The 144,179-nt window shown below is 38.3% G+C and overlaps 2 protein-coding genes across 3 annotated transcripts; one reads left to right on the forward strand and one right to left on the reverse strand.

Annotated features, from left to right (window-relative positions):
- Positions 1 to 13,860: 13,860 nt before the first annotated feature.
- On the reverse strand, positions 13,861 to 101,025 carry EIF3H (eukaryotic translation initiation factor 3 subunit H). Of its 2 annotated transcripts, none has more exons than XM_082858589.1 (8): positions 100,891 to 101,025; positions 80,912 to 81,068; positions 28,558 to 28,725; positions 26,938 to 27,037; positions 25,567 to 25,716; positions 17,938 to 18,055; positions 15,793 to 15,925; positions 13,861 to 14,055 (listed from the first exon to the last, which is right to left on the reverse strand). In XM_082858589.1, the coding sequence occupies exons 1-8, from the start codon at positions 101,020 to 101,022 to the stop codon at positions 13,958 to 13,960; spliced, it is 1,056 nt and encodes a 351-aa protein (XP_082714715.1). In that variant the 5' UTR covers positions 101,023 to 101,025; the 3' UTR covers positions 13,861 to 13,957. The 2 variants fall into 2 exon arrangements, with proteins under 2 accessions (XP_082714715.1, XP_082714714.1); XM_082858588.1 differs by having other exon boundaries at positions 17,938 to 18,058.
- Positions 101,026 to 114,916: 13,891 nt separating this feature from the next.
- On the forward strand, positions 114,917 to 121,228 carry UTP23 (UTP23 small subunit processome component). Its single transcript, XM_082858418.1, has 3 exons — positions 114,917 to 115,181; positions 118,652 to 118,826; positions 120,034 to 121,228. The coding sequence occupies exons 1-3, from the start codon at positions 114,994 to 114,996 to the stop codon at positions 120,415 to 120,417; spliced, it is 747 nt and encodes a 248-aa protein (XP_082714544.1). The 5' UTR covers positions 114,917 to 114,993; the 3' UTR covers positions 120,418 to 121,228.
- Positions 121,229 to 144,179: the final 22,951 nt, after the last annotated feature.

Raw genomic sequence — 144,179 nt, forward strand, 5'->3', positions numbered from 1 at the left:
TGAATACATGCTCGCAGACATGGTGAAGATCAGTTGAGAGAGTGTAGATGAATCAGAGCATATCTAATTCATCCTCTGGGAAAACAACAACAGGAATATGCCCTATAGAATTGATACCAGTACCCCATTCCTCAGAGCCTTTGTAGTGTGAGAGTGACCATACCCATGGCTGGAGAAAAAAGCTGTTATCAACATCAGCACCAACACTACATTTTACTGAGCACCTTGTATGTGTTAGGCACTGACCACACAATTTCTAAGCATTAATTTATTGCCTTCTCACAATAGCAGTACAGGGTTGCTCTTACTCCCATGTTACAGATGAGAACACTGAGGCTAATCAGGATAGAGTTTTGCTGTGGTGATAAAAACCCTCAAATCTTGATGGCTTCAAAGTATTGTATTCAATACAGAAATACAAGTTCTGTTCCTGATATCTTGTTCCTCCTTCTAGCCTTTCAAAGAAGGAGCTGATAAACCTTTTGAACCGTGCCAGGGGCTGTCTGACCTCTGCATCCTGAGTTGTTGAGGTCCTGCTTAGCTTGGACCTCGCATCACCAGGGAATATCTGTGACTTACTTGCTGGAGTCGGGCTTCTGGGGCCTGAGGTCATAGTGATAGACATGCTCTTGCACTGACACTCCCGGCTCTCACCAGTTCTGGTAAAACCAAATCAGTTGGCTTTCCATCCACAGTGCAAAGCCCACTTGCTAACCTTTCTTGTCCGTGATAAAAGCTGGCATCAGCCCTTCCAAAGACAAGGCATTTTATTATTTTTAGTCTCCACATTATCGCTGTGACTGTGACCAGAATCCCCTCACTCTGAGCTTGTTGTTTTAGCCAGGCAACTAGGAAAGAGCCTACTTTTATTTCAGCCTTCCTTTGATAAACATTAAAATCTCCCTATCTCCCAACAATTTTTAGACTGACTAGTTATCCCAAGTGACCAAGAAAATTTGATTGAGCTTCCCGTTTGGCAAGTGCCAAGATGGGCAAGTTACAAAACCAACAGATTCCCTTTTTAATTTTCCCCAATACAAAATTAAACCATAATACTAAAAAGTGTATTTAAACTAAACCTAACACTCCCACTCCTCCAGCCCTGCTGGGGACACTTCTGGAGGTTCTGCTGTGCCCTCCCAGTTGGTTACTACTGTTCAGTAAGACTGCAAGAGACAAATGATATCACAACCATCTAGATGGGAATCTATTTGGTTCCAGGATAATTCTCCGGAGAGACAACCTCAATACAGGCCACTCAAGGGACAGAAGAAAGCAGCTCATGAAAGAAAGAAAAGAGACCCTGTTTCCACATCGCGCCGCTTGTCTTTGACAGACTGCAGCCTTCCGACTCACAGCTCTCATGCTGCCAAACTTCTTTCGCCCTGAAGCAGCATCTGGTTTCCTGACTCAAGTCTCTCCTTTGTGAAAACGGGTTCTCTCCCAGCAGAGTCTCAGGTCCCTCTAATGCTTCTTAAGCCTAATTGGAGTAGGGGGTCTGAGAAGTCTCAGCCACTTTGGAGAGTCAGGTAGTCCCCGGGAGAGAGACCTTGCCCCATTCCTAGGACCCGCCAGTTGTGTTAGCCAGAGTCCTACGTCCGTGATATGAGCCAATCCCATAACCAGTTTCAGTACCTCAGTTTCCCCACTCATAAAACTTAGCTCTGGGACTTGGGAATCTTAATGAGCATTGGCCTTTCCTGGAGAAATTAACCAGGTGCCAGAAACATCTGTGGCTGGAAGAGGCGTCTGCTGTATAAACAGAATATAGTATTCTTATACACAGGACTGTAGCGAAAGCTCAAATACCAACTAAGCCTGACTTCATCCTAAGTCCTGTTTAGTATGTCTCTTGGGAAAAGGCAATCTCTCCTCCTCTGGACTAGGTTATATTTGAAGAACTCACCTCCTCATTTAGCTCACTCTCTTCAACTCAGGACAAAGGGTCTTCTGTAAAAAGTAGAGGAATCAAATTTTTTTTTTTTTTTTTTGCGGTACGTGGGCCTCTCACTGTTGTGGCCTCTCCCGTTGAGGAGCACAGGCTCCGGACGCGCAGGTTCAGCGGCCATGGCTCACGGGCCCAGCCTCTCCGTGGCATGTAGGATCCTCCCGGACCGGGGCACGATCCTGTGTCCCCTGCATCGGCAGGCGGACTCTCAACCACTGTGCCACCAGGGAAGCCCCAATAATTTTTATATCACCACTTTCCATTGAAATCATGTAACAACACTCCAGGAATAAATACCCCCAAGAGAATGTGTGTTCCATGTGGACATAGACAACATCTGTCTTACTTACCACGATATCTCCAAAGTGCTGATTCACAGAGGATACTAAAAAAGGATTTTTTGAACAAATGAATAAAGGCACAGATAATCCCCCTAGAAAACGAATACTATATGTTTGCATAGGTTTTAGACTGCCTTTATGGCACCTCCTTCCATGCTGTCCTCAGTTTATGAGCTTTACTAGGGCAGAAAATACTTGATAAAGGCTCAATGAAGGCTCAGAGAAGTCAACTTGACACAGCCAGTAGCAGATCAGGTCTCCAAATACCCAATTCTGTCTTCTTGCCTTTACAACCCACTGCTTTTGTCTAAAGTAAGGGTCAGAAAACTACAGCCCTGGAGCGAAATCCAGGCCATTGCCTGATTTTTGTAAATAAAGTTTTATTGGAACACAGCCACACCTATTCCTTTCCATATTGTCTGAGGCTGTTTTCCCACTACAACAGCCCCTGAGTTCAGTAGTTGCCGTAGAGACCACATGGCCCACAAAGCCTAAAGTATCTACTATCTAGCCCTTTACGGACAAAAGCTTGCTGACCTCTGCTCTCTAGCAAACTTCGCCTGGAATCCTGTCAGTCCTGGAGCTCTGTGGTCACACTGATTCAGTCACATAGCTCACACAACCAACTGGCCCTTCAGGAATGCTTGCTCCTCGGAGTGCAAAGAGCTTCACCCATGCTGACCTAAAACAAAGAGACCGCCAGTTATTTGTCCAGCAAAAATGGGTTTATTTGGGATCAACAGAGAATTGCAATTCTGCAACCATAGTAAGCTGTGTGCAAGTCCCCACGTAGCAGAGAGAGGAGAACTCTTTTTAAAAAGGGAAAAGGAAGTTGGGAGGGCAATAGTGAACAGAGTCCGCTGGGGCAACTGGGAGTTCAGAGTATAGCGGCTTTTCACTGGCTGAGCTGTGACAGTCTCTTATTGGCTGAGCTCTTGCCAGGCAAGAAGTCGTCTTTCTTCCTTCTGTTGGGCTCTGCTATCGTCGGGCTCGGCTAAGAGCATAGGATGTGAGAGCGCCCTCTTCTGGCCTCCTGACTCTATTTTAAGTGAGGTTTCTACTAACTAATTTTTATACCCACAATATCCTATTTAATTCTCCCAACAATCCTATGAGGTATGCATTATTGTACAAAGACATATTGTGCTAATAGCACTGGACTAAGAAATAAGAAATTGCTATTTTTTTCTAGGTCAAATACTGGCAATTTCAGGTCGGTCAAGCTAATACTATTATCTCCATTTTGAAAATGAGAACACAGGGGCAACTGGCCCATCCGCACTCCGTTAAGTGAAAGTGCTCAGATACTAACCAGCTCTCTGCCTAGAGCAGTCACTAGCTACACTGCCTCTTCTTAAAACTTTACACTTCACTTTGTGTATTAAGGGTTGTGCTAATACTGAAGTAAAAAACTAGTCTAAGGCTGTTTAAGCAAGCTTTTTTCAAATTTATTTGACCAGAAAAGTTCTGGGGTTCCCCCCTCCCCCAAGTAGCACCTACGAATATCCCACAAAACCAGTCTTCCTTGGCAAAACACGTTTTGGGAAACACCTCCACTCCCTCCATCCCCATCAAAGAGCTTGCAACACTTCCCAGGCACTGTCATCCTCAGTCCTCTGGCTGCGGCCACCGCCTGCCTCCCCAGAAGGCCCACACAACTGTTCTGGGCATGCGCAATTTGAGACACACTGCACCTTGCTCCACTGGCAAATGGAACTCCAATTTCACTAAAATAACCTGAGTAGTTCTTGCTGTTGCTGCTGGCTAATTCCATCTACAGGAATAATGAAGCTCCATCCTTGTGTAGCGTTGGATGTTCATTTAATACACTTTAACCATCCCGTACCTCCCATTTGTAATGCAAATAAACTGCATCTTCCATCAAAACTGCTTGCTCTCCCTCTAAATCCAAATTCTTCATAGAATTTATGTGCCGAATCAGTTTCAAGCTTTTTTCCAATGGCAGTACCCAAAATCTGAGATTGCCTTTTAGTCCAGGTCAATTAAACAACATGGTATATACACGCTTAGCGGGTTTACTTTTTTCCCTCCTTTTTAAAAGAAAATAATGGATGGTATATATAAAGTTTACAGTCAGGGCCTCATTTATTACAAATTTTCTTTAGGAATAATGTAAGTCCATAACTGTCATATGCATCCTCCTCTGCCCCCTCCTAAAATATTAATTTGGTGGGGAGGTTAGAAATCTATCATAACCAATGACAGACATCAGGGCACAAAAATAGCAAGCCTCGAGTTTAATATTTTATTGCCATATTTTGGAACAACTGGTTAGGCAGATGCTACCGTTATCTTCCAATTACTTCTCATTTTTCCAGAGTTTTAAATGCAAGCTGTGACAAATTAAATCTAAATTTCTATATGCTTTTCTTTGGAAAAAAAAAAAGGCAATTTCAGAAAACACTGCAAAAAAAGAATTGAAACAGAGGGGAAGAAAGGGATAATGACAGCAAGCAAGATGAGAACTCTATTCTCAATGCCTCCAATGATTTGTTTCGATGTCCTCAAGAGATGCAGACCTGCCTTCCCCACACAGGCCACGCAGTCTCCATCCCAAAAAGATTCTTTGCACCCGAGAAAATGCGGTTGCTAAAAATGCACTCTCCCTGCCAATTTTATAAAGGTGCTGAAGAAGAAATCCCATCACCGAATGCTGAACCTCTCTCATACTCTGGTGTAACACTCTACCAATGGTGCCCACATATACAAGAAACCTCTCAAAAGATGTAATGGGTCATATTTGGGAGCCATCAGCTCAAACAGAATTGCGCATGATTTGGACTGACCACGGAGACAGCATACAGTATGATTATTTTTTTTCTAACATCAACGTGCTTTTCACCATAAACTTACGGGGACGGTGTTCAGCAATTACATTTTTGCTAGAAAAATAATATATATTTGAATCGTCTCTGTTTTTTAAAAATCTGACTCCTTAACCCTAATTAGGGGGAGTTAGGGGTGAAGGTAGAAGGCAAAATGTCACAACTCCCTCTCCTTTCTGCTGTCGCGATTCAGATTTCAAAACAGAACTCATGTCACTCAGCCTTCGCTCAGTTCAAGGATGTTAAGTGGCACACGCTGGTTTCCTTTCTCTGCAGTGTTAACACCGCTGCCTCTAGGTGGCCGCTGCCATCAGCAGTCAGGTAAACAAAGCCCTGCTAGAGCTATTGTCTCGGGCTCCCTGTGCACCTGCTTTGAAAGGTTGGCGACTCTCAAGAGAAGGCTCCCTGGTGCCTGCGTACAGAGCTCTCTGGAGGCGTGGATCCCTCCACCCTTCGCCTTCTCCGTCCCTCTTCCTCTTCCTCCTCCCACTGCCTCCTTCCCCTTCTCTCCCACCTCTTCCTCTGTGCTGGTGTTGGCCAAGTATGCCTGCAGGCCTGGCTTTACACTCTGTCTGGAATCCTTCTCCAGGACTTGACATGACTATTACTCTTAACCTCTAATAGAGGTGACTACTCTAAAATAATTTATTGCATTCTGTCCTCCCAAAATCAGCTTAAAATAAGAAGATTCCCAGGCCTATTTCAGACCTGACTTTCAACTTCCCAGGCAATAATGACACACAGCCAGATTCAGGGGCCACTGTTCCAGAGCAATCTTTCACAAGCCTCTGAAACACCTGGGCACTTGTTAAAGCACCGGTTAGGCTCCACCCTCAAAGCTCCCGATTCCGTATATCTGGGCGGAGGCCCAGGAATTTGCATTTCTGACAAGCTCACAGGTGATGCTTCTCCAGGGACCACACTTAAGAGAACCACTGCCCATGGGGAAGTCCCTTAGGGTCAGGACTGCCTGCAATTCCAGTCCCAGGGTTCAGCACCACGTGTGACACATTTGTCTGCTGAATGACCGCCAGAAGGTGCTCCAACATTGATACGTATAGTACGGAGGAAAACACACAACAGTTACCATTTAGAAAGTGTAAGTTTGTGATTCTACTTTCATCCCACAGTGATGCTCCATTTGCAAAGCTAAAACCCACTTGCCAAGTTAGACATAAAGAGAGACTCAGAAGCACTGAACTGACAGAGTGAGCAACACTCAATTCTTTTTAAGGAAAAATGCTGCTCTTAATTGGTTGGTTGGTTGACTTTTCTTCCTAGAAGTAATGAGAGACAAGCGTCTACTACATAAGAGCATCAGGAGAAAAATCATCCTGTGGTCCAAGTGTGCTTAAAGTGGGAGCAATGATTTACTGCTCACACTAAATATATTCAGAATCCAGGGAGGATTTACATGGCCAGCCTCTAATCACTTTCAGCAGAGCACCCCCCAGTCGCCACCGTCCATCCATACCAGACGGGAGACTGTCATCTGAGATTTGCCACATCAGGGCTTTGTCAAAATGCAAAATCAACACCTCCCCTTTCTCCTTCTCCTACCCCAGATGATTTCTGAATTTCTGTACATTTGTGAATTCACAGAAGCATGAGCAGAATGACATGAACATCACAAATGCAAATGTCTTTGTTCCTAACAAACTGCTCCAGTTCCCCCCTCCCCTAAGTTTGGGAAGGGGAGGGAACCCACTCCACAGGTCATTTCATCCTAAGTTTCAAAGGCAGAGAGGCAAAGGTGAGTCACAGCATTCCAACATGTTCTGTCAGGAGGATCTTTTAAACAGACACATACACACACCCCATCAAGTATCCTTTTTTTTCCAATGCTGATTTGTACTTTGATAAAACTGACATCTGCATCTCTAAAGAAATATTTCACTGTCAAAAGAATCTAACTTAACTTTGTTTGCTTGAAATGTTTTCATCTCAGACCAAATTTAGAATACCCCGCCACCTGTTTACACCACCAATCTCCAGCAAAGCAGCAAAAGCTCACCTCTTCCATCCTCTTCCTAGCTGGAACAGTCAGGGTGACGAGGAGATAAATTACAAAAGGTTTTTAATTAGCCCCTAACATCTTGTTCTTTCTCACGAGTGTGACCTTTGTGCTCCAAATGCTTCTGAGAACACACCTCAACTCCAGGGGGGCATCAGAGAGCATCTCAAAAACAGAAAGGCTGGGCTTCCCAGGTGGCGCAGTGGTTGAGAGTCCACCTGCCGATGCACGGGACAAGGGTTCGTGCCCCAGTCCGGGAAGATCCCACGTGCCGCGGAGCGGCTGGGCCCGTGAGCCATGGCCGCTGAGCCTGCGCGTCTGGAGCCTGTGCTCCACAGCGGGAGAGGCCACAACAGTGAGAGGCCCATGTACCGCAAAAAAAAAAAAACAAAAAAAAACAGAAAGGTTCAGCATGAAGGGATAACACTCAAGCTCTTGAAGAAATGCTCAGACACAGAATAGTACAAAAGAAGAGTGAATGATCTAGGCTATTTTGGAAACAATATTTATAGCTCTTGAAGGCTGTTTCCTCATCAGTAAATAAGAGTGTGTGTGGTGCCACTGCTATATTTAAACGGATAACCAACAAGGACCTACTGTATAGCACAGGGAACTTTGCTCAATATCCTGTAACAACCTAATTGGGTAAAGAATTTGAAAAAGAATAGATACATGTATATGTATAGCTGAATCACTTTGTTGTACACCTGAAACTAACACAACATTGTTAATCAACTGTACTCCAATATAAAATAAAAAGTAAAAAAAAAAATTTTTAAAAAAGGTGTATGTGGTGGCCAACAGCTCAGGCTGGGTCCCCTCCTGCTCTAAAATGTCATTAATGTATTTGCAAAACAACTTTGATTCTTCTATTGCCTTGTAAGGCTGTACCTTCTCCAACCCATTCAGGCCTAATAGCAAATAAGCCTTAGTATATACATGAGTTGGATTAGGCATTTTTGAGGTAAAAAGCAACAGAAACCAACTCAAATTTGAAGGGGAAAAAAGGCAGTGTTATTAAGAAGATTCAAAAGTGTTTTTCTAAGACCCAAGGGCAGGAACACAAACAGGCCTCAGAAAGGGACTGGAAACAGAAAATCCAAGTGTTAAAGGAACTTGGAAGCATTCTTCCACCTTTGTACCTCTCTTGCTTCTTCCCCTAAGTTCTTCTCTGCTACTCAGCCCTATATTACAAAATGGTTAACAAGGTTAGATATTCTCTTGGCAAGAAATGAGCCCAAATGGACACTGGAATCCCTTAATCTCAATTCTTATTTATCAGAAAAGTGTCACTAATTGGGTGAGGTGTACACCCTGCCTAATTATAAACATGGAGGTTGGGATTCTATGAATTTAGGGGGCGGGCTGAATTAGGGGGCAAAACAGTTTGCCAAAATTGGTGGGAGGAGGGGAGAGAGTGGCTCACCACAGAAGGGAAGCTTTCATACAAATGGGAAGCCGTGCTGAACTGAGAACTATTTTCCTAGAGTTGTGTTAAGGAGGGAGACTGTGCCGAGTACTCATAAGAGAAATCAAGGCCTGAGCTCCAGTCCTGGTCCTGCCGCCTAGCAGTGTGGGAGCTCTAGTTAATCGCACCTTTTTGAAGTTTGGTTTCATCATCCCTGAGCAGGAATTACCAAGTACCAAACACATTGGCTTCATAACGCATCCATACTCCTTTCCAATCTCTAATGAGAAAATACACGAGCAAGTACTTGGTGAACTGTAAAACAATGTATTAATGTAGGAAATTGTTCTTCAAGAGCTGTTTCAAATGCAATGTAATTAGTCTATTCCTTTTCCTTTCCAAGTATCTGGGTCTTTTGCCTCCATAACAGGGGTCCCCTTCCACAGGTATGGAATATCAGAGGGACTACAAGCCAAAATAATACTACCCATCAAGACCAGACTAGACATTGAATGTAGGCAGCATATGCATTTTGTATGTCTTTGGCCCGCTGCCTCCTGAGAGTGCATTTCTGTTATAGTACGGTGGGCTAGAAGTCATCGACTGTAATTCATCTCTGTATCTCATCAGAGGTCTAGTTTCCCACCTTTCATTAGTAGTAATGGTGGCTGCATGCATCAAGGAGAAAAACAGACCCTCACCATTTTGATCAGGAGATGAGGTTACTGGGACACTTGCCTGCTTGACTGGACAATTATGACACTCAGAGATGCGTGATTCCATCAGGGAAAAAATTAAAATCTTTGTAACTGTTTAAGAAGAATGAAATGCAATTTAAAAGCCTCAAAATGGAGAAGGGCAAGAATCAAAACTAAAGAATCACAGGCAGACTGAATCTAAGAATGAGTTAAGCAAGTGAAAGCCAAATGACAAGATAAACAAAGGCAGGGAAAGATTACCCAGGGGATCTGACAAAACAAGAACTGTTTCCAATACATACAAAGTAAAACACTGGCAAGAAGAGACTCCAGTCCAAGAAGAAAAGGCAAGGACCATTTACTGTCAGAAGCAGTAAACACTGCTGAAAAGTTCAACAAATCCTTTGCCTCCAGGTCCACAAAGGAAGATGGAAGATGCCAGAAATGTCTGTGCCCTGGAGAAGGGTCAATGACAAAAAACATTACTGAAGGAAATAGAAATGACACCTGGGTTTATGTCTTGAGGTTGACACAAATGCTAGAAGCAATATTTTCCTACTGCAATCAACTTGACTGTAAATAAGGACACTTGGAAATTGGCCACCCTGCATTAAAGGTCTTATGAAGTGCTAGAGTCCTTCACTTTTGTCCAAATGTAAAAACAGTGATTTTTGGAATAAAAGAAGAGAAAAATCATTTTTACCTTTCTTTACAGTACAGCATCTGTCAATTACAATTCTCCTATACTTCTTTTTGGAGTAGGGGAGAATGCACATGGAAACTAAATGTGTATCTGCAACCTACTGAAAAGGACTTCCAACAAGTCCTAGGAGTGAGCATGGATTCAGCACCCCACCTACTAACCACTCAACTCCTGAAAGTTCCACGGAATACTTTAAGTTAGTGAGACTCTGAGACTGCATTCAATCTTTAGTAGTCTGCTAGCCATTGATTCAATGAAAGGATTGAAAATGGGCTGCCTAACTCACAGTTTTAAGAAAATGCAATTGACCTCAAAATCAATCCCACCAAATCAAATTGTGATTCTAATAAACTGATCATGTGACAATTCATATGAGAACTTAGTCTCTGAGAACAAGGAGGATATAGGTATTTAAAGAAATATCTAGGACGGACCAAGCCCCTACAGAATGACCCAAACTCCCCAAGCTGGGGGTGGCGGCTCTTGGAAACCATTCCACATCCGGGAACTGTATTCCTAAAAATCACTACTAAGGCTTCAGGATAGCCATTCTGGGTTATGCTGCAGAGCCAAGCAGGCTTAAGGTACATTATAGGGAGTGTGCATCTATGTAAAAAGGAAGATGAAGGCAACGGGTATTAGGCCACAGCTGTTTGCTCCAGCAAACGGTAATTTCCCAATAGCTCTGGCTCCCCATTCCTCCTTTCCTATCTCAAGTAACTTGGAGTCAGATCAACCCCTGTTCCAATCTATCCAAAGAGGTTCAGACTCCAATTTGGGAGTCACTGCCCAACAAGCAGGTTTGAACTCCTCCACTGCACATTCTTAGGCTGTGGGATGCAGAAACCATCTACTGCTTTTCTCTCATCTTTGTCAATATTAACAGACTCAGATCTTCATCCTTCCCTTCATTACTTATCTACTAACCACTGTCCCCCCCACTTCCATACATGCCAAATAAAGAAAGAATCCTCTGTTGGCAATGACAACTTGATTGTGCTTTCTATAGATGGGCACATGAGTCATTTTCTAAAATAAGCCTTTATAGGTATTTGGTTTGACCCAATTTGAGTATTATCAGCCCCATCTCTATGACAGAACTATCAAAGAAAAAGATGCCTAATGAAAAGAGAAAACTGATAAATGGTATATTACATATTTAATTTGAATGAGAAATATTTACTATAAGATGGAATTTACAACTTAAATAAAAAATTCTTTCATAACATTCTAATATCCATATCAGAGTTCAATGCCAGCATGGTTTCAAAGTAAAGCTGACATAGGTTTTCCAAAGAATGTTGTAAAAACATACTGTGAACAGTGTAGTAACATTTTAGAAGACACTAAAACTTAAATATTTAGATGCTGCAAATGAGAAGTTACACCGAACTCCATTAATGACATTAACATTAGATAACGACATCTCCATTTCCAAGCTTCAAAAAATGGAGAAAAAAGTTCCTTTAGTTTACCTCCATATTAAAAAAGTAAGGTATTTTGGGGAGGCTAAAGATTCATTCTCAGGTATTTTCAATTAAATATAATGTTACATTATCTAGAAACCTACAAAGTATTATCCATGATTATGAGGTTAAATATCAAATAGGTTTTACTTTTCTTACTTTGTAACATTTAATTTTCCATTAGGTTAATATGCTAGTTTTTTCTGTTCCTCTTGTTCTTGGGTAAGTGAATGATTTATCAGACTTGGTACTCAGTTTACGAGCTTTTCTCATTTCAACTTGAAGAAACTGCAAATATTTATAGAAGATGAACCACATGTATTTGTTCCTGAAGGTTGTCAGAATATAGCACTCAAATCAAATGCCGAACAGAAGCTATTCCCTAACACTACATACTGTGGAGATTTAATTTCCATTGACATGTTTTCCTAAACAGTTTTTCCCACTACAGTAATTCCTAACTCAAAAACTACTGAAATCTTCTTTTAAGTGTGTACTCACACATTACTGAGTTATGAGGACCTAAACAGTCATACAGAATACAGAAATAGCCACATCTTTAAAAAATACAATTGAATCCTGTTAAATTAAACATATACCATGAGTAAAAGAGTATATAAGATTATGTTTGAACTGACTTTCCTTCCTTTTTTTTTTTAATTTATTTTATTTATTTTTGCTGTGTTGGGTCTTCGTTTCTGTGCGAGGGCTTTCTCCAGTTGTGGCAAGCGGGGGCCACTCCTCATCGCGGTGCACGGGCCTCTCTTGTTACGGAGCACAGGCTCCAGACGCACAGGCTCAGCAGTTGTGGCTCATGGGCCGAGCTGCTCCGCGGCATGTGGGATCCTCCCAGACCAGGGCTCGAACCCATGTCCTCTGCATTAGCAGGCAGATTCTCAACCACTGCACCACCAGGGAAGCCCCCTTCCTTCTTTTTAGTTTGCTCTTTGATACTTCAAGGGTGCTTTGTTTATCCACAACAAAATTCCAAATCTAGGCAACTAGAATGCAGGGAAATGAACCAAGAGTATACCATCCACAAAGGCAGGGACCATGACCAGCTGTGTTTATCAATATACCCCCTCTGCCTAACACAGTCACACTCAAATGTGTTCACTCTAATAAGGAATCACCATGGGCGGGAGTGCAAATCAGTATAACCTTTCTTGACGGAAATATAGCAACTAAAAGCCTTAGAATTATATATACCCTTTGACCAGTAAGTCCGCTTCTAGGAATTTATCCTAGGAAAATTAATTACATGTGAGCAAGGACTTGAATTCTACGATGTTCGAGGGCCAGATCTTTTTAAAAGCAAAAGCCTGCTAACAACCCCCAACATCCTGAACGAGGGCCCAGGGCGCGCCCTGCGTCACAGCTCACTCCGAGGCTGCTCCACACCGACCACGGCTCCCCGTGGACTCTGTCAGCGCCCACAGCACCCTACACTGGTCTCCTTCTCTCACCTCCTCTGCACGAGGACAGTGAGATACGACGTGTCTCAGGACCCACTAAAGGGAAAAGAGCCAGGGTGCGATCCAGCTGACTGATCCCAGAGCCCCAGTCTTGCCTCGAAACAATGTTACTGCAAAAAAAAAGGATTTCTCAACTCTTCTTACCCACCACCCATTCCTTTGATCATCTTCCCAGGAGCCGTGTCTTCAAAGGGAAAACCACCCATAAGAGTCTCACAGGCACACCTCCGCCGGCTGGTCAATCTCACTGACTTGGGGGTTATACAAATGGCAGGATTTTTTTTTTCTTTCAAATACAAACTTATTAAAATAGTCTTTTCCCTCCAGTGTAGCACTTGTCTCCCAATTCTTCTTTCCCCACTCATAAAACTTGTTATTAGCATAATTATATTTCACGGTATAAAAAAAATAAACATGAAGCCCTCAATTAAAAAGAAAACACACACACACAGAATCAATTTCATTTTCATACAAAAACATGGTCCTTTGGTGAAATGATTTTTTTTTTTTTTTTAATTCTTGTGCCCGATGAATGGCCTATGAGCATGGGGCCTGGGCAACCATCACCTGAAGAAATGAAAAGGCGGACCCACGGGAAGCACGCCAAGCGATTCTAGGCCTGGGGACCAGGGGTGCCAGGGCAAGCACACAAAGCCTGGGGCTTCAGGGGCGCTCACCTGGGAGCGAAGAAGTACTAGATTCACAGTAGGTACCAGGGCCTCTGGGTCGGGCATCGGGACAAGCAGCACTGGACTCGGTGGCTGAAATGTGGCACCACAGAGGTATAACAAAGGTGATGGAGCCTGTAGGTCGGAGCCTGGTGATGCTTCTGGTCAAGCCTGCTTTATCTTTGGAAATACACAGGTATAAGCTAAATAAAAATAAGAAGATAAATATAATATGTCTAAAACCAAATGAGCAAGCAGTCGAGATTATTTTATTATTATTTTATTATTTGCTAGAAAGACTTTTCAATATGCAAGCGTGTTTCTTCCGAGAATTGCCCCAATGTGATCTCAAGAGTCCACGTTAACTCCTTTTCTGGAAACTTCCTTTTCTTAGCTGTTGTATTCTTGAAGAGCCTGGGCCATGAAGAGTTTGCCTAAGTTTTGAGCAGTGAACTCCTTGATGTTCTGGCAGTAAGTGTTAATCTGGCCTGTGCATTTGGGAAAGTGAGAAAGAGAGTCATAATGTTCCACAAACTATAAAATGACCCAGAATACTAGTCAAACAAGAAAATCAGCATAACACAGAATCATCAGAATTTTATTTTGTTATGTTTTGAATCAAAAACAAAAACGAAGCAGACACAGATTTAGCGAACAAACTAGTGGTTACCAGTGGGGAGAGGGAAGGGGAGAGGGGCAATATGGGGGTAGGGAATAATAAGACGTACGAACTATTAGGTATAAAATAAGCTACAAGGCTATATTGTACAACACAGGGAATACAGCCAATATTTTGTAATAAATTTAAATGGAGTATAACCTTAAAAAACTGTGATTCACTAAATTGTAAACCTGGAACATATAATATTGTAGGGCAACTATACTTCAATAAAATTTTTTTTAAAAAGAGTTAAGAATTCTATTCGTTCATAAGGGATTAATAAAGAATATAATTTTTTTTTTTAAATAAGCTATCTTCCACTCTTGGTTACATGGATAATGAAGAAAAACGACAACTTTTAAAAAGATTATCAGCAGTTAAGCACATATTAGCTGTCAATCAAAATGTACTGACTGTGCAGACCAGACCAACACTGTAACTAAGACAAGTGAGAAAACAGCACTAGCTCTTCTTAGCCAGCTAGAAAGGAGATACCAAATCACAGAACTGTAAACTAACCAGACCCACCTGACCCAGATGTTAACTACAGTAGTCTTCAGTCCGTGCTCCGGAAATATTAACAGCCTGCTCCTGCACCCCCAGAGCCCAGACAGAGCATGAGCAAGGAGCCCATGTGAGGAAAGGGCTCCACCACTGCATTAGTCTTAAAACTAATGATCTAATCTGATGCAACAGTTACACATTTCTTGAAAGTATAACAAATACAATTCTGCTTGAAGTGGCCCTTAAGTAAGTAAGGGGTCTCAGTTTCCCGAATCTCATTTATACAGGTACCAGAAAGCTTTAAGGAATTTGGAATTTCCCCCACACTAAAAATATATCAACAGAATTGAGAAATTGCAGAAGACCCTCTTTTCTCTGAGTTGGATTTTCACTGTAACAAATCTCTCAGACAACTGGCTGACTGAATCAAACAGTATTCAACAACATTCATACAGAAATAAGGTGATTATAGCTAAATAAGGGCATGAATGTTATACATTCAAAATCAAGTCCTGGCACAGGACACAATGGCTCTACTACCTTAAGGCAGTGTTAAATGTTTACCCCCAGAGAAAGTCCATGGACAGTTACATTCATGTTGCTACAATACAAGTCAAAGTAAGGGAAATACTTCTTTGAGTCAAAAACTTCAGTTCAATTCAAACACCCACTTACAGACTGGGCTCAAGGCTAGGCTAGAACATCAAAAGTAAGGGGTTTGAACTCAATGGTCTTTTGCATTATGAGATGATAAACACTTTTTCTTGGTTTCCATGAAAGATGACTCACACAAAACCTTCCCATTTTAGAAAGTTTATATAATCCCATCTCAAAAGTGTTTGTTTAGATAAACACAGAGTGAAGCACTGAAAGGACCTTAGAAATAACAAAGACTGACAAATTCTTAAATTTCAGAAATTACAGGTGCTAGATTCAAGTCCATCATTTAACCATTTTAAATACACTAACTTTTAGATGTCTTACCCTGTGAATCTCTCACTGTCTCCTGCTTCCTAAAGAATAAAGAAAACCAGCCATGCTCTGCACTGGCTAACAATACCTGCAATGAGCAGAGAATCCATCCTGGCAGGGGGCTGATGTGGTTTGAAGAGTTTGGACAGATCCTCCTCAGGGAGCGGGGGTTCTCCTCGACTCTGGCGCTGCATATTCTCCTGCTGGCGACGCTGCTGATACTAAAATTCAGAGAGGAAATGATTGGGTTATTTTTCTCTACCTGGGGAGAAAAAAGACCTCCCTCACTTATGTGATCAGCAAAACTCCACTGCTTTGAACTCCAATCTCGGTTTTATAAATGTAACCCTTCATAACTCTTGCTTCTAAGAGGCTAAATATGGTTAACAGTCAAAGAAAACTTCCTTGTTGTAAACTCTAGTGTCACTCTGAGCTCTAAGATTATATAACTAATGATTTAGAAAAACAAAACTGGTTATGTGAGAAACATGGGGCTTACAGGCAAAGAAGCTCAAGATTCATGAGCGAAAGGGAGTAACTTGACCAATTATGACAACGGGGTAAACAGCACTGCAAGTATGATTCCTCTTAACTTGAAGAACTAAGTAATGAAATACCATATTGGGGAATTTTTTCAGCTTTATCCTTATTGACCAAAGTAACAATAATACTGATGATGTTACTATTATAACGTCACCATTCCTGTTATTATTATAACAGTAAATACTATCAATTCCTAACAACAGATAATCATCTGTGCTTTAGCTCTACACCGAAGAAAGAATATTAGCACAGATAATGCTTCAAAAACTTTCAAACTCTGGATTCTTAAGACTCAATGCAGAGAAAGTGGGGTTATATATAAAAGTATATATCAACTATAAACTTATAGTTCAAACTACAATCAAGACGCTAATAGCTGTGGACTGCTTACAACATCAGAGGAAATAATATCCCACACACAGCCTTAAAAGGTCAGATAATGATTGGAAACCAGGGTAGGCTAGTAAAAATTTTAAGTCCTTAGATAAGGGAAGTAACTTGCTTTGCAAAAATTTCTACTCATTATGGGGTATGAGAGTAGAAGTGAGACAAATCTAAAAAGGGTTATGAATGGTGCTAAGTAGGAATAAATGTCAAATGCAAAAATTTATATCATACTAGAATTCTAAAAAATATCTCCTAAGATTGGTTTCCAGAATCCACTGTTTCATTGGTGACAGATTTTCAATTTGATCCTCCAGTTGGGTCTTTTACCTACAGGAAGAACCAGCAAGGGAATGGGATCAAGCTGGTTTTATTCTCCCCAGTTTATAAGAGACTTTCACCATCACCATCTTCACCACCATCTTTTCAGTTAAAAAAATGATACTTTATAGATTTATATGTGTTTTAAAAATTCTATGTGTGTAGAAACACAGTATTTTAAATTTCACTAAATATATGAACATTGGTATTAAATTAATTTTTTAAATATGATATTCTCAGAACCACTTAGTTGTGCTTAAAATCCTACAGTTACCAACATCTAATTTAAAGTACATTTTAATGAACAGAGTAATCACTCACTCACATGTATGTACATTCTGGAATCAACTTATCTATGAATCAAATGCTAAGAACATTTCAGAGCAATATAGTCCAAAACAGTATTCCAGGAACTGTGAAAATCATGTGGTCTTCAGGCAACACTAATAAAGATTAAGATTAAATGGCCAGAGCCGTGTGGATGTGCATATGAGAATATCCAGGTAATTCCAGATAAATCTGTATTATACTATCTATTTCACAGCAGTTGATCTATTATTTCCTATCAAAATTGCTTGCTCTTAATCACAATTGCTCAGTTTTTTAAATGAACTGAAGACTGCTAACTGTACTGCAATGAGCCACTAGCAAACCAATTATAGTTAGTAAAGAAATGAGCTGTGACCCTCTAGAATCTCTCTGCCTCTGATTTTCTCAATAAACGTATCTCTTTTTTGCATAACCTTGGCATTACAATCTGAGCTTAATCTACCAGCTCTCTTCAAGATAGGTATTTTTAAGTACAACTTGTAAATAATATATTAAGAATATACTATATAAAGAATAATCTTTTAAAACATGATAGAGTTACTAGCTGAGAGTCAATGCTTTATCAAAGATAACTGAGATCGTTTTGAAGATGACTCTTGAAGCACCATACTTCAAAAGAAATTCTATGTTTGCTGAATTTTCCCATAATACCAACCTGATGTTTCTGCTGCTGCTGTTTACTCGTGTTCCTCATGTATGTGTTATATTTAACTATATCTTGGCTCATTTCATCCACTCTGTCCATCAGCAACTGGAGGGTCTTCCCCAAATGACTGCTGAAATATAAAGTAAGTATACTGACGTGTCATACTTTAAAGTTATAGCTCTGCCACTGCTCTAAGTAGTTTTGAGATATTAAACTGATCTGCCATTTGCTAAAACAAATGAAAGCACACACATACAGGAAAGCAAAGGCAGAGGAGAGAATGAGAGTCAGCTTGTTATTAAACTTTCCATATCGAACCCACAACTATTAACTACAAGGGTATCTGAAATAGCTCAATTTCTTAGTGTCAGAGCATACACATGTCAGAGTAGAAAGAGTTAAACATATCTAGCAGGGTATCTAAAATGGGTACTTTCTGAACAACCAAGTTTAACCTAGGCTCAGTACTCCTGAACCTGTTTCCTGAGCCCCGCCTCCGCTCTCCCCAATTGTGCTCCAGAGCATTCAAATCAGTAGCCACAGAAAGGAAGAACCGGCAAACGGACTGAGACTTCTGGCACATGATTTCTCTACCTAGCAGGTTCTGAAAGAGTAACAATAGCATTTATTCTGCAAGGCCAAATGAAGCAAGAGGGCTCCTTCCCCTCTGCCCTTCCTAAAATCTGAAGTACAGTCATTCATCTTTCTTTTCCTCTCCATAAATGTCTACTGCAGCTTACTTACCAAAATCTTCTTACAAAGAGATGCTAATGGTTAGTACAACACCCACCATATTCACTGATTTCTGCCCACAACTATCTCCTACCATGTTAAGGCCCAGTACACATATATGTACTCTAAAAATCACTAGCTGACAAATAGTACTCATTCATTCATTCCACACAGGTATGTATCTACTAAACACCTATTATGTTCCAGCCTCAGTGATAGCAAATAAGGAGACACTAGTGAATGACACATTCCTGGTCTCGGTCTTCACTGAGCTTACAATTGATGGGGAGGGGGAGGAGGGAAGAGGGGAGATAAGACACTTAGATAGTGTGGTCAGAATATCTCTTTTAAAAGGTGACAGGCTGGGGCTTCCCTGGTGGCGCAGTGGTTGAGTCCGCCTGCCGATGCAGGGGACGCGGGTTCGTGTTCCGGTCCGGGAAGATCCCACATGTCGCGGGGCGGCTGGGCCCGTGAGCCATGGCCGCTGAGCCTGCGCGTCCGGAGCCTGTGCTCCGCAACGGGAGACGCCACAACAGTGAGAGGGCCGCGTACCGCAAAAAAAAAAAAAAAAGGTGACAGGCTGGAAGCACAAGATTAGAAGGAATCAGCCATGCAAAAAGTATTCTAGGTGAAAGAAAGCCCAAGTGCTGAAGGCCTGAGGTGGGTAAGAACTAGACAGGTAAAAAGAGGAGGCCTGGCATGGGAGGAGCACAGAGACAGGCTACGGAGGCCAGACAAGCACACACCAGGAGCCATTAGCTGCCTCGCACAACACCCCAACCACACGGTCACTTAGTGTGAATGAGAACCCGCGACTCTGACATGAATCCCTGGTGACATGTTTTGCCTGAAATTTTAAAATGATTTAGCCTGGCTGCTATGCAGAGAATACACCGGAGGGTAGCAACTAGGAGACAGTTAAGAGTCCACTGTGGAGTGCTGGCAAGAATGTGGAGAAATTAGAACACTCATACATTGTGGGGAGAATGTAATATGATGCGGCCACAGTGGAGAACAGTTTGGTGGTTCCTCAAAAAGTTAAACATAGGGTTACCATATAACCCAGCAATTCTACTCCTAGGTATATACTCAAGAGAACTGAAAACTTATGCTTACACAAAAACTTGTACATGTATGTTAATAGCTGCGTTATTCAAAACAGACAGAAATTGGGGAAAAAAAACGAAAAGGATGAATGGATAAACAAACTGTGATTTGTACATACAATGAAATACTACTGAGTTATAAAAAGAGCAAAGTACTGATATATGAATGAAACTTAAAGGCATTATACTAAGTGGAAGAAGCCAGACACAAAAGGCCACTTATAGCATGGTTCCATTGATAGGAAACGTCCAGAAGAGGCAAATCCACAGAGACAGAAAGTAACTACTGGCTGCAAGGGGATGAGGGGAGGCAAAGTGACTACTTAGAGGCATGGGGTTTCTGCTTGGGGTGATGAAAATGTTTCAAAATTAGTGGTAATGATTGCACAATATTGCAAATGTATTAAAAACCACTGAACTGTATTCTTTAAAAATGGTTAAAATGTTAGATTTTATTTTACATGAATTTTATTTTAAAACTGCACGTGCGCGCACACACATACACACACACACACACACACACACACACACACACACACACACAGAATCTACTGTGGCACTGCAGAGAGAAGTAGTGGCGGCCTGGAACAGCCCAGTGGTAGTGAACATGGAGAAAAGTGGGCAGAACTGAGAGAGGAATCAAGGGAGACTCCCAGCTTCCTGGCTTGAGCAGCTAAACGGTTGGTTACAGCACTTACAGAGAAAGAAAAGGCTGAGGAAGAAACAGACTGGGAATATTGGGAATGACTAAAAGTAAATCCAGCTAAAACATGGATTCCATCTGTAACCTAAAGAAAATAATTAGAAAGCTTTGGCTCTCTATCTTAAATAATAGAAAGAGCATAGGTCTGGGGTGTGTGCGTGTGTGTGTGTGCGTGTGTGTGTGTGCGTGCGTGCGTGCGTGTGTGTGTAGATAAATTTATCTTTTAATCCCAGTCTGGCACTATGTATATTACCTCGATCCAGCAGCTTGGTCTAATGACTTAACTGAAGAATCAAGTGCTTTTTTCAAATTAAATTTTATTTCATATTTATCTTATTCCATTGTAATTTTGTGAATCATTTTTCACTTTTAAATATTTCTTCTTTGGACATCAGACTAAGTATTCACTTTTCTGTTCTTTTCCAATTTCTTAATAGTCTGATTTTAATTCATCCATAATTTGAGCTGATGGTGCAAGATCAGGAATTAAAATATTTTTTTTTCCCCAATAGCTAATCAAATGTCCAGATCCACTGATTATTTAGTTACAATGCTTTCCAAGTAACTTCAGGGCTGAAATTTAACTATACTGTGCCCTCTCACATGCATTCTTTCACACACATTACTGAGTACATACTTTTCGAGTCACTCTGTTATAAGATACTGTATTCAGTCACTCTGTTATAAGATACTATATAAGACATTGTTGCACTCAAAGCACTCTAGTGAGAAGCAAGGAACACAAAAAGAAATGCAACACAGTGGTAGTAGATTCTATAATAGAACAGAAGCATAAAAGACAGTTTGGTGGGATCAGATGAGACTTGCCAGATTATGTGACAGCTGAATTTTGAGTTTTTGAAGGAGCTGAAGATGGGAGTTGGAGACAAGGAAGATGCAGAGGGACACTGCAGATACTGTGTGTAGTTAGCACAGTCAGAGACACTGGCATGAAAAGCATGATACACCTGAAGAACTGCAAGTAACAGTCCATCAGAAGAAGCACGGGAGAAGGGCAAGACTGGGAAAAAAGAGAGCAATGAAACTGAAGAGGCAAACGACCTCACGGTGCAAAGACTCTTGGAAGTTGGGCTATAAGTTTGGATGCTACTCCAAGGACAATGGGGACTCAGCCAAATATTTTAAGCAAAGGAGTAATATGATCACACAATTTGCATTTAGCAAGATCACTGCAATGAAAGAGGAAAAGGTTAGAAGCAGGAAGTTAGGAGACTGTGAAAGTAATCAGGAAAAGAAATAATGAGGCCCTGACCTAAGGTAGCAAAAGACAAGGAATAAGATGAAATCACCCCAGGAATCACACACAGGAAGACAGACCCCAAGGAACACCGATATTTAGGGATGAGCAGAAGAAGGTTGACTGTGGAGAATGAGAAGTAACCCAGAAGTAACCCAGTGGTAGTATCCTAAACTACAAAGAAAGTATTTCAGGAAGAAGGTTTATCAACATATTAAATTTTCAACACTCTGTAACATCCAACAATATCGTGATAAAGTTACCTTTTGCAACTTCAGCGAGAACTCTAACAACACAGAATAGATGGAATACTAAGTGTTCAGGATAAGTGGAAAATGAGTAAATACAGACAGCGACATACAGAAAATCCTATTAAGAGTTTGACTGTAAAAAAAAAAAGGGGGGGAGAAAATGAAGTAAAAGGTTAAAGGAGACGGATATTAATGGCACGAGGTCAAAAGGTGTTTTTTTGGTAACCTTGTTGTTTAAGATGATGGTGACTTTAAACAAGTTTAAGTGTCCTTACTTACTCTTAGGAGATGCATGTTCAAGTATTTAGGGGTTAAGTGCCACATCTGCAATTTACTTTCAAATGGTTCAGGAAAGAAAGTACCCATTTATGTCTAGAGAGAGAAAGAGAACAGGTGCAAATGTAGCAACACATACACCTGGTGAATACAGGTCAATGTTTATGGGTGTTCACTGTATTACTTATTATCCTTTCAATTTTTCTCAACTGTCGAGCATTAAAAAAAAAAAAAAATTAATGGGAAAATCCAGTCAATAAATGTAACAGAAAAGAACCAGTACAGAGAGGAACTGGAGATACCCAAGGAGAGAGGGTGCAGAAAAAGACAGAGCTGGATGAGGCCTCAGGGGAGACACTGATCCCTCATTTTCACCAGTTAAAGAACTGAGGCCCAAAGAACTATATTAAATACAAGAAATACTGTAATTAACTACATGATTACTTGTTAAATAAGTCACTTATGTTCTTAAGCGCAAAAGAAATTCACAGAAGGGAAAGATCACCACCAATCCTTGACTGGGTGATCGAGGAGAGAGCAATGACACTGGAGAAAGCCATTAAGAAGAGTTAACTGCCATTGCAGAGAAAGATCTATTATTTTTTCCAGACCTTACATCTTGGAGACTGACTACACTGATTTTAGCAATGAAAAAGGTGCTACTAGAAGAGAACTTCCCTCTCTACTAAAAAGCGTCTTTAACGCGAAGTACTAACATTACGTGTTGTAGGTATATGTAATTATAATGAAAGAGCACAAGCACAGGTATGTGGACTTTAAACATTTCGTAACACTTCTGTTACTATAGTGCTCTTCAGAAATCTAACCAATAAGAAATACGTGAAAATCTGCACAGTACAGGTCTTGAAGGGCAAAAGGAATTAACAATAATACAGAACTATTTCACAGGTAACACTCATAGGAAATCAGGTCCACTACCAAAAGCAATTTTATGGGGATCTTTTCAGTACCAGTTCAACTAGAATCGTGAAACGGAGTTATTGTTGGCAGTTTCAATAATATAGTCTTTTCTTTTATTTCCAAGGAAAGAAAGAACTGAAAACAGATAACTTAAACAGATGTGAATGGAGAGGTGCAGTGATAAGTCTGCTCTGGCTACAGTATCAATTTGTCCTTATTATCCTTCATGTATGATGCCCACCCTTAGTTTACTTTTTTAAAGAGGAAATAAGAACAGAATTGTTTTTTCATGTGTGAAAAGCCAAAGGCTTGATTTTTAAAAATGAATAAAGGCTGTTATGAAATAACCATTACCAGAACTTCCGTCTAATAATATTAAAATTAAGAATTAGAATTTTTTAAATGAAAGGGAATGCAATATGTTTTATTCATAGCATAAAGCAAAGTTATCAGGTAAATGAAAGAACTGGAACACGCATATGGGTTGTGATAAGCAAGACCAAGCAAAATGTTTAAGGAGCTACTTCAGAATGATTTCTGATGCGGTTTCTTAGAAAAAGTTTTATGGCAAATGATGATTAGCAATCATCATGCTACTAATGTTAGAAATTAAAATTTGAGAGGTACAAAGGTTACACTACAGTCTTTTAAATTAGTACTATCAATTTGGGCCAAAGTAACAGTCCATTCGTATAAGCACTGCTTCAAGGTTGCTTCTTTTTTTTTTTCTTCTCCCAATAGGAACACCAATTTACCCTTTTAAATAACTTCACATGGAAAGCAAACATATTCTCTTCCTATTTCATATAAAATACAGAAGATTAAAAACTATAATAAAATATTTGTCCAGATCTTAGTTGCTATGGCGAACTGGGAACATTTTCTTGGCTATTCTAAATGCCGCTTTGGACAAACAGACATTACAGACCAGCTCATTGGTAATGGGAAAGCAGAGAAGGGCTGTATTTGTTTTGTATCCTCAATAAAGGAAGCTCGGAGAAAGGTGAAGACGTAAATAATATGTAAGCAAAAGCTTTCACATAGTAAATTTAAAATTATTATATAACTATATACTTAATACATCAAATTGCATGCTGAAAAAGGTTCTTAGCTCAATGCTTTAAATACAGGTGTGCCGAGTGTGTTTGTGAAAGCAATGAAGAAAAATATGACCTTCTAAAAGAGACAAATTAAAGGACTATTATGAACATACATTTGCAGTCAAACAGTACACTCTTTAGTGCCAAATGACCCTTGCAACCTGGCTGTGTTACTGAGCCCTCCGTTTACCATCCAGCTTCCATCTCCTTCCCCTGTTAAGACTTTCTAGTGGCCTCTGTGATGAATTCATGCAATGAAGGTGGCACTTCAACCACAGTGCCACCCATCCCAGTGCATGGAGAAGAACACTGGGTATACTGGTCCTTCTGGGTTTACCCCTACTTGTCTTATACTGAAGAAGTACAAAGCCTGCATATTCTTTTGTACTAGCTTCTATCTGGGATAACTAGAAACCTGATAAATAACTGAGCTTCTGTTCCAAACTGGCTGCTTTATGAAAACACACCTTGTTTTTCTAAGCCATTCAGCAAATGCATACTGATAGATTACCTACTTGCTATTAGCCTTCTCCTGCCACAAAACAATCACTAACATCAGGCTTAAAGGGAATTTAACAGGAGCTATATACATGACTCTGTTCCTATTTCTGTTAAAAGCAATCAATGAGGGGAAATGAAACATTAATTTCATAAAGGAAATAATCTGTTTTAGAACACCTCAGTCAGCATTTTATCAATATAATAAATAATATCTTAGCAACTAGATAGCCAAAGCAGTCACAATGAAGCAAATGATGTCACCACTGTCTAAGAAGCAAAAGCCAGTGTGAGGTTCAGAAAATTCTAATTTTGGTTGAAAATTCAAATGGAAAGCTTACTGCTTATAGAGTCTACATCTGAACAAGGGCAAATGCCACAGGAAAACAAAGAAGCATTTTGGTTTTCTCCCAAGCATTATTAAATATCCAGACCTAATACCACGGCCTCTAAGGATACTGTACAATAAATAAAGCTGAGCCAAATCACAAAACCCCTCCCCTGTGGGCATGGACCATCTCAAAGCAAAAATGACACAGAGAAGGCAGCAGAGCGTTCCTATAATAACAGGAGCTATTAGTATTCAAACACCATCTCACTTTATCAATAATCATGGTGTTTTTCCTTGGATTTTAGTAGAGCTGGACAAGTACTACATGTTGCTACTATGTCTTAAGAACCTCAAAATGTGCTTAAGTAATTTTCTTCTTGTTTCACAGGTTAAAGTCTAAGTAAAAGACTCTTTTGCAGAAAGTGATAAAAAAGGGACTTTTCATTAGACAGGGCTGCTTACCTGCTAGCAAGACTGAGCAATTCATGTTTATCTGCTACAGCTGACTTCTTCTCAAGCTCCCACATTAGGACGTTGATCAGATGTGAATTTTTAATTACAATCGGCACTTCTTCAAACATGTGCTCAAAGGTGATATTTCCCTTTTTCAATCTGTGAAGCATGTTAAAAATACATTAGTCTGATGGTCAGAAGTAAGTGTTAAAGTGATTATTTCATACATTTTCCCTAATTACAGGCCCTCTTCAGGATTTCTGTCTCATTAGCACTTTTAAAAAGGGAGAGAAACTAGAGTTTTACAGAGTCAAGCCTAAGTCGAGTGATTTGAACAACTCTGAAAATGATCCGAGTTGGAGCTATGAGACTAGAAAATAAGACTCTTAGCAAAAGAAACTATTGTTTCTTCACAATCAGGTTATCTTCAAAATTTCAGATACTAAAATGTAAATGCCATAGGAAATCATGCTATATAATCTATATCTAAAATATTTAAAGTAGCTAGAAAAGAGAAATACTCTAGTTTTTGGAAAGTTCACTTTAAAAGCCAACTGAACCCAAGAGATTAACAAGTAGCAGGACACTCACACGTTACTCCACACGCGGTGGCTGAGAACACGGCGAGAACGCAACTCCTCAGAGTTTAATTATAACTACCATGCCCAGGAACTGTTCAAGAGTTAGCTTTTCTTTTTAAATGCTTCGCATCTTAATTTCTTTAGGAGCCAAATGGTAAACTAGTAATGAACTGTCTGTCCTACATGAAGTCAAAAGCACTAACTTTAATAAGAAATAAAAATTCCTATAATTAACAGAAAATGAAAGAATTCTGAATTTTTAAAATTTTAATGTAAATATTCCAATGCCATTATATAGGATCACAAAACAACTTTTTCAATTAATTCTTTGCATACCTGTCACCCATAAAATATCCAAAAAATCCACATTCCTTACTGAACCCCCCAAAATATTTGTATCTTTCCACACACACACCCCCAATGAAACAGGTCAGAAAATAAGACAAACAGCTCACGACTGTTCTGATACAGAACTTACAATCTGACAGCCACTGAACACTCACTCATCCCATCTCCCTTTATTTAATCATATATTTCTTCAAATCCAGTAGCTAATTAATCCCCACTCTAACTGAATTCACTCATGCTGAGAACAACAGATGAGACATTCCATAAAGAACAGTTTAAACATGGAAAGGGAGAAATCAAGTGGCACTCAGCCATGCAGAAACTTCTACCGTCCACATGGCAAAAGCATTACCACACCACCACCGAGGATTCAATACATGTGGCAAACTAATATCTTAAAAGAAAAACACCCGATCCTTAACATATGCCTTATAGGCCCCCAAACACTTACGCTTCGGGAGAAAAATCCTTCTCTTTACAAACTTCCATCAGTTTAGGAGTCAGTCTGTATGCCTTTAGTGAGAGAGACCCTTGGGCAGTTTTTATGGGATCTCAAATAAGGAAAAGAAAAAGAAATTACTAAGAATTCTGTCACTACCAGTGCCCAAATGACACTGGTTCTGGGCACATTCTGTTAATTATCATAGTCTTTGCAAAATGAAGATCAAAATAAATAATCAGAACACAATTTGAAGCAGATTCAAACCAGCATAGCAAACAGTAAGTGAAAATGCAGGAACCTATCATCCTACTTATAATAGGCAGAATAACTTCCTCCCGAAAGTATAAACAGAAGATACAAAATACAGTTATTTTCAAATCTATTCCTCAGCTAGAACCAGCAATCTTGACAAAAATTAAATATAGCATATGTTCTATACATCTTACATACATCTTGTATAATTAGAAGGAAAGTACTAATGAATATTAAACATGAAAATTCACTGGACACATTGTGTAGTTCTTAGTCCACTAATTTAAATAAACAGCCCTTCCAAAATTTATCCATCCTAACAATCACTGTTCAAATTTTTTAGTTAAAGCAGATTCTAAAAACAAAACCACTAAAGTCTAAGTGCAATCACAAGTGTCTCTTTAGTTTTAGAGAAACTAATTTTATCAAAGCTAACGCTTAAACACTCCGTGAGTGAGGGAGCTTAGCACTTGCTGCATAACGGCTCCGGCATGCCAATATTCGCCTAAAACCTGTGTTAACATTCATGTTGCCTGAAACTTAACACAGTGAAACTTTTAGCAATAGGTGATAAAATGAAAACCAAAATAGATTGAAACAAGTGGAAAATTCATCAAGGTCTGATGATGCAATGTTTCCAGCCAGTATAAGTACACTTTAACAACTTGTTCTTTACTGTAATCCAATTGTTAACATACTGAAACAATTTGGGGGCAGCTCATAAGATTGATCGTATTCATTAGTATTTTTTCTGACAGATACTCAGGACGTTACATTTACTTCTCAGCTGGAAACTATATGCAAGTCTGCCAGATATGGCAAACTGTGAGTGTTTGGGGAGGGGGAAGGCTATAAAGCTGTTAAATTGCCTACAGTTCTGATACAGCACAGAACATCTGGTCTGGAGAGCTTGAGGAAACACCATTAAATAGGCCGAAAAGAAAAAAATCTTTGTGCTAAGAAACAGTCCAGGTTTTGTATGCTGCTGTCAGAGGTATAAAAAAACTTGGCACACTGTGTTATGATTGGTCAGTCACGTACAGAGCCAGACACTCTAGCAATCGGGGTTTGTTAGACATCTGGTCTAGTTCCACCAGCCCCTTCAAATGAGGGAGGGGAGATGGAGGAATAAAAATGAAGCAGCTACTCCAGCATTCCAAAATGTACACATCAGGGCTCTGATAGCAAGAAAAATAAACAGAAAGAAGGAAACCCTGTCTAGACTTAGCTGCTGCTGAGGCTGCTGCAGAAACAGGGTTGGTATTTACTTGAGAAGGCCTGCCAGGCTGCTCTTAGAGGCGAAAAGACAGAAAGCAAAAATAGTAGTAGTAATAATATTAAGGGAAGAAAAGAATAATAAAGGAAACTCCTACTAACCGTAAATGAGAACGACAGATTCTTCAATGGCATGCTGGTAACTGAACTGAGAATCCAGAAGCGCCCGGGTGACGAACGAGCCGTAGTATGTGGACTGGTACCAGCCCACGTGGAGATGGTCGATGTTTACATGGCGAAGGCTCCGCATCATTTCCATCTGATATTGGACTAGATGATGGGGACGAGGGGGACAAAAGAAAAACTATTTAGTGACATTATCCATATTAAAAACAAGCCTTTTTGGAAACAAACTTCTACACAACTGTTTATTAGCTAAAGGGAACAGGTTTCCAGATTTTAAATTCATTTGCTTCACATATAAAGAAAACAAACTAAGCTTTCAAATCATTAGGGCATTCCTTTTCTCATTAACAAAAACACATTTTGTAGAAACAGTATTAAAAATCTAATAATAATGCCTTATTCCAAACAAGTAATTATTTATTAAATGTGTCTCCACTTTTAAGGAAAAAATTTGTGTAATTACTAAATTGGATGGTTGTAAGAAGTTATGTTTGAATTAATAAGTTGAGAGTAGTTATCAACGTCTTCAACACAGCTTTTAGAACTGAGAAGTTAAAACCATCAAGAAAACCAACAGGAAAACAATTAACTACCACATTATTTAAGTATGAACAGGACACAAGCTGTAGCTGATTAAAAATAGAAGAATTCATTTTTGCCTTCAACTGGTGCCCCCTGCTGCATGTGCTAAATTTAGAAAAGAATTCTTTTTTCTTGTCTGTGTGTTCCTTTGTGTTAAGCAATCAACAGTATTTTTTTTCATTAGAATAGTTATATTTTAATCACCATGTACAGAATGAAACAGTTGGATGACTTTTACATGTCAAATTAATGACTATAACGTATATTATTAACTCGAAGCTGTATTACTAGAAAAATGGGTGCAGACACTATAATAATGTATTCTGAAAAGCAATATAGCCCAATAATGAGTAGCAAATATGTAAAACAGGAGAAAATTTTATAGTTAATATAATATTCAAGCTATTTCTATTACAATAAAAATGCATGACTGTGTTGAGTAAACATATTTGCTTAACTCAAAATCTAACCATTTCATTTTCAAAACTCTTAATCAGGTTTTAGCAAAAGTAAAGTTAAATGTCTGTCATTTCCTTGGTTATAGCACTACAGTTTTACAAAGCAAACAAAATTCAGAATCATAAAGTATAGAAGAACCTTCCCCAGATGGACACGGTCTTTTCAACATTTGTTACTAGGTAAAGAAAGTATAAATCTGCTTATTCCAAGGAAGGTTATATTTCTTATGATAAAAGATGGCAGCCAACTCATCAACTACTCAAGAATTATGTGTTTTTTGAAGTTTTCTTTTCATATACAATATGAAGGCTTCAAGAAGAAGCAGTATAAAATTAACATGGTAATCTTGAATCAATTACCTTTTATCTTAATTTTTTCGCTTCTAGCATATAAGATATCCCCCTTCCTAGCCAGTTTAACAGATTCCTATCAACCACATAAAACTGGGATAGAACCATTGCTATTGTTTCTTTCTGCTTTAAAATTTCATAACTCTTTTAAAGTAAAATCACTGATTTGGCTAGTAAAATTTAATCAAATGTAACTTATGAATGAAAAATTCTAATATCACCAGTGAAACAGGAGCCAGAACTAAATTTAATTATTTATTTTAAAAGGATAGGAAAGAGGAGATGGGGAGCAATTACCGCAACTGACAGTACAAACACGATTTTATAGGATGAGTTTTTTAAAACTGGTACTTCTAAAACATCTGTCAATGTACAATTTAGCTATAATATAAGCAGAAGACAGATTCTACCAACTGGCAGTAGTAGAAAAGAAGAAAAGACCCGGAGTCTAGTGATCTAGGTTCTCATGTCGGCTCTGAGATTTCTGCCGTGGGGCATCTCGCTGTCCTTCTCTGATGCTCAGTTTTCCCATCTCCAAAAAGATCTGAGAGCTCATCCCAGTCAAAATGCTACGATTCCACACTGTTCACTGGATATGCTAATTACAAGTAATGATTCTTCTATAAACTAAAGCAGGTAGCATGCATTAATAATTAAAATAAAAGTGCTTTCCTATGAAAAATATTCTGTAATCTTACTGTCAAACAGCCTGAATACAACAGATTTTATAATAGCATTTTCAGGATGCATGAAGTAGAAAACTTTACAATCAGTAGCAAACCTCCAGATTCCTTCTTCATCCAGAGTCTTACCTATCTTACAGCCCCTTGGTAACGATAAGGAGGAAAATGAAGTGTTTCTCTCAGCTAGAGAAGAGACTAAAGACTATAAGCCTATGAATGAAGCCTGTCGCCCTCGGAGATACCATTGTAATAAATGCCAAATGTATTTATTTCTGGGGATTGAGGGATGAAGAAATAAACCTCTATATTACGGGTAAGGCTGGAGGTGGGGGGAGCACTTCTATTTTCCTCTTCTACAGCTTAGAAAATCATGACATACAAGATTTTACGAGGCTTTAATAAAAATTTATTTTTAAGGTCATAAGAGTTTTCATAGGATGAAAATACAAATCTAAGGGTTAAGACCAATGACAGGTGAGTTAATAAAATTGCTTTTGAAAAATCTACAATGAACTGGAATTTCACTATTACACACACAAAAAAATATGTGAAATTTCAGGTCATTCTTCATCTAGGTTTAGACCTACCACCCCAATTTTTTAAATTAAAAAAACACAACTTTTTTTTTTTTAAATGCATGTCCTCTTGGAGGTATCAGAGAAAGAAAGGATCTAACTAAAAAGACTACAAGTGATCCCTGAAAAGGTGAGGGTAAGGGTGCTAGAGCTCCAAAGTGAAGTTGGGGTGCACTGAGGCCCAGTCCTCGCTGGAACTATACATATGAGGCTCCATTAAATGCACGGTTTAAAGAGGTTACTTCAATTTAATTAAAAAAAATTTTTTAAGGAAGTCATATTTGTTCTATTATATGCAATCAAGAGACAACTCAGAAACAGCCATGTGAATTTTTACCTCTGCAGTGTTTTAGGTCTATGTCCTTGTTCTAATGTTAACACAGACATGTGACCCTTGTCTCCTTTCACAGTTTTTCCTCCTCCTCCAACCCAAGTTCTCAAAAAGTACAAAATAAAACCCTAAAAAGCTTCCCGGTAAACCTACGTGGGGATAAGAAATGCACAGCAGACTGTCCCACTAAACTGTCTCAAAACTGTGCTCCCAACACGCCCATCAATCAACTGAACTGAGCTGCCACACCGGCTGACACCCATTTACCCTCTGACACGGAAAAAAAAGTCGTGATACAGTGACATGCCAGTAAACTTTACACAGGAAATAAGGAACGATCATTCCAGATTCTAATCTCCCAGGCAAATGCCACTGCTTTAGTGGCTCTGCTAGTCTAGTCCCTCTCAGGAGTTATGCTGGAGGTGGAGGGGAGGGATACTGGGGGTGGGCAGGTGAGACACAAACAAGAGACCCAGTTTAGCTAGGACACCGGGTAAACAGAAAGGGGAAGGGCTCATGCTATCTGGAAAGGACTGTGAGGACGGACGTGTGTCCCAGCCCGCAGGCTCTGGGGAGTAGGGGCTGGTGCTATTTCCTTCTCATTCCCAGCCATCCTCACTTACCCTCTCCCTGCCACCACCCGCCGCTGGAGTTTTAAAAGAAGGGTAGAAAAGATGTGGCTAGACAGATAAGGTTCACTCCTATCTCTCAGAAGGAAGAGAATTACAGCAACAGAAACAAAAGAGAAAGGAGAAGGAAAAGAAAACCAAAGTTCCTTGATATTAAAGTGCCACACCTCCCTATAGTTGAGTTAATGCAGATCAATGAAATAAGAGACAAGCATTTACTGGCAACTCTGACGAGTTGGCTCAGGGTTAGAGACGCTTTCATTTTTGTTCTAAAGTTCTCGTATTTAACAGAAGCCCAAGTGGCAATTTCAACCAACGATATTAACTTCTGAGTTAATGGCTAAATATTTCTGGAGAACTTTCCAAAGATGAATAGCAAGGGAAAACTTTTGGGGAGAGGGGGATTACTTTAAAATATGATAATATTCAATAGAAAGGCTCAGAATTGTGTAGTGAGAAGTTTAGGAAAGAACATTTTAAACGTTGTTAGTTTAAAAAGCAAACCCCCTGCCGACTGACTGAGGAGAAACAGTGAACAGCAAATGAATTTCAAAGACAAATTGGTAGTTACTACCAAGCCAACTCAAATTACTAATACAAAAGCTACACTTAGATGCAATTGAGGTGGTGCTACAAAATTTGGAAGGATTATAAAAATGAGGTGAAGTTTTATAAATCTCTTCAACCTCTACAATTACCTTCATTGCTTAAGCCGCTCCCAAGCAAAGGAGAGCCTGGTTTACAACACTGAGGAACTGCCCGCAATCTGGCACCAGTGTATTCACATTCACTTTTTCCAGATACCCTCCTTTGCAAAACAGTCAATTTTAAACTGCCTAGAGCTAAACAGTCTTAACTGAGGCAGGCTGCCCAATAACTATTGCTTTCAAAAATCTACCACATTTGTTGGGCTTTCTCCCGTTTTATCTCCAAATATGAAAACACTGAAAATACTATGCTGCCTTATATTTAAATGCTGTATCTGGACTCACACGCTGGCAAACAATCGAACAAGAGTTTGAGATATGAGTTCTCCTTAAGATCACCGGGAAGGACACTGAATTCGAAGCTTTTCAGTTCAGCACAATAATTAATCAGCATTCTTTTCACCTCCAATTCCTCACCTTCATTTTAAAAACCATCTTTATTTTATTATTTTAAGTGAGTCCTCATGAAATGCAATTTATTGCCAAAAAACAGGAACAAAGAATTACCACAGTTGGCCAGGCTGGGATGAGCTGAAAGTAGAAAACTGAAGCTGAAGCATACTTTAAAACTATCTGTCTGGCAGATTGCACGCGCACACGCGCGCGGGGAGGGGGAGGTGTTAGAGATGTCTTATTGGGGAACAATTAAAGGACCAAGTAATAAACTAATTTAAATTTTAAAAATTAAAAACAATTCAATGGATCTATTGTCTTATTTGACTACTTTGATACTGTATCAAACAAATCCAAATCATTTAAAAATATATTATAATAAAATCTTATTAAAAATATACATAGATATAGTCTGGAGGAAAAGGACAAGACTAAGCACCAGGAAAGAAACCAGCACTTAGTGAGCACTTATATGTCACACTGCCTGCTATGTGGTCTGCATATGTTATCTGACTTTATTCCTTACAATAACTCTAATGAGCTAATCACCGAAATCCTTTTAGAAAAGCTGTTTACCACAGCTTGTAAAGTGGCAGGACTCAATTGGACTTTAGACTTTCTGACTCCGAAGCCCAGGCAACCATCCATTTACAGAATCTCATCTCTTCTTTATTAGTAAAGTGTAGAGTGAATTATTTCTGAATCAATAAAGCATAACAGAGATAGAGCAGAAATACACAATTTCTAGGTTTTCAGAAACCACAGCTTGTGCATGTTTGATCACTAAATTAACTAGTAATTTAGCACTACCAGTAAGATTTTAAGTGATAAAACCACCTTCAAAGATTTTTAAATGTCAAAGTTGAAATTATCACAAACATGTAATCAAACTCCTAAAACACTGCATTCTATGTTACTATTTGAAACTAAGCACTGGACCAGATCAAAGATGACCTGCACAAACAGATCAAGAAAAGGAACAAAGAGAGACCAGATGTACTTGTACATGCTCTTTGAAACAAAGAAACAAACTAAGCTCAACCAAGAGATGCAAAGGGCTTTAAAAGCAAACAAACAAACAAAACCCCACAATTCTGAAACAAATTAATGATAACAACAAATATGACAGGAAAGTGGAATACATCAAAATATATCTGTTCTAGCATTAGGGCTAACCTAAGGAGGGCTTTTAAGAAACTTATCACAACCCTCCTTCCCAGCAGCACCATGAGACACGGTGAGCGCGGACAGACTATGAACTGTGAAGGCTCTGCCACATTATTTAATAAGACAAACTATTCTGTGCTTTCCTCTTCATATCATATTTTCTGCCAAGCCACACATACGTTTCAGGCAATGCTCAAAGCTAGGAGCAGATGTAGATTTAAGCAAACAGAATGTGCATTTGAAAAAAGAATTAAATAAGAGTCTACTTCGGGTAGAGAGAACTATAGAGTACATATTTCTTAAAACTTTCATATTCTCTTCACCCAGTCTGCATTACGTATTCATCCTTTTTTTAATCCCCCAATTAATACACCTGTTATTAAGGCCACGCTGGGACTGTTTAAGAACTATGGTAAGAGTTCAATTTCTCACAATATAGAGAAATATACAGTCCAATATAAATTCTACTCTACCTAGATATTAACCTGTTCTATTTAAAAAGAAATAACAAAAATACTGCCTTTCTTAATCTTACCGGAAATATTTTTTAAAGTGTTCATTTGTCCTGGGTGGTTTAATTTCTTCTTTAAAGTGTTTATGAATTCTGACAAGTAATTTCTTCTGTATGCTAAGCTGGGAATAAGGGAAGAGGATGTGTGTGCTACTGTATCTTTTAAAACTAGTAAGAGCTTTGAAAATTATTGGAAATCAGGGTTTTTTAGAGGTTTTAATGTATCCCAAGAAGTCTCCTATGAAATAAACTGGATTCTTCACAGAAAATACTGTGTATATCCTGCAACAAATTCATATTGTATCTTCTTAATCAAATCATGAAACACAGCCAAGAAATCCTATTTCTTTGAGGTTACGAGAATTTTTAAAATATATATATACATTTATGTCCTTGGTCATGAAAACAGATGCACGTAAGTGAATGACAGAGAACAGCAACTAAGTTAATTGTATGTCATTTGAGATCCATTTACACAAACAAAGTAAATTCACTTTGATGGGAGCAAGGGGATATAGACCCCCTTTCCTTACCTATCACCATGAAGAATTCTCACTTAAAGAATAACCTACTGACTACTGCTACCACTTGCTACAATTAGGAGCACAGTATGTTAGAAGACCAAATGAGAATCTTTGGGTTTAGAAAAATATATATTTCATGCTCTTTCATGAGGACAGGTAATGCCCCTGTCATATTTACAGCTATATTTCAAGTACTTGTTTAATGCTGGCACAAAGTTAGGTACTATAAGAAATATTTCAGAAACCTAATTGTTGTTAATGTACTAGAGGATGGTCACAATTATTAGGAAATTATAGATCGATAAATCAATCCATCTCCATCTTACCATGTTCACAAAGGACATGAAGTAGCTTGCATTAAAAAGCATAACCAGTAAAATCACATCTAGGGAAAGTATAAATTAGATTAAAGAAGGTGGAAACTGAAGGTGAGGCAGAGACCTGAACAAAGTGAAGCAAGCCATAGATATTTTGGTTAAAACACACAAATTTAGTTCTGGGCTCTGGCAATCAAATCAAAAAGGGAAACATGGTAATTTATATTATCCAAAGGGAGAAAAACATAAGATCCCAAAGTAGGTAAGGCTTTTATCTAGTTCTTAAGCCTAAAATGAAATTTTCATGTGGGGTCTCAAAGGAAAACTATTGTACAGTTTTTTGAGAAGCAAAAGCATTTCTCTAATAGAACAATCACAACTTATTTACCTTTTTTATAAATCTAGGTTTTTAAAGGAAAACAAGGAGAGAATGGCTCATGAGTCTTAAAACAGAAAACAGTTTGTACAAGTTACAAGCAGCAGCAGAAGCAGCAGCAGCAGCAGCAGGGGAATAAAAGAAGAAAGGGCTACCAAAATGAATTAATAGTTTCATCCCATAAGAAACTACCTATCAGACTCAGGCTGTTCAAAACATAGAATGGGATGCATCAGTAGTGAGCACTAAATACTCAAAATAGAGAACAAATGATCACTTTTTGGAAGAACTGTTTGCAGCATACAAGCAATACTGTTCATTCTGAAACCGTTTACTGAGTATCACCTGTGCTGGGAGCCTGATAAAAGTTATAGTGACATGAGCTTTAAAGGTACCCCCTCTTCAATAGGAGTTGGTGGTCAATTAACACATTTATCTCTCTGAACCTTAACTTCCCCACCTAGAAAATAGTGATTTCAACTTCCAACCATATGATGATGGCAATTTTTAAAACTTACCTCCAGTCCAGATGGCTGTTTGCTTAACGAGCATTTTTCGGCATGAGTTCCATAGGTAATGCACTCGGTAAAAGTATACACTGACTTTATCAATCCCACCCTCCATGCCTACTAACTCTGTTTTCTCCCTCAGTGAGAGGCCCTGAGTCATCAATCTTGTCCACCTTCTCCCACACTCAGCTCATATAGTCCTCTACTTTCTTAGTAGCTCTCAAATCTGTTTTCTCCAAGGCAAAAATCATTTAGAATGTTTCTAAAAATTTGAACTGGGAAAATGCTCGTGAGATGCCAAGAGGAAGAAAAAAAACAGAATATGTGAGTAACCTAGGTTGCTCCCTCCTCCAAAAGAGAAAAACTAGAAAGAAATATGCTAAAATGGTAATGGCAACAGTTCTCCGGGGAGTGGGATCATAGATGATTTTTGTTTTCTTATTTATTCTTACCCTTATTTTCCATGGTTTTCGGCAAAAGAAGTGTGCAATACATACAATATTATAGGAGTACGTACACAAGTATCAACAGCATTTTCTTTTGCTGGCCAACTTATTACATTTAACATGGTCACCAAATAATCTGGATACCAGAGCTCCTAAACTGTGGGAGCAGAGAACAGAATATGGTACCAGACTATCCAGAAGAATCTGAAGTAGCCAACCTGGTCTGAATACCATCTGCTATGGACTGAACTGTGACCCACCCCAAATTCTTAGGTTAAAAGCTTGACCCCCAATGTGATGATATCTGGGGATAGGGTCTTTGGGAAGTAATTAGTTTTAGTTGAGGTCATGAGAGTAGGGCCCTCACAATGGAGTATGTGCCTTTATAAGTAGAGACACCTCAGAGCTTGCTTCCTCTCTCCATCCATAGGCAGTACTGAGTAATCAGGCTGTGTGAAGACACAGTGAGAAGGTAGCCACAACCCAAGGAGACAGCCTTCACTAGACATCAACCCTGCTGGCACCTTGATGTTGAACTTCCAGTCTCCAAAACTGAAAAATAAATTCCTGTTGTTTAAACCATCCAATTGTTTAAACCATCCAGTCTATGGTATTTTGTTACAGCAGCCCAAGCTCACTAAGACACCATCTTTAACACATATTAGTTGTGTGACCTATGACAAACTGTCTCAGCCTAGGCGTCTGCCACTGTAAGATGGGAATAAAAACAGTATCGACTTCATGAAGTAGTAAAGAGGATAAATGAAAGCCTTAGCAACAAGAGCTTGGTGCACTGAATAACCTCAAGAAGACCTCAGTGGGCTTTCACCATCACCTATCATTCAGAAATGCTATTTATAATCTAGAGGTTATGGTGTTTATCTGAGTCAAAGGAAAGTTTATGTACAAATATGAATATGATCAAAAAACAGTCTACCGTGAAAAAGGATTACAAAAGGAAAATATACTTCTTAGACACTAAAACTATAAGCTACTTATTTTCAGTACAATAAGGAACAGAGTCAATAAAGAAAGAGACAAGCTACAGAAATTAGATTTCGAGAAAAGGTAATCTTGGGTGTTCTATTATTACTGGGTATATAATATAGTTGCATTGTGCTATATAAGTTTCTATCTCCTGATTGCATTTGTAACTCTTCCAAATAAAGGAAATAAGCTCCCTGCCCCCTCCCCAACAGGTGACTTTAGAAACCATACTGAGAATACGGGTGGAAATGGGAAGGAAGAGTGAGCAGCAGTGCCACCTTACACAAGGCACTGACTGAGTAAAGGTTACTGGAAATACTGCCCACCCAAGTGACGGAGCTAAACTCAGTTCAATATAGCAAACAGCTTTCTAATGTTCCACCTATCACTTAGTAGGGTGATCCACTCCTGCAGCCTCAACTGTCCAAAGATAGTGCCCTTTACCTTCAAACATCAGGAAAATTTGGATTAGAAAATCAGTATTAAAGATGCTATAAGAAGAAAGCTTGAAGGACACGAGTCTTTTAAGAGTATCCTTAACTGCAACGCAAAGGGAAAGCTGGCAAGAATGGAAAGTGACAGGAGTTAAAGAAAAGAAAAGGCTAGGAAGAGCAAATAATTTCCTATGGATTATTTATATCATAGAAACAAAAGGACTTGTAACCACTCTCTCCATCCAACCCTTTCTTACCCCCATCTCTTCCCCTACACACTCAGCTTCATGCAAACTTATTTTTATGGGGTAAGGAATAAAGAGGTCTATGCTGAGAAAAAGAACAAGCAGAAACCCACACAGCCACCACAATAAATCTGAGGCTTGATCCTTGTGGCTTGTTTTTAATGAGGCCATGTTACTTTTCCTGTTACAATCTCCTTTTCCCAAAACCATACAAATATGCACTTTGTGGAGAGACGGTGTGAAGCTTTCACTCAATTCTCAAAAGGGCTAAGATCCAAAAAAGAGTAACAAGCACTGAGATGCAATAGAGAACAAGCCAAATGTGGTCTTGGCTCTCAGGGAACTTCCACTCCTCTGTGCACATGTAGGGGGAAGGTGGGAAGGAGGCAAGATGTGAAGCAGTAATCAATTCAGTTCAGGGGCAGCCGAACAGTAGCACAGACAGCACTGAGATCACCAAAGACACACCATTCAGGGAGAGTAAAAATGACAGGCCAAAGGTCCCAAGGAAACCCCAGCAGGACACCCAACAGATTGTCACTTTTACCCTTGTCCTACCAAGACCAGGAAGTCCATCATGTGGGAAGCTGGATGGAGGCTTCATCTAAACAACTCTGTGATTTCGATTAGTAATTCCCAAGAGAAAATATGCTCCTTGACCGACCAGGTGATATGACCGGAGCTAGTAAGCTAAGACTGTTCTAAAGGCAAGGAGTGGTGAGCCCAACAGAGAGGTAACCTTTCTCCATTTGAGAAGAATACACATTTTGGGGGAAAGCTGGTCTCTAACAAAAATGTTATGTTATAAAAATACACTTAGCACAAATTGTATCCTGCTATGTTACAAACGTACCTTGAAATACAGTTCTACAGTCACACACTAAAAACCATCTTCAAGCAACTCAGTAATCCTGTTATCTTTTGGAGTTTTTACACAGCGATCTCTAGAAGCCATTACTGAGACTTGTCTAATCAGTTGTCATTATGTAATCTGAGGTTCCTAAAGATGCTTTTCTATAGCGGACCTCTTGGATTAGAGAGGACGATGAAATAGAGCATACAGGCGAGAAATAAAAATCATTGAAAGGCAAGAAAAGTATTACAGAAAGATGCTGGAAGGCTACAAAACAGACCAAATAATTCTCTTCCGCAATTGGCAGGCAGGATCCTGCCAGACGTTTGAAATAGAATTAACCTCTACGGGCTGCACTGACAGAAATACACTGCACAACTATAAATAAATAAATAAATATCTAGGGAAGCATAAATAACTATCTACGAAAAGGCTATCTTTGTTTTACTTTCCCTGAACTTGTTTCAGATTGTTCACCCCCCACTCAAACCGCCAAAAAAAACTGTCCCTCACTGCAGTGTCCAGATACAGAGCCAGCTGGGTATGCCGAGACTTGAAAAAAGGTGCCATTTGCAATCTTTCAAAGCATTTTCAAACCAGGTAATATCACCTTAACAACAAAAAAAAACCCTCTTTTATCCCCAAAGATATATATCTCTTCCTTGCAGAATAGATTTTGATGGTCAGATAAAGGCAATACAAACAGCTTACAGAGGCTTCCTCCTTATATTCTGGGGAAGAAAAATCTTGAACAGCAAATTCATACATTCATCCCTTCATACATTCACACAGCAAGTATTTATTTCAAGCTATGATGTGCTGGACTCTTAGGTGCTGTCCAGCAAGAGGGCAAAGACAGAAAAGGTTCCTGCAGCTGACATTCTAGTAGAGAGGAGCAGGGTGACAGCCAGCATTCCTGGGTCTACTCAAATGCTTAATGTTCCCTAAAGAAAATATCTGGATAATCACATATAGTTCTCTGGGCCTTTAAAATGAACAAACTCTCTCTGTTAATAACAACCAGGAAATCAAGCTTGGGAATCAAAGGCCTGGCTTCTTACTTTGCAAAATAATACAGCACAGAAGACTAGTTGCAGGCTGAGAAAACAGCAGACCTGAATGGCATGTTTAGCTTTGCCATTAAATACAATAAAATAAAGCAGAGGAAAAGCTCCAAATAACCAAACTGCCCTTAAAAATACAGTTTTAAAATCATCTAATTTTTAATGTATCTCAAATGAAAAAATGATTTAGATTAATGCTTATCACATGGTAACGGTGATCACATAAACAAGTAGTAAAGTGGCAATGATTACCCCTGTGAGAAAACTGACATTTTTTAAAAGAGTTAAGGCAGAGACCAGATAAAAATCCCCCATGAATAAAACTTCATGTGTTTCTTTGCTAGGTTTTGAAATTGGAATCAACTGTCTCTATTGTGCCTTCAGGTGCTAATATTCCAGAGATAAATAGGGGACAAAGTCAGTTTCACTAAAAACTATGATCTAGAAACCCTAACAATAAGAATGGTCAAAAGAAGGAGAGAAGTATAACAAGGATCACAGTTTAAGAAGTGACTAGAGTTCTAGACTACAGAGCATAAGTGGGTTCCTCACACAGAAAACAGGCCTGAGGCTAATCCTTGAAGGAAGAGGCAGAGGTTCAAAAAACTTCATTAGATTTTCCTCCCAACACAATTTTAGTTCAGACAAACAAGCACTGGAACAACCTCTCTCACACGTGAATCATCTGCAGAACATTTAATGGACCTTTGCACTCATGAAAACCACTGATTTCAAGTTTTTTAAATGTTATCCTAATTTTAATTATATAAATAAAAGTTTTAATGAAATTAAAAACGAAGCAAAACTGCTGTATATCAGTGACAGAGATGATTTGCATTTACCTCCAGGGTTTAAATATAGAGCCTGGAGATGGATGACTTGAATTACAGGTTATACATCTAAGAAGGTTCTTTTCTCATTCTATTTCTACTAAATTAGCAGCTTCTTACTCAGACTTGTAGCTCTCATCAGGAAAAGCAGCCAGCATTTCGTTACTGTCAGATGATGCTACATATATGAATGAAATAGACTAGATTCTAATCCTTGACTTCATTAAGCTCTGGAGCTATTCATATCCTGTTGCACTATTTAAATGTAGTTTAATATGTCTAGCAATCTCATCAATTTCTTCCTCTAATAAATTAAAATTATCAAGGCTTAGTAAAGTGGGAACACTTTCCTCATCCCAGTATCATAATCTCAATGTTAAAAACGGTGGTATTTTTACTCAAAATTAATACTATAAAACTACTCAAGATACTACATGTTTAGCTAAAACATGCCACTTTAGCAAATTATTTGAAGGAATGAATGAAAATAGCTTTTACTGTCACTGTTATAAAGAAGGTATAAAAATGTAACCTCTACTCTCATGTCAAAGATTCATACAGGTATCTTTACGCCTCATAGGCAGGTTAGAAAAGCAGGGTCAGATTTAATCTCTTCCCACACATTTTTCATTGAACACATTCTAAAGATAAGTATTGAAAGATTGAAATTTCAATTTTATTATCTTCACTATTTTCTTCCATACTAAATTAAGATTGAAAAGCATAATAGCATTATTTCATCAAGTCTAAAACTCCACTAAAGCATAAGAAAGGAAAGAGAGCTAGCAACTTTAATTATAAAACACCATGGATTAAAAAGTACATCTCAATCATAGATGTTCAGGTGCAAAAACAAGGAGAGGAGCGGAGGAGAATTCTAGAGCCACTGAAGCTGTTCCCTGTAAATAAAGTAGTGTGTGGGCAGGCACTGTGGCAGCAATGCTTTTTTCTTGCCAGAAATACAATTGTACTCTATCAGTACTCTAACACACTTTTTCTAGTCTATGTAACTCACAAAATAGTTGTTAAATAAAAACTCTTCTCTTGAATCATGGATTTTCCATAATGAACAAAAAATCACCTGGCACTTCTCCTTCATACAAGAATCACATATATGCTAAGGATGAATGCTTTTGTGCACATCAACAGTGAAGCTGAGTACCTAGTAACATGCACATTTACTAGGAAGTGCTTTTGCATGTTCTATGTGATTGAAACTACGAAATATTAACAGTAGTTTTGTAAAGCAAAGGATATAGGTACTCTGCTTTCTCTCCAAACACAGCATTTTGTCATTAACTTTACAGCTGCTTTTACAAGGTTATCTGCAATAGTGCAACTTCTACTTGTGTTATTATTATTTTTTAATTTACTTATATTTTATTTATTTGTTTGTTTATTTATTTATTTATTTTTGCGGTACGCGGGCCTCTCACTGTTGTGGCCCCTCCCGTTGCGGAGCATAGGCTCCGGACGCGCAGGCTCAGCGGCCATGGCTCACAGGCCCAGCCGCTCTGCGGCATGTGGGATCCTCCCGGACCGGGGCATGAACGTACCCCCGTCCCCTGCATCGGCAGGCGGACTCTCAACCACTGCGCCACCAGGGAAGCCCCTCTACTTGTGTTATTTAAAAAAAAAAAAAAAGTGCTACTTTGAATGATGCTCTGGTAGTTGGGACTCTTGTCCATCTTTAGCCACAAGATTCATTATTTTTGGAAATAGTTCTTTGGAAAGTATTACATTTGTCCTGGAAAAACTTTATTGATTTATAAAAATTGTCATTGGAGTTTTAAATCACACGTTTTGGTGGCACTGTGCCACCACTTGACAAAGTTTCTTAAATAACCAAAAACTTTGGGGACTAGGGGCAAATTATTCAAGAAGTCCATAAAACCTACTTTTGAGGTATGTGCCACAGTGATTCTTATTCACTTTCCTTTTATTGCTTGTATAAATCACCACATTCTTAGATTCTCATTCCTAGCATATACAGATCCACATTCCACTGAGGCCAGAGTTTCTGCGGACATTCTGGGCCAGATAGTTCTTTGTCATGGTGGCTATTCTGTGCATTGTAGCATACTGCACAGCACCTCTGCTTCCCGCACACTGGATGCCAGCAGCGCTCCCCGAAGTGATAACAGAAAGAATGTCTCCAAACACTGCCAATGTTCTCTGAGGAGCAAACCCCAACTCTCCTCAGAACACTGATGCAGGCACTGGAACCCTGTTCGATTATCACATATTATTCTGAGACACAGTGATTTTGTTACTATTTTTACAACTGAATGAACCATTCCGCCCCCCATTTTTGAGAAGGAATTTCAATACAATAATAAGAATGAAAAATTCAAATTCGACAAACAAAAATATGTAAATGATGTAAAAGTGGTAACCAAAACAAACTACCATATTAACTATCATCTGAGACACACTGACCAACTCACTATCCTTTAGAGCACACAAGCTTTAAGAATAATTATTAGGAATGTAGAGAAGTCTTCTAGGAAAGTCATAATCAACCTTACACTTCAATATGTAAAATGTATATGACCACAATTGTTTCAATGCCTTTTCCTCTGAAAACACCAAAATTTGAAGGCAGAAAGTGAAGGATAAATTTTTTTAATGTTCATATTTTAAGTGTTTTAATATAAAATTCACTACTATCAAACTGTGATATAGGCCAGGGACATGAAGGACTTTCAACTGGTTTAGAAAAACTATTAACAAATACATGTGCAGTTGAGATCTGCAAGTTGGGGGCCAATTATGGCGATCATGCTTTCTTATAACCTGTCTCTTGATACAATACTATTTACTAACACTAATTATAGAAAGACCGGAGGGTGGGTAGACCACAAGCCTGAATTAATACAACAGTACTAATATACATGGCAGACAAGGGAAAGGCTAGACATATATTACTCACCTTTCAGGTCTTAGCTCAGAAACCCCTTCTTTCTGGAAACTTTCCAGGTTCCCTAGTCCAGGCTAAGTGCCCTTACTTTGTGTACCGTGCTCCTGCTTTTATAACATTATTCCACTACGCTATAATCACCTTGTTGTGTTTACATTTTCACAATAAAACCACTGTGTCCTCAGCACCAAGTACACTGCCTGGTACAAGTGGTGCTTTAGTAAGTCCTTCTTAAAAAAAAAAACTCAGATGAATCCTATGATAGCTTTCCTTATGATATACAAAAGGAATAATAATAAATGCAAGTTTATCCAGAGTAATTAATATCAAGGAAAGAGAAAAAAAAATCCTGAAAGCAATCTGGAACACTGCAAACACTGGATTAGAAACCTCAATGAGCACTGCAGAAGACTGTCTATATTTAGAAAGAATGAATCGACGTTACGTAGCTAATTTACTTATGTCTTTTTCAGAAGAACAAATTGTGGGAAAATGAAGGTAATATTTAAGATTATGTTGTTTTTTGTTTGTTTGTTTTTGCAGTACGCGGGCCTCTCACTGCTGTGGCCTCTCCCGTTGCGGACGTGCAGGCTCAGTGGCCATGGCTCACAGGCCCAGCCGCTCCACGGCATGTGGGATCTTCCCGGACTGGGGCACGAGCCCGTGTCCCCTGCATCAGCAGGCAGACTCTCAACCACTGCGCCACTAGGGAAGCCCTAAGATTATGTTTAAATGGAGAATTTTACTCCATTGGGCAGACTATAATTCAACATTATTTGTAATCAAATAAATTTGAACCAAAATATGTCACTTTTCACCTGAAAAATATGTAACTTTAAAAAAATATGCACAATGATGGTGAAGATGTGGTTTAATTGCAGGGTGACATATGTTCCAAGTGTGGCTGGGCTCCAGTTTATATTTGTCCAAAGCCCACATTACTTGGCATAGGTTTGGAACTAAAGTTTCCCAATTTGTGTGTTAAAGTATATGGTCACACTTAAATGATACTCTCACATACTACTGAGAGCCACAACCTTTAAGGAAAAATGCTGGGTCTAAGAAAAGCTTCTGCTAACCGAGCACCTGTATTTCAATCAATAAATCAGATACTCCCTATACTTTATATGTAAGGAAGATATTACTTTTTCCATTTGTTACATGAGTAAATTGCCCATATAATAGGTAAGTGACCACCATGGCTCAAAGCTAGATGTTCCCAGCTACCAAGCCCACATTCTTTTCAATATACCATAAAAATATTTACGTCCTTTAACTCTGATTCCTCTGCTGGAAATCAGCAAAAAAGGTTATAATTCATAACTGGAGGGAGGGGTATGTTTTTAAGTGATCATCAAAAACTGTTTATAACAAAAAATTAGAAATTAACTAATATGTCTGACAATAGGAAGAAGCTGTGATACATTTACGCCTTCAAAAGTTCACAATACAGGGGCTTCCCCAGTGGCGCAGTGGTTGAGAGTCCGCCTGCCGATGCAGGGGACACAGGTTCGTGCCCCGGTCCGGGAAGATCCCACATGCCACGGAGTGGCTAGGCCCGTGAGCCATGGCCGCTGAGCCTGCGCGTCCGGAGCCTGTGCTCCGCAACGGGAGGGGCCCCAACAGTGAGAGGCCCGCGTACCGCAAAAAAAAAAAAAAAAAAAAAAAAGTTCACAATACAGCTTTAACAATGGTGAAAAGCATTCAAAAACACAATAATATGCAACATAATATGAAACAGATACAAAAGGTAAAAGCACTCTAAAATTTAAAATGTTAAAGCATACTTAGAAGGAAATATACCAAATTATTAACCATCATGACGTTAAAGATAAAAGATGGATAATTTTTCCTCTTTTCCAAATTCTCTGAAATATTGTTCTATTAATTTTTTATAATTCAAAAAGCTTATTTAAAAAAGAAAAACTTAGCAGGGGCTAAAAGTTCTAACAGAGTACATTCTGTTCTCTAATTCATAACAAAATTCACATGCTCACAAAAATGATAGTTAAGTTTAAAGATATAGATAAGATAGGAAGAGAAAAAGCAAAAAAGAGATGCAAGAATTTGAGAAGTTCAGTAACAGAAGCATTTCAAGAGGTAAACCAGATGCTCCTATGGAACTGCAGCAGAAGGTCCAGGAGACAAATTCATAATGTCAAAGGTTATATCAGATCAAAGAGCATAAAAGTAGGGTGCATTTGCTACAGAACTGTCCGTTACACTGAAGAGATCAAGCCACACTAAGCTCTCAGCAAAACTCACAATCAAAATCAGTTGAAAGCTGTTGAGTAAGAAAGCAATGGAAAGATGAGAAGACTGCTTCCTCAAGCATTTCACTGGGAAAAGGACGCTTGGGAATCGGGTCAAAATAAAGCGGTCAAAAGCATAAGTTAAGTGAACAGTGTCTCATGTGAGGCCATAAAAAGTTAAGTTACCAACAGTAATTAGCAAATATCCATGATATCTGCTTTCAGTGCCACAATGCCTCTCTCTCTAAGCATCTCTCTTCTGTTTTACTTTTCTTTAGATTAGGCAATGTTACTGTCCTTTCTCCAGGACTTCTCAAAACCAAATGAAAAACTCTTTAAAAAGATATTGCTGTCTTCAGAGGCAGCATGGTTCAAATGCCCTCACAAAACATTTTACAGGTCACATTTCAAGACGGTAGAAGATGCATACTCTGGTGAAATTACTCACAATAGGTAAAAAGTAACTAAGTGTTTGGTCTGTACCTAATAAATTTACCTTTCCTACAAAATTAAAATGGGATTTTATTGAGGACATGCAGGATGGTATGAAGCCAATTGAGCAGGAAATACTTGATTTCTTGGGGGTAAAAGTCTTAGCTTCCAACTGCCTGTTACTTCTATTCAACAACCTAATCAAGAGAATATATAAAAATGAAATGTTGTGATATGTTGTTTGCTATGGTTGTGGTGCATGAACTTTTCCTGAGACCTCTGCTTAGATGATAATCATCTGATGCTGAATTATGACTACTATATTAAGTGCCTGTCCAGAGAAAATCAACTAAACTCACATGATTGTTTAAGGTCAAAACATCTCAGAATACCTACCATCCACAAACAATAACGTTTTACACATGGTGTCATAAAACAAAAATTTCAATAGACATCTGCTGTATCAGGAATAAGGACAGAGCCATACCCCAGACATTAAACAGAATGCCTTTTCATTGTCACAATGCCCTATATGATGAATGTATCCCTTTAGTATGAGAGAGATCAGCTTCCTTCCTACCTAACTACTCCAATTTTGAGCTTCCCTTGGGCTGCCATAACAAAATACCAGAGCAGTTTACTTCCTCATAGTTCTGAAGGCTGGGAAGTCCAAGATCAAAGTGCTGGCTCATTCGGTTCCTGGTGAGAGCTCTCTTCTTGGCTTGCCAGCCTTCTCCCTGATGCCTTCACATAGTGAAGAAAGAAGGCGAGCAAGCTCTTGGTATCTCTTCCTAGAAGGACTCTAATCCTACCAGACCAAAGCCCCATCCTCACGGTTTCATCTAACTCTAGTTACCTCCCAAAGGCCCCATCTCTAAGTACCATCACATTGGGGGTTAGGGTTTCAACATATGGACTTTGGAGGGACACAAACATTCAGTCTATAACAACTTCTATTTAAATTTCTCAATTTGGCAATGGGGTATGTGCACAGGGATGATGACATAAGTTAAAACTGTTTATTTAAATCATAACAATTTTTGAATACAAAAGGTTGATATTAATATTCATAAAAAGGACTACAAGAAAACAATATCAAAATTGGGCAGAAGCAAAAAATAAAAAATCTGGTTATCATGAAGATGCTGTTTTGTAAATGCTCTGGTCACAGCATGTTCAGTGATTTATATAACCCTGGCAGGCTATATACACTGAATTCTTTTTAATTTTAGCCAGCTTTATTTTTTTAAGCCACAAGATGAATAATAATAGCCTAATTGATTATTAGCCTACACACCTCACATGTATTTATGATAATCCTCCCAACGCTTCTATTGTGTAGGTACTATTATCCCCATTTTACAGACAAGGAAAGTGTAAGAACTGTCCATTATAGTAGTACAATTTTAGAATACAGAGTTTAAAAGAAGAAAATAAGACCTGTCTCTAATAATTCTCTATCTGGAAAAAGGACTATTCACAAATCTGCAGCCTTTCATTTGACTATTAATAAAAAGAGCCTGTCTTTGTTCTGTGTTTTAATCTCAAAGAGAAGCTATTATGCTATAACCACTGGAGAGAGCCAAGATGAAACTGGGCAGAAAGGATCAAGTTCTCACCAGATGGAAGTCTTGCAGACATGAGAGCTTTTACCAAAATATTTGATTGAAAGTAGGAAGAAGGGAGAGTGTATCTTCTGAAATGCACTATAAAACTGTTCTTGCTGGATCCACCCCCCTACAGTGAAGATGTAGAATGAACACGAAAAAAGCAAAGTTTCCAAAAGAAAAGATGCCAGGATTCCTCCCTTTCTCCAATTAATACACATTTTTCAATTACATTGCAGCTATTATATTCATATTATTCAAAAGAAACAAGATGATGCATTCCTCGATACTGCTACTTTTACAAAGTAATGCTTCTAATGTTACATAAAACTGCTAAACCATTACTGATGGGAAGGAAAAACACAGAAATTTGGAATATCGTGAAATCTTTTCCAGACTCAGAATTACGACTAGTGCTAAAATTCAAAGATTGAAGGAAACAGATAAGAAAATAATTCTTTTGAACTGTAAGCATACACTACAGGAAGTATGCATAGCATGAAAACATTTTATTGTTTTTATAAATCAACATCCTGCAGATGTTATGATTAGGAATATCCACAATTTGTTCAATTATAAAATGTTTTAAATTGTCAAATTAGCAAGAAACTCATATCTGCTTCAAACGCTTTTTTGGAAGGAGTATGTAAATCATAAATAGTTGTTGCACAATCAACAAAGAATACTACTTGACTGTTTATTTCATAAGAAATAAGTATACTGTTGAAATACATATTTCGCAAACCTTTTCAAACAGAATATACAGGCAATATCAATTACAAAATGTAAAATGTAGCTGCAGCACAATTTATTTGATATTATGCAAATCACTCAGTCTTTCAGGTTATAAAAGACCGTGCCTTTTCTCTTATTTATAAACAACCACAGTCTGCCTAAAATAAACTTCAAATTCTGATTTCTTATAGTGTTTGATACAAGAAACTAACCAGAAGTTTGCCCTAAAGAGAAATGGAACATCTGGTGAAATGAGTAACATGCTTCAGGATCACATCTGTTGCTAAGGTTAGTATTCCAATGTGATGGCTGTAATCTCCATGCTAAGTGGTAAAAGCCTAACGGAGAATAAAAAGGTACTAAAGAGGCATCTTCTCCAACCCCAGAGTGCTTTCTTTTTCTCAGCAATGTTCTAACAACTGGGCCTCACAGAGTACTTGGAGAACTATTTCTGTAATAAGTAAATCCTTCAGTTCAAAACACGGACCTATTCAGTAGACTGCTTCTACCATGGGAGGGCTGATTGCGTCCCTTCCCCCAAGTATATTAATCTAGGACATTAATCAAGACAAAATGTGCGCTATTTCTTGTCTGTGATTCATCAATCTACTCTGCTTTTATTTTTCAATTCACCAATAAGAGAATCTGGAGTAGAAGAAATAGGAGAGCAAAACTGAGAGAAAGCCCAGGTGACCAGGAGAGATGGCATTATTAATTCAAAAAAAGGCTGCTTTCACAAGCACACCATGCTCAGCAATCTTTCTCCTCCATTTACTTTTAACTTTCAATTCTATGCCATAAACAGCAACAATAAAATTCTATGCTTACTACAGTATAAACTGCCTTACATTTGCGACACTTTTAAAAGCCCCTACCGTGCCATCAAAGGTTCCCAAACAAGGAAAGATCTGTACAGCAGGAGAGGAACCCACTTACATTTTCTAACAGCTGTGAAGGATCAGTCCCCTCGAGTAACAGAAATCAAATGCAAACTGAAAAGTGTTTAGAAATCAAATGTTTCCATCACCTCACACTATCAGCTACTTCCATTAGTATCCATGAAAGAGACGTGGATTTTATACAGCATTTCAATACAATAAACTTTACTGACAGTAGAAAAGAGAACACAATTACAGACTAATCCTACTATTAAACACAGGAAGTCATCAATGAAGAAAATGAATACTCAACTTCCCATTTCTGCCGCTTCTCTACTGGACTAAACAACTAATCACAAATGCCTTAGGGAAGAGTTTACAAGTGTTATTTATGAAGCTTATCTGGGGTTCCATATTCTGAATTAAAACCATATTACTTAAAATATAAAACATTTAGCATCACATCAGGAACTGATTTTACACCAAGTTCAAAGTCAATGATAAGCCCTATGGAGGGAATTTTATATAATTTGTGATGGTTCTGTAAATATCTTGACTACCTACTAATCAGAAAGGATAATACAGTCTACATATCCTGGAAAATAAAAGATGAGTGACCAAATGGGCTCAAATCATCCATATTATGCTAAAAATAGGAGGATGTGAAAAGATTTTCAAATGTCATTACAGAGTGAGTCTCAACTCCAGTTCCAGATGACTTCTGCCAGCATTTCCTGAGCACCTATCTCTTTTTCTAGGCACTAAGGTAAAAGCGACAGCCAGCCTTGAATCAAGACATAATCTTTGCCTTCAAGCAGTTCAGAGTAGGTAAGAAAGCCACATTAGCAATACCATGTGATAAATTCAAGGTATATGGGTTGCAGAGTTGACACAAAGGGAACTATGGGGATAGGGGCATTAGGAAAGGCTTTGCAGAGGTTCAAAACCTGTGCTAAGTTTTGAAGGATGGGTAAGAGCTTGCCAGACAGAAAAAGTAAGAGCTGGAGTCAAGCCTGAGGAAACCACCATGCAAGGCACAGAAGTATAAGAGACTCCAAATTTTTAGGGAACTCTATAAAACAATCTCATACTATATAATGTGCACAGAAAAAAGAGTAAGAAAGAAGGTGGAAACCATGTGCCTGAGCCAAATCTCAAAGCGTCATAGGCCAGGGAGACACGGACTTTACTGTGCAGATACAGAGGTGCCAGAGAAGGGTTTTAAGTAGGAAAGTGACACTCTGAGACTTCTGGGTTTTTTTAAGGCATCACTTTAGAGGGGAGAATGGACTAAAAAGGAAAAGACTTGGGCAAGGAAACCTGTTAAAAGGCTACCAAAATAATTCAGGCAAGAGATGATGATGAAAGCCTGAAGTCAGGTAATGTAGACAGACTGAGCAGTTAACATGAAAAGTGGAATATGCTCAGCAACTTTACACGGTAACTTTAAAACTAGCTCGTGCAAAAAGTTTAAATGAGCCACCAAGAAAACATCAAAATTCCAAAAGGCATTTTAGGTTGTGTGCCACATTAAAGGAATACTGCAAAACAATTTCAATTAGTAGGAATCAACAGGGTTCACACATTCAAGAAAAGGACTAGAAATCCACATCGTGCCTGCTCCAACCTTGGTGCTCCAGCAAAAGAAACACAAATCACAAAGTGGTGTCACAAAATTCACAGATCAAAAGTGCAACCTGAAAGTTTCCAAATAAATAACTGCGATAATTTATGATTACATAATTTGTTACTATATTATCTAAAGAAAAATATATGTAGGACTTCAAGAGAAACTGATGCAGCCATTTGATAGGCTTATGAATATTTTCTACTTGGCTCTTAAGTTTTTCTTTTTTTCCCTTTTAAGAGAAGGGCCAAGAGACATTTGTTTAATCTGGGGGCATTTTTATGGGCTTTTAAAAAACAGCATCATTTCCAAACTGCTTTTCCCATGACTGCTTTCATTTCTGGAATAATTTTCGAATATACTGAAAACCACCTAAATTTACAAAAACCTCTAACAATGAGGGTTGCTAAGTTATTTATATACTTCATGATTCCTTTTAAAGATACTTGTAATAAAAACTTGGTCACAAAAGCAATCATTCATTCAAGTAAGAAACCTAAAATGCCCAAGACACTAAGCTAGAATGAATCAGGTCTGACTACTGCCTACATATACTTATAAAATACAAGCTAAGGTTAGTTAAAAATATAGTACTTCAGAAGATCAAGAGACACATTCCGACCACAGCTTAAATGCAACACGACAAAATGTTACTGTCAATGCAAAGCAATAAAAAATAAAGATAAATACCATATTTAGTCAGCCCAATTTAACTCATAATTTCCCTCACTTTTATCTATATGATATTCATATAACGCAGAAAAACTAAAGAAACATTTGAATACCAAGGGAAAAGTTCCAAAAACTTTGCAACAAGCCCCTACTGTCAAACTCACCACAAATATATTAGACAGTAGTGAAATGCCTTCTTCTGAATATACTCAAGTACAAGCGCTAAACACAGAATGCTGTCCAATCTCTCTGGTATTCATACCTTAAGGAGGAGTCATAAATGGTCAACTTTAGCATACAAAATGTTTTGACATATACAGTGCTTTTAAAAACCTAGAAATTTCACATAAAAATTGGAAACAATTCAAATGCCCACTGAGGACAGAATGAATGAATAAAATGTGATATATTCAAATAGAATACAGCAAGAAAATAATGAATGCGCTACAGAGGATGAACCTCAGAAATATAATGCTGAGTAAAACAAGCAAGACATAAAGAAAACATATACTGTCATTACACTTATAAAGTTCAAAAACAGATAAAATTAAATTCATAATGCATAAAAACATACCTGGTAAAACTATAAAAAGTAAAGCTTCAGAAAAGTCAGAATACTAGTTACTTCTAGGGGGAATGCAAGGGAGTTATGATCAGGGAGATTCTGTGGTGCTATCCATGTTCTATTTCTTGACTAAAGTAGCGGTTATGTGGATGCTTGCTTTATAATTATTCAACAAATTGTGTTTGTTTTATGTACTTCTCCTGTAAATAGACGTAGGAATTTAAGAGAAACTTACTCAGCCATTTGATAAGCTTTATGAAGTATTTTCTACTTGGCCCTTAATTTTTTTTTTTTTCAAGTTAGAAGGGCCAGGAGACATTTGTTTAATCTGGGGCATTTTTACAGGGTTTTAAAACTGTATATGTTCTTAAAAACTCAAATGTAGTCAGAGGCCCTATCACATTGAAAAGTCAGATCTTCTGCATTTTAATTAAACTATTACAGGTGAAATGAATCTCACCAATAGGAAAGTGTATATATTCCCTGGTGATGCAGTGGTTAAGAATCCGCCTGCCAATGCAGGGGACATGGGTTCGAGCCCTGGTCAGGGAAGATCCCACATGCCACGGAGCAACTAAGCCCGTGCACCACAACTACTGAGCCTGCGCTCTAGAGCCTGCGAGCCAGGACTACTGAAGCCTGCACGCCACAACTACTGAAGCCCGTGCGCCTAGAGCCTGTGCTCCACAACAAGAGAAGCCACCACAATGAGAAGCCCGCACACTGCAGCGAAGAGTGGCTCCTGCTCGCCGCAACTAGAGAAAGCCTGCGCACAGCAAAAAGGACCCAAAACAGCCAAAAATAAATAAATAAATAAAATTTATTTTAAAAAAAAAATGAACATATCCCAGAAAATCGAAGGGGTCTGATATCTTAATGCCATATCTACTCCTCCCACAAATGAGAATATATTTCTACCCAAAATAATCACTATCACTTTAATAACTGCTGAAAATCACTTCTACTTTCACAATTATTACTAAAAGTCAGTCATACTTGTTCTCAGAAGATACCAAGCCCAGGATCTTCATCTCACTGGCCCTGCTTCTTTATGTTTTTTTTCCCTACTATTTGGCCTTAAGCAAAAAGCAAAGAGCTGGCCTACGACTTGGAGCTGACAGTTCTCTGATGGACCACTAACACTAACTACCGAAGTCACTAGTCTATTTCTGAAAATACAGCAACCTGAAACAATCAGATGGAGGGCAATAAAATTAAAAAGAAAAATAGCTCCTCTCCTCCTTTATCTCTCAACCCCAGCACAATAGCACTTGTTGGAAATGCGGGGCGGGGGGCGTGGTGGGGGCGGGGGGCTAAGAAATTTGAAAATAAGTTCTAGCTGAGCTAAGGCAACTTACTGAAAGGGTACAGACACTGAAGCCCAGGAAAGGGTATACTGGATTTATTAATCCTTCAGACTGCTGTTAACATTACTTTTTGATCCCAACTACCATTTCTAGGTTGACTTACACTGGGATCTAATTATAACCTACTTTGCTTATCATTCTCAGCGTGTAAAAGAAAAATGTCTAATACAATTGATACAGCAAATATTCAAAGATTAGTTCTGCTCTGTGTATTCATTTTAAATAAAGAGAAAATTTAAAACACAGGTAGAAAATGCTTTAGGTATATGTGCTAAATTAAGCAAGTGACTAAGAAGAAGCCCATTATACTCAACGTATGAAAGGCTCTGACAATCAAAAAAAATGTGAGAGCAATATGAACAGGTATCATGGCTAATCCATAGAATTTTCACCAAAATTAGTGACAGTGTTGTATCTCTGAGAATGCACTCAACCCCAATGCTCACTGTTCAGGTAAACATTGTTTCCTAGTGTTCTTAGATCAAAGGTGCATTTAATAAACAGCCTTAGTGCAAACATAGTTTATTCCATTACTAAGCCTGATGGCAGCTCCTAATGACAGCAAACACTGCTTAAACTATTAAGAAATGCAAGAAAAACCTTCATTTTCCATTTATAAATAACAACCCATTTGTACACTGCATCCATGATACACATACATACTACACTTTGAAAAAAATGCTGCTAACAGTGCTAAGAGCAGACTCCAGTTCAAGACCAAATCCCACCTTTTGGGTTTGACCATCACTCCCCCACCCCCTACAAACCTAGCATGGGGGGGAGGGGTGCGCTTATAAAGCCCCAAGGACACTCCAAATAATGTACTCAAGTGTTCTTTGTTTTGGTTGTTTAACATGTACTAAATAATCTTGCAATTCTTGCCTGTCACTCTCTATGTACTCTACTCTTCAGTCATTTAAATTTTAATTTTGTTTCAAAACACCACCATAGGAACCTCTATTAAAAAGAAATAAATTTTTTAAAGCCTACAAAAGAAATGCCCTTCTATTTAAAAAAAAAATGAGGAGGGGGATGTACAAAGTCCCTATTTTCAATTTTAAGGTTTGGTAGATTAGACAAAATTACTTTTTATATTATTCCTCTTGGAACAGAGGTTCTTCTCATAGCTAGTGAAATCACAAATATGAAATTGCCTCTTCCCAATGCTCACTTTTTTACACTGGCAGATAAGGTCTTGTGTTCTACATTAACAATCTCCTAAGAAATACTCCCTAGCATCCCACTGTGGCACAACCCTCTTTACTTACGGGACCGAACTAAATCTAATAGACTACAGGGATAAGCATAGAAGGATATACACATAATTTTGCAAGCACTCTGAAAGGCTCTCAAAATCCAATAAAAGTTTACCAGGACGTGAATAATATGAAACAAACTGAAAGAAACTAGAGGAAAGAACCACTCCCTTTATAAAACTCACCCAAGAATCCTCTTAATGGCAAATTCTCAGTGCACTTGAAAAGACTGTTAGATTTACAAACATATAAACTATGCATTTTTTCAGGACCTCGATTATACAAAAAAAAAAAATCATCAATGCAGTAAAGGCCAATTAAATTTTGGTTTACAGAAAAGACCACCTTGCTTATTATCTTCTACTAAAAGTAAGTACTGCCTTAAAATCAAACCTAAGTGGAACTTAGGCAAAACATTTAGAGAATGTATTGGCGTAATAAATGACTAAGAATCAAGACAGGATTCCACACCACAATTAAGGAAGACTCAGGAAAAGTATTATCTGTCTTTCAAAAAAGAAATCCTTTTCCTGCTACCCTCACTGTATATTCATCTTATACAGTGGCACTGAGATGTTTATTTACAAACACTCTTCATAATAATATGCTTAATGAGTTGAAACGTAGGTCTCCCTCTCACTCCTATGCCCTCTGACATCACCACGCTTTCTGGTTTATAGATGTATCCTTAAAGAGGGAGTCTTAGCATATACAAGTCTGTTACACATAAAGATACATAAATTCACATATTTTCAACAAAATAGTAGCACGCTCAAAAAACAACCGAAAAACGTACTCCCTTAAAAATACATCTGAGGGGTTCTCCACACTTGTTCATAAAGCTTTTCATATTTCTGTACAAACGTGTGGCATCCCACTGAATGGATGCACCATATTTTAATCATTCCCTTACTGGCAGGCATTAAGTTATTTCAATCTTTTGATATTAAACATCCTGTAATAAATATCTTTGTACATACATCACTTCACATACGTGGTAAGGAGATGTGCAAATCAAATTCCTGTAAGTGAAACTGCAAGGTAAAGAACTGTGAGCAAACATTTCCATTTTTGATACCGCCAAACTTCTCTTCATACAGTTTGTGCCAGGTTAAACTCTCGTCGGTAATATAAGAGTGTATCTGCTTCCCTACACGGTGTCTATCAAATTCAGTGCAGTGTGCTATAAAATTTTTTAATCTTTCCGAATCTGAAGGGTGAAAACTAGTATTTTCTTAAACATTTTAAATTGTATTTCTTTCATTATGAAAGGTTGATTTGTTTCTTTTCCTATGAACTGCCTGGCACCTTTGGTCCACTTTTTCTAGTGGTCTGTTTGTTTTCTTTTCTCCCCCCATTCGATTTGTAAAAACAATTTTTATATAATTAAGAAATTAGCCTTTTGTCAGTGCTGAATTGCAAATACTTTCTTTCGCTTTGCCATATATGTTTGTATTTTTATTCTTTGAATTATCAACCATTCATTTTATGCCTTCTGGGTTCTGTAACATACACAGAAAGGTCTTACCTAATCTAAGAATGAATATTAAATAATTCACTTACATTTTCTTTTAGTTCTTTCATGATTTCATTTTTTTGTTTTGTTGAAATCTTTGACCTATATATAAATTATTCTTGAGAAGTAGTTCTACAACCTCTCCTTAAAAGTTCCCCTAAAACTAAATCATGTTCAGATCAGATAGAAATACTATGTGATGCTAATAGTTAGTTTAACCCTTCAAAGAAGGAAGCATGAGCTAAAACTGACTCATGAAGGGGTATTGCAACACAGTAACAGGGAATAAGAAAACAAAAGTTTCTCTTCATGCATCCTCTATTTATCCCATATCCATGCCCATACTGTCTTTAAAAACAAAACAGCAATAAGAAAATCCCATCTAATGCAAAGGTCTTAAAAACTAGGGTCAAAAAAAAAGAAAAAAAAAAACTAGGGGCAACCTCCTAAATTCTTGTGCCTTACTGTGCACAGGTAATTAATTTAAAAAGTTCACAGCCTGGGCTTTGGGGGGCGGGGGGGGGCGGGGGCGGGGCGGAGATGCAACAGTCCAGAGCAGAGTGTCAGAGCCCAAGCAGGTGAGCGGGTTGTCCAATACTAAACAGAGTCAGAAAGGCGGCCTCACAAGGCAGTAGGTGGCATGGGGAGTCAGAGACTCAGTAAAGTTGGGGGCGCAGGGAGCAAAGCAAAGAGGGTCAGCATCTAAGCAGGGTGAGGAATGCAGGGCAACCGAGGGACAGGTGGTCTGGCATAGGGTATCAGAGCCCAAGCGGGGTGAAGAAGGTCACATGGGAGAAGGGGATGGAAGGTGGAGTCAGAGCCTGAGCAAGGTAAGGAGGACATAGGCATGGGAAAAGGTGTGACAGCAGAGACAGCTGAGTTACATGAGGAAGAAATTAACCAAATAAGTAAACATATTAAGAATAGCAAAGGCCAGTGTTTTCACTGTCAGAGAAGGGAGTTATAAATATGGAAAGGGAGAAACCTAAAATAAACTCTGTTGCAGTACACTGGAGTTGGCCATTTCAGTGTGAACTCATGGTTTTCAATACAGATAAATAAAGAAGTACAGATGTGAATGTGTTTTCTGTGTGTTATTTGTGTACTTAAATACATACATTCCCTAGATCTGTCAGCCTCAAAAGGCCCATTGCTATACTCCAATAGCAATGAGTACACTCAATGCCCAGTTCTCTCTCCTAGATACCATTCTTCTCTACGAGGATATGGGGATCCTTTGAGAAATGACTGATTCCAGAGCTGTGACAGGGAAAGTACAAAATGAGCCTGGAACATCATATTATGCCACAAAGCAATAAAATGCTCAACTAATTGATGGAGACATTGCTGAAGGACACAGCCACCTTGAATGATAACCCACTGATCAAGCAGGATAAAATGAACATCAAAATAAAGTGACAGCAACATATAGTAACCCACTGAATGAAATAGGAAACCATGGAGTATATATACATATAAGGATATATGAATAAACTGAAAAATTTTTCAAATAGCATACTTCCAAAGTATCCCTAAATACTTGGAAAATCCCCCAAAATACTTGGAAATAAGATTTTTCCTCATACTACTCAAATTTTTCTAGCCCTATAATTAATAATCATGAATAATAATTAAGGCTTGATAAAAGATAAGCATATTTCATGACTACATCAAGAATCAGATCCCAAAGCACTACACAAATTGTTTCTGAAATAATTTGTTATTTCTGCCTAAAATACAGGGTTCAATGACTAGGGCTTCAGAATACTTACAATACGGGTGAGGGGGGAGGTGCTGTTAGCATGATATTGAATTTCCACTACATACTCATATATTTAATCCTTGTATCATGCTTAGTCTCCTTGAGAAAAAAAAATCAAAATAATTTGAGGGTAAAATTGATGAAGTGTAAATCTGACTACAAAATATGTAAGGCAGAACACCCTTGCTCCAAAAACAGAATGAAAAGCACAAAAACCAAAAAAAAAAAGTTTTTTAAGAAAACAAAATAAAATGAAAACAGTTAAGGCAGTACATGCAGTCAAATAAAAAAGGCTAGAACACCAAGCCTGCCTGTATTACAATACGATCATTACAATAAGGGCACAGACATAATAGTCTCACTGTGGCTTTTCCAAGGGGTTCCAGATCACCCCTAAGGAAATACTGGGCCCGGATGAAATTTTTTTAAAAGAAAAAATTTAAAAAGGATAGAGTTTTAGGATTTTAGCAAAGCCTTTTTTTTTTTTTTTAAATGCATGCCTATTTGCATACATATGGACACTGAAGACCTATTGTTGCCTTCACCAACCCAAAGGCTGGCAAATTTGCTCACTTTCCTCCTCTGTTCTGCTACAGACTGGGAACAAAGCGGAGTTCACTCCACCAGTGAGCTTGTGAATTAAAATGGAATTAGGATGACCACAGCCCTCTGAGTCTGTACTCCAGCCACTTTCCCTATTGCTTAAAGCCACTACCAAGAGGTGAGGCTCCCTCTGCATTATGTTACAACATTTTTTTACCCACTTTACCAGGAGCCTCTAGCTGAGCCTGTCCTTCTCACACTGAATTAGTACTAAAGGTTTATGTTTCTTCCCTCAGGGCCTAAACCTTTATTTGTTCCTATTACATGTCACACTGTTTAAAAATCTTCTAAATTTCAACTTGCCCTGATTAGTTTGAATTATACAATGCAAATTAGACTACTCAATAAGGCTTGATCTTGAAATGTGATAAACATAATCTCAACTGATTAAGTTAAATTATGCTCCAGTAGAAGGCAGACCCTACATATTTCATATGCCTCCAAGTTATAATGAACTCAAAATTTTACCCCAAATGTACCCAAAGTTATGCTTTTGTGAAAAATAACAATACCTAACACTCATTAAGTGTTTACCGTGAGTCACGTACTGTTTTAATGTTTTACATGCATTCTTACTTAATCCCCAGAACAACCCTACAGGTAGATGGTATCATCATGGTACAGATCAGATCACATTCAAACACAGCAAGAGCCTACCCCTGGACCATTACACTAGAGAGCTATTATCATGGCTTGGCTATTAGGTAGCTATTGTTTCACATGCAAAATAATTATAACTGCAGTAATTTTTACCTTTAGCTTTTAACAAGTTGATCAATGTGATATAAAATAAATTTGACATGGCTGATTATTCAAAAAAGTAAACCTATACATTTCTCATACATTTAATTCAAAACAGAATTTAAGCTGCAATTTTCTAGATCATCATATTAAGTCTAGTCTACAAGTCAAGTTAGCTGTCGCTCATTAATGCAAATCACTCCTTTACTCAGAAGTCATCAAATTTCTCGTATCTACCCCTTCTCTCATTCCCACCACCAGTGCTCAGAATGGTCTTAAAACAGATCTGAACTGTCATAATACAAAAAGCTTTCATAGTTGCCCACTGTCAATGGTACAAAGGTCAAACTCTTGAACAAAATGATCAAAACTAATATAAATCTATGTTGTAGGTATCGACTGTCTCCATTTTACAGATGAGGAAAGTGAAGCTAAAGGACTTTTACCATACTCCGCATCTGTCTATCAGTACCTTGGTCATGTAACAGCCTCTATTTTAAAACCTCTCCCCGCAATCAACCTCTTTCCCCATTCTTAGAAATCCTAATCTGTCATGTGAACGCCAATTCTTTAATGCTGCCAACCCCTAAATTTCATTGTTTATGATTTTTTTCTACTGAGATGCAAGACACTGTTAATATCAATGGCTCATCTTAACAAGGGACAGCAGTGGGGCTGTTAGGAATTTATACATATAAATTTTACACACAGACATATATACATTTATTTGCGTGTGTATGCCAAAACTCACTGAGTTATAGGTCCCATTTTATTAATTAAAATTGATTTGATAACATTTGCTTACATTTCCATCCATTTCATAATTCAATTTCCCAACAATTTTCGTCATCAATAAAACACTTGACATTTGACTCCTCTAAGCTCAACAAACTTTTTCCTTAACAGTTTATTTAAATGAACACATAGGTGCTCTGATTATTCTCTTCGAATGGCAAGGGCCCTCAAGATCAATGGCAAATGAGAGTGTAGTTTTTTTTTAATGGAAAGAATGAAATAGAAGACAGTATTTTAACAGTCTCAAGTAGCCAACGATAATCTGGCATTGGAGCAAGACTGCTTAACCATCTAGGGAACAAAGCAGGTAACAAAACTCATCCTTAGTGGGATGGTGGCAACTGCAGCTGAAACAAAAGATTATCCAATTGATCAACCAATTTCAATCTCCTGAAGTCTTCAACATCTTAAACAAAACTCCTCTTCACTTCTTAGTCACTACTTAGCAAAAACACCAATGGTCAAATGCAAGTATGGTTTATTGTTCCTGTTTTTAGTGGATCAACCGACACTCTTTGAAAAAAAAAAAAGATTTATACAGTTTGAAGGGAAGCCAGAAGCATCCATAAGTAAAACCGGCATCCAATATGGAAGTTAAATTTAGCACGCTTGGTTCAGAGAGTCCATTTATATTGCAAAAGCTAGGCTAAACATAACATTTGTAACTTTTAAACACCTTTTTTGAGAAATGGGATGGGATTTTTCTATCACTGCTAATTTACTTAGAAATTATATGCTTTCCCAAGTTAAATCCACCCTTCTAAATATAGAGCATGCTCAAAACATTCAACCAGCTATCATATAATAAGACTTCTGGCCTAAATTTATTTTGTTAAATTTCTTTATTCTAATCAGTTCTCCTTCAAAGCTAAGAAAAAAAAATACTTTTTCTATATATGTTAAAATTAGGGAAGAATGTATTCTTCAATCACAAACAAAATTAAAACAAAGGAAACTAAAACAGTAAAATTTTTTGTCACATTATTCAAACACTGTTAATACTATTCTGCTACCTAAAGGATCAAGTTTAACTAATTTAGCTTTGTGTGCAATTTACAATCTCCTTTTTTTGGTTCTAGCCATTCAACAAATATTTTATTGAGCATTTACCATATGCCACTGTTCTACATACAAGGGAAACAATACATCAGTTTTAGTTCCTGAGCTCAATAAACATCCAGTCTAATAAAAGTGAATAACTGAAAAAGATAATTAAGATTAATCCTGATAGTCCTCATAATATTTACTAATTACTGGGGTGTTTTTCACTTACCTCCAAAAATTCTTTGCTACTTGTCCCACCAGGAGATGGAACTTAACTCCCCTCCTCTTGAGTAGTAACTCACTTCTAGGGAAAAATAGTAAATATTCAGTGGAGAAACCTGGCAGTCACCCCCTAAACTGAGCGGCCAAGGTTAGTATCACCAGCACTAAAACATGTTGAGATGATGTACCCCCTGATATGATGTGATGAGAAACGCACTTCTTTTGTATTCTTCCCCAAATTCTACAACCTCAATCCAACCACGAGAAAGCATCAGACGAACCCAAACTGACAGACAGTGGACAAAAGACCGGATACTAGTACTTTTCAAAATGTCAAGGTCAGGAAAAACAAGGAAAAGGCACAGATTGCAGGAGACTAAAGAAACATGACAACTAAATACAACATGGTATCCTGGATTGAACCTTGGAACAGAAAAAGAACATAAGTAGGAAAACTGAAGAAATCTAGATAAAATCTGTACTTTAGTTAATGGTCCCAATTCTTAGTTTTGACAACACCACGGTTATGTAAGATGTTATGGTTATATAAGATGTTAACAGTAAGGGAAACCTGGTGAAGTGTATACAAGAACTCTCTGAAATTTCTGTAAATCTAAAATTATTTCAAATTAAGAGAACAGAATAATCCACTAACCAGGAACAAGACAGATCTTGGTTTGGGTAGAAAACAAGTGGTTTAGCACAGCTGGCATATTAGGGGGAAAATTGAGGGTAATGTCGAAGGACATGTCAGAGAGAGAAGCAGGAACCACACATCTTCAAGATCTAGTGCAAATTCCACTAGTTCCAACCTAGTGCTGAAGTGACTTCCTCTTCTGAAATCATTTCCTATACAAGCCATTTGTATATAACCAAGTATTGCCTGGGAATAGTACAGTACTTACTTCATAAAGTAGCCATAGGGATTATATTTAATGCATACCAAATGCTCAACACAATTTTTGGCACTTGATAAGGGATCAATAAATGTTAGCCATTACAACTGAGGTTGTAATGTTATCATTACCAATACAATAATAATGATGATGGTGATGATGATGACAACATTCAAAGATTACTGCCTCCCCATGGCTAACTTTCAAGATTTTTACTTTTTAGTGATCGTTTTCCCAGTTAAAAAGAGAAAAAAGACAATTTCTTCCTACTAATAGCTAGGGAAAATACCTATTTTACTAATAATAGTAAAATCTTGATGTACAATTGCTTTTTTCCCCATACAAAGAAGAGTAATAAGGTTAGTCAACAAATATGAAGAGATACTTGGAGTCAATAATCAAAAGTTTAAGAACTGCATAAAACGGAAATCAAAGGAATGTCCCTAAAATTTCAATACAGGCAGCTTCCATATCCCCCGTGTTCCACACCTGTGGATTCGATCAACTACAAATTGACAGTATTCAGGGAAGGGGGAAAAAATTCCAGAAGGTTCCAAAATAAGAATATATAAGATAAAAAACTTGAGCATGCATGGATTTTGGTATTCACTGTGGAGGCCCTAGCACCAATCCCCCGTGGATATCAAGGGATGACTGTACATCCTTTCTTATTTTCTTAACTGGAAAACTCAAAATTTGTAGTTTAAAAGCTGAAATGTTTCAAACATCCCAAAGAAAACACAAGCTATTTAAGGCTGGTTTTTAATTATTTCAAGCCTTTTTTCTTCACCTCTCAAACAATTTCATAGACTGTATAACACTGTGTAGCTCTCACAGTGGTAGTATATATGCTATGTCAGTGGACAAAGTTGTATTCACACCAAATGTAAAAGTCTGGCGAGTTCCTTTGTACAAAAGGCATTTTGCAGTGGATACAAACTATTGCCAATAACACTGCGTAGGATCACACATGGGAAATGATAATTTCTGCATCAAATATTCTTGATATTGAAGTGCTGATGAGCTACAATGAATGTTCTCCAACATCTAATTCATATTCTGTCAGAGATAGATCCCAACTGGCCTGAATGAATTTAGATACCCAATAGTATGTCTAAGATGATATAGCATAAAAGTAAAAAAAAAAGTTCATCTAAACTGTGAAAAGTTACACATTAAGGCACATAATACATAACTCTACCCATGTTGTTTAGCTATTAAACTATTAGGAATAGACAGTATAAGGAGAAAAGTTGTTTCTTCCAAGAGAGAAACTCTAATTTTTCAGCCAAAACATCAATGTCCTAAGGTTTCCGTAAATTATAAAGACTTCCAAGACAGAGTGATGATTCAAAAAGGATATCAGACACCACCTTACCCATGTGACCAAACTTAGCATCACTAGTGATGTCATGTGGATAACATTCTACCCTCCAACAGGATGTAATAAGAAGAGCACTCACCGTTGTGGGTTTACACTTCAAAACTCCAGTCTAATCATGAAAAAATATCTGACAAACTCAAACTGAGGGACATTCTACAAAACACTTAATCAGTACTCCTCAAAATTACCCATATCATGAAAAACAAGGAAAGACTGAGAAATGGCCACAGACCAGAGGGGACTAGGGGGACACAACAACTAAAAGCAATGTGATGTGGTATCCTGGACTGGATCCCAGAAAAGCAAAGGACATTAATGGAAAAACTGGTGAAATCTGGATAAAGTCTGGAGTTTAGTTAACAGTAATGTGCCAAAGTTGGTTTCTTAGTTACACTTATGTACCACAGGAATGTAAGATGATAACATTAGAGGAAACCGGGCTGAGGGCTATAGGAAAACTCTGAACTATCTTTGCAACTTTTCAGTACACCCCAAATTTTTCCAAAATAAAAAAGTTAATAAAAAATAAAAACTTCAGACAAATTTGTTTACAAAAGTTATCTAGTAGCCACAGATAAACTTTCTTGGAATAAACACTATCACCAATGCATTCAATCACCAAGCTGAGTTTTCATGAATATTTCAAATACACGACCAAGAAGAAAAATAAGTCTTAGATTAAGTCACAGAATTATAAAGAACATGATAGTCATTAACTCAACCATTTAACTTAAAACCCTTCAGTTCAGTGGCCTCTTGCTGCTTACTAAACAAAACCTAAATTCCTATAAGGCTCTGAATGACACAGCCCCTTATTTCTAACTCAGAAGGATTTATTCAGATGGCCTAGCTTTCTAAAAGTTGCTAAACAATGGCAAGCTCATTCCCACCTCAAGGAGGGCCTTCACACTTCAGTATCAGGGACTCTGAAGGGACCCATTTAAGGTGGGGCACCACCCACTAAATCATCTGTTTATTTCCTCCACACTACTTAACACAATTTGTAATTATTTTATCTGGTTAACTGTCTTATGTCTCTCTCCTCAACGTGTTCATTATGTTATCCCTCAACATCTGCCAAAGTTCCTGTGGTAGCTGGCACTCAGTAAATCTCTTTTAAATGAATGAATGAATCCACCAACTTGTAAAAACTATTCTCAAGACAGGACACAACTGTCTAAAGAATTCCATCCCATGAATGGACAGTGCTGTTGGAAGAGTGAAGTAAATCTACTTTACTCTTTATTTCTATTTTTAGAAGATCTTAGTTCTGCCCTTTGGAGCTTTATAATAAAGATCAATCCTCTCTCCTTAAGACAGCCCTAAAAATATCAATCCACATCTATACCATACTGACTATTCCAAACAATGCACGTACTTTTCAAAATGGCCCCGAAAGCTCCCTTAATTGAAAAATCTTAAATATTTAATATTTTAGTAAAGCTCGTATTGCCCTGCCGGTTATCAACAGCTTACATTTACTGTACCCACCTGCTCTGTCATACATACCATTATCACAGAATGGGTGCTGTTTACAAATATTCAAGAGGAAAAGGGATGACAAACAGGATTTAATTCTCCTAGAATATGTCAGATATTAAAGTTATTTGATACATGAAGTCAAGCCCTCAAAATATGTGTATAACCTTGAGCTCAACCTTTTACAATTTCTTCCGTCTCTCTAGTATTCACCTTTTCATTCTTAATGCTACTGCTCACATTTCATTCAAACCTTCATTATCCATCTGTTTTTCCTGCCTCTAGACAAAAAAAATATTGATTTTATACCCTTACACCTCTGCTGGGGAACCCAGAATGACACACAACTGTTTCAACTCTAAGCCTCTTTTTCAAGCATTCTGCCTTCCATAATCTGACCCTATCTATCATAATTTCAGACCATTTCCCCAAACTAAGTCTTTGCTCTAAGTGACAGACCTCACTTTCCTATGTTTGTATCACATGCTTGTTCCTAAATCTATGCCTCTTCATTTTGTATGAGTTCACCTTTCCTCAATGAGTCACAAACCTCTAAAACTTAAAAGTACTACCCTACTTTCTAAAAACAGAAAGTTACAAACTCTTGGTAAGCAATCTTTCCAATGCTCAAATCTCTTCCTATTTTTAACACTCTTCTCCTTTGTCTTATCAGGGAAAACAAAAAGGCTGTTGATTATCACTTCTAGACGTCTTTCAGTACCAAGGGCAAATCAGGTATATTAAAAGAAGTCCATTACATTTTTAAGTGCCCTTCACCAGGCTTAAAAGTTACACTGGGACATGGAAACTTCAAGCCAAACTACAATAATTGTAAGAGTACTCAAAAATCAAGACGGGGGCGGGGATCAAGACAGTGAAAATTAATCAGCACATCAATAAATGTACAAAGCATTTTACATGTAAATTTTCAAGAGAGCGCTTTTAATAATGATTATTATTACTATCATGCTAAGGACAACAATATCTTAAGTTATTAAATCTTCCCTGTCCTCCATTTACTAGTCCAAATGAATATTTATTTTCCTAAGCCGAAACATTTGCTTAACTACACAACAAAGATACTATTAAATACCTGTGAAAGACTATTTCTAAAATTAGTGGAAGGAAAGTCTGTTGATTTTGATGACTAAAAATTTCATTGATCTATATTAATAGGCTAGCTAAAGTTTAAAATTTCAAGTTCAAAGACAAAGCAAGACAATTTATCAAACAAATTAAATTCTGTGATTAGTATAATTCATTCATTATGGGCGAAGTAGTTAAAAATCTTCCCATAAATTCTCAAAGATGCTCATCAAAACCATTTAATACCAGCTGAAGGGAAACCGATAGCAGTTAGTTACTACATTCTCAAGACATGAAATATATATTTAAATGGATGTATTTATATCAAACAATAATTAATTGAATTACACCAAACAGCATTATAGTGCTCCACTACCACGGGATAAACAAAAGTGTAATTATGATCCAAGCAAAAAACTAAAGAGAAGCAAGGTCGGATGAACTTGATACTCAACTGCTGCACTTTCAAGCTTTTAATTTTGTTTAAAAGGTTTTCTCGTTCTAAGGTTCGCTTAGCTGTTGAACTTGCACCTCCCCAGAATCTCAGCTTGGCCAGAGCCTTTCTTTTAAAAAAATCTCTTTGCAGTGAAAGAAATTATGGTCTAAATCACAAAGATGACAAGAAACCTTAGCAATTTAAATAGACAAGCCTTGAAATAATATTGTGATCAAAGTATCAAGCAGCCTAATAAAACCCAGGTGGCTCAAGCTTATCATATACGGTACTCATTACCACAATTGCACTATTTAATCTACTTCCTGGTGTCAACAAAAACTTTCTGTTATTAATTCCCTCCAGTTATGGATCTGCTTAAGTTACTGCAGTTTTCTGATAAGACATCTCTTTGTCCAAAAAAATTTTTAAAGAGGGAGCAAGTCTCATTTTAAATGTTTTAGAACTAGAGCCATGGTTGGTAAAACCACAGAAACCACAGTGGCTTTGTATTATTAGTCATCTATATAAGGTTATGTTAATTCCTAAGGAGGTACCAGATGACTCATGATTAACAGTTTCATAAGAGCTCATATGTTTACATCAAAAAGGTAACCATATGCACACACAAAGAACTGTTTTACAAGTTATAAGCCTCAAAGCCAAATAAGAGATTTACTCACTGACAAAGGTATACAGGATAGATTCTGCCACAACTCCTCTTACCCATACACAACTTCTCCATCATTCATATGGTTGGTCCCCTGTTGGTTACAGCTTGTAAGATTTTGAAGCAATTTTCCCATCTATAGGTCTTACTGACCCTTTTTAAAGTACTTAATTGTTTCTCAGGAAACTTGTTTTATGGCATAATTTGTTTCCAAAAAGATTCCATTTACGCAACATAAAAATGCTAGCTAGCATTATTAAATCTACCTCAACAATGGTGTCAAACACTGAAGCAGCAAAAAGATTTTATATTAAAAAAAATAATAGAGAAAAATAAGGCTGGCATGATCATGGTTACTATCCCTGGATTTTCTAGTTGGTCTCAAGCACAGGTACCACAACATCCAAAAGGGGAAGTCGAGAGCTGAATGTATCGCAAGCCTCCAGTTTACAGACAGCTGGGTGTACTGGTGACAAAGGAAAATCACTCACTGCTTCGTGCTTCATGAGTGGCACCCAGTGTTCACACAGATTCCTTACAACTTACTAACTGATCCATTTCCTTTCCATGTTCTCTTCTCTCTCACTCTGCTTGCGCAGATGGCAGTCACAGCAGATTGGAAGCATTGCACAACATATCACTTAAGCATACTGTGTACTCAGTAAAGAAGGAAATTCACATGACAAGCTTTATCAGTATTGTCTGTTTAAGTCATCTGCAAAGCAATGTATTCTAGAAAGTCTTACTGTGTCATCAGTCAGAGGCTGATCTCCTAAGTCAAATTAAACCATCTATTCAACCTATTGTTTGTAACTGCATTCAACAGCATTTAATAAGAATGTGTTTTTCCTCCCTTAACCCACTCAGACCAATTTATACTTTCAATTAGCTTCCCCATTCTTTCAGCATTGAAATGATCTTAGAGTGCCGGAGGTGACTGTATATATTCAACTACCACCAATTTTCTGTTGACCTAAAGGTTAGAATTGCCCTTCATTTTAATTTAATACCTAGTATACAGGCAGAAATTTAAGAAACTTTCTGAATATAGTGTTAAATTCAACAGACATTTGATTCCAGCTGTGCTGAGAGTGAATGATAACACCAAGAAGTCACTTTTAAGTAAATACATCATGCCTACAAGTCACAATTGCATGCATCTATAGCACTCACAGTGCTTTCAACAAAATACTGGCATTACTGACAACCCTCCTAAATTGTGTGAATTACATATTAGATGGGCACGTTGGAATTTCTAGTTCCGGATTAGCCACTCATTTTAAACTTGGGCCTCTCTGGGCTTCAGTTTCCCACGTGCAAAAAGAATCACAAAAGTTCCTACTGTGATCCACTCTGCAAATGTGAAAATTGAGGCTAGAGACAAATGATTACAATCAGTAATAAACCAGAACTTTACCAGAACTCAGTCTAAATTGCCTTCCTTTTATGCCTTTCAGAAAGTTTGCAAGAGCTGTATAAAAATGATTTAAAATTTTTTCTCAACTAACAGCTATAATGGTAAATGTGTACACACACCATTTCCATATATATGGAATTGGCTACTACTTATTTTTTATCAGGCTGCCCATAGGATGAGGAGAAAAAACGAAATACAAATCTGGCTTATAGCAAAACATCATTCTCATGGTTAATCATGTCAAACATCTCCTAAAGGAGCAGGGAAGTAACCCAGACATGCTTACCGTGATTTTAACATTTCACAATATGTAACGTTTCACAGTATGTCTATACCATCCCATTCCTCATTCATTCACCAGAGAAAATGGCTAATACCCATAAAGATGTTATATCACCACTCTTCATACAACCCTTCACTCTCTTCCAGTAATGAATCTTTTTAATGTTTTGCTTTATCTGTGTTTTCAAGGTAGGAGTGGTGACAAGAGTGTTATGAGGAGGAAAAGAAGAAATGAAGAAATAATTCACCTCACCAAAAAAGTCTTGCTAATAGACTCTTAAAACTGAGTACATTTGATTATAGATTAAATTACTGACAAAGAAATTTTCATCTAAAATTTTGGGAGTCCCTACCAAGTGAGATCAAAAATAAAAATAAAATATTTCTAATATGAAAATGAAAAACATGATGAGTTTACAAATCTTTAGGAACCAAATTAAGTTACAAAATAATGGAATCACTCCGAATCCCAAACCTGGAGATGTGTAGGCTTGCAGACACAGCTTTATAAACCCAAGTCATTCTCCAACTACACAAAAGTTTTTCTAGACACTTGCACCTGAACAGCAACATAATCTTCACTTTATACCATAATCTGGTTTCACTAACGTAATGTGCTAACAAATCTCCCCATGCTTCAAGTCAAACACATTGCTTAGAACAGCTAAGTTCTTCAACTAACACTTCAGGAAATATCCTTAGCAGATACAGGCATGAAATGGCCAGTGGAAATGCCTGGCACATAGTTCCCGCTGAAATACTGACTTGATGAATAAGTAACAATGGAAGAAAGAAAGAAAAGAAAAGGAGAAGGTAAAGTGAGAACAGAGGAGCCTGGAAGCTACAGTAGCGTGAGGACAACTGTTATTTGTGGAGTGACAGCTGCCTCTGCTGCCTGCTGGGGTCGCTGACACATGCCCCAAATCCAAAGTTCCCTAACTAGGACTCTGCTGCCTGACTCTTCTGACCACTGCTGCTGCTTGCGGGACTAGTAGCCTGCCACCAAAAACCATGTCCACAAGGTCCTCTACAAATTCTACAAAACAGCAACAAGACAGATACATTTCTGCAAAGACCACTGGAGTAATTTTGTGATCCTCTCACTGATCAAGGAGGGAAGAAAGGCTGTCTGTATATTAAAATGTCTGTAGTTACATATTAGAGAAAACAAAGGGTGAAGATGTATGGGGTGAAGAAGGGGGGAGATGTAGGGCTGCATTATAAACCTATGCCATCATATTGTTACTTAAGTCAAAATAAATATTGTCTTTGTTCTCAAATGTATCAGAAAGCACCAAAAATGTACTGAGGAAAAATTACCAATTTTAAAAAAGGGCAGCAAATAATCCTCATGTTGAAAAGGGATAAAGGTATGAAAACACCAGTCTGAAACTGATAATAGGTAAGCCTTGAAGAGTAACCTCAAACAGATAAAAGTTTCAAAGAGCTATGAAAATTTCACCTAGAGAGATGAAAACAAAACAAACAGAACACTTCACTGGCATGACTAAGATATCACTCTATATTAAAAGGCAGTTTGCAAAACTCAGTATTAGCACCAAAACGTCAAATCTAACTATAAGTAATCTATCAATCTATAAAACTTGTAGATCAGGTAATGTATTTAATTGGGGGGGGGTGAAGCCAGGTAGCACTTCTCCAGGGCAAGACAGGAGGCTTGAACTGTGATGGGTAGGACAATTTTTGGAAAAACAGAAATAGCAAAGGTCTTTGATTACACACTGTAGCTGTGGCTTTTTGACATTTTAATTAGTGCCAAAACAGTTCATTTCTAATGGTTATTACCTTAAAGTTTAGTAATAAATTCAAATATCTATACCTAATGTCATTGTGATTCAAAAGTAATTTTTATTTAATTAAAATTTAAACCACTGGGAATAGTAATTTAAGGATTACATTTTTAGACTTGGGAAACTTAGGAATTTTAAATACTATTTAAGTATTGTATCCACCTGTAATTTTCAAATCTTAAAGTACTACTTTAAGTCTGGACAAAATTTGAACAGGTTTTACTTGGCTTCTTTCCAAACCATAGCACTTACGCTTTAGGGACTGAGGGAGGGTACAGTGTAAAGCACTTTAATTTCTTAAAGCAGAAAAACCTTTTACCTTGACCACATTTTCAATAGTATATCCTTCCATGCACAGGAGTTTCTCATTTAAAAAGGGGAAAAAACCCTAAATTTTAAAACATGCAATAAAAGCAAAAATATTTTTCAACCTTTTAAAATGAAGTCAGACTTTGTTCCTACTCTTGTATTTAAAATCTTGAGACGCCCAAACCAAGAGAACAAAAAAGGCATAAAAATAATCAGGACTGATGCTTTATATTTGGATTCTACTTCTCATATTCTAATCACCCTAATAAGCCAAAAACTAAACATATAAAGTAAGGTTAAGGTTTTTAAGTTAGTTTCAAATCACAAACTATAGCTTTCTGAGTGAGCAAAATAATTTAAGTAAGCAATAATCTAAAGTTCATTACCCTGAATATTCAGTGATAAATCACTCAATGTGAATGGTTTAACGTTTTCAAAATACTACCATGAATAACAACAAAGACATCAGTACCCTGGAGAACTGTGCCATAATTCAGTGTACAGATTCTCTCTAGTTACCTGACTATATACAATGTTTCTTTTAAAATGAAATATATATGAAACAGGTTATTAAATATTTAAAATTTATTAAGTATCCTATTTAAATATTTATTAAATATTTTAAATAGAGCTAACTGAAGCATCGGTCCTGAGTTTCCATAAACAAGGCACTCAATTATTATTGTCAAGCAGCTTTTTATGTATCAAAAGAGCCTAGATGTCAAAAACAACTTTTCCACCTAATACAAAATCAGCAACAAAATCTGAAAAATATTATCAAGGAACATAATTAGCTCTGAACAATAAAGATGCCAAAATGAATATATATTAAATTCTAGAGATGCTTGTGTTATTTATGAGGGCCCAGAAATGTGAATAATTGGAACAAACTCACAAGACATAACTTCCTTAAAAATTACTTAAAATGCAACTAATAACCACCTACAAAATCAAACTGTACCTCCCCTGTGAAGTCATCCTCCAAAAGGAATGAGTAGCTCATATCTGAGTGTTGCCATCATTTTTCCCCTTCCTCACACTAGACTTAGATTAATTCTGTTTCACAATTCTTTATTTACACACTTGTCGCTCCCACTTAAAATCTTTCAAAGCAGTAACTAGGATTTTATATCTGTATCTTTTTCACCACCCACTCAATGCAATTTTTTTCATCACCTACTCAACGCAATTTGCTGGATAAAAGCTGAAAAGGAAATTTTTTTCTGATATCTGAAACATTATCATACCTCCACTTGATGATCTGAGATCACAAAGTAAACATGCTGCTACTTCTCCAGTAAGTTTCAAAACACACTTCAAAACTATCTATATATAATATTTCCAATATTTCCACCAAGAAAAGCTCTTTGGGGGGGGAAAAAGCAATAAAACAGTATTTTTTAAAAAACGAAATCTGTCGAACAGACCACAGTGATCAATGACTGTTCATACAGATGGAAGATAATACAAAATAGTAAGTAAACATCATGTCTTTTTACAAAATGTCCCCATCTGTCTGAAAAAACATGAAAAGCTTTCTCCATTCTGACTCAACCCTTCCCTGAACTCCAAAGCAATACAAAGCCGAAATAGTGATCATCAGCTAGGGTTAAAGCAGTTTTGCACTCAGTGTGGGCTGCAAGCAAACTAAGGAGAAGGAAGGCGAGACTTCAGGAAGCAAGTAATTAAGCAGAGACTTTCTCCAGTGTAAAATATAGCTTACCTATGTAGAAAGTATTGCAAGTAATATAACTATACAAACCCACTCTCTCCGAACCCAGTGATAGAAAAATAACACCTATGCCATGAAAAATTACTGTGATTACATTTTATTTTAATTACATTTTTGCCAATTCTTATTTTAGCCTTTGAAGAGTCTGTTTAAGACGATACTACTTACTGCTCTTCTGTTGGTAGCTTAATGATAAATGATAGCGTATAACACAGTCTTTAGTAGTGTTTCCTGGTCTAACACTAAACTTGAGTTTAAGAAAATAATTTTCAAGTACCTGAAAATAAACAGAAAGGTTAAGAGCTATGTGCATGTACATATCACTTCACTGTGTGGAATTACTTCAGTAATTACACATGCTGCACACGTCAATACTGTCTCAGTTAGGCATCACTTCATTCCCCTAACTGCATTTTAATAGCACAATACAGTCTTCATGCTTCATTTCTGAAAGAAACTTATTTGAAGGCCAAGGATCATCCTTTGTGACGGACTTAAAAAGAGCAAAATTTTAAAAATTGTCTATTCCAAATATGAAAATTATGGATTTGGCTCTGATGCAGAATAAAGTAAGCTTCTTGTATCACCTGCAATATTATATTGATTTAGTCTGCTGAAAAACAAGACAGTGAGTTATTGGATCTGTGTTTAATTCACTGCACTTTATAACATACTTAAGGAATTCAGTTGTATAAAACAGTATCTGAATCTTATCAGATGAAAATATTTTTCCTTTTTAGCAAGCCTCGGGTTGCATGTCTAAGAAAACAAACGAGTCTCCAGTTCTCCTAAGCTTGATAATAGTGCCCCCTAATGGGAATTTTAATATGAGTTTTTCTACTTAATTTTTAAAAAACCATATATTCTTTAATATGAGCATATTATCTCTCTAGAAAGTAAATTCTGTAACATAAAAGTTTATCGAGATTTAAACCACTCAAAGGAGAAGTTATCACATATGCAAAAAAAATGTGAATTCATGGAGAGAACAAGAGAAACTTCATGCCACAACTGTTTCTTGTTTTCTGTATCAGCTTATTGTAACATCTACCATGGTAGCACTAACCAGAACGTTAATCTCATAAGGAAATTATCCTTCAGTTATGTTCCCAATGTTCAGTATATAAGCAATTAATACATGCTTGATGAAAAAAATTAGTCAGTCAGATAAAAACAGGTTCAGAAGTGAATTATTCGGCGTCACACAGATCCTAAGTATAGAGCTGAAATTTCCACCCGGGTTTTCAGGCCTCATACCACTACCTTTCCACAACACCTGGTCACAAGTCTACAACCATTAATTGAAAGCCTTTCTTCCCTGTTATCCACAGACAGTTCCCACATATATCAATAATATGTGGGATTTTTTTGAAAAGAAAAACGCATTAAAATTAAAGTAAATACCATTCTGATACTTTCCAGGTGCACCAGAGAAACAAACACCTGATAATACCAGCATTTTCATTACAGTGTCCATAATACATTCTGGATGAGAGTCAATGTCAAGGGCAACATCTAGAAGAAATAAGTAACAAACAAAAAGCCATCAATTTATGATGAAAGAAGGAACTACCTTTAACTTTTGAGAGCAGGAAAATAACAAGAAAAAATTATATATTAAAAAGAAGTGGTCAAACCTTCTTAAAGAACCAGACAGTAAAAAAAAAAAAAAATTCAGGCTCAGTGCCCATATGGTCTCTGTCACAACTACTCAACTAAGCCACTGTAGCAGGAACACAGCCACAGAAAATACATAAGTGAATGGGCATGACAGTGTTTCAATAAAACTTTATATGCAAAAGCAGGCCCACAGATCATAATTTGCCAGGCCCTAATTTAAAACATCTCTCTTTTGGACCACAGATTAGAAATCTCAACTTTACACGAGGCACAAAAACACACAAACCAAAAAAACCCAACCTAACACAACTCGAAATACATAATCACTAAACTTATTAAATGTTTGATGATTTTTACTTCCATAGGGTGAAAAGCAGAGGAAAAGATCCTTCCCTGAATAAATATTAGTTTTAGCAAGCATATAATACCAGAATAGCAGTAAGCAAAACAAAAGGCCTTTACTTTAGCATGATTTAAAATAATCAACATGCAGGACTACAATGGAAAAATTTAGCTTTTATCAAGGTTTGATAAACATCTAATGGTGACTGCATACCAATGCCCATTAAGATAAATAAATGGGGACTTCCCTGGCGGTCCAGAGGTTAAGACTTCGGCTTCCAATACAGTGGGTTCAAGTTCAATCCCTGGTCGCAGAACTAAGATCCCACATGCCTCTCCACCAAAAAACCGAAACGTAAAACAGAAGCAATATTGTAACAAATTCAATAAAGACTTTAAAAAATGGTTCACATCGAAAAAACTTAAATAAATGGATTAAGTGAGAGAACCTAAAATTTAAGACTACTACAGGAGGCTATGAAGAAATACAGAGCATTGTCTTAGATTATTCACATATATAAGAAAAATGGCAAAACCTACTAGCTTCTAAAGGCAAACCAAGAAAATCGAATTCAAATTCAGTTGTTTTTTCCCAAAAACAAATTTAAGATATAGAATAATGATGCTCTGCACTCAACACCCTTTAATCACTGGCTTCTACTTCATTAAATTTCTAAAATCAACACCATTTAGGTGGGAAAAATCATGGGATTTGGGACCAGGGACCCAAAGATCTCAACCCCTATTCTACCGACTGCCAGTTAAATGATTTTGGACAAGTTGGCCGCAGTTTCCTAATCTGGAAAATGGGACTGATAAAACCTTCAACTATGTAGAGTAAATGATTATAGGAAATGCACATATAATACACAGCGAACAATGCCCTGTAATTTTTTTATTATTATTTAACATTAAATTGAAGTCTGTTCTAATCTCAGTATTATTAAAGCATTTTTTAATGAGCTTCTTAAAGCACATGTTAATGAAAAGGTACTAAGGCCAATTATCTCAAGTCCATAAAAGAAGCCAGGTTCCCTGGAGAACAGTATGAAGGTTCCTTAAAAAACTAAAAATAGAATCACCATATGACCCAGCAATCCCACTACTGGGCATATACCCAGAGAAAACCATAATTCAAAAAGACACATGCGGGGCTTCCCTGGTGGCACAGTGGTTGGGAGTCTGCCTGCTGATGCAGGGGACACGGGTTCATGCCCTGGTCCGGGAGGATCCCACATACCGCAGAGCGGCTGGGCCCATGAGCCATGGCCGCTGAGCCTGCGCGTCCAGAGCCTGTGCTCCGCAACAGGAGAGGCCACAACAGTGAGAGGCCCGCGTACCGCAAAAAAAAAAAAAAGACACATGCACCCCAATGTTCACTGCAGCACTGTTTACAATAGCCAGGTCATGGAAGCAACCTAAATGCCCATCGACAGACGAATGGATAAAGAAGATGTGGTACATATATACAATGGAATATTACTCAGCCATAAAAAGGAACGAAGCTGGGTCATTTGTAGAGATGTGGATGGATCTAGAGACTATCAAACAGAGTGAACTAAGTCAGAAAGAGAAAAACAAGTATCGTATATTAACGCATATATGTGGAACCTAGAAAAATGGTACAGATGAACTGGTTTGCAGGGCAGAAATTGAGACACAGATGTGGAGAACAAACAAATGGACACCAAGGGAGGAAAGCGGCAGGGGGTGGGGGTGGGGGTGGGATGAACTGGGAGATTGGGATTGACATGTATACACTGATGTGTATAAAATGGATGACTAATAAAAAAAATTTTTTTTTAAAAAGCAGGAAAAAAAAATTAGCTTCCAATGATCAAGATCTAAAATTAGTCAGACATTTTGCTTTGTTTATCTACCATATTTGCACCGAACAGCTATTTCTTGCTAATATTCTAAATTGAGAATTTTATAAAACAAAATTAATTACCCGAGAAAGCCACGTGACAATGTAAACTGTTCAGGAATGGATTCTGCTCCCAACTGTGCCACTAACAAGGAAACTGAGTAAGTCACTTCAAATGAACCTCTCAGGCTCCTAATTTGTAAATCAAAGAAATTGTGCTAACAATCCCTGGTCTTCTCCCTTGTCTTCCATTTCTAAAATAGTTATTACTGAATTATAATTAAGTATCTCCAGATAGGTTGGTGAATATGGGAATAGAGATAACTTAATACTGCCAAAATGGTCTAAAGAGAAATCCCAACCATAATCCTATGTGAGTATTACACACATTTAATATTAATATTACAGTAGTTCAAATGAAACAAGGAGATCCTGACTGGTTTAAAATAAAACAAAATAAAATGCATATTGCACGGAAGTTTTTTAATAATGTTAATACTTAAGTGCCTAGAATAAAACAGCCTTGGTTAGTTTCTAGAAGTATTATCTTAATGAAAAAAAGATGTGTAGACCAAACTGCAATATCAAGGTTATATTAACCTCAGTAAGAATATACTTTGTGTTATTAAATGTTCAAGGTACTATGAGGATGTGAAGTCAAATGAGATAACATTTTATCAAAGTTAAAGTTGATCAATTAAACGTTATATAGAAAATGAATGATAAAAAGAAATTTAAAAGACAATCTCATTTACAATAGCACCAAAAAGAATGCAATACTTAGGAACAAACTCAACCAATGCGGCACAACACTTGTCTACTGAAAACTATAAAACACTGCTGAAAGAAAGTAAAGACGACACAAATAAATGGAAAGACATCCAGCCTGTATTCATGGACTAGAAGATTTATGTTGTTAAAATGTCCATACTACCCAGTGTGATCTACAGATTCAATGAAATCCCTATCAAAATCCCAATGGCATTTTTTTTTTTGCAGAAATAGGAAAAAAACATCTAAAATTCATATGGCATCCCAAAGGACCCTAAATAGCCAAAATAATCTTGAGAAAGAAAAACAAAGCTGGAGACCTCACACTTCTTGATTCCAAAACATATTACAAAGCAACAATAATCAAAGGAGTATGGCACTGGCATAAAATTCCTAGAAGAAAATACAGGGAAGAACCTTCATAACACTGGTCTTGGCAATGGTTTCTTGGATGTTACACCAAAAGCAAAGGCAACAAAACCAAAAATAGATAAGTCAAATTATATTAAAGCTTCTGTGCAACAAAGGAAACAAAAGAGTGAAAGGAATAAAACATCTATAAACCATATATACGAGGAGTTAATATCCAGAATATATAAAGAACTCCTTCAACTGAGCAACAACAACCAAAAAAAATCCTAAAAAATTAACAAAGGACTTGAATAGATATTTCTCCTTCTAAAGAAAACATAAAAATGGCCAACAAGCATATGAAGAGATGCTCAACATCACTAATATCAAGGAAATGTAAATCAAAACCACAATGAAAGATCGCCTCACACCTGTCAGAATGGCTATCATCAATAAGACAACAAATAACAAGTGTTGGCAAGAACATCGAGAAAAGGGACCCCTCACACACTGTTGGTGGGAATGTCAACTGGTGTAGTCACTGTGGAAAACACTATGAAAGTTCTACAAAAAAAATTACATATAGAATTATCACACGATCCAGCAAATCCCACTTCTGACAAGATTATATACCCAAGAGAACTGAAAATAAGATCTTGAAGAGACATTTGCAGCATTATTCACAGTAGCCAAGAGGTAAAAAACCATCTAAATATCCATCAATGAATGAATGGAAAAAGAAAGTATAGTATATACATACAAGGGAGTATTATTCAGCCTTAAAAATGAAGGAAATCCTTCTGTATGCTACAACATGAATGAGCTTGAAGGACCTTAAGCTAAGTGAAATAAGCCAGTCACAAAAAGAGAAATACTGCACAATTCCACTTATAAGTGGTATCTAAAGCAGTCAACCTCTTAGAAACAGAAAGTAGAACGGTGGCTGCCACGGGTTTGGGGAGGGCAAAAAGGGGAGGAGTTGGTCAATGGATATGGAGTTTCAGTTTTTGCAAAATGGAAGTTCTAGATATCTGCTCCACAACAAGTGGCATAATGTTAACACTATTGTACACTTAAAGATAATTAAGCTGATAAATGTTATTTGTCTTAACTGCCATTAAAAAAAAAAGGTATTGGGCTTCCCTGCTGGCGCAGTGGTTGGGAGTCCACCTGCCGATGCAGGGGACGCAGGTTCGTGCCCCGGTCCGGGAGGATCCCACATGCTGCGGAGCAGCTGGGCCCGTGGGCCATGGCCGCTGGGCCTGCGCGTCCAGAGCCCGTGCTCCGCAACGGGAGAGGCCACAACAGCAAGAGGCCCGTGTACCGCCAAAAAAAAAAAAGGTATGTACAAAATGCGTTCTGAGAGTTCAGACAAGTGAGAAATTATTTTCAACTAGTTTTTTTTTTAATCCTTTAGGATACTGACCTTAGCCTTTGGTATGAGCTTTTAACTACTATTAGCCTGTGCTAACAAAGCAACTATACCTGTAGCACAAAAATAAAATGCTCCTGAAATACTTAAGGAGTGTCGTCTTTCTGAAGTAGATAGCTCAACTCATCTTTTCTTAAACAGTAAGCCAAATACTATAGTAGGAAATGGGTGTTGGACACAATGACAATCCCTGTCCTTCACAATGTATTTGGCAAGCTGATTTCATAATGGGAAAGTTAACTTCAGCACAGCTCCTATCCAAATTATGAGAATCACAAATTCCAAATAAGTAAAGGCCAGACTAATGAAGTGTTTTATAATAAATCTTCATTTCAGAGAATTTGTATAATTTTTTTTCAAGAAACTCAGAACTAGGCTACCCTGATAGACTCCCAATAACAGAACATCAAAGGTTATGGTGAACATTGGATTAATAACCATTTGTGTGCACTGCAAAGACACAGTAAGACGAGTACCCTTACCTTCATCGAAGTCAGCATCATCTTCAGTGTGCTGGGGGAAAGGAAAGCAGTTGGTAATTTCAAGCCGATCTTCGACCACAAGGCCCAAAAGCACTCCTTGAACCACCTCAGTTCCCTGTCCTTCTTCTTGGTAATGTTTGATAATCTTTAATACCACCTAAAAGAAAACAAACAGAAGCTTAAATACCATCTTACAGTTTACACTTCCTTTATTTCAAAGAAAAAATAAAACTTGCCTAACCAGGGCTTCCCTGGTGGCGCAGTGGTTGAGAGTCCGCCTGCCGATGCAGGGGACACGGGTTCGTGCCCCGGTCCAGGAAGATCCCACATGCCGCGGAGCGGCTGGGCCCGTGAGCCATGGCCGCTGAGCCTGCGCGTCCGGAGCCTGTGCTCCGCAACGGGAGAGGCCACAACAGTGAGAGGCCCGCGTACCGCAAAAAAAAAGAAAAAAAAAAAGTGTCTATGTATAGCACTCACAACCTTCAACTCAAGGGTCCCTAAAGGTCTGGCATCCAAGAGTTCCTTCACTCAAAACAAACAACATCACCTCAACCTGAGATCATTGTAAAGTGATCCTGTTAATCTTTGTTAATAGTAAGATAATTTCCTGCCACAGATGATAAAAGTATCAATAAAACACAGAGATAAAGACCTCAATTATCTGAATACCTAAAAGCAGAACCCTCTGACAAATTCTCAACACCTCAAGATGGTTCCTGAACAGAGCATCTAATTAATCAGAGGAAGCAACAATGGGAACATGTATCTAAGAAGAATCTGCTTGATAACAGAGAACACAAAGAGAACCCAGTCTCTAGCACTACCTAATTTTTCTCAACCAGAAGGATACACCAAATAATCTCTAATGGATTAGTCAGCCCTTACTATTACTCTCTCCTTTAATATTTCCATGAAGATAAAGAGGTAACATGATTGAACAGGTAATTAATTTAAAAGTTCACAGTAACAGTAATGATTAATAATAATTCCTACACTATGAGATTGGTAATATATTAATGGGCTTTGAATAGTGCTTGGCACGTAGTATTTATTAATAGTAGTCTATTATTCAGTACAAGCCCATGGCCTGAAGACTAAAGGGCAATACAGTCTACAATATAATGCAAAGTCCTCAGAGGGAAAAAATAAGTCTAACAACAAAATGATAATTAGTATCTTACTGATTAGCATTTAATTTAAAACAAGTATATTACTGACAGAAATAAATCATTGGTAACCAGTCAGTAACACAGGTTACAATTATTGAACACCATGTGCCAGGCAGTATTCTAATTATTTTACATGTATTATCAATCATGTAATTCTCACAACTACCTTAGGGAAAAGGCATTATTATACTCATTTTACAAATAAGAAAACTGAAGCAGAGAGAAGTAAATGAATGACTAAAGATCACACATCCAGGAAATGGTAGAACCAAGATTTAAACCAAGTCAAACTCCAAAGCTCGTGTGCATACTTTAACAAGGACATGACTTTCATATCAGTAACTTAATAATTAAAACCATGAGTTAGGAACAGATATGAAGCAAAGACTGTGATGAACAGACCCAAAAAGACTTTACACCAGTGTAAGATCCAGACCTCCTAAGAACAGCAAGCTGTCAGCAGGGAAGAGCTTCATGCAGAAGGACTGGCAGTACTAGTTGGTGTACTACTTCAATACTGTGAAGTGGGGAAGTGTACAAACCTTACATATTCCTGTATAAAAGACCTCTCCACTTCTTGAAAGGCACAAAATGGGCTTAAGGGGTCATGCAGGAATAGGAATGATTTACAGCTCTAGCATTTATTAGCTGTGACCTTGGGAAAGCTATTAAATCTTCCTAAGCCTTAGACTTCTGACTTGCAACATGGAGCTACTTCATATCATTATTGACACTATTAAAAATGAGAAAATGTACAGTAAATACTTCACACAGGGTCTGCCATGTAATAAATGCTCAATAAATCATCAATATTACTGACTTTATCAATAAAAAGAAAACAAAACTGTTTAATTCCTATTCAACTTGACTCTCTGCCAAGAACAATCATTTCACACACTTAAAGAACAGAAGAAACATGAATGGCTAAGAAGGGATAAACAAAACTGAGAGAGTTATCACAGACACACCTACCAACTTGTGTAGTTCACCTAGTTTCCTGGATACTTAACCCTATTAATGAGATCATTGAACCACAGTTGAAATCAAAGTAAATGAGAGATGCTAGAAGATACCTGAGCTTAATGTAGATCTTTGCACAAATCCTAGAACTGATTCCTAACAGCTGGTTCCTGTGTGTGCAAAAAACAGTATTGATGACTAGGGCCCAGCATACTTTCACAAAAAGTCAGGCCAAAATAACCTTATTTCCTTTTACAAAGAAAATAGAGATAAGAAAAAATAATTATTATGTTTAAAAACAAATTAGCATAGTTTAAAAATATCTTATGGGCTTCCCTGGTGGCGCAGTGGTTGAGAGTCCACCTGCCGATGCAGGGGACACGGGTTCGTGTCCCGGTCTGGGAGGGTTCCGCATGCCGTGGAGCAGCTGGGCCCGTGAGCCATGGTCGCTGAGTCTGCGCGTCTGGAGCCCTGTGCTCCGCAGCAGGAGGGGCCATGACAGTGAGAGGCCCGCGTACCGCAAAAAAATATATTTATATATCTTATACTGAAACACTGTCTTCACTCTTACCAAAGTGAACTGTAAAGGGGTTGGGAGCAATGTAACCAAACAGCATAGCAGCCTGATATGCTTGCCCCAAGAATCAATGCAATTTATACAGCATCCACAGAAGTACAGTGCTCCAAGTAGAAGAAATTATTATCTCACTCTTTCTAGCATCACTGACCTGTTACAGCCAGTTCTCTACAACAGTCAAGAGAAAATTTACCAGTAACAGTATTCAACTGAGCAACGGGAAAAGCACAGTGGTTTAACCATCAGCTAAACACAATCAACATGAATAAGTATACCCCAAAAGGGCTAATTGTAAGAGAGAAAGTTTAAAACTCTGTGATGAGAACCAGTTCAATGAATTCAAATCTCTCTCCAGGCTACGGACACTCATAAAGAGCACTTTCCACAGGCTTCCCTGGTGGCGCAGTGGTTGAGAGTCCACCTGCCGATACAGGGGACACGGGTTCGTGCCCCGGTCCACGAAGATCCCACATGCCGCGGAGTGGCTGGGCCCGTGAGCCATGGCCGCTGAGCCTGCGTGTCCGGAGCGTGTCCTCCGCAACGGGAGAGGCCACAGTGGTGAGAGGCCCGCGTACAGCAAAAAAAAAAAGCACTTTCCAAATAGTGAAGCACTAGAGGATGTGTCTTACTTTGAAAGACAAACTAAGGACCACAGGTGACAGTTTCAGAAAAGAGTACTTCAATTTTAAAGATGAATTCTCTCTAGCATTTATGGCTGCCCAAAACAGAAGCCTTTAGGAAAGGCCTGGTGATCACTAAAATGATCTTGCCAATTTAATAAAATCTGATGAAATAAAACATTCAGAAAGAAAACAACTTTATCAAAACTAAGCAAACTCATTCTTCATTTTGACATTTTAGAGCCTTCCTATTTCCTATATACACATTAAAATCTCAATTCTTTAGTTCAAAAAATAATGTACTGGAATTGCATTACAAACTTCAGAGTAGGCTCATTTAGATGTCAAAAGGAAATTCCTGAGCAGGAGGAAACTACTGACATACAGGCTTCTGAAATTCTACACAAATAACCAAGAACTTACTGTATATAGAAAAATATTCCATATATTATTGGTATTTATAAGAACCCATGTACTGCTCATGGTCTCCCCTCTTAAATGTTTTCGTAAAAATGAAGGGATGTTTTTACTCACTGCATCTTCAACACCCAACACAGGTACTAGCACATAAAAAATACTCAAAATATATTTGCTAAAGGAATGAATGGTAAACATTTATCAGTCACTTATGCCAAACACTCCACCAAGTGCCTCACATGCAATTACTCATTTAATCCTCAAAATCACTATACAAAGTCAGTAATATTATTTTCCCATTTTACAGAAGATGAAACAGATAATCTGACATAGATTTATTAAATCAGGAAAGTGAGATCTGACTTCTGACACCAAGGTACATTTAATTACTTACTTCACAGTAACTGAGTAACTTTAGGCTCCAAATATGTTTTTCATAACAAGACTGAAACAGAATGCAGTGGCGACAGCTCTGGAAGAAGTCTCTGTAACTAAGTTGTAGACACAGGGTTTCTGCATGGAGTAAGAAAAGTTCAGTGAAAGATTTACAGGGACCTACAGCAAAAAGACTGAGGGAGGGCTTCCCTGGTGGCGCAGTGGTTGGGGGTCTGCCTGCCGATGCGGGGGGCGCGGGTTCGTGCCCCGGTCCAGGAAGATCCCACGTGCCACGGAGCGGCTGGGCCTGTGAGCCATGGCCACTGGGCCTGCGCGTCCGGAGCCTGTGCTCCGCGGCAGGAGAGGCCACAGCGGTGAGAGGCCCGCGTACCCCCAAAAAAAAAAGACTGAGGGAATGGTACTGGTGGTCACATTTTTTGTGCCCTGATAAGAAGTATCATGAACAGGAAACTGCCACTGATTGTAAGAATGCGATTCAGCTCTTTATCTTTAGCAGCACTATCCTCACAAGCCACAAGATGGGAACGTTCCACCACACATGTCCTGTTTCAGTCATGCTTACTAGCCTTTCATTTTTCTCTCCCTCCAACCAATCATATGCTTCTGTCCATAAAACAGTGCTGATATACTTTTAATTAATCCTGTTTATTGATGTCATGCTACCTGGTCTTACTCTTAAAAGCAAGATACATGAAAAACTTAATAGCTCCCCAAAACAAAAACATACTCCTCTATTATACTTTGTTTATAAGCATCACAAATGTTCTTAGCTTATCAAAATGACCTGGGGAGCTTTTTTAAATAAATGAAGAGAGGTCTTCACCCCGGCTACATATGACAGCCATCAGTATTTTTAAAATACTGATGCCTGAAACCCAATCCCTAAAAATCAGAGTTAGTTAACCTGGGTTGGGGTTCCTATACGGTTTTTTGGGTTTGGGGTTTTGTGGGTTTTTTTTTTTTTTTTTTAGTTTTGGTTTCTATTTTTGTTTTTAGATTCTCCAGGTGATTCTAACATCCTACTTCATTCTAACTTTTAATGAGGTAGTATGGACCAGCCTTCCTTTTTTGTTCTGTTTTTTTAATGAGGTGGGTTTTTTTGTTTTTGTTTTTTTGGCTGTGTTGGGTCTTCGTTGCCGTGCGCAGGCTTTCTCTAGTTGCGGTGAGCAGGGGCTACTCTGTTGCAGTGCGCGGACTTCTCACTGTGGTGGCTTCTCTTGTCGCAAAGCACGGGCTCTAGGCGCACAGGCTCAGTAGTTGTGGCATACGGGCTCAGTGGTTGTGATACATGGGCTTAGTTGCTCCGCGGCATGTGGGACCTTCCCAGACCAGGGCTCGAACCCGTGTCCCCTGCACTGGCAGGTGGATTCTCAACCACTGCGCCACCAGGGAAGTCCTTTTGTTCTGTTATAACTTCTCAGGTGATTGCAATGCACTCAACTGGTTAAACCACAAGTTTTCTTTCCTGTTTTAAGACTCCCTGTGTTGCTAAAAAGTGAGTACACTGAGAAACACAGACCCAAGAATGAACCTTTTATTTATAAAAGCATAAAGAGAAACTCAAGCCCTACTTGGAAGGATCCCTACAATTAAAAAATGAGAGGAAAGGTAATGTGAGCAGTTCATCTGAGAAGTATTCACGTGTCTATAGCAGAGTAAAACTTACTCTTTATAGCTTGACCCCATATTTATGACTACTTATGAACTACTACTACTTATGAACCGACCAGGTTCCTGTATCCTATAAATTAGCAGGTAAATGAAGATTCTTCTACAAATTATGCCTTACGGGACAGAAACAAACTGGCCAGCAGAATGTGAAATTACCAAATTCTTCTACACCTCCCCAACACTGTCATATTCGGAGTCTAAATGCTTATTAACCTCCTTGATATGCCCTGCATAGTAAGTACTGTTCTTGGAATAGGTCAGCAGTCTCTAGAACCATCTCCTAGCTTTCTGAAGTTCGCATGTTCTCAGCATGGGCAAATCTTGCCAAAGAATCCCAACTTGCAAGACAGTAAACAGACTTCCTGTCTGCTGAAAGTACACTAGAGGAACCATTTTTTCCTACTATTGTTTACTATTCAGTGCAGACAATTTGAAAAAGCAAAGCAGACTATTTCTAATCTCCAATGAACAAAATACTATTTCTTTAAGTGTTTGGCATTTTAAAAAAAAAATGAAAACCTAACTTTGCCCAAAAGGCTAAAAGCAACAAAGAATTTAACTTCCAAGACAAAAAGTATTCTCAATACTATAGGACAAAATATAAATAATAATCTAAAATATCCAAATAAATTAATTATACCAGAAGTCAATCAACCTAAACTTAGAGTTAATTAATAAGCATGATGGGTTAAATCTTCCATCCTTCCTGGAAAGGAACACTTAGCAGAATCTCTAATCAAAAGCACATCAGAAACTTTCAGTTCCATACCAGGGAACAATTTAAATCTTACCAAATTAAAGATTATGTTTTCTGATGAACTGGAGTAATTTTCTACCAAATATGATGTCTACAAAGACCCATTACTACAGAAAAACTTGGAAGCCCTGCATAGAATCACCAGAATTCTGTTATTTTCAGTTTCTTTCATTCACTCATTAATCCATTCACCCAGATATTTGCTGAGTGACTTCTACAGGCCAGTTATAGCAATGCCAGGCTCTGTGAATATGAAACTAAATCAAATACATAAGGCCTTTATTTTCATGGGACTTATATTTTAGAACATCAGTTCTCACATATTTTGATCAAAGGACCCTTTTAACACTCTTAAAAACTACTGTGGACCTCAAAGAACTTTTATATTGATATTTACATATGAAAATTCAAACCAAAAATGTTCAAAATACCTTATTCACTTAAAACAATAAATGCATCACAAACTAACTTAAATTACATTTTTATGAAAAATAACTACTTTCCAAAAAAAAAACTTAATCAGGATACAAAAATGACATTGTTTCACATTTCTGTAAAACATTTACCTTTTCAAAAATAAATTTTAACCAGGATAGGAGAATGACACTGTTTTACAGTTTCGTAAATCCTATTAATGTCTAGCTTAATAAAAGACAACTGGATTCTCCTATCTGCTTCTGCATTCAGTCTTTTACATAACACATCATGTAACATCTGAAAACCTCCATTAAACACTCATGAACGAATGAGAGTAAAAGTGACAAACAATGTTTATAGTTATTATTATGAAAATAGTTTAGATCTCAGACACCCTCTAAAAAGAGTGTTGGGGTTTCTCACAGTTTAAGAACACTATTCTAGAAAGACAATTAAGAAAATTAACGTGCGTATACATTGTTAAAAGCACTATGAAGAAAATAGAGAAATGTGCTGTTAGCTAGGTTGATCTGGAAAAGGCCTCTCTCTGAGATGACCCCTGAGCAGAGAGCTGAAGAACAAGCAGCCAGCCCTACAAAGAGCTGGGTGAAGTGAATATTTGCCAACTATGGGTTTTAAACACTAGTTCAAAAAAATACTAATATTTGTTTTTCATAAAATATACAAGTTTTATTTTAAGGGAACAAAAAAGGCCTAAAAAGGGATGAACAGTAGGGTGCGAGTAGTACACTTTCATGTTTTTACCAAAAGCTCTGGTATATAAATAATAAACCCAATGTCCTAGCAGACTCAGTTACATCCTAAGATACTACTACATAATTCAAAACTAACAATTTCATATCATTTTTGTTGATGAATTATGAAACAATATATTAATAAAATCCTTTCAGGAAAGGTTTGCCATGGCTTTTATAATCAGCAATATTTCTAATACCACTGTCAAGGTTAATCTTTACCTGGTAAACATAGGTCTACGAAGTTACCACCCAAAATTCTTCTAATCAAGGTAGCAACTCTAATGAAGTTCAAAGTTAAAAAGTAATTTAAGAACTGAATCTGGAACTTTCTGGCCTTGTAATATATGAATACGAAGTACCTCAACCCCCTCTACTTCTGTGTGCATGCAGAAATGATGAATAAGCTGCATTTCTGAAAAGCTTACGAGACAGTCAACCAAGCTAGAAGAGAAAACTCACAGACCAGAGCATTAGCCCTGTGAGTTAACACAGCAGTATCCAAAGGTACATCAGACCTAGATACAATCCCCAAGGGCAAGGAACTGGGCTGCAGCCCAATCTCTGTCCTGGGTCAGCAGATGGGGTCTTGACTTGTTTGACTCAAGGAAGTGGAAACTAAGACCTTTCCAAAAAGCTAGAGCTCCATGAAAATTGTTGGTGGAAAGATAGAAAACAGTAATTGCAGTATCGTATAGTTAAATATAAACTTACTACATGATCCAAATTCCTACTCCTCAGAATTTACCCAAGAAGAATAAAAACATATTCACACAAAGATATGTTCACAAATGTTCACAGTAGCACTATTCATAATAGCCAAAACCTGGAAGCAACCCAAAAGTCTACCAAACACAGGTGGATAAACAACTGCAATAAGCTATCCATTCTATGGAATACTACTCAGCACTAAAAAGGAACAGAGTTGGCTTCCCTGGTGGTGCAGTGGTTGAGAGTCCGCCTGCCGATGCAGGGGACACGGGTTCATGCCCTGGTCCTGGAGGATCCCACATGCCATGGAGCGGCTGGGCCCGTGAGCCATGGCCGCTGAGCCTGCGCGTCCGGAGCCTGTGCTCCGCAATGGGAGAGGCCACAACAGTGAGAGGCCAGCGTACCGCAAAAAAAAAAAAAAAAAAAAAAAAAGGAACAAAGTATCAATACAACAACAGAGAATCTCAAAAACATTATATTGAGTGAAAGAAGTCAACAAAATGCTATGTACTATATGACTTCCTTTATATGGAATTCTAGAAAAGGCAAAACCACAGCTGATAAGTGGTTGCCTTGGGGCCAAGGTGAGGGGGAGGATACTGAGGGCTGAAGGGCACAAATAATTGTATAATTGTGGTTCCCATTATATAATTATTTACAACTACTAAAGTTCATCAAACTGAACATTTAAAATGAGTGGGTTTTACTGTGTATAAATAATACCTTAACTTTAAAAAACTGTATGTACTTTTAAAATGTCTATACGATGAAGAAACAATTTATATGTGCCCACTCCAAATTTTATCCCCAATTTCAAAGATCCCCTGAAATGCTATAAGGAACTAGATTAAGAACCACTGCTATATTCTGACATTATTTATATTTTATATGTGTATATATAAACTCAAGTTTAAAATAACTCAAGTTTATAATAAGCCTAAGTAATCAAAAATAAAACAAAATAAATCAAAAACAAATCTGTATTATTTTAGAAGTCAAAGCGTAACATTCAGAATTTTTCTTTTGAAGTATTTTAGAATTTAATGAGATTAATTAAGTAATTAATAGACAATTTCAGTTACCTAGAAAAATCTGTTTATATAAAAATAATTCACCAGAAATTGGATGTCTACATGTTTACAAACAAACACACACACACCCCAAAAAAAGACATGGCTAAAAAATATCCACACTACCCAAACTTCTACATTAACAAGTATACTTCTCCAAGTCTATAAACCCTAAAAGCAAACATTCAAACCTGAAGGTCACAAAGGAACTGAAGGAGATCTAAGAACCTCTTAAAATCAAATGCAATATTTTGTGTCTACATACTTAAGGGCATTTTCTTGGAAAAAACGTCCATGGCATTTGCCAGATTCCCAGAGGCCCATGACATACAAAGGGTTAGAAAGAGTTTTAAAAAGTAGTAAAAAAAAATGTATTATATACGTGCAGTTATGCATTTATGTTTGTATGAACAAGAATGGTGTGGAAGGACATACCTTTTCTTCTATGAATTTTTGTATTATTTACTTAGTCCTAATAAGCATGTATTTGTTTTTAATTCAAAAAACATCAAATAAAAAAAATTAAGGGAAATGATTTTAAAATACAGCAATCACTGCAATTTACTGTATGGAGTTGCACAAAGAAGAGCAAACTAATTTAATTTCCTTTTTTGACAGTGCTCCTGAGTTGACAGAATGGTGTGGACATAATGTATCTTGATTTTAGCATGTTCTTTGGGGTACATTAAAAAAAAAATATGGACTGAATGAAGCATGGTTAAGTGGCTCTGAAAGGAAAAGAAAAAGAAAAAATCCACACACTATAAGCCTGAGCACCTGCTGACTTTAAATTCTAATCTCTTGTTGATACGGTTACTCTTCAACTCAATTCACAGATGTCGCTGCACACATACAAAAATTACCAGAAAATATGCATATGTACACACCATCAAGGTGAAAGAGGTAACTTCCAGATACATAGACTGGTTTTCAATAAGCAGACAGATCTGTTTAAGAGAAGCCTAACCTAAGCCAATTATAAATCAGCAAAATATCAATTCAAACTTATGGCAATAAATCTTCACCAGGAAAAGCAGCAGGTTTCCCACTGTCTCTGTACTACACATAAAAAGGATCTGTTGAAAGCCCAGTTTAAATGATTTGGGACCTAAGTAGTTCCAAATTGTTAGAACTATACCATCTATCATTTTTAACCTTCTTTTATAAACCTGAGCTCATAAGGACTGCTCTGAGGTTGCAACCTGTACTGTGCACCTAGGGTAAACAAACACTGAATCTATTTGTTCATCTTGTTAGAGTTCACAGATAAGAAATGTTGACATTATTAAAATGTTTTACCATTAAACCTGATAATAAAAAAAGTAAAAGTAGTGGTATTTAGTGATCACAATATTATTTTAGGTAGGTTCTACTAAATATTACTAGTTATAGGAAGTGGCCTTCCTCTGGTTATAGGAAGATGCTATTATCTAAAATAGGCATAAAAATCATTTATAACAGTGCTTCTCAAACTACAAGCAGCAAAGAACTCATTTTCCTCCCGTCTACCACAGACCAGTATTTTAGTCAAAGAATAAAAATTACTTACTAGACAGTGAAAACATATTTTTAAAGACATAGAGAATACAAGCCCAGGGGTCACAAGCTTGGCTACAAAACAGTATTAAACTGCTGTCAAAGTTTCTGAAGACTTAGTCTGAATCCCGTGCTTGTCTCAGGCAGACCAGTAACAGTTCACACTTAATCAGCACTGGTTTTTAGAACCTGTAACGTTAGGCAGGTACAGTTCTCTCCCAACTCCAGGAGTGGAACATTGAGAGTTTATAATCAAACACTTCCTAATTTTTGTCACTGATAACGAAGTCTCTCAAAATATAACATTATCTCAATAGATGTGAACTCTAAACTGTGTAGCTATCAAACCCATAGCTTCCCCCCAACCCCCGCTTGCTACAGGAGAGGACAGGCACTTGCTGGGCTCAGACCACGATTCTCTTAGTTTTGATTCTATTCTGAACTCTGTATTTTTAAGAAGGGTAAAAACAAACTCATTTCAGCAGCAGAACTTCACTTTGAATCACATGCTCTGTAAGACAGAAGTAAGACAGTAAATCATTTATCAAGTGAGCGAGCCCAGCTAAAGCCCCAACATGCAAACCTTGATTTGCTGTCTTCCATTTGTTGTCTAGTACACAGTAACTCTAGAATTAATCTTTATTTTTGTGGAAAAAAAATAATGTTCAAGTGAGAGAGAAAACTTTAGTAAAAGCTTAAAATTAATTCTTACAAGTACACACAAATGTGAACCTCTGGTCTGTACAAACAGGAAAACCATATAGTATAGTTTAGTCTGGGCACTAGAATTCAAAATTAAGCTTGATCCGTGGCCTTAAGCAGGTTACCTTACCACCTATCTCCTATGGAGATAAATCAGTCAGTACCTATTCTCACAGCATAGTTACAAGGATTAAAAAATAACCCACCCAAAGTACCTATCACACTGTGCCTAGTAAAGCCTCAATAAATGTTAGCGACTATTACAACCACTAGTTTACAATAAATATTTTACCTAATCTCTTTCATTCATCCATCCATCTATCTATCCCACAAATATTTAGAGAGTGACTAGAATATGCCAGATACCCTCATGGCACTTACCCTTGTCTCCTCAGAATGTTCACAGTCTATTCCTCAGAGATTTTTTTCAGTCTTATAAGATATAAATATGACTTATTAAAAATCAGCCACTTAACGCCAAATTTCCATTTTTGTTTAGACTTACCAGGCATCTGTACCTAGAGCTATCTCTTGTAACAACCAATACTACAGGGTTTCAGGGCAAGATTTTTTTAATCTGCATTAAAAAGTCAAGAATGTGAGTAAATTGATTAATTGATTTATTCAAAATATTGTGTATGGATAGATGGATGTAAGTTTCCTTAAAAACATCATTATCCTTGCTAAAAATAAAGACTAGATCCACTACAAGAGTTTCTTAAAAGTCTGAAATAAAAAGGTAAAGCCCAAACTGCACCAGTTGCTAGCCAGACAGAAGAGGTCAGACAGGATGCATGATTCCTAGCTGGCTTTATTCCAGTTTTGTAGATTCTGGGAAGTAAGGTCCACAGCCTGAATTTCTCACATCAATCACCGTCAAAGAACAGCTATTACTGTAGAAGAATTTTAGTCTCAAAGAAACTGTAATGCCACAGAATCTCCCCTTAGCATATTCTGTAAAGTCAATATCTAGACTTTCATTTAATTCTGGCTTCTCTCACTGACTGATCTGTGAACTTGGCAGTTTTCTTATTTGGTTAAGCCTGGATCATTTTTTCTAACACTGAACAAAGAAGGTAGTTACTGCCAAAATGTAAATTCAAAAAACAGAAAGCAGCATTAGTCTTAAATTTAACACATTTTATGGCTCAAGTGGGATGGGGTTCCATTTCATAACTGGCTGAGTCAAATAATAAATAGGATTTAAATCACTGCTGTTAAGTTTTGATGTGAAAAAAATTCAAGTAACTTCAATAAGAAGAAGAAGAAAAAAAAAAAGATATTTTGCTCCTGACACATATGGGATCAGTTACAATGTTCCAATACACTTAACCAATATCGCTTCTATAATATTGCAGTTGAAAGACTGTAGTTCATAATTATTCTCTTGGATCTAATGCTCATTGATGGTCCACAGTTTTAAAGTTAAATCAACTATTAATTGTTGGGGAAAGGGGAAGAAGGACAACGCAGCCTCAAGAAATTCAACAGAATAGCTCTGCTCTCATCATAAAAATTAGTCATCAGAAAGTACAATGATGCAATCAAACATACAAATGTATAATTTCAATTAACTGTTAACTGAGAAGGATATTTAACTTACAATATTAAATTTTTACTTTACCAACTCAATATACATAACCAAGAAGCAAATTTTCCCACATATAGCTAGAAGATAGTTTTCCTAAAGTAAGAGGCTTAGCTGGAACAAAATTCATTTCCCCTCTCACACAAAACAAACAAAATTTCAAAGTTGTTATGAGCTGTCTGCTTCCCAACACAGTTTAAGCTTATTATATTCAGGAGCGTGAACCACTGCTTAATTAGAAGGCCTTAAGGTGATTTTTAGGTGCTTCGATTACAGTTTGTTTCTGCTTCCTTAACAGGAGGCAATACTTGCCAAAATAGGTCCAGAAGGAAACATTCAAAAAGAGTAACTGCGACTCTGCCCCTGAGAAGAGGGTGGGTGAAGATAGGAATGAAAGTGACAGTTTCTTTTCACTACCTACTCTTTTTTGCGTTTTGATTTGTGTACCATGTGTACCCAGAGAAATGGCTGTGTTTAATTAAACAGGTTTAATAAAAGCACTTCAACTTTCCAGCATAAAAAGTATACCACAATAATCCCAGGGGAAGGTGATTATTCACCTTATTTATCCTCAAGAGGTCCTTCAGAACAAAACTGAAGGTTATGCATTTCTGAACAAAATCTAAAATGGGTTTTCTTCCACCCAAAAGAAAAAGATGTTGGTTTTGTTTTAAAGGCTACCCTTAAACCAAACTTGAAAACAGTATATCTACAAGCTCTCATTTGGAGGCTATAAACAAAAGGTAAAGAGGATCTTAAAAGTCAGGCTGTAAAGTTTGATTTTATTTTGTGTAATAAGGATTTTTCCAAGGAGTTTCTGCATTCTAGGACCACAGCTACTAAGTAAGTGACTTTAAGAGAATCCAAGGGAAACCCTAAGGAACAATCAAAGATAATACCAGAAGACTGGGTGACTTGGGCAGATCTGTGAGTGTTATCACTATCAGACAAGAAATATTTACTGAATTGATGAATCACTGCAACAAGCATACTAACATGCATACTTAATTTTAAAAATAAAAACTAAGATTTTTAGAAACCATAACTTTCAGGTGGCAATGGTGTCAAGAAACAGCACTCTATACTCTGTAAGTGGGAAAGCACACTGAACTATACAACTATTCTGGAGAGCAGTTTGGCAACGTGCTTAATATGCTTAAAAATGTGCACAACCACCTTTAACCCATTAACTTCAACTATAGATATTTATTAAAGCATTGAAGAAACGCTAGAAAAGAAAATTCTGAACTCTTAATAGTGTACCCACCCTCAAGTTATGAGCCTATAAATTAATTTCCTTTGTGTTTTTTATATTTCTCCAAATTTTTCTTACTATGAACGTATACCATTTTTTGTTTTCTAAAACATCCAATTTTAGCACATTACTGCTATCCCATAGATAAACAAACAGTTGCTACTTATATCAAATGAAACTAGTTGGGGACAGGGATAGAAGGTAAAGGTATTGAGAAAAAAAAATGTTTCATATTAATCATCAAGATACAATGAATACCTGTGGCTTTTGGTACTATTTGGGAGGAAAATAAATCCTTAAAATTTTATGCTAAAATACAGTTGATATTCAGACTCAAAGAGCAAAAAAGTTTTATATTTTGAGTAAGTTAATACTGAGTTACCACTATTTTGCTAAATCCATTTTTTTTTTCCTTGTATGCTTGGGCTTGGTACCAACATCAATAAAACTCCAGAATACGGCTCTGGTATATACCAGTACGCACTTCAGCCCTTCGGTTTTGATGAAACAAGTACAGTTTGTCATCAAATAGATGGATATGTAAATTACACTATACTTTGTTATCAAGTCTAATCTTTACAGGAGATAACCATTTTATAGAACAATCTTCTACAAACAGTAGTTTGCAGGGGGAAAAGATAAAGCTACTTTCTCTTTAAGTATATTTTCCCATATCCTGCCAAATGAAATAATATCCAAGTACTGTAATTTAAATATTTTACAAAAACAAAATTATGAACTAATTTCCCAGAGAAAAGCAAATGCAACCAAGTTTTCATGTAGTGCTGAAATCAGGAACTTTTATCTAAAAAGCTATCTAAAGGAGACTTGGTAAAGTAAAAGTTAGAGGATCTGACCACAAAAATAAGAACTGGCAAACACCCTCTTCAAAGCCTAATGATTTATAGAGGCTTTTCTCCCCAATATCGGTGCTAAAGGCCCAGAAAAAGATTGCCAAGGCTTAAAATATCTGGATAAACTTATGGAATCCTGGATAATAAGATCAGAACTTCTAGTTATACAGGAGCTAGTTGAAGCCAAAGGTGACAAGAAAGCAAAAGATAAAAAACCAGTAGTCTGATGTAAAAGACTTACTGTGCCCACACCTTTTAATGTCGAAGCAGGCATGTGGGAAGTGATATATGCCATTTCATCTGGACTGCAACAACTATAGTTTAAATTTCTCATTATATTCCATTTACTTGGTCAGGCATCCAGTTTGGAATCCCATTGTAACTAATACCAACTATTAAAATCAATCCCAGCTACTAAAACTGTTATTGACAATGATTAAACATCAGTAGGAAATTTTATATGTTAAGCTTTTATTTATTACAGTAGGAAGGCCATGCCTTATCCTCACATTAAAGCAGAACAAACTAAGGTCCAGAAATGCTATTTATTAAATCATCTCCATGTGAAGTACCACGTATGCTAAGCTCCTTCGATCATCCCCACAAAGCTACAAGGAACAACACTAATATAGCTCGTCACCAATGGTGTACATGCCATAAACACAGGAAGCAAGCACTGTCATGAAGTTTTTTTAAAAAAGGAAATGGATTTCAACAAGCTTTCTCGCCTTAAGGGAAAGAAACAATGTCCAGGATGTCTGCAGGGTTATCCAAACCTTGGAAACAACCAGAGATGAAAAAGTCAGATGGACTTAGGTTTGCCTACCTAAGGCAGGTAAACTACCTTACTTACAGACCTACTAGTACTCTGCCTGACTCTCCTTAATATACAGTAAACCTTTCATTAACAGCATATGATTACACGCCAAGATGAGCAACACAAGCTGTCACCACAAAAAGTTCAGAGAAAGGAAGAGATCGACGTGGCCCAGGGCAGTACTACTCAAACATTAATATGCTATAAATTACCTGAAACAGTAGATCAGGAAAAATTCTGAAATACTGTGTTTCTGCATTTCTAACAAGCTACCAGGCGAGGCCAATTCTGCTTGTCTTGCTGGTCTTTGGACCATACTTTGAGTATCAAAAGTATAATGTACATAAGTAAGGTAAGATTCAGCCTGGTTTGGGGGGAACAAGGTGGGTTTTACATGAAAAGTCCAATAGGAAGAATTAGCTTGATCTTCTCTAGGAACAATGAGACCACTTGACTACAATGAAGACTCACTCATCCGTTCTACAAGGATATACTGAGCACTGACTCTGCACAATGTACAACAAAAGACACACTGACAAGCCTACTGAAATGCACAATTAAGATTATTGAGAGATATCATTTCACACAACGAAAACAAGCCATCTAACTGTCCATTAACATTTAGATGAGGAAAATTATGTTCTAGTCATACAATGAAATGCTATATAGTAATGAAAATGAATGAATTATAGCTCCTCACTCTAGAACAGAATAATCTCAAAATCATGGTATGAGATACGCATATATATGATTCAAGACACAGGCGAGGGCTTCCCTGGTGGCGCAGTGGTTGAGAGTCCGCCTGCCGATGCAGGGGACACAGGTTCATGCCCCGGTCCAGGAAGATCCCACATGCCGCGGAGCGGCTGGGCCCGTGAGCCATGGCCGCTGAGCCTGCGCGTCCGCAGCCTGTGCTCCGCAACGGGAGAGGCCACAACAGTGAGAGGCCCGTGTACCGCAAAAAAAAAAAAAAAGAGAGACACAGGCGAACATATACTATGATTTAATTAATATTTCATTTTTTGTTAATATAAACAGAACAAACTAAACAAATTGGGAATACTCTGTGTGGTGAAGCTATAGAGAAAACTAAGAAATCACTGAAACAAAGCTCACAGGAGTGATTATAGGTTTCGAAGAAGGGATGGGAGAAAAGGATGAAACAGGGGAAGGGGCTTCAAAGGTACTCAATGTTCTATTTCTCAAGTTAAATGCCAGGTAAGTGGATGTTTACTTTGTGATTATTTAAATTATGTACTACAGACACTATTTTGCATGTATAATATATCTTGATTTTTTTTTTTACAGTTTTTTGATAATGTTATCAATGACCTTTTTAAAAACTAAGTCAGGGACTTGGTGATGGCAGATTCTAGTAGCAGTGAGTTAAAAAAAGAATGGAAGACCACAAATATAGACAAATTCTTTAACCACTGACTTCAAGGAAAAAAGTGGGGACTAAGAATGAACACAAAGTACTAAGTAAAAAGAGACAGGGCTGAACATTTTAATATGGGAAAGTCTGACAATGGTCACATGTTAAGAGAAAGGTAACATTAAAGATACAGAAAAAAATTGATGAAACAGGACTAAAGCTTAGAAAGGAAAGGCTCAAGAAAATAAGAAGAAAAATTGGCCCTGGCCATTACCAAGACACTGGAAACAAATGTGATTAAACATGAGGCTAACCAAATTAGTCCTGTGTGGCTGGAATGAACCGTTCCTACGTAGAAGCTTGGAAATAGTAGCAAATAAATGTGAACACAAAAGCAAGGACAACATCTTGGTGGGCCTTGAATTCATTGCAAAGTCACTAAAAACATTTCAAGGGACTTCCCTGGCAGTCCAGTGGTTAAGACTCTGAGCTCCCACTGCAGGGGGCACAGGTTCAATCTCTGGTTGGGGGAACTAAGATGCCACATGCTGTGCAACACGGCCAGGAGGGAAAAAAAAAACATTTCAAGAGGAAAGTTAACAAGGTCTGAACATTCACATTAAGTGAATGTTTTAATAAAAGTATGCAGGCTAAGAAAACAAGTCAAGATGCCATTAAAATAATCTTTATAAAAGAAGATATCGGGACATGAAACAGGAGCAGTACAAAATTAATCAGTTTATCCTATCTATGTCAATTAACCTGTTCAGTTTTGGGAATAGAATAGGTGAAAAACCATAATCCCTGCCTGCCCTCAGTAGCTTACATTCTAGTGGGGGAGACAAACAAGAAAGCAAACAAGACAATTACAGGCAGTAGAAAATACTACAAAGGAAATAAAGGTGATGTATGAAGAGTGATGGGGATGGGGCTATTTTTTACCGGGTTGTTAGGCAAGGCCTTTCTTGAGATGCTGACATTTAAGCCAATACCGAAAGGCTCAAAAGAAGCCACGGAGAAGGAAAAATATTTGAGAGAGTATTTCAGGCCAAGAAAACAAAACTCTGAAAGCTCACTGTGACTGAAGCCGAGAAGAAAGTATGAGGTGAGTTTGAAGAAAGAGACGAGAGTAGCAGGACCCTCAAGTCTGTATAAGAAGTGGCTGGTGGCATAGAGATGAGAAGCAGATGAATTTGATATATTTTGAAGGTGAAACAAACAGAATTTGCTGAGGGTAAAAAAAAAGAACATGCATACATTAATCCCTAGGTTTTGACTTTTTCAAATGGAGAGATAGTAGTTCCATTTGACTTTTTCAAATGGAGAGATAGTAGTTCCATTTATTAAGATGGGAGAGACTGAGGTAAGATTAATGCATGGGAGAGAAGAAGGAGAGGGAGAGTCAATAATTTTATTTTGGACACGTTAAATTTGAAGTACCTATGAGATATCCAAACAGTGATAGCAAGCAGGCAGCTGGATATATAAGAGTGGCATTCAAGAAGCAAGTCTGGCAAGAAATATAAATCTAGGAGTTATCAAAGTACAAATATTTAAAGCTTTGAAAAGGGGCCTTAAAGAAAGTCTACCACTGTAACTTCTACAAATAATAACAGCAGCTAAAATTAAATGGTAACACGTTTTACCATTTAATTTACCAAGCACAAAGAGATTAAGTAACATGCCCAATGTCATTCAGCTAATTTTAGAGCTGGATTCCAACCCAAGCAGTCTGACTCCAGAGTTGTGCTTTCATCTACTTTGTCAAGCAGAGACCAGGTGGAAGGAAACTTAATCGCAAATCCTGAGGCACTCCAATGTTCACAGATAAGGAAGGCATAAAAGATATTTATTCCAATTACGCGGTTTCAGGTAAGCGCTGAACCACAGGCTCAAAAGTAGCTACAAAGTAAATCTCCACTTGTGAAGTTACAGATATCAGATGCCAGCAGTGAAGCAATAAAGTTTACTCTCCCCTTCCAAAAGCCCTAGAGTCCTAGGTCCCTCTCGACACCTCCGTCACCTACTTCTCTCCCAGAAGAGTCATTCTCCAAATAGCCTCTCCCAGGCATCTCAAAACAAGACCCCAAGAATCTGTCACACACACACCCTAGCCTAGGTCCCCTTTCTCAGCCCTCACCTCCCCCACCAGATGGCAGAGAAGGTGGCCGCGTCTCCCGAGCAGACAGTGAAGATAAAGAAAGGTTTTAGGGAAAACCCTTGTCCCAGCCTCAGCAAGCCCAGTGGGGAGGCTGCCGGGAAGCACGTCTGGCGGAACCGGGCTGGGAACTGAGCTCCCCACGTGGGCCTGGGGAGACGGAACCCCACTCACCAAGCCATCTATCTGCACTTGCTTCACGGCTGAATCCCCGGACCCCGCTTTGCCTTTGCCTTTCCCTGCAGCGCCAGTGGTGGAGCTGGAAGAGGTGGCAGCAGAGCCGGTGCCTTCCTTGCGGGACGCCATCTTTTCTGCCGGACAGGAAAAGAGAAAAACGTGAGTAACGGGAAGCGGAAGTACAAGCTTCACGTGACGTCAGACGCAGTCTGGCGTTCGAGAGGCGGAGCTCTTAGGAAAGGCACGGGGAGGCCCCGCCTCCTTTCTCACTACAATCACCTTCTTCGGCAACGGAATCCTCTGCACATGCGCGTTGTGCGTTAGCGGCTTTCAGAAAGCTTTACGAAAGGAAAAATGGACTTTTTAAAATGTTTTGCACTTTATGTTTAGTCGGTCTCCACTAGGCAGTTGATCATAACTGCATTATAGCTCACATTTATGTAGCGTCCCATTCGTAAAAAATGCTCTTACTTCTCATTTTTTAAATTAATCCCCATTTCCAATCTTGGGAACTATGAAGAGCTATACAAACTCCCATGTTAGGAAATTGAGACGTGATTTGTCTAACGTCATTCTGTTAATTAGTGGTGAACCATATTTCAGTTTGTTTAAAATTTCTTTGCAATTTTTGTCCTTTTAAATATCCCACTAAAATTTTCCAGTCATGTATGCTAAACACACTACATGGGTTCTTGTAATCTGAACAAAGACAGTGTATGTGGGCCCTCTGCATGAAATAGCCCAGAGCCAAAAGATACAAATACAGAGAGAGAGAAAGAGAAAGAGTGAGAATGAAGTAGAATTTTAAACAGGAAATCAATATGATCACCCTAACTAGAAAGGGTCTAGAAGCAATGACATTCCTTCACTTGGATTCCTAGTTTCCTTCCTATCTCACTGACTGATCCTTTCTTCTCAGTCACCATTGCTGATTTCTTTACCCTTCTCTAATTTTAAAATTAAAATTTAATTTATTTTAATTAAATTAATTTAATTTAAGAACAGCAGTAGTGTTCAGTCCTTGTACATCTTCATTCCCTTATCTTTACTCCCTATCTCAAGGGTCATCATGCAATGCTGATGATTCCCAAATTTATATTTCCCCAGACCTCTCCACTGAACTCCACACCAGCATATCCATCTGTCTATTCAACATCTCCACTTAAATGTCCCACAAGCACCTCCAACTTAACCTTTCAAAAATTGAGCTCCAAATACCACCTCCCTCGAAAAAAATGTTCTTCCCACAGTCTTCCCCCTGTCATTTGATGACAGTGTTATTCTTCTAGTTGATAAGAACAAAGCCCTTTGTTCTTATCAACCATCTTTGACTCCTCTGTTTCCTTCACACCCTACCCCTGCTCCATTGGAAACTTCTGTAGGCTCCACATTAAAAATGTATTCAAAATCCAGACTTCTTTTGGGAAGATGAAGTAGAAATATTTTTTCCTATTCCTCACTATAAGTACAACAAAATCCCAGGATATTATATATAAAAGAAACATAAGAAGACTCTGCAAGGTGAAGAGAAGGAGAAAGACTGGTTAGGGACATGGAGACCCAAGGAGCAACACAGTGGTGATTTCCCAGTTTCTATTTGCCGCATATATCCCAGACTTGGAGCTGAAGTCCAGTCACCTGAAAATATCAACAGGCACAGATTTAAAAACTCCAGCAAAAGTCTGTTCTCTGCACACTGCCAGTAGAGACCATGTGGGGAGCTTGAACTTTCACCCCCACCAGACAGTAATAGTCACCCACTCCATCCCCCAATGGAGTGATGTCAAAGAAGGCCTAGTGGAGACTAAGGATTTCACCACAGCTGGTAATGAGGCCACCCACTCCTAATGCCAGTGAAGGAAACAAGAAGAGCAGTAATAAAGCATTACTACCCCTCCCATCCAGGAGATATAAGTTTACGGGTAGTGGGAGCTGGAACTCCCATCCTCCAGCAATAACAAGGAACTAGTCCTACCCCCAAGGGAATCAATGGAGGCTGAACGTGAAACTTCTATTTGTACCCTCCTAGGGCAGTGATAAGAAGGACTCCCTCCTCCTTCCATTGCCAGAGCTGTGTCAGAGGAAACCAGCTAAAACATATGTCTCAAGATCCAGTGTTCTGCACAAATAACAAATGTTAGCGAGAATGTGGAGAAGAGGGAACCCACATACACTGTTGGTGGGAATGTAAATTGGTGCAGCCACTGTGGAAAACAGTATGAAGACTTCTCAAAAAACTAAAAATAGAGCTACCATATGATGCAGCAATTCCACTCCTGGGTATATACCCGAAAAAAACAAAAACACTAATTCAAAAAGATACATGCAACCCAATGTTCATAGCAGCATTATTTACAACTGCCAAGATATGGAATCAGCCTAAGTGTCCAATAACAGATGAATGGATAAGGAAGAGTGGTATGTATGTATAATGGAGTACTACTTGGCCATAAAAAGAGTGAAGTTTTGCCATTTGCAGCAAAATGGATGGACTTGGAGGGCAAGTGGTTACCAGTGTGGAGAGGGAAGGGGAAAGGAGCAATAGGGATGTGGGAATTAGAGGTACAAACTATTAGTTATTAAATAAGCTACAAAGATATATTGTACAACATGGGGAATATAGCTAATATTTTATAATACTATATATGGAGTATAGCCTTTAAAAATTGTGTATCACTATATACCTGTAACCTATATAATATTCTACAGCAACTATACCTCAACTTTTTTAAAGTTTAAAAAATAAAAAAAGAAGATCCAGAGTTCTGTAACAGAATACCCAAAAGTCTATGTCGCAATTTAAAAAAATCACTCATCATCGCATCAAGAACCAGGAAGATCTCAAACTGAATGAAAAAAGACAAATAGTTGCCAGCACTGGAATTACAGAGACGTTAGAATCATCCAGCAAGGATTTTAAAGCAGTCACCATATAATGTTTCAACAAACAATTACGAACACACTTGAAACAAATGAAAAGAGTGTCAGAAAAGAAGTTCAAAGTCTCAGCCAAGATATAAATAAGAATGAAACATAAATTTAGAACTTAAAAAATACAATAACCAAAAATAAAAAAACTCAATGGATGGGCTTAACAGCAGAAAAGAAAGGACAATGGAAAAAAATCAGAGGACTGGAGATAGAATGATAAAAATCACCCAGTCTCTACATAAATTAACAGAATATAAAATGGTACAGCCACTGTGAGAAAGAGTATGGCAGTTCCTCAAAAAATTATCATAGAATTACCAATTTCACTTCTAGGAATATAGCCAAAAGTATTGAAAGCAAGGACTCAGACAGATATTTGTACACCAGTATCATAGCAGCATTATTCATAATAGCCAAAAGGTGGAAGCAACTCAAATGTTCTTCAACAGATGAATTAATAAATAAAATGTGGTATTTACATACAAAGGTATATAATTCAGCCTTAAAAAGAAATGAAAGTCAGAGACATGCTGAACCTTTTCAACGAGGATGGACCCTGAAAACAGTATGCTAAATGAAATAAGCCAGACACAAAAAAACAAATATTGTATGATTCCATTTATATCAGGCACCTAGAATAGTGAAATCTGTAGAGAAGAAACAGTAGAATAGCAATTACCAGGACTTGGAAAGAGGGAGGGGTAGGGAGTTATTGTTTAATGGATGCAGGTTTCAATTTGGGATAATGGAACAGTTCTGCAGATGAACAGTGGTAATTGTTGCACAACAATGTGAACATACTTAACGGCACTGAATTGTTCACTCAAAAAAGGATTTTAAATATAAGTTTTTATGTTATGTATATTTTAAAAACAACTTAAAAAAGGGAGACTGGAACAAAAAATGAACAGAGACTCAGAGGTCTTTGGAACTATAAAAAATACATATCTAACAATCCTGTCATTGACGTCTCACAAAGACAAAAGAAAGAGAGCAGGGGTTAAAAGGTATTCGAAGAAATAATGAATAAAAACTTCCCAAATAGGGGAAAAGTCATAACCTACAGTTTCAAGAAGCTTGAGTGAATGCCAAACACGATACATCCAAAGAACTTCACACCAAGACATATTACAGTCAAACTTCTGAAAACCAAAGAAAACATCTTGAAAGCAAAAAAAAAAAAAAAGAAAACCTTATATATATTTTTTTTTTAATTTTTTTTTTTTTTGCGGTACGCGGGCCTGTCACTGTTGTGGCCTGTCCCATCGCGGAGCACAGGCTCCAGACGCGCAGGCTCAGCGGCCACGGCTCACAGGCCCAGCCGCTCCACGGCATGTGGGATTTTCCCGGACCGGGGCACAAACCCGTGTCCCCTGCATTGGCAGGCGGACTCTCAACCACTGCGCCAACAGGGAAGCCCCAAAACACCTTATATTGATATAAGAGAAAAACAATTAGATTAGAGTGGATTTCTCAACAGAAACCACAGAGACCAGAGGAAGTTGCATAATATTTTCAAACTGGTAAAAGAAAGAATTACCAACCCAGAAACCTATATCCAGCCAAAATATCCTTCAGGAATAAAAAGGAAATCAAAACATTCTTGGATGAAGGGAAACTAAAACAATTTTTTACCAGTAGACCTACCCTAAAAGAATGACTGAAAGAAGTTCTCTAAAATGAAAAGACACAATAAAAGAATAAACCTTGGAACATCATAAGGAAGAAAGAACACAGTAAACAAAAATATGAGTAATTACAATAGACTTTCCTTCTCCTCTTGAATTTTCTACATTATTTTTGAGAGTTAAAGCAAAAATTATAGCATTACCTAGTGTGGCTCTAAATATACGTAGAAGAAACACTTAAAGCAAATAAGGGCTGGTTAAGGGACATATAGGAAGGTCAGGTTTCTACAAGTCACTTGAACTGGTTAAATGACTTAACAGTAAACTGTGATGTTATTTTTATCTAATATAATACCTAGAGGAACCACTAAAAATGCTTTACAAAGGGAGACACTCAAAAACACCATAAATAAATCAATATGAAACTCTAAAGAATGTTCAAATAACCCACAAGAATGCAATAAAAAGAAAACAGAAATAAAAACAGAGAATTATAGGGGGAAAAAATGAAATGGCAGTCTTAAGCCTAAACATATCAATAACTAGATTAATATAAATGTTCTAAATACACCTATTAAAATACAACTATTGGAAGATTGGATAAAAACAACTTAACCATAGGCTGTCTAAAAGAAACTGATTTCAAATATAACGATATAGGCACATTGACATAAAATGATGGAAAAATCTATCATGCAAACATCAATCAAAAGAAGAAGGACTGGCTGTATTAATATCAGATAAAAGAGAATTCAGAGCTAAGATAATCACCAGAGACAGTGGGAAATATATAATGATAAAATGGTCAATCACCAAAAGCACACAGCAATTCTAAATGTGTATGTCCTAGCAACAAAGCTGAACTTACGTTGAGAAAATACTCATAGAGCTCAAAGGACAAATAGACACACCCACACTCATAGTTAGAGATGTCAACTCTCCTCTCTTAACAGTTGATAGAACAACTAGAGAGAAAATCAGCAAGGATATAAAGGAATTTAGCAACGCCATCAATCAACAGGATCTAATCAATATTTATAAAACATTCCACCCAACAGCAACAAAATACACATTCTTGTCCAATCCCCATGGAACATAGAGATCATATCCTGAGTCATAAACCAACCTTGACAAATTTAAAGTAACTGAAATCATTCAGAGTATGTTCAGCAACCACAATGGATTCAAACTAGAAATCAAAATATAAAAGTAACAGAAAATTTTCCAAATACTTGGAAACTATACAACATGCTTCCAATAGCCCGTGGATCAAACAGGAAGTCTTAAGAGAAATTTTAAAACACACAGTAAACTGAATGAATATGAAAATATAAAATGTTAAAATTTGTGGGACACAGCTGCGTCAGTACTGAGAGGAAAGTTTATAGCTAAATGTATACATTATAAAAGAGGATGTATCTCAAATCAATAAACTAAACTTCCTCTTCATGATCCTAGAGCAAAGTAAGCCTGCAAACATGCAGAAGAAATTAAATAACAGAATACTGAATATATTTGATCACCCAAAGAAGATTGCTCACAACCATTAAATTGTACTTTAGCCGCCCTCCAAAAGGCAGTTTTGATGTTGTGGTTATTAATTTCACTGTGGATATTCATATACCAGATAAAATAAATTTATCCTGTATTCCCAATAATATGTTCTTCATTCTCTCTGTCACTGGAGCTAAAGTTTTTAGCATACTTCTATATGTGCTGGAAATATTTCAAATTTAGTCAGAGGCAAAAAGAGAGAGGATGGTAAAGGCCTTCCAAAGCAAGCTGTGGGCCCTGTCCACGGTGATTACCGCATGAGGACAGGAAGCAAAGGATAGCCTGCCATGCCTGAGCGAAAAAATGAAAAAATAAACAGTCTGACTAGTTCTGCTTTTGTGGCATAGTAACTCAACCCATTCGGAAAACACAGCCCAGTGAATGTCAGACTGTGACCAGTCCATGCCTTAGACCCAGCCAGTACTAGAGCTGTTTTCTTTCACTTGGCTAAGATTTACCTAAATCCCTCTCAAGGCAATAAAATAGAAGAGTCAAGACACCAAAGATGAGCCAAAGGATTTTTTTAAATGTCACTTTATTCCTATTCAGTATTCAGATGAGCCAAAGGATTTTTTTTTTTAATGTCAGTTTATTCCTATTCAGTTGTTGCCTTCTTCCAGACCTCTATGGAAGGCAAGGTTCCTTTGGACATCTTGACAGTCTGAGTTGAGCTCAGGGTTGGCAGGCAACCTCTATAGGACCAACATAGCATTGGTTCTAGCCTTGGTATGAAGGAAGAGGGTAGAAAGTCATCTGACCTTTCTATTTACTGTCCCTCTGGAAAGTAACCACATGTTCGTGACATACAACCGAGGAATTGTTCTGCTTTAGTACCCGTTAGAAAGAAAGGAGTCAAGGAAGCGCCATTTTCAATCAAATTTTCAATGAAAGCCTGTAAGGGGTGTATGTTCTTATCTCTTCTTTGTAGATTATTTTCTAGGAAAGGAACACAAAGATCTTTTTTTCCCCTTGAGAAGGAGATACCATTATGGCATGGTGACAGGATCTCCCCAAAGATCAGATTAGTCACTCCATTGTTAGGGAGTCATAAGTAACCAGGTATAGAGAGAAACAGGAAGCCTACCTTCCAATAATATTCACTCAGGAGGGGATCAGAAACTCCCTACTCTATAGAAATGGGAGGAAAGGGCAAGAGCCGTCCTATCTCCTCCTCTCCAAAAGAATATGCCATGCCATCACAATTCATGAACAAGACCTGGGACACAAAAATTGGACATAAGCAAAGCCAGAAGAAACAACATATAAACAGGGCAAAACTAAAGCTCTGAATTAAGTTCATAAACTCTTTAGAAGTCCACAAATATTCATTTGGCCAAAAGAAATCATTTGGCTTAAAACACTAACTGCTTTCCTTAATATTTAACTAGAATGGAAAAAATGCCTTTGGGAGATAGTTGAAAGCAGCTAATAGCAACACTTAACTTTGCATCCCAGCCTCTTCACAATGGTGTCCAGGACAAAACAAGAACATATGCAGAACATCTTAAACTTCTTTAAGGTAAAATATTATATAGGTAATATTATCATTTTCCCTTTAAAAGTACATTTTCTTGCATAGATTTAACAAATATTCCATCAGTTAGGATGCTTTGGGCTACAAGCAACCAAAAAAAAAGTAAACAAAAAACAATTTAAATTATTTTAAACAAGAAGGAAATGTATTCTATCACATAACTAAATGTCTAGAAGGGGGCAGACTCCAAATGAAGCAGCGTAAAGACGCCAGTTTTTGGCGATACGCGGGCCTCTCACCGTTATGGCCTCTCCCGTTGCGGAGCACGGGCTCCGGACGCGCAAGCTCAGCGGCCATGGCTCAGGGGCCCAGCCGCTCCGCGGCACGTGGGATCTTCTCGTACTGGGCACGAACCCATGTCCCCTGCATCGGCAGGCGGACTTTCAACCACTGCGCCACCAGGGAAGCCCCTTGACTGTGTCTTTTGCCGTGTTTTGGTTCTGTCCACAAACTGACTGGCTACCCCTATAACCTCAAAATACCTGCCAGTAGCAAAGAACACAATGTGCTTCTTTTTTAATGTTTATTGTAAGAAAAAGAAAACCTCTTCTCCTAACCATGGGGGAAAAGTCTTTCTCTCTAGTCTGGGATCAATTTAAGTCATATGTCTTCTTCTGTGTACATACACACTATGTGAGGTTATACTTTGAAGAACTAAGTGATTTGTTCAAAATTATGAAAGTCACAATAGAGAGGGTAAAGAGAGAGCCAATAAAAAGAAAATAATATTCATTATTCTTATGACTCAGCATGTGGGTATTTTCTATATGTTTGCTAAAATAATAATTTTAAAATGATGTTTGATCTTCTCATCCCAGTATTTTGATGTATGACTTATCAACTAATATTAAAAGAAAGTGATCTCACATTGAAAACATTTGCACAGATTCTAAGAGCGACTTTTATTTGGTATAGTATCATGTAACTAATACCTTGTATTGGTGTAATTCAATTATAAATATAAGACTTTGAAATAATATTCTACTGAATTATTGAAAGCCTTGCCACCAGAAGTTCAGTTTCTGCCCTGAAGTCCTCCTGCTGCTTAAAAATATATACGAAACCATGAGTGAAAGGGTTGTCTTCAACATTTTGTTCAATATAAATAAATAGTGTTTTTAGGAACTCGTTTAATGCCATAATCTGACATAATTCTCAATCTTTAAACTCCTTTAAGTAACAGTAATAATATTTGCTTACTTAGAGTAATTTTATAAGGATTCATTAATCTTCTAAAAATGCTTTGATAGGTTAAAAATGAATGACCCCATACAGTATGAACTTCTCTACCAGTTTCAGTTATGATTTAATTAAATTTCAAAGGGCAGTTTGTTATGTATGTATCAAAGTAAAACATTTTGCACATTGCTACCACTTCTTAGCTTTTCTTTTTTCTCTACCATTGTATGTTTTTACTACTTCAATGAATGCCACTGAACATTTTGTAGTAAAATCCCAATGGAGAGCACTATGCAGATCTATTGTGTAATAGTAAATTCCTTTCAACTTACCTCACATGGCAGTATTTGTTCTCTGTATAATTTCATTCAAATAAACTATTTAGCAAGCAAATTTGCTAGTCTAATTTTACAGCCATCTGACAACAGTCATCTGATACCCAATGGTGAACTACTTCCTGATCACTGTCTTGCTTAGAAATATCCTTGACAAAGAGCAATCCCTTGAAATTTTTTTCCAAGATACAGTTTCTCCTTTGTCATTTAAGGAAGAGCCCACTGGTACTAGCTGGGCCAACAGACAGAAATTCTGCTCGCTTTCTTTGATTGACAACTGGGTGACACTAACATTGCCTTGATGTTTCTTGCCCAAGCAGCTGGGGTTCTTCATATTTAACTAACTTTTCCAAACAGGAGATATATCCCACTGACATTCTCAGTTCAAATCAAATTGTTTATACGTTCAAAAGAAACAAATGTCTAGATAACTTCTATAGTATGTAAAATGGATTTAGTTTATTTTACTTTGAAAAAGTTTTTTACCTTTCACAAAACTTATAAACTAGAATTTTGAACCTGTTCAAAGAAAGGGTAATTGTATTGGCAAACACTAACCAACATCAAACTTTTATCGAAAACATCTGCCAATATAAAATTCTCTAATACTGGCAAGTAGTTTTAACATACTCTGTCAATTAAGATTGGGTTTGGCTGCATATAAAAGAAACAATTTATCAATGTAGGTTCCTTCTTGGTTGAAAAAAATGTACCATTCTGGTGAGTGATTTTTTTTAATGAATTATTTATTTATGGCTGTATTGGGTCTTCGTTGCTGCACACGGGCTTTCTTTAGTTGCAGAGAGCAGGGGCTATGCGCAGGGTTCTCTTGTTGCAGAGCACGGGCTTCAATAGTTGTGGCATGTGGGCTCAGTAGCTCCACAGCTTATGGGATCTTCCCGGACCAGGGCTCGAACCCATGTCCCCTGCATTGGCAGGCAGATTCTTAACCACTGTACCACCAGCAAAGTCCTGAGTAATGCTGATAATGGGGGAGGCTATGCATGTGTGGAGGCAGGGGCTACATGGGGAGTCTCTATATCTTCTTTTCAATTTTGTTGTAAACCTAATACTGCTCTAAAAACAATAGTCTCAAAAACTAAAAGAAAATAATTTTTTAAAACCGAAATAGAAGTTTATTTTTCTTCTCATGTGAAACAAGGCCAGAGGCAGAAAGTCTAGATTTGGAAAGGTAGTTTCATAGTCATTGATGGCCAGGCTGCTTCTGTTATCTACTTTGCTGTCTTAGCACATGGCCTCCATCCTCAAGTTTACTTCTTGCTCTAAAATACACTGCTAGGGTTCCCTTCGTCACATCCAAATTCCAGGGAGTGGTTAGAAAGGCAATGGAAAAAAACCAAAAGTGCTCATCACCAAGTTAAGTTCCTTTAAGCAGCTTTCCCAGAAGTCCCTTGTCACACTTATACTTACATACCCTTGGCTAAAACTTAATCGTTTGACTGTACTTGACTGCACAGAAGGCTGGGAAATGGATTCTCTTTTCTGGGCACACTATTGTCCAGAATAAAATTAGGATCCTATTACTAAAGAGAAGAGATATTGAGCATCAATTTACAGTCTGTGTCACAGTCATTATGTTAAATGTGGTGATTTTGTGGGAAATTTCAAGCAGCCATTAAAAATAATGAATAAGAACTATGCCAACTGACTTGGAGTATGTGTGGAGAGGATTTCCACAAGGAATGTTGGGTAAGAAAAGCAAAATGTACAGAAGTGATAAAATACGATTCTATCTTTGAATAACATAGAGTGACAAAAATCTCTACATATGTATGCATATATGTAGGCAAATAAGTATATGAATATTAAAAAATTACAGAAGTTACACAGTAGATTAACATGTGTTATTTGGGCAAGGAAGAGTAGATGAATGTCCTGTGTTGTTCCATTGTTCCTCTTGTTATAACAGGCATGTGTTATTTTTGTAATTTGAAAACTGTAAGGATGATTTTTAAAAACGTGGCAGCCTCCAGAACCAACCTTCATAACACCTTCCCCTATATATAAAAACTCACAGTAAGCAAGTCCCAGATGGAGTTTATCCTAGGGGATCTTAGTGAAGGACTAATAAGCCCTCAATACAAACCAGTTTACCTAAGTTGTTTTACATTATTTATTTCAGGAAAATGTTTATTTAAAGAATATGTTAGCTGGATAACGTTAGGGAAAATGTTGTATTCTTTTGGAGCTAACGGATGTTAACAAATATTTAAATATGAATATAAGGCAGAATAATATCACAATAGATATCTTTGCTGAATTATTTGGTATACTAGTATTTATGAAATTAAACAAAATAACCTTTATGAATTGTATTTAATATTTACCTATTTAATTCCATTTAGGACATGAATCTTTCATGAAAATTCTTGTTTGGGAATTAGTCATACCTTGCAGGAATAAATCATTTTCAGGTCAACTTGGCTTCATCAAAATTTCATGAAGGAAGAACTTCAAAATCATGTACAACAACATCATATTATAAATTATATTTGATCCAGATGTAATAAAGAATATGAAGAGTATGAAAAAATAAAGAAAAATAAATGAATCTCCTACCTCAACTGAATGTCTATTTGGCCTGGAAAATATCCAGTGTACTGACCTGAGGAAAAAAATAGCAGCTAGCAATGCTGAGACATTACTGTTCCTGCACTCTAAGGTCAAAAAAATTTTCAATGACTATTAAAAATTTTTAATTAAAAATTTTTAATAATATTATAATAATTTTCAAAGTAAAATTTCAGATTTAAACTTATAACCAAATAGTTTCTCCAATAATGGCAATATTTGGCTTCTGCCTTTTGTTGTGGCCAAATATTGATTTTCCAATACTAGGTCATTTGGCATCAGGCCAAAACGTATTCAGTGGACCATTTAATGAAAATGTCCCATTGGGTAAACAGTGATGCTTTACTGCAGACAGTCCTTCTGGAACACCAATATGCATAATAAATGACTTGGGGATATTGTAATAAATGTCACTTCCTCTCTGATTAGTATCCCTCTCCCTCAGTACTTGTTTTGAATCAGAAATGGGCATATTAAACAAGCACACTAAGAACTTTTCTGCAGGTCCCAGGATCATGTTTTGAGAAACACTGCTGTAACAGAAAATTCTGTTTTAGATTTGATAATCAGCAGTATAGACTGTCTTCTTATTTGTGAAATAAGGGTCAGTTGTGTAAATAGCACTGTCATATACATAGAGCTTGAAAAAAATGCTACAGTCCAGTAAATTAAAAACAAAAAACAAAAAAACTAGAGTATGACTCAAATCCCTAGTCCTGAACCTCATTTTTCTTAGTAGTGAAACGTGGCTAACAGGATGGAGCTGGTAGATAAATCTGTGAGCCTGTTTTTAAAACTGTTTTAACTGTTTTGCAAGGCTGGGATAGTATATTTTCTGTCTTTGGCGGGATTATAGTCAGAGTGGGGTGTTGGCACACAGGGATAAAGAGAGTATTCAGATTGGAAGGTCATGAGCAATTATACTCAAGAACCATAAATCCAATCCTACAATAACTCTTCATGTCTTCCAATTCCTAAATTTATTTTCAGTTAAATGAAAGCAGTCATCTAAGGGGTGTTGTGCTGTGAATCAAGACAGGGTTAACATTATAAAAGATTTTGGTTCCAATTTCATAAATCTATATCTTCAAATAAAACCCCAAATGCAAATAACACATCTCGATCACTTTGTAAGTTATTTTTCTGCATTGGTTCTTTCTCTCAATCTTTAGCTAAAACGAGATTTAGGACAGATTCCAGGCCAGAAGAAAAAATGCAAAATTCCATACTCCCCATTCTTTGGTTATTTTGCCTAGAATTGAAGTGGATATGTGGCAGTTAGCCACGGGGGAACTCAAAATTTTCAGATTTACTCTCTTCATTAATCAAGTTGAGCAAGTAATTTCTAAACTTTCGGTCAGCTTTGTACCTCCCTGTTAGTAGCCCAGTATGTCGTTCTCCTACCTCAGAGACTATAGACATAAAAAGCGTTCTTAAAAGTCATCTAGTCCTGCCAACCTATTTGACAGTGAGGAAGCTGAACCCGTTTCTTGGGGAGTTGCTCAAGGTCAAATGGCTTGGGTGAGGGGCAGAATTAGCACTCTAGTTTAGGGACACTGACTCTTGGAAAACGAAGTTCTTGAATAAGTCTTCCGGAAACACTCCATGCGAGTGATTTAGGATGGTCTCCAGGAGAAGAGGAAATGCAAAACGATGAGGACTTTTTGCCCTGACATTTGGCTTTTCAGTGGGAGTGGTCCTATGGCGGGAATGTGTGCGGGAGGTGAGGGGGAGAGCAAGAATATTTGAACTTCAGGCAGGCGACCTGAGTTCCGGTGATAGTTCTGACACTAAAGAACCACGTGCCCTTAGTAAACGTGCTTAACTTCTTTATAGGAAGGCAATCACTACAAACCTGCCCAATCATAGTCGCCCAATATACTTTGGTCGCTTTCTTCCCTCATTTGAGAATTATTAACATTAAAGGGAAAAATATAAGGTATATTACCTAGAACAGTGCCTAGGACATAATAAGGCTCAATATTTTCACTGATTATTATTATACCGCGGATTTTTCTGATGCCGTGCCAGGTAACGCGCAAGAGGCAGTGTGTATTTTTTTTAACCTGGACCATGACTGCGCATGTGCGCCTCTAATCGCGCACTTAGTCGTTTTCCCACTTACGTGCAAGCTCCGCCCCCGAGGGCGTGTCCCTTAAAGCGCGGGCACCGGGTAAAGCGCGCTCTCGCTTGGGAGTGACGTAAACCAGGCCCACACATGGGGCGTTTGCTTCCGGGGCCAAGGGTTCTTCATTTCCGGGAGAAGCCCGTCTTGCCGATAGCGGTCTGTGTTGGGGGAGATCGCTGCCGCTTTCTGGTCCGGTGGCTCGCTCCGGGAAAGCCAGGCATGAAGATCACGAGGCAGAAACACGCCAAGAAGCATCTTGGCTTCTTCCGCAACAATTTTGGGGTCCGCGAGCCGTACCAGATCCTGCTGGACGGCACCTTCTGTCAGGCGGCTTTGCGGGGCCGCATCCAGCTGCGGGATCAGCTGCCCCGCTACCTCATGGGGGAGATTCAGCTGTGCACCACCAGGTGGGCCTGGCTGGTCCGGGTGGAGGCGCGGGGGCTCCGCGGGTGCGGTAGAGGCGAGGCCGCTGCTCGCAGGCATCCATTGGGAGCCCTCGAGGGGCAAAGCGCGCCGCCCACGAGGAGCTGACAGTTCAGCGGGACCGCTAAGGAGGGTGGGCGAGTATCTACCAAGTAGATAGACAGTATAAGGTCCGGCGAGTATTCATCTTAACCTGGAGGATAAGAACACGTGCTTTGCCGTTCGACCTGGTTTCCAGTATTGGGCCCAGTTCTACCAGCTTTGTGATTTCGGACAAGTTACTTAACCTCTCTGAGCCTTGGATTACTCATTTGTAGAAAAAAGCTCGTAACTACTTAACACACTTCCTATAAGTCGGACGAGGTATAGTATATGTAGAGCGTTTATTGGTATCTCAGACCTGTATCCTCTAAGGGATTGCTTGTTGTTTGCATAGCTTTTCCCAGTTTAAGAATTTTTCAAGCTTCACAACTGCCCCATGATGTAATATCTTCGATTCCCAGAAAGATAAGTCAGGACTCGATGTTTCCTAACTTTGTGCAAGGTCATTTGTTTATTCAGCTGTGTTTATTGAGCAGCAGCCATACGCCAAGCACTGCTCTAGCAGAGGATAACTTGGTGAACAGGACGATCTCCCAGCCCGTGTGGCCAGCAAAGTGCATAAATCAACCTCTAATTGGTGTGTTTTGACCCCTAGTTTCCTCACGTCTTCAAAGTGTGGGAACACCTAAGATGGAATCTTGGGGGGTTGATTGGAGGAAAGATGGAATCAAGGAAGGTTCCACAGAAGAGATAACTGTTGAGCCCAGTCACGGTTCAGTTCTGAGGGGAAGGACATTTTTTGAGTGAAAGAAAAGATAAGTGACTTGTAGGGACCTCTTGAACAAAGGAGTGGAGTGGAGTTGTGAAATGCCAGGGAAAGAGATTAGAGCACAGCGTATATTTGGGAAAAAAGCTGATAAGATAAGTTGAGTCTGCATAATGAAGAACTACTATTCATAAACTTAGTTTTGTTTTTTTTTTTCCTTTGTAGAATATTTCCTTTAAAAAGTGAACAGAGAAAATTTAAATGACCTATAATACCACACCAGTGACTGACCACTGTTAGCATGTGGTGTATCATCCAGTTCTTTACACACACACACACACACACACACACACACACACACACACACACACACACACACACACGAATGGGCTCTTACTCTGCATGTGATATTAATGGCCTGCTTTTCTCACATAACACTACTCCATGAACAGCTTTCTCTATTCAGAACTTCATGTGGGTTTCATTCAAGCAGAGCCTCAAATGGGTCATAGATACCCCCTAAGTTTTGATCCCCATCTCCTTCAGAGCTCCCAGATAAGTTCTCAGATGGTGTGTGCCCCAGAGTTGATTGCTTCTGGCTACAAGCCTTGTCCACTTACCCCTGTCTGCCATAGAAATATTAACATTTTTAATACAGGGCTGTAATATAAAAAAGGTTGAGAAGTACTGCATGAAATTATATTCTGCAGCATTTTTCCCCCTAAAGAATTTATTTTAACTTATGGGATATTTTATACATACACAAAAATAGAATAGTATAACGAAACGTCTGTCACCCAGTTATTGCAATTATTTACATGGCCATTCTTTTTTTTTGGCTACCTCGGGTGGGTCTTAGTTGCAGCATGTGGGATCTTTCGTTGAGGCGTGCAGGCTTCTCTCTAGTTGTGGCTCATGGGCTTAGTTGCCCCGCAGCATGTGGGATCTTAGTTCCCTGACCAGGGATGGAACCTGCGTCCCCTGAATTGGAAGGCGGATTCTTAACCACTGGACCGACAGGGAAGTCCCAACATGGTCATTCTTATTCATTTAAGAATAAGTTACTGCTAGTTTATTTTAAAGCATATTATTGTCAATTCTTGGTGTGTATCAAGAGATAAATGCTATCAGACCTGGTAAGTATCTTCTAGAAAAGATAACTGCAGCTATATGAGGGGTGAGTTGGAGAAGCAAGAGAATGAAGAGCAAGAAGAAGAAGAAGAAGCAAGAGAATGAAGACATGCACGTTTTGTTTGTGGTTGTCTAGTCAAGAAATAATGGGAGCCTGAATCTGAGAGAGGAGAGGTGGGAATTTCACAAGGAGACGTTACAGAGGTAGATACCAACAGCTGAGATAGGACTGCCACTGATGGGGTAGGGGCAGGGGTAGGAGTGAGGAAGCAAAGGTTAAATAGGATTTCTGTTTTCGAAACAGTATCTGAGAAGATAATAAATTCAAAGAGGTAGCAAGCCCTGGAGAAGTCTGGAGGCAGGAAAGTAGTTTGATTTTAGACATTGTGAATTTGACGAAGAGCTGATGGCGGGCCATCCACAAGAAATATTCAATAAGTAGTTGGCAATTTAGGCCTGAAACTCAAAATGGATGACTTTAGAAGCAAAATCTCTTAAAAAAATCAAAAACTAATGGTGTGATAAAGCGGGTGAGGCAAGGTAGAATCAGGCAAGGGCTGGCTAAGGTTGAGAAATCTTTGACTCAGTAGTTCTCGTCGTAATGTTTAAGAGGAGGTACCTGGGGAGCTTATTAAGATGCTAATGTTTGACTCCACAAGGAGTTCAGATTTGGGGATGAGAAAGGAGCTAGAAATTAATATCACTGTGTCATTCCGACAGCGGTAGTTTATAGATGACACTTTGAAAACATTGCCTGATATTAATATGAAAATGCAAAGTGAAAGAAAGTTGTGATTGTTTTTAAAGACGCCGGTGACTTGAGAATGTTTACTTTTCTAAACTGAAAATATTCTGAAGGTGCACCGATTTGCACTTGAAGGAGAAGCCTGTAGCACTGTGGTTGGTCCAAAGCATCTATCGTCAAACTACTTAGATTCACATTTCAACTCTACCTCTTATTAGTTGTTTGAATTTGGGCATGTTACTTGAAATCTCTCAGAATGAGGTGTTCTAAAATAAGGATAATTTTACAGTAAGCTGCCCTCATACTGTATAGCACAGGGATCTCTACCTTATGCACTGTGCTAATCTGAATGGGAGGGAAGTCCAGAAGGGAGGGGATATCTGTATGTGTGTGGCTGATTCATTTTTTGCAGTGGGAGCTAACAACATTATAAAGCAACCATACTCCAAGAAAAATTAATAAAAATAAATAAATAGAATAAAAGTAAAAAAAAATAAAGTAAGCTGCCCAACTTTGTAGGGCTGTTTTGAGATAAGTGAGAATTTATGTAAAGGCAGTTAGCATGCTGCCTACACATAAATGCTCAGTACATGTTAACTGTTTATTATGTTCCTTCTACTTGGTGTATGCATTTTTCGGGTCTTTTAAGAGTGAAATGCTTAATGTATGGTTTGTAGTTTAAAAAGAAGAATTGGGTATTTTTTTTTATAATTTATGTGAACAACAGATATGCGTCTAATTGTGAGCTGCTAATAACTTTTTTTTTTCAGGTGTGTGTTAAAAGAGTTGGAAACATTGGGAAAGGACTTATATGGGGCAAAGCTGATTGCACAAAAATGCCAGGTTCGAAACTGTCCCCATTTCAAGAATTCAGTGAGTGGATCAGAATGTCTGCTTTCCATGGTGGAAGATGGGAATCCTCACCATTATTTTGTGGCAACACAGGTGATACCACTTTTAAAACCAGAGTCAATCTTAATCATTTCTATTTATACTCCATATGGAGCTATTTATCCTTAGAAAAAATTAGGTGGAAGTGGTTTAAGTGTTTCAACTTTTTAAAATGCACGCTTTCAAGTTAATTTGTAGTCAACAAAAGCAATTGTCATTTCAGAATTTGAGGAGAGAACATTAAGCATAATGATTTTCTTCTAAATTACTGAAGTTTCCTTTTGTAAAATAAAAATTATTGACAGATGTGATGATATGTTTTGGGGCTCTTGAAGGGAAGGGAAGTAGAGCAAAGATTTTACATTTTACGTTTATGCATGTTTTTTCACGTTCCCGTGTTTCATATTATTTCTTAGAAAGTCGTGTTTCATATTGTTTGAGACTATACCACCAGTATGGAACTGTTTCAGGCTTATAAAGACTGGGAAGCAGGGGAGGAGAGACTCTCAGGGTCGATATTAATGAATAAGCTCACACACATACAGATTTCCTTAAATTTGCTTGTAGGATTATAAAATTACACAATTAGAAGCAGAGCTGAATCTAGAATTAGAATCTGAATCAGCTAATTCCAACTTTATTTCTATTCTTTCAATCTCTGTGAGCATTCTTTTTTTTTTTTTTTTTTTTTTTGTGGTATGCGGGCTTCTCACTGTTGTGGCCTCTCCCGTTGCGGAGCACAGGCTCCAGACGCACAGGCTCAGCGGCCAAGGCTCACGGGCCCAGCCGCTCTGCGGCATGTGGGATCTTCCCGGACCGGGGCACGAACCCGCGTCCCCTGCATCGGCAGGCGGACTCTTAACCACTGCGCCACCAGGGAAGCCCTCTGTGAGCATTCTTGACCCTTTCTGAAACATATCTCAGAGTAGAAATGAGGAACATCACCTAGTATATTTACCTTTGCATTAGTTTGTAATTCGAGGTCCTAGAAAATTTATGGTCTTAGAATATTGATCAATATAAAATATTGATAAATCCCATTCACATTGTTGCCACTTAACTGTGCTCAGTTTTTATGTTTTTCTTCCTTTCTTTATCGTAAAATATACTCCCATTAGTAAGACATAACTGATTTGAAAAGTAAAACCTGGGATCTCTTTTATTTTCAGTATAGCCCACTTTAAGTTCTTAGAAATCTCTTTAAGGCATCTGATTTAATTGATATATTTTAAGTAAATAGTTCTATTTTTGTTTTTGATAGGATCAGAATTTGTCTATGAAAGTAAAGAAAAAGCCTGGAATTCCTCTCATGTTCATTATTCAGAACACTATAGTCTTGGACAAACCTTCTCCAAAAACAATTGCATTTGCTAAAGCAGTAGAGTCAGGTCAGCTTGTCTCAGGGCAAGAGAAACAAAGTATCAAGCAACTCAAAGAGGAACAGGGTTTAGTAAAAGACCCTGAACAGAGAAGAAAAAAAAAGCGCAAGAAAATAAGTGGCCCTAATCCTCTTAGCTGTTTGAAGAAAAAGAAAAAAACACAGGATACAAACTCATCTGCCTCTGAAAAGAAAAGAAAAAGAAAAAGAATCCGAAACAGATCTACCTCAAAAGTACTTTCTGAAAAGCAGAATGCAGAAGGGTAATGAGTCCTTTGGATACTTTTAAAGACATGCAAATATGAAAATGAATTTCTTTTTGAAACTGTGGAAGTACTTACGTTAAAAGACTAAACTTATTTTTGTAAATGAATATTGACCCACAAGCCTTTGTATAAAATTATTTGTTAAAAAAAAAAAAACCCAGAATGGATGGATTTAGGTGTGATCATGTTCACTTTTCTTAGAGAATTTGGAGGTTGTTTTTTAATGTAAAACTGTTGTCTCTTTCTGTCTTACTGCTGCCCACCACCCTCCAGCATTATATGCAGATAGTTTAAAAAAATCATATAGTACCAAAACACTTGTGACAAAAAAGAGGTAATCCCTTTTTCACATTCACAAAGGAAACTTTCTCTTTCAACTCATGTAGTGGTTTTAAAATTTACATGTACATTTCCAAATAAAATGAATCCACTGCTACCTTTGGATCTGCCCATTATTTATTGACTCCCTACTAGAAAGAGTGGAAATTTTGCTTACTTATTTTACTCCACCATTTTTCTAATATATTAATATTTCAATCTTTATACATCCCAAATTCAGTATTTTCATTTTGATGACTATAAACTCTGTTTACCGCTAAACCAAGTAGCCTGCTATGGTTGAATTTATTTTTTATGTTACTTTTTTGTTATTCCAGAAGTTAATAATGGTCTCATTTTCTTCTAGCCTCTGACTTGATCTTACTATATTCTCCAGTAACTCTGGAAAGGATCTCATAATTTTCAATATAATATCAGGTCATTTCTTACCCCTGGAATACTTCTGGAGACAGCCCTCTGTCCTCCAATGTGGAAAGGTTTTCTGCCAAGCTACATTTCCTGTCCTTATCCAGAGAATCTACTTTGTCACTTCTGTAGCCTAGATTCTTCATTCTACTCATTCTTGATTTCCTCTTCTGCTGTGGTGGAACATAGAGTGTGTAGGAGGTACCTTTTTTTGAGGCTCAACCAGTATGTCTAAACCTGTATTTGTTGCACTGATAATCTAGCAAGATAAAGAATTCTTTGTTGAAAAATCATTTTTCTCAATTTTTCTTGAGAACTTAATTGTTTATAAGGTCCTAGGGGGGAAAAAATCCCTTTTTTTGAGTTCTGGAGGACGATTTTCTTTTAGATGTAAATGTTATCTTAAATGGCAAAAATTCCAAAATAATACTCTTTCAGGTTGGCTTTAAATGTTACTTTAAAAATGTCTAAAGGTGGGGCTTCCCTGGTGGCACAGTGGTTAAGAATCCGCCTGCCAATGTAGGGGACATGGGTTCGGTCCCTGGTGAGGGAAGATCCCACATGCTGCGGAGCAACTATGCACAACAACTACTGAGCCTGCACTCTAGCGCTCGCGAGCAACATTTACTGAGCCCGTATGCCACAACTACTAAGCCTGTGTGCCTCGAGCCCATGCTCCACAATGAGAGAAGCCACTGCAATGAGAAGCCCACGCACCGCAATGAAGAGTAGCCCCCCTCGCCGCAACTAGAGAAAGCCTGCATGCAGCAACGAAGACCCAACGCAGCCAAAAATAAATAAATTTTTAAAAAACTGTCTAAAGGGTTAATTCAATTAGGAATTGAATAATCAAGCTTTTCTTTTTCGGCCCCCTCCCCAATTGTTTTAATCATCCTTCAGGCCAAAATTAAAGTAGCCCTGTAAGTTTGAAGTGTAAAGTTGTCAGATTGTTCAGTAGCTCCTGACTTTCAGCTGCCTGTGATACCTTCAAGTAGTGTTTCTAATCTGTATCCTTAGAATATCATGATCATGTATGAAGTACTTCATGAATAAGTTCTTATTTATGGCTAAAATAAATAACTTCTTAAATATGAGAAAATTCAAATTTATTCCTGTAGAAATGTCATTCTCAGTTGAATTCAAGAGGTGCTTTTTTGGTGGAAGGTGGAATTTTAGCTTTACACCAGGAGGACCACACAGGCTATATTACCTGTCAAGCCAGATGAGTGCTTTCTATTGTCATTTCATGATTCTGGTTTCAATTCTTAATGGTAGGAACATTTTTTTCAAAGGAAAGCAAAGGTACTGGAAAAAAGTGAATATAGTTCTGTAGTTCTCGTGAGGAGAAATAACTTTTCAATCATGACAAGAGTTAAGATTAGCAAATCAAATGTAGATGAAGTGATAAAGCAAGTGAAATGTACACTGATGATACTTGTTTCAATATCCTCAAATGCACAAATTTTAGGTATTTTTAACAAGGTTTATATTTATTCAGTGCTATTTGATTGCCTATTATTAGAGTCCAAACTGGAGAGCTGGAAAAGTCAACTCACTTTTATAAAATAGTAATTTTTAAGTTAAAATATAAAAAATAAAATGCAGGGACTTCCCTGGTGGCGCAGTGGTTAAGAATGCAGGGGACATGGGTTTGAGCCCTAGTCCAGGAAGATCCCACATGCTGCGGAGCAACTAGGCCTGTGCCCCACAACTACTAAGCCTGCGCTCTAGAGCCCGCGAGCCACAACTACTGAAGTCCGCGTGAAGCCTTCCCCAAAGGGACCTGTGGCCATTTTCTACAGTGAATGTGCTTTGGGGAATAGAAATATCTAGAACTTTTGGAGATTACTACACCCTGACTCTGAATTGATGCTGATTGCTAGGGTTTCAAATGCAACTGGTCCAACATTCAAAATGGAGTTTTATGGTGGTCAGGTGATAAGTTGAGTTACATGCCAAGTTTGAATCACAGTAGGTCCGTGAGCCCACCCTGTGTTTTTTCTCCAGTTCCAGAATGTGCAACTTAAAGACATACTAGGCAACTGATTGTGTCCCCGTATTAGCTCTCTCATTTATGAAGGGTCATTAGAGTATGAAGGCTCAAAGGGAAGCTATTGGAATTTCTCTTCCCTACCAGGATAGTAAACCAAAAGAATAAGACATCTTTGGAGGGATTGCAGGGATTACTACCATCACCAAATACTTGAATGATGGAGAAATGTTGATTCTTATTTCATCTCCATTTAACACATCTATTTGGTCTGTGCAGAAGGCAGATGGGTCTTGAAGCATGACTAGATTATTTTAATGTTAATCAGAGGGTAACTCATTTGCAGGACCTCTTCCAGATGTAATATCTTTGCTGGAACAAATCAACACAGCTCCTGGCACCTCATGTGGAAAATCCTTTTTTTTTTTTTTTTCTCCTTCAATTTTTAACAATTTGCTAGGACCACCACCAAAAATCAGTTTGTTTTTCCTTGACAGGGTCAATAGTATACCTTTACAGTCTTGTTTCATGCTAAGTCAGCTCATTTGCCTTCAGCCATAGTATAGTCTGTGGAGATCATGAGCATCTTGATATTCCACACAATGTCACACTGACCCACTACATTGATGGGATTACGCAGATTGACTCTGATGAGCAGGAAGGTGCAAGTACTACAAGCATGTTCGTCAAGTTAGGGACTTGGAAAGAATAGGATTGGAAGATTTGTGAGAAAGATGTGTGGTGAAAAAGTATATAGATGGATCTTTCAGAATGGGCACAAAGTATGAAGATAATTGTGTCACATGTGAAAATCCATCAATAGGCATTCACTGCAGAGGAGGCTCTCAAAAATCAGGTGGACAGAATGGCACTTTCTATAGATGTCAGTTAGATGTCTTTTCCCGCCGCTGAGTGCTTGTTCACTGGGCCCATGAAAAAAGTGGCTATGGTGACAAAATGGGGACTATGCATGGGCTTCAACAACATCCCTGACCTAGTTATCACTACTGCTGAGAACAACACAGCCCACAGTATGGCACCATTCTGGTGGGGAGGGGAAAGGAACCCGTCAGCCACCTGCAGGCAGGTTGATTACACTGGATTCTTTCCATCATGGAGGGAATAGAAATTTATCCTTAATGGAACAGAGTCTGTTCTGTATATGAGTTTTCTTTTCTTTCCCATAATGCTTCTGTCAGTATCACTTAACAAAATGCCTGTTTGCCATCATGGTATTCTGCCAACACTGCTTCTAATCAAGGAATTTGTGGTATTAAATGGTCTTGCTATAATACATCATTATGTAAGTAATGCCAGTTTGGAGACAACACCTTGAAAGGATGGATATTCTCTTACAAGATGCAGTATAAACTTTGAACCAGAGGTCAATATATGGTGTGTCCCTTCCATACCTAGAATACATGGGTCCAGGATAGAAATGGGAGGAGATCCTCTCACTATTACATTTTATAACCCACTCAGAGAATTTTTGCTTCCTCCCCTCACAACTTTGAGCTCTGCTGGCTTGGACGTCTTGTTTCTAAGGGTGAAATGCTCCTACCAAGGATGCAACAATAATTCCATTCATTTGGAAGATGAGGCTGCCACCAAGTCATTTGGGGGTTTCTTTCTTATGCCTCTGAACCAACAGGCAAAGAAGAGAGTTACTGTACTGGCTGGGATAATTGATCCCAATTTCAAAGAGCAAAGTGGATTCCTGCTACAGGCTAAGAGTAGAGAGGACTATTTCTGGAACTGAGGAGAGTCTCTAAGATGCCTCTTATTACTTCTATATCTGATAGTAAATGTTAATAAAAAACTACTACAAACAAAGAGAGGCAGAACCACGGTGTATTCAAACACTTCAGGAATGAAGGTTTGTGTTGCTTCACCAATTAAAGAACAAATTGAGGTTCTGGCTGATGTCAAAAGAAACATGGAACACATGGTTGCAATGGCCAGCCTCCAAGATGGTGCCCCCAAATTCTCACCTCCTGGTATTCATAAGCTTGTGTGTCCTCTTCCACACTGGAGAGAGCTGACCCATATAACAAATAGAATACTAATACTATGGAAATGATGGCATGTACCTGCTGAGGCTAGGTCCTAAAAAAAAGTACCTTCCATCTTGCTCTTTTTTTTTTTTGAGGTACGCGGGCCTCTCACTGTTGTGGCCTCTCCCGTTGCGGAGCACAGGCTCCAGACGCACAGGCTCAGTGGCCATGGCTCACGGGCCCAGCCGCTCCGCGGCATGTGGGAACTTCCCGGACCGGGGGACGAACCCGCGTCCCCTGCATCGGCAGGCGGACTCTTAACCACTGCGCAACCAGGGAAGCCCCAAGTGTTTTTTTAATTTTCTTTTTGAAGTATAGTTCATTAGTTCATTTACAATGTTGTGTTAATTCCTGCTGTATAGCAAAGTGACTCTGTTATACACACATATACATTCTTTTTTATACTCTTTTCCATTATGGTTTATGTCAGTATATTGAATATAGTTCCCTGTGCTATGCAGTAGGACCTTGTTTATCCGTTCTATACATAATAGTTTGCATCTACTAATCCCAAACGCCCAGTCCATCCCTCCCCCACCCCCTACAAGTGTTTTTTATTTGCGATTAACTTTACCATTTGGTCTTCAGAAACAGAATTTCATCTGGGACTGAGGTTGACATTGAGGGGGTAATTAACATAAACTAAAGACAGCTACAATGACCATTAGGATTTTGCTTCTTCGCATTTTGTGAAGAGTGTGAGAATACCTTCATTTGTATGAAGGACAGTTGCATCATGTTAGGTGAAACAGGGAGTTAATTGTTTGAAAGTTTAAATGTGTAAAGAAGGGTGCATACGGATGCTGAGTAGCCAAAGGGGTGGTCTGTGCCAGCTCCAAGCCCACCTTTCTATGCTCTACATTGTGGCACTGGAGCTGGAGCTCTGCAAACCACAATTCTCTGGTGGCAGCTTTTTTGTAGCTTCTGCCACTGAGGGGCGCTGAGGCAGGACCTGGAAGGAGGATGGAAGAAGAAAGGACATGCTTCTTCCTGTGAGCTTCCTGTAGACTCCCTGACTGCTTGGGGCTCTTGCGAGGGTCACGTCTTCACTCTAGCAGCTGCAGTTTCTTACTAACACGGTCCCTGAATCCAATTTGCAACACTTGCAGAAACAGCTTTATTGCATCCACCCCTCTCCCCCCACCAGAGAGCCAGACATCAGCACTAAGGGGCTGGAGCCCATTCTGCTGAGATGTGTGTGGGTACCAGACCCATGGGGCCCCTCCTCGGAGCTGAGAGACGTCTGCACCGATGGGTTGGAGTTTGCCTTCTCCGAGGTTTCAACTCCAAGGGCTGCTTCTCCACACTTCTGTTTTAGTAATTCTCACCTCTTCCGTTTTATCCCCTTGCTTTAAGGGCAGAAGCTGCTTCCTGCAGTTGCTGTACCTCCAGGAGCTTTAGGGTTCTCTTTCTACCTGTTTAGGGCCCTGGTCAACAACTTGATAATTAATACATGCTTATATTACATTATCTCTTTCACATGACTGGTGTGGTTTTCCTCGGCGACTAGGCCCTGTTCTAATACAACGTTTCCAATTAGCCAGGCCTGATTCAGGTGTTCATTCTGGCGCTAGGGGGGAGGAGGTCAGCTCTACTCAAATCATATAGACTGAGAGTGGATAAGAGATAGTCCTCATGAAAGAAAAAAATGGGGTACTATTATAAAGAGAGGTGAGAAGGGATCAGGCAAAAAAATCACATCTAAGCATTAACATCATCTTTAAAGATTATAAAAGAAGTTTTCACAACCTTTTTCTCCCCTACAAAAACCACCCAAATAAAATTATTGTGAAGGTAAAAAGACAAATGGAAATTACATGCCATTTCATACCCACTAGGATGGGTTATAATTAAATAGACAAGAAATAACAAGTGTTGTCAAGGATGCGGAAAATTGGAACCCACATACATTGCTGGTGGGAGTGTAAAATAGTGCAGCTGCTTTGGTAAACAGTCTGGCAGTTCCTCAAATGCTTAAACATAAAATTACTGTATTATCAGCAATTCCTTTCCTAGGTATATACCCAAGAGAAATGAAAGTATATGTCCACACAAAATCTGAACACAAAATTCATAGCAGCATTATTTATAATACCAAAACGTGAAGACAATACAAATATCCATTAACTGACGAATGGATAAATAAAATGTGGTATATCCATGTAATTTACTTGTCAATAAAAAGAAATGAAATACCAATACATACTACAACATGAATGAATCTTGGAAATATGCTAAGTGAAAGAAACCAGTCACAAAATATCATATATTGTGTGATTCCATTTATATGAAATGTTTAAAATGGGCAAATCTATAGAGACAGAAAGTGGATACCTAGGGGCTAGCAGAGATGACAGGCGGATAGGGGATAAGGGGTACAAGGTTTCTTTTCAGAGTAATGAAATATTCTGCAGTTGACTCTGGTGATTAGGTGTACAATAATGTGAATATATTAAATGATTGAATCTACATTTTAAATGGGTGAATTGTGTTATGTAAATTATATTTCAATAAAGCTGTTAAAAAAGTATATATACACAGTAGGTATACAATACATACTTATTCATGAATTAGTCATACAGCCAAGTGGATGGAACAAAATATACTTCTGCACGCTAGATGTTTTTAAGGGGCAGCTAAAGAGAAAAAGAAAATGTATGAATTGTTTCCAGTTTCTTTAAAGGAAAAGAAAATTACTGACCAGCTCTCTGGGTGCTAAGATTTCATTTCTTTTTCTCCCGTGAATTAATCCCTATTGGCTCTCTGCCAGCTTGCTGTTATTCCCTGTCCACTCCCTGATGTTTTCAGAAAGATGCCATCATTCCCTTTAGTGGCCAAGATGTTACAAATTATCTAAACCTTTCCACAGGTAGTAAACACCGAAAAGGGACATCTTCCAAATGCTCATCACTTTGCACACTACTGTAAAAGATATATAGTTCAACTTGATGTGAAAATGACAATCCCTACGTAATGAAATATTTGTAATCTCCAAAACTGAATTAGCAAATGTCAGTATTTTACATGGTGAGCAACCTGACCATGGTGTTGTTTAGCTGATGATGTAATAATATTCATACTGGCACTTAGAGAGTTTTCTACATTCAGAAAGAGTAGGGCATGAGAGAAAACTGTCCAGGAAAGGCACGGACTTTTAGAAGAGCCATGCTTCTTGTTAGCATGCACTGTCCACATTGGTGTCCCTTAAAATGGTGGTGAGCCCAAACAGCTGGGCAGGTAGGTAGCATCCCTGATCTTGAAGAATTCCGGGGTTTTATGTCTCAGCATCATTCCCTCAAACAATACATTTAGACATGCAGAGCTATCACTAGGCTTTTCTTTGGTTGAAGTTCAAAGAAAATGATCTTATTTTACTCTTGTTTTCTAGTAGTGCTTAATGTCATTTCTGGCACCTAGGTGCTTACTAAATGTTGAATGAGTGAGTGAGTGAATGAATGAATGAATCAAATTGGATGAAATGAATTCTATTATTATCACCTGTATTCCAGGGTCTCTAGCCTTCCTGACTCGTGACTGTCAGTATCACGCTGTTTCTTTTATATGTGACAAAATAGGGGCCATCTACCTTTACTTGCCAATATAGCACATACAGTGCTCCACTGAGCCCTTTAGCATTTGGAAATAACCAGTAGTTAGAATAAAGAATCTAACATTTAGGTGGAAAAGAAGAAATATTTAGAAATATGTTTGGCAAAATATCGTGTATCCTAACTGAAATATTGTTAATTTCATATACCTCTAAAAGGTATTGACTAGTTTCCCCATCACTCTGTTAGAATTATTCTAAAGTGACAATGTATGTGTATGGGGGGCATTGAGTGTGTGCACTTTTTTGCACATAAGACACATTCTTTGTTAGAGTAAGCGTGTTTATAGTGCACGGCTACCTATGGGGCCCATTCATCAATTCTGAAGCTCTGTTTCTTAGAGGACATCGCTAATTCCCAGAGGACAGAGATACACTATATCTTTCTTTTCCATCTCTGTCAACCAAAAGAAAAGCATTCATTTAACCACATTCAAAGGTGCTGTCTGATTCAGTTTCCTTCCTACTCTGTCATTATCCTGTGCACTGAAACACACTCTGCTCTGACATCCTGAAAAGACAATTTTGTACCATCCCTCATTATTTCTCACTGCAGTGAGAAAGGACTTTAGTCTCTTTGGATGTAATGTCCTTTCAACATGTATTGTTACATGGTCCCTACCATGTTCTGGCTAAACACACTCTGGACCATCTGAGATTTTGGGGGTGACTTTGGAGAAGTAACAAAAGGAGCAGAAGAAAGTGACTTCACTAAAACTGGAAAAGGAAATTCAGAAATATGTATATACACAATCAGTATGAGAAGCAGAATGCTGTGGGACAGTGGTTCTTATCTCTGTGCATCAGAATCATGGGGAATAGTAAAAACAATGAAAGATGTCCAACTCCCACCCGAGAGATTTAGATTCCTTTAAATCTGGTGAGAGATCCAAGCATTTGTGTAAATTAAATGTTCCTCACGTGTTTCTAATGTGCAGCCAGATTGAGAACCTCTGGCGTAAAAAAGAACTTGGGTTTGGGAGTCAGGCAGTTCTAGGTCCAATCAAATGGGGCTTCTCTCGGCCTCAGTTGTTTTAATGGGTAAAGTAGGGTAAATATGGATTGTAAATAAGATAGTGTCTGGCCTTTAGTATATGTTCGATAAATAGTGCACAGCTTATAATGGAATGCCATGCAGCCAATAAAACTTGTATTTTTGAAGGCTACTTAATGATCCAAGAAAACAAATGTTTGTTCCCTTGCCCCCATTCTCTCTCTTTCCCTGCACTGCCAACTTCTGCAGGTACATGCCTGGGTCCTACCTTCCCTCCTAAGGACAACACAATTCAGGGCAGTCTTTCTCATCTCTTGGTTGCAAATTTTTTTCTCATGAGACCTTTCAGAAAATCAAATGAGAATCTCTGAGGGAGGTGCCTGGGCTTCTGAATGTTTTAAAAGCTCCCCAAGTGATTCTAATGTGAAATCAGCATTCAAAGCACTTAATGGAACAGTGGATCTCAAACTCTGGCATGCCTAAGACTCATTTGGAGATTTTACTAGAACTCAGATTTCTGGGTCTTAATCAGAGAGTCTGATTCAGTAGGTCTGGGGTAGGGCTCAGAATCTGCATTTTTAACAAACTCTTAGCTCCTAAGACCAGGAGCATCAGCTGGGAGCTTGTTAGAAATGAAAATTGAAGAGGCCTACCCCAGAACTACCAATCAGAATCTCTGGGGGTGGGGTCTAAGGATCTCTATAACAAGCTCTCCAGGTGATCCTAACCCACGGTAAACTTTAGGAAGCACGCATTAGATGAGAAGAGAACGCCAAAGCAAGACGCAGGGCACCACCAGGAATCTGGGAAGGTCACCAAGACTTCAAATGTCCAACCTGGGACCCGGAGTCTGAGGCTAGAGCCAGAGAAAACACAAGGAGTAAGTATAAGGGAGAAGTGTGTCTTCTAAGGAAACTCAGGTGACATTGCCAAACCAAGGGGAACAAAGGTTAGATAAAAACATAGCTATCCCCTACAAATATGGAGGGGAATATGGAATTATGGCATTTGTTTTTGAGGATGAAACAAAATGATGCAGGCATAAGTGTTCTTCAGTGAGTGTCTGGCACATAAGTACTTAGTGAGTTATAGGAATGATTTTTTATTAAAGTAGCATTGGGGGCAATCAGTTTAATTATATTAGGAAATATAGCCTTTGTGCTTTATGTTTCTGGTGTTAAAAGTTTAAAGAAAATAATTTAGGTAATACAAACTTTCACACCTCGTGAAGAGGACAGTCCCCTTTTGGAGAACTGCAAAATGGGGTGAAAGGCAATAAACGTTAATAGGATAAAGAATAAGAAGGAAGAGAAAAATAGAAAACATCTGATTGGCTGGGGCCACTTGGTCGACCTTGTTGGGGGTGAGAAGGAACAAGGAAATACGTATAGAGCCCAGAGTTGGCTTGGAGTTGGGGGTTGGCTGACTGGATATACTGCGTTTCTGCTCAAGCAGAGCATTTACAGGGACACAAAAATGATCTAAGCTTTGGTTTGCTGACGTGGCACCCTGGGGAGGAGCCACTCGATCTTGGGTCTAGAAATTTATTTCGACACTGGGTTTTACGGTTAGGTATGTTACTGACCAGGGTTCTTTGCCTCCTCAGTGAATAAAAATTGATCAGAGGCCAGACAGGAAATTCAGGCAAGGCTTTATTGGGACCCCTGCTGCAGCAGCGGGGAGCGAGATCAAACAATAGGTTCCCTTGTTTGTTTGCTCCCCGAGGGGTGGGGGGGGCAAGCTTGTTACTTTATTATTTTTTTTTTTTTTGCGGTACGCCGGCCTCTCCCGTTGCGGAGCATAGGCTCCGGACGCGCAGGCTCAGCGGCCATGGCTCACGGGCCCAGCGGCTCCGCGGCATGTGGGATCTTCCCAGACCGGAGAACGAACCCGCGTCCCCTGCATTGGCAGGCGGACTCTCAACCAGTGCGCCACCAGGGAAGCCCAAGCTTGATCTTTGTACGCGGTGAGGGTAGGGGTGTGTCCAGGGGGTTTGCCCACCCCTTAGGTGGTGGTGTGTGCTGGGGGCATGCGCAGTGCCGTGCTTTTGCTGCTGACCCCGTGTTGTGCTCCGAGCTCTTGAAAAGTAGCAGTTGGGTTTTTTGGTCTCTATCTTTTGTCCAGAATTTGCCCTAACTGCGCAGGCATGCAGTTATTTTTAGTCCCACGTAATTTCCTTGTATTTTGTTGCTCGACGTGTACCCAGGTGCAAGCACTGCAGCAAAGGGGCCCAGGTCCCAGCCTGTCTCAGGTATACTGGCCATCTCAAGTTAATTTTTGTGTATGGAATGACTTATGGATCAACTGTTATTTTTTTTTGTATATAGGTATATGTAGTTGTTAAAGCAGCCTTTTAAAAAAAGACTTTCCTCATTAAATTAACTTGACTGCTATTTTCCCTTTTTTTTCAGTAAGCAGTTTTTCCTTTTATTGAGGTATAGTTGAATTACCATTATTATATTAGTTTCATGTATATAACACAGTGATTCAAAGCTTTTATAGATTATATTCCGTTTAAAATTATTATAAAATGTTTGCTATATTCCCTGTGCTGTACAATATTTCCTTGTATCTTATTTATTTTATACCTAGTAGTTTGTACCTCTTAATCTCCTACCCCTATTTTACCCCTCCTCCCTTCTCTCTCCCCACCAGTAACCACTAGTTTGTTCTCTGTATCTGTGAATCTGTATGTTTTGTTATTAAATTCACTAGTTTGTACTTTTTAGATTCCACATATAAATGTTAATATAGAGTATTTGTCTTTCTCTGACTTATTTCACTTAATAGCCATCCATGTTGTTGCAAACGGCAAAATTTCATCCTTTTTTATGGCTGAGTGCTGTATATATATGCACCACATCTTCTTTATGCATTCATCTGTTGATGGACACTTAGGTTTCTTCCATGTCTTAGCTGTTGTAAATAATGCTGTATGTATCCTTTTGGGGTGCATGTATCTTTTTGAATGAGTATTTTCATTTTCTTTGGCTATATATACCCAGGACTGGAATTACTGGATCATGTGGTAGTTCTATTTTTAATTTTTTGAGCATATCCATACTGTTTTCCTTAATGGCTGCACCAGTTTACACTCCCGCCAACAGTGTACAAAGGTTCCCTTTTCTTCATATCCTCACCAAGGTTTTGTTATTTGTGGTCTTTTTGAGGAGAGGCATTCTGACAGGTGGGAGGTGATAGCTCCTTGTGGTTTCAATTTGCATTACCCTGATGATTAGCCATGTTGAGTATCTTTTCATATGTCTGTTGGCCATCTGTATGTCTTCTTTGGAAAAAGTGTCTATTTGGGTCTTCTGCCCATTTTAAAGTCAGGTTGTTTGGTTTTTTTGTATGCAAATGTTCATAGCAACTTTATTCAAAATAGCCGCAAACTGGAAAAAACCCAAATGTCCCTCAACTGGTGAATAGATAAATAAATCGATGGGCTACCCATACCATGGAATGCTACTCAGCAGTAAAAAGGAATAACTAATGATACAGGCAGCAACATGGACTCATCTCAAAAGCACCTGCTAAGTGGAATAAGCCAGACACTAAAGGCTATATACTGCATGATTCTATTGGTGTGACAGCCTGGAAAAGGCAAAGGGGACAGAAATCGGATCAATGGTTAACTGGGGGCTGAGGATAGGGAAAGGGAAGTGATTCCAAAGAGGAGGAAAAATTGGGGGGTTATGGAACTCTTCTGTATCTTAATTGCAGTTGTAATAACACAACTATATACATCTGTCAAAATACAGTAATCTGTATACTTTCAAGGAGTGAATTTTACTGTATCTAACTGTACCTCAGTATGAAGACGCTATGCTTTGCTTTCATTACCACCCAGGCTTACTAAATATGAGAACCACAGATTTTCCTGAGGGAGGGGCTGAGGACACCGTGGTGTGAAGAAATAGATCCACCTGAGTGGAGATAAGACGTGTTAAGGATGGGCTGAGGGGATGAAGGAGGTAAAGGAAGAAAGTTCGTCTCAGGGAGGGGCATATCCTCAAAAGGCTGAGGTCTAACTCTAGAGAAAGACACACAGACAAATAAGGCAATAAAGTGTAACAAGTGAACAGTCATCTTTTTTTAATTTATTTTTGGCTGCGTTGGGTCTTTGTTGCTGTCTGTGGGCTTTCTCTAGTTGTGGCGAGCGGGGGCTAGTCTTTGTTGTGGTGCGTGGGCTTCTTGTGGTGGCTTCTCTTGTGGAGCGTGGGCTCTAGGCATGTGGGCTTCAGTAGTTGCAGCATGCGGGCTCAGTAGTTGTGGCGCATGGGCTTAGTTGCTCCGTGGCATGTGGGATCTTTCTGGGCCAGGGCTCGAACCTGTGTCCCCTGCGTTGGCAGGTGGATTCTTAACCACTGCATCACCAGGGAAGTCCCGGGCAGACACCTCAAATTCCATGTCGGGGGCCTTGGAGGTCACATGGCTTATGTGCAGAGGAAATTCTAAAACTGAGGCAAGAAATAGAGAGAGGAGTGAGTGTTCCATGTAGCTGAAGTTGTTGAGCAGGGTGGGGAAGTAGGGAAGGCTCCAGGGTAGACAGTTGTGTGGGGTTGAGGTTTGGAGAACAAATGGGATGTGGCTCTAGAAGGGGTTGGTGTATTTGGGGAGATGGGCAGGAGGCAGCTCTGTGAGTCCCTGTAGATTTTCACCTCCACTTGCTCCTATAGGCAATGGAGAGCCAGTGTGGAAAGTGATATATACAGATGGCCCCCAACTTTCGATGGCTCAACCTAATGATTTTTAGACTCTGTAACAGTGCAAAAGCAATACACATGCCATAGAAACCGTCCTTTGAATTTTGATCTTTTCCCAAGTAAGCAGTATGCATTCTGATACTCTGTTGTGATGCTGGGCAGTGGCATTGAGCAGAGGCCCCCAGTCACCCATGTGATCACAGGGGTAAACAACCCATGCACTACAGCCATTCTGTTCGCAGATGATCATTCTGGACCCAGACGACCATTCTGTTTTTCACTTTCAGTACGGTATTCAATAAATTACACGAGATATTCAGCATTTTATTATAAAATAGGCTTTGTGTTAGATGATTTTGTCCAACTGTTGGCTAATATAAGTATTCTGAGCATGTTAAGGTAGGCTGGGCTAAGCTATGATGTTTGGAAGGTTAGGTGTATTAAATGCATTTTTAATAATTTATTTTTTTATTGAAGTATAGTTGATTTACAATATTGTGTTAGTTTCAGGTGTACAGTACAGTGATTCAGTTATACATACATATATTTTCGGATTATTTCCTTTATAGGTTATTACAAAATATTGAGTATAGTTTCCTATTAAATGCACTTTATTAAACTTTATTTTTAAATTTTATTTATTTATTCTTAAAATTATTTATTTATTTTTGGCTGCATTGTGTCTTTGTTGCTGTATGTGGGCTTTCTCTTGTTGGAGTGCACTGGGTTCTCATGAGATGGCTTCTCTTGTTGCGGAGCACGGGCTCTAGGCTTGTGGGCTTCAGTACTTGTGGCACGTGGGCCCTAGAGTGCACGGGCTTCAGTAGTTGTGGCGCATGAGCTCAGTAGTTGTGGCACACGGGCTTAGTTGTTCCGCACCATGTGGGATCTTCCTGGACCAGGGATAGAACGTGTGTCCCCTGCATTGGCAGGCAGATTCTTAACAACTGTGCCCCCAGGGAAGTCCCTAAATCCAGTTTTGACTTAATGATATTTTCAATTTATGAGGCATTTATTGGGACCTAACTATCATAAGTGAAGGAAGATCTGTATCTGGATTTTGAGTAAATCACTTTGGTTACTCTGAGGGGGGTGGGGGCATGTAGGGTAAGAGGTAGGGGGTGGACAGTGGGGATGGGTAGACCATTTAGGAAACTGTTGCAAAAGTCTGGTTGAGATATGATGGTGGCCTGAAATGAGAGGCAGTAGCCATGGGGATGCGAGGGACAATTATGAGAGCTATGTAGTAATTTCCTCAGGATAAAATTCTGAGGAGGATGTAGAACCTTGGATAAGGCTCTTTTTTTTTTTTTTTTTTTTTTTGCGGTACGCGGGCCTCTCACTGGCGTTATGTCCCGTTGCGGAGCACAGGCTCCGGATGCGCAGGCTCAGCGGCCATGGCTCACGGGCCCAGCCGCTCCGCGGCATGTGGGATCTTCTTGGACAGGGGCATGAACCCATGTCCCCTGCATTGGCAGGCAGATTCATAACCACTGTGCCACCAGGGAAGCCCCAAGTGTTTTTTTAATTTTCTTTTTGAAGTATAGTTCATTAGTTCATTTACAATGTTGTGTTAATTCCTGCTGTATAGCAAAGTGACTCTGTTATACACACATATACATTCTTTTTTATACTCTTTTCCATTATGGTTTATGTCAGTATATTGAATATAGTTCCCTGTGCTATGCAGTAGGACCTTGTTTATCCGTTCTATACATAATAGTTTGCATCTACTAATCCCAAACGCCCAGTCCATCCCTCCCCCACCCCCTACAAGTGTTTTTTATTTGCGATTAACTTTACCATTTGGTCTTCAGAAACAGAATTTCATCTGGGACTGAGGTTGACATTGAGGGGGTAATTAACATAAACTAAAGACAGCTACAATGACCATTAGGATTTTGCTTCTTCGCATTTTGTGAAGAGTGTGAGAATACCTTCATTTGTATGAAGGACAGTTGCATCATGTTAGGTGAAACAGGGAGTTAATTGTTTGAAAGTTTAAATGTGTAAAGAAGGGTGCATACGGATGCTGAGTAGCCAAAGGGGTGGCCTGTGCCAGCTCCAAGCCCACCTTTCTATGCTCTACATTGTGGCACTGGAGCTGGAGCTCTGCAAACCACAATTCTCTGGTGGCAGCTTTTTTGTAGCTTCTGCCACTGAGGGGCGCTGAGGCAGGACCTGGAAGGAGGATGGAAGAAGAAAGGACATGCTTCTTCCTGTGAGCTTCCTGTAGACTCCCTGACTGCTTGGGGCTCTTGCGAGGGTCACGTCTTCACTCTAGCAGCTGCAGTTTCTTACTAACACGGTCCCTGAATCCAATTTGCAACACTTGCAGAAACAGCTTTATTGCATCCACCCCTCTCCCCCCACCAGAGAGCCAGACATCAGCACTAAGGGGCTGGAGCCCATTCTGCTGAGATGTGTGTGGGTACCAGACCCATGGGGCCCCTCCTCGGAGCTGAGAGACGTCTGCACCGATGGGTTGGAGTTTGCCTTCTCCGAGGTTTCAACTCCAAGGGCTGCTTCTCCACACTTCTGTTTTAGTAATTCTCACCTCTTCCGTTTTATCCCCTTGCTTTAAGGGCAGAAGCTGCTTCCTGCAGTTGCTGTACCTCCAGGAGCTTTAGGGTTCTCTTTCTACCTGTTTAGGGCCCTGGTCAACAACTTGATAATTAATACATGCTTATATTACATTATCTCTTTCACATGACTGGTGTGGTTTTCCTCGGCGACTAGGCCCTGTTCTAATACAACGTTTCCAATTAGCCAGGCCTGATTCAGGTGTTCATTCTGGCGCTAGGGGGGAGGAGGTCAGCTCTACTCAAATCATATAGACTGAGAGTGGATAAGAGATAGTCCTCATGAAAGAAAAAAATGGGGTACTATTATAAAGAGAGGTGAGAAGGGATCAGGCAAAAAAATCACATCTAAGCATTAACATCATCTTTAAAGATTATAAAAGAAGTTTTCACAACCTTTTTCTCCCCTACAAAAACCACCCAAATAAAATTATTGTGAAGGTAAAAAGACAAATGGAAATTACATGCCATTTCATACCCACTAGGATGGGTTATAATTAAATAGACAAGAAATAACAAGTGTTGTCAAGGATGCGGAAAATTGGAACCCACATACATTGCTGGTGGGAGTGTAAAATAGTGCAGCTGCTTTGGTAAACAGTCTGGCAGTTCCTCAAATGCTTAAACATAAAATTACTGTATTATCAGCAATTCCTTTCCTAGGTATATACCCAAGAGAAATGAAAGTATATGTCCACACAAAATCTGAACACAAAATTCATAGCAGCATTATTTATAATACCAAAACGTGGAGACAATACAAATATCCGTTAACTGACTAATGGATAAATAAAATGTGGTATATCCATATAATTTACTTGTCAATAAAAAGAAATGAAATACCAATACATACTACAACATGAGTGAATCTTGGAAATATGCTAAGTGAAAGAAACCAGTCACAAAATATATATTCTGTGATTCCATTTATATGAAATGTTTAAAATGGGCAAATCTATAGAGACAGAAAGTGGATACCTAGGGGCTAGCAGAGATGACAGGCGGATAGGGGATAAGGGGTGCAAGGTTTCTTTTCAGAGTAATGAAATATTCTGCAGTTGACTCTGGTGATTAGTTGTACAATAATGTGAATATATTAAACGATTGAATCTGTACACTTTAAATGGGTGAATTGTGTTATGTAAATTATATCTCAATAAAGCTGTTAAAAAAGTATGTATACACAGTAGGTATACAATACATACTTATTCATGAATTAGTCATACAGCCAAGTGGATGGAACAAAATATACTTCTGCACTCTAGATGTTTTTAAGGGGCAGCTAAAGAGAAAAAGAAAATGTATGAATTGTTTCCAGTTTCTTTAAAGGAAAAGAAAATTACTGACCAGCTCTCTGGGTGCTAAGATTTCATTTCTTTTTCTCTCGTGAATTAATCCCTAGTGGCTCTCTGCCAGCTTGCTGTTATTCCCTGTCCACTCCCTGATGTTTTCAGAAAGATGCCATCATTCTCTTTAATGGCCAAGATGTTACAAATCATCTAAACCTTTCCACAGGTAGTAAACACCGAAAAGGGACATCTTCCAAATGCTCATTACTTTGCACACTACTGTACAAAGATATATAGTTCAACTTGATGTGAAAATGACAATCCCTACGTAATGAAATATTTGTAATCTCCAAAACTGAATTAGCAAATGTCAGTATTTTACATGGTGAGCAACCTGACCATGGTGTTGTTTAGCTGATGATGTAATAATATTCATAGTGGCACTTAGTTTTCTACATTCAGAAAGAGTAGGGCATGAGAGGAAACTGTCCGGGAGTGGCATGGACTTTTAGAAGAGCCATGTTTGTTGTTAGCATGTACTGTCCACATTGGTGTCCCTTAAAATGGTGGTGAGCCCAAACAGCTGGGCAGGTAGGTAGCATCCCTGATCTTGAAGAATTCCGGGGTTTTATGTCTCAGCATCATTCCCTCAAACAATACATTTAGACATGTAGAGCTATCACTAGGCTTTTCTTTGGTTGAAGTTCAAAGAAAATGATCTTACTTTACTCTTGTTTTCTAGTAGTGTTTGATGTCATTTCTGGCACCTAGGTGCTTACTAAATGTTGAATGGGTGAGTGAGTGAATGAATGAATGAATCAAATTGGATGAAATGAATTCTATTATTATCACCTGTATTCCAGGGTCTCTAGCCTTCCTGACTCGTGACTGTCAGTATCACGCTGTTTCTTTTACATGTGACAAAATAGGGGCCATCTACCTTTACTTGCCAATATAGCACATACAGTGCTCCACTGAGCCCTTTAGCATTTGGAAATAACCAGTAGTTAGAATAAAGAATCTAACATTTTGGTGGAAAAGAAGAAATATTTAGAAATATGTTTGGCAAAATATCGTGTATCCTAACTGAAATAGTGTTAATTTCATATACCTCTAAAAGTTATTGACTATTTTCCCCATCACTCTGTTATGAATTATTCTAAAGTGACAGTGTATGTGTATGGGGGGCATTAGTGTGTGCACTTTGATTCAGTGTCCTTCCTACTCTGTCATTATCCTTTGCACTGAAACACGCTCTGCTCTGACATCCTGAAAAGACAATTTTGTACCATCCCTCATTATTTCTCACTGCAGTGAGAAAGGACTTTAGTCTCTTTGGATGTAATGTCCTTTCATCATGTATTGTTACATGGTCCCTACCATGTTCTGGCTAATACACTCTGGACCATCTGAGATTTTGGGGGTGACTTTGGAGAAGTAACAAAAGGAGCAGAAGAAAGTGACTTCGCTAAAACTGGAAAAGGAAAAGGGAATTCAGAAATATGTATATACACAATCAGTACGAGAAGCAGAATACTGTGGGACAGTGGTACTTAGCTCTGTGCATCAGAATCATGGGGAATAGTAAAAACAATGAAAGATGTCCAACTCCCACCCGAGAGATTTAGATTCCTTTAAATCTGGTGAGAGATCCAAGCATTTGTGTAAATTAAATGTTCCTCACGTGTTTCTAATGTGCAGCCAGATTGAGAACCTCTGGCGTAAAAAAGAACTTGGGTTTGGGAGTCAGGCAGTTCTAGGTCCAATCAAATGGGGCTTCTCTCGGCCTCAGTTGTTTTAATGGGTAAAGTAGGGTAAATATGGATTGTAAATAAGATAGTGTCTGGCCTTTAGTATATGTTCGATAAATAGTGCACAGCTTATAATGAAATACCATGCAGCCAATAAAACTTGTATTTTTGAAGGCTACTTAATGATCCAAGAAAACAAATGTTTGTTCCCTTGCCCCCATTCTCTCTCTTTCCCTGCACTGCCAACTTCTGCAGGTACATGCCTGGGTCCTACTTTCCTTCCTAAGGACAACACAATTCAGGGCAGTCTTTCTCATCTCTTGGTTGCAAATTTTTTTCTCATGAGACCTTTCAGAAAATCAAATGAGAATCTCTGAGGGAGGTGCCTGGGCTTCTGAATGTTTTAAAAGCTCCCCAAGTGATTCTAATGTGAAATCAGCATTCAAAGCACTTAATGGAACAGTGGATCTCAAACTCTGGCATGCCTAAGACTCATTTGGAGATTTTACTAGAACTCAGATTTCTGGGTCTTAATCAGAGAGTCTGATTCAGTAGGTCTGGGGTAGGGCTCAGAATCTGCATTTTTAACAAACTCTTAGCTCCTAAGACCAGGAGCATCAGCTGGGAGCTTGTTAGAAATGAAAATTGAAGAGGCCTACCCCAGAACTACCAATCAGAATCTCTGGGGGTGGGGTCTAAGGATCTCTATAACAAGCTCTCCAGGTGATCCTAACCCACGGTAAACTTTAGGAAGCACGCATTAGATGAGAAGAGAACGCCAAAGCAAGACGCAGGGCACCACCAGGAATCTGGGAAGGTCACCAAGACTTCAAATGTCCAACCTGGGACCCGGAGTCTGAGGCTAGAGCCAGAGAAAACACAAGGAGTAAGTATAAGGGAGAAGTGTGTCTTCTAAGGAAACTCAGGTGACACTGCCAAACCAAGGGGAACAAAGGTTAGATAAAAACATAGCTATCCCCTACAAATATGGAGGGGAATATGGAATTATGGCATTTGTTTTTGAGGATGAAACAAAATGATGCAGGCATAAGTGTTCTTCAGTGAGTGTCTGGCACATAAGTACTTAGTGAGTTATAGGAATGATTTTTTATTAAAGTAGCATTGGGGGCAATCAGTTTAATTATATTAGGAAATATAGCCTTTGTGCTTTATGTTTCTGGTGTTAAAAGTTTAAAGAAAATAATTTAGGTAATACAAACTTTCACACCTCGTGAAGAGGACAGTCCCCTTTTGGAGAACTGCAAAATGGGGTGAAAGGCAGTAAACGTTAATAGGATAAAGAATAAGGAAGAAGGAAGAGAAAAATAGAAAACATCTGATTGGCTGGGGCCACTTGGTCGACCTTGTTGGGGGTGAGAAGGAACAAGGAAATACGTATAGAGCCCAGAGTTGGCTTGGAGTTGGGGGTTGGCTGACTGGATATACTGCGTTTCTGCTCAAGCAGAGCATTTACAGGGACACAAAAATGATCTAAGCTTTGGTTTGCTGACGTGGCACCCTGGGGAGGAGCCACTCGATCTTGGGTCTAGAAATTTATTTCGACACTGGGTTTTACGGTTAGGTATGTTACTGACCAGGGTTCTTTGCCTCCTCAGTGAATAAAAATTGATCAGAGGCCAGACAGGAAATTCAGGCAAGGCTTTATTGGGACCCCTGCTGCAGCAGCGGGGAGCGAGATCAAACAATAGGTTCCCTTGTTTGTTTGCTCCCCGAGGGGTGGGGGGGGCAAGCTTGTTACTTTATTATTTTTTTTTTTTTTGCGGTACGCCGGCCTCTCCCGTTGCGGAGCATAGGCTCCGGATGCGCAGGCTCAGCGGCCATGGCTCACGGGCCCAGCGGCTCCGCGGCATGTGGGATCTTCCCAGACCGGGGAACGAACCCGCGTCCCCTGCATCGGCAGGCGGACTCTCAACCACTGTGCCACCAGGGAAGCCCAAGCTTGTTCCTTGTATGCGGTGAGGGTAGGGTTGTGTCCAGGGGGTTTGCCTACCCCTTAGGTGGTGGTGGTGGTGGTGGTGGTGTGTGCAGGGGGCATGCGCAGTACCGTGCTTTTGTTGCTGACCCCGTGTTGTGCTCCGAGCTCTTGAAAAGTAGCAGTTGGGTTTTTTGGTCTCTTTCTATCTTTTGTCCAGAATTTGCCCTAACGGCGCAGGCATGCAATTATTTTTAGTCCCACGTAATTTCCTTGTATTTTGTTGCTCGGTGTGTACCCAGGTGCAAGCACTGCAGCAAAGGGGCCCAGGTCCCAGCCTGTCTCAGGTATACTGGCCATCTCAAGTTAATTTTTGTGTATGGAATGACTTATGGATCAAATGTTTTATTTTCTATATAGGTATATGTAGTTGTTAAAGCAGCCTTTTAAAAAAAGACTTTCCTCATTAAATTAACTTGACTGCTATTTTCCCTTTTTTTTTTCAGTTAGCAGTTTTTCCTTTTATTGAGGTATAGTTGATTTACAATATTATTATTAGTTTCAGGTATATAACATAGTGATTCAAAGCTTTTATAGATTATATTCCCTTTAAAATTAGTGTAAAATGTTTGCTATATTCCCTGTGCTGTACAATATTTCCTTGTATCTTATTTATTTTATACCTAGTAGTTTGTACCTCTTAATCTCCTACCCCTATTTTACCCCTCCTCCCTTCTCTCTCCCCACCAGTAACCACTAGTTTGTTCTCTGTACTGTGAATCTGTATGTTTTGTTATTAAATTCACTAGTTTGTCTGTACTTTTTAGATTCCACATATAAATGATAATATAGAGTATTTGTCTTTCTCTGTCTGGCTTATTTCACTTAATAGCCATCCATGTTGTTGCAAATGGCAAAATTTCATCCTTTTTTATGGCTGAGTGCTGTATATATATGCACCACATCTTCTTTATCCATTCATCTGTTGATGGACACTTAGGTTTCTTCCATGTCTTAGCTGTTGTAAATAATGCTGTATGTATCCTTTTGGGGTGCATGTATCTTTTTGAATGAGTATTTTCATTTTCTTTGGCTATATATACCCAGGACTGGAATTACTGGATCATGTGGTAGTTCTATGTTTAATTTTTTGAGCATATCCATACTGTTTTCCTTAATGGCTGCACCAGTTTACACTCCCGCCAACAGTGTACAAAGGTTCCCTTTTCTTCATATCCTCACCAAGGTTTTGTTATTTGTGGTCTTTTTGAGGATAGGCATTCTGACAGGTGTGAGGTGGTAGCTCCTTGTGGTTTCAGTTTGCATTACTCTGATGATTAGCCATGTTGAGTATCTTTTCATGTGTCTGTTAGCCATCTGTATGTCTTCTTTGGAAAAAATGTCTATTTGGGTCTTCTGCCCATTTTAAAGTCAGGTTGTTTGGGGGTTTTTTTCTTTGTATGCAAATGTTCATAGCAACTTTATTCAAAATAGCCGCAAACTGGAAAAAACCCAAACGTCCATCAACTGGTGAATAGATAAATAAATCGATGGGCTACCCATACCATGGAATGCTACTCAGCAGTAAAAAGGAATAACTAATGATACAGGCAGCAACATGGACTCATCTCAAAAGCATCTGCTAAGTGGAATAAGCCAGACACTAAAGGCTATGTACTGCATGATTCTATTGCTGTGACAGTCTGGAAAAGGCAAAGGGGACAGAAATCGGATCAGTGGTTACTGGGGGCTGAGGATAGGGAAAGGGAACTGATTCCAAAGAGGAGGAAAAATTGGGGGTTATGGAACTCTTCTGTATCTTAATTGCAGTTGTAATAACACAACTATATACATCTGTCAAAATACAGTAATCTGTATACTTTCAAGGAGTGAATTTTACTGTATCTAACTGTACCTCAGTATGAAGACGCTATGCTTTGCTTTCATTACCACCCAGGCTTACTAAATATGAGAACCACAGATTTTCCTGAGGGAGGGGCTGAGGACACCGTGGTGTGAAGAAATAGATCCACCTGAGTGGAGATAAGACGTGTTAAGGATGGGCTGAGGGGATGAAGGAGGTAAAGGAAGAAAGTTCGTCTCAGGGAGGGGC

Source organism: Leucopleurus acutus (genome assembly GCF_964270905.1).
Source record: "Leucopleurus acutus genome assembly, chromosome: 17".
NCBI lineage: Eukaryota > Metazoa > Chordata > Mammalia > Artiodactyla > Delphinidae > Leucopleurus > Leucopleurus acutus.

Excerpts from the sequence above, each read along its gene's own strand:
- EIF3H (XM_082858588.1), bottom strand. The coding sequence starts at position 101,022 with ATGGCGTCCCGCAAGGAAGGCACCGGCTCTGCTGCCACCTCTTCCAGC. Across the intron at positions 81,069-100,890 it reads AAGTGCAGATAGATGGCTTG|GTGGTATTAAAGATTATCAA; the intron begins GTGAGTGGGGTT and ends GTTTTCTTTTAG. Across the intron at positions 27,038-28,557 it reads ATCTGTCGTTCTCATTTACG|ATCCCATAAAAACTGCCCAA; the intron begins GTTAGTAGGAGT and ends TCCTTATTTGAG.
- UTP23 (XM_082858418.1), top strand. The coding sequence starts at position 114,994 with ATGAAGATCACGAGGCAGAAACACGCCAAGAAGCATCTTGGCTTCTTC. Across the intron at positions 115,182-118,651 it reads ATTCAGCTGTGCACCACCAG|GTGTGTGTTAAAAGAGTTGG; the intron begins GTGGGCCTGGCT and ends TTTTTTTTTCAG. Across the intron at positions 118,827-120,033 it reads ATTATTTTGTGGCAACACAG|GATCAGAATTTGTCTATGAA; the intron begins GTGATACCACTT and ends TGTTTTTGATAG.